Genomic DNA, 144179 nt, shown 5'->3' on the forward strand with positions numbered 1-144179 from the left:
GGATAGTAAAGTTTAATGCAAAGAAGATTCTAAGATTTTAGCTGAGAAAAGAGGTAGTAACTACATGAAAAAAAAAAATCTGTAGTTACAGCAGAGCACCAAATACTTCATTAATGGATAACAGAAATGCTTTCCAGCGAGATGGTCACTGAAATAACTTGTTGGACACACATAAACCTGTCTGAAGCAGATTATTTAAAACTGAATCTGCAGTTCTTAGTCCAGAAAAAACTTCTTAGTTTCTCACTTTTATACTGTTTATATGCCTTTCTTCTAAAGAAGTTGGTGTTTGAGATTATAGAACACCCTTGACTGGATGTTGCACTGCAGAGACAGCTCAGCCATAGGGACTGACAGCGTCCAGATCCAGCAGACTCACCAAAGAAAATGTGACCAGATGCAAATTGTGGGTTTGAACCTGAAATTCTAACTCAAAATACCTTTTTTAATCCATTTTCACTACAAAACCTACTCAACCTTTATACCTGCTTTTTCTGGGTCTGCTTCTACCCCTTCCAATCATCTTCTTTTTGGTTCTGAATGTTTAGACTAATTTTTGAGCAGTACAACTTTACTAACTCCAGGTAAACTGAATTTGACTCACAGTGGTGGAGTTACACTAGAGTTAAACCAGTGATTCTGAAATGATCACTGTCAATGTTAGATTAATTTTTAAAATAGCAACTTTTCCCCCCCTGTTTGCTGTCACTATGGCAATAACATCCAATGACTTGCTGTGACAGCATGGGCAGGGGTAGGAGTTGTGATGAAGATGAAGCCATAAAAATCTTCTTTGCAACAAATAAAATCTGAAGTAGAATCATGTTACTATTTTCTTTCTATAAATCTACTCTTTCCATACTATCCATCCACCAGACTGTTAAAAATCCCTGATGGCTATTGCTATCCTTGGGATGCATGAATAGTTTTTGCTTCGGCACTTTTAAAATTGGAGAGTGCTGATGCAGAGTTCTCAGGCTAATAAATTCAGGATTTAGCATTTATGTTGGCTCTTTAAGGCAATATTTTATTACTTCTTGTAATTACAGGAAAGCCCTGAGGGAACCTTGGGTGATATATGCAATATAAATATGAATAGTGATTCAGTCAGTCAATCAACTAGACATTTTTTTATATAGTACATCTACCTTTCAGTGTTCATCTTTGGTCACGATAGATAAATAATGCAAAAGGAATCAGAACCATAAATAAAGCCTCTGCATACAAAGAATAGTTCTGACAAAAGATATAGTACATAATAAATGTGCACATGAGGGCAACTTATTAATAAGATAACTAGTATTCTAACTTCTGTAGCAGTGCTCTCAATCATGCCATGAACCAGATGCCAGCCACATTCCCCAGAGGCCAGCTATTAATTCCTTGGCTAAGCAGCAATATAAGCAACATTACTTTAAACATGGGCTGTTTCTCCTCTACTCTTTAACTATCCCACAGTGATGAAATTGTAATGAAAAGAGATCTGGTGCTCAGCCAGACAGCCATTTGCAATCCAGCCAAGTGGATGTAACTGCACAGAGATGGTTTTTTTTCTTTTTTATGTTTTCATCAAATTAAGGTTAAATACACCCAGTTTCTTAAGATTCCTTCTTTTACTGCTGTAACTATATGGACTTCAAAGTGGCCTTCTTGTTTGTAAATCCGCAAATTGGATAGGACACATGCAGCATAGTCCTAGTCCAGCAAAATATTAAAATGCATTCTTAACTTCATGCATAATCCCATTCTCACTGAATCTAACATTAACTCTCAGCTTATTTTTGAGTGTTAGCTAAGTTTGGAGTGAAATTTACGTATAAATGCTTTGCTAGATAAGATATAATGGTTTCACATTTCTGCTGTTTCCTTGACAAATAATTGACACTAAAAATAAAAATAAAAAATTGTCAGTGGTATATCTGAATGTTGTTCGGTAAGAACAGAGATTTATTGGGTTTTCAACTCTCAAAATAAGATTCATATTTACAAACAAACTGTGCTGGGTTGACCCTAACTGGTGGGTAAGTCCCCACTTCATTGCTTGCCTACTTTCCCATTTAGCAAGATAGGGATATACTGATGATCATCCAATCTCCAAGTAATGGCTACCTGCCCAAAACCCATGTCCCCTCCAGTTTCAATGATGCTCATAGTGTAATAAGGTATGGAATACCCCTTTGGCCAGTTGTGGTCAATTTTCCCTACTGTGCTCCTTTCCAATCACTTGCCCACCCTAACCTACTGGTGTGCCAGAGTGAGAGACAGAAAAAGCCTTGACACTAAAAGTCATACTCAGCAATAGTCAAAACGTCAGTGTAATCAACAGTGTTTTGGTAACAAATCCGAAACCCAGCACTGAAAGGGCTGTTATGAAGAAAGTTAACTCCACAAGAAGGCTCCTGGAATGCCTTGATGACTAACTTCCTTCTCTAAGTGACCGAGGAGTTAAAAAGGAGAGGTGCTAGGCTGGACCTTGCTCTCAACAAGAAGGGGCTGGTGGGGAATGTGAAACTCAGGGGCAGCCTTGGCTGCAGTGACCATGTTGGAGTTCAAGATCCTCAGGGCAGTGAGGAGTGTGTGCAGCAAGCTCGCTGCCCTGGCCTTCAGGAGAGCTGACTTGGCCTCTTCAGGGAGCTGCTTTGTAGAGTGCCATGGGAAAATGCCCTGGAGGGAAGATAGGTCCAAGAAAGCTGGTTAGTAGTCAAGCATTTCTTCCTCCAATATCAAGTTCAGTCCACCCCTGTGAGTGAGAAATCAAACAAAGCAGGCATGGATGCACAAGGAACTTCTGGCAAAACTCAAACAGAAGAAGGAATTTAACAGGATGTGGAAAAAAGGAGAGCCACTTGGGATGAATACAGGAACATTGTCAGAGTATGTATGGCTGTGACTAGGACAGCTAAGGTCCATTTGGAATTAAATCTGGCTAGGGACGTCAAAGACAACAAGAAGGGATTCTTCAAGTCAACCAGAAGCAAAAGGAAGTCTAAGGAAAATGTGGGCCCTCTGCTGAATGAGGTGGGTGCCCTGGTGATAAAAGATACAGAGAAGGTGGAGTTACCGAATATCCTCTTTGCCGCAGTCTTTATTGATAAGACCAACCCTCAGGAACCCGAAGCCTGGAGTCAAGAGAGGAAGTCTGGAGAAAGAAAGATGTTCCCTTTGTGAAGGAGGACTGGGTTAGTGACTGTTTATACAAACTTGACACCCATGAATCAATGGGCTTTGAGTGCTGAGGAAAGGGGCAGGTGTTATTCCCAGGCCACTGTCCATCATCTTTGAAAGGTCGTGAAGGACAGGAGAGGTGCCTGAGGTCTGGAGGAAAGTCAACGTCATTCCAGTCCTCAAAAAAGATAAGATGGAGGACTCAGGAAACTACAGGACAGCCTTTCCATTCCTGGAAAGATGACAAAACAACTCATCCTGGATGTCAACTGTAAGAATGGGGGGAAAAAAAGAGGATTATCAGGACTATTCAACATAGATCTGCCAAGCAGAAAACACACTTGACCAATCTGAAAGTCGTCTATGATGGGTGGACATACACCGCACATGTCCCTGCTGGGAAGAGGGGAGATGGGAGATATCCACCTGGAAGCTGTCTGCAACCTGAAGAGAACAGTTTGCCCACTACAAGCAGTGTCTCCCAGGCTACTGGGTCCAGTCTTGCTAAACTTTTTTCATCAATGACTTTTTTATTCAACTTTTTTCATCAATTTTCATCAGTGGACAGTGTACACTTAGTTCACTAATGACACAAAGCTGGGAGGAGTGGCCAACACCCTAGAGGGCTGTGCAGCCCTTCAGAAGGACCTGGAGAGATGGGCAGAGAGGAACCTGATAAAGTTCAACTGAGGCAAGTGCAGGTCCTGCAGCTGGGGAACAAGAACCCCATGCACCAGTACAGGCTGGGGGCTGACTTGCTGGAAAGCGGCTCTGTGGAGAAGTACCTGGGGGTCCTGGTGGACAACAAGCTGTCCATGAGCCAGCAGTGTGACCTTGTGGCCAAGCAGCTCCATGGTACCTGGGGTGCTTTAGGAAAAGCGTTGCCAGCAGGTTGACGGAGGCAATCTTGTTCCTCTACTCAGCCCTGGTAGGGCTTACCTGGAGCACCTGGACATGGATCTCCCAGAATGAGTCCTGTGGAGGGTGATTAGGAGACTGAAGCATGCCACTTACAAAGAAAGGCTGAGGGATCTGGGCCTGTTTAGCCCAGAGAAGAAAAAATGGAGAGGAAATCTTATCAATGCATACAAATAAGGACAGGTGTTAACAGAATGGGCCCAGACTCTTCTCAGTGATGTACAATGACAGGATAACGGATAACAGGCAGAAACTGGAACACAGGACATTCCTGAACATGAGGAAAAACCTCTTTACTGTAAGGGTGACTGAGCACCAGAAGAGACTGTCCAGAGAGGTTGTGGAGTTTCCAACTCTGGAGATATTCAAAACCTGCCTGGATGCAATCCCGTGTAACCTACTCTAGGTGAACATGCTTCATCAGTTGTGTTGGACTAGATGATCTCTAGAGGTTCCCTATAACTGCAGACATTCTGTGATTCTGGAAGCTGCCTCCAACCTCTGGAGACCAGTTGGCCCAGCTGGCCCAGTCTGCAGCAGCATTTCACACCCTTTTGCAGGCTGATGTGTACCAGTCAATCACAATCACAGCTTCCCTGTCTCAGGAATGCATTCATTATATGAGCACCCAGACAGTTCCCCCTGCAATTCACACTTGGTGTTCTTATCTTAGGACAAATAACATTACCCATCAGAGACAATTGCAAGGGTGAGGGAGTGTGTGTTGACTGTTCCAGTGGTGGAGAATTCGTGTGAAGGCCCGACTATCTTTTGTCACCATCACACAGTATTGAATTCTTTTAGAGAAATACCAATTAATGCCTGACCTTTTAGTTGTTACTCTGCCCGGTAAACCTTTACGGGATTCTTAAATAACAGCTGAATGAATAACGGAGCTCATCTAGAAAAGAGTAATTCACTAAATTAATTCAAAGTGGCATTTACCAGAGTGAAAATACATTATTGTGTTCCTTTTCCCAGGAATTACTGAAATAACAAGTACTCTTTGGAGAAGTCAATAACATTTAACTTGATTGAGTTAAATTGATTTGATTTCTGATTTGATTGCTGCTCTCCACACCTTAACAACTAAGGCTATCCAACTGTATTATAGCAGAGAGGCTTTTAAACTAACAGTTTAAGGAACAGAATATAAATATCTTCATATTTTCCATTCAAGCATACATACATTGACAAGTACATAACTGCTCAGATGCAAGGATATTCCAAGAAACATGTCAAAGAGCTTAAGTACAAAAATAAATTTGAATTCTTGTCAATTTATGTAACAATTTGTATAATTTATACTTTATATAATATTTCATAAAAGTGAAATTATTCTGGAGACATTCCTTTTTACTTGACAGAGCTGACCAACAGGATAACATTCTCAAAATTCACAGAGCATTTGAATCACAGAATATGTCAAGTGAAGGGACCAAATGGAGGCTCAAAACTCCACTAATTTCCTGTGAACACAATGTGTCTTATTTGTCTTTGCTTTTGAAAAATGTCAGGTATATAACCAATGAACTTCATTACTAGTATCATAACTCTGCCAGGTTGCACTTTGGCCACAACAACCCCATGCAGCGCTACAGGCTGGGCACAGAGTGGCTGGAGAGCAGCCAGATAGAGAGGGATATGGGAGTTTGGATTGATAGGAAGCTGAACATGAGCCAGCAGTGTGCCCAGGTGGCCAAGAAGGCCAACAGCATCCTGGCCTGTATTAGGAACAGTGTGGCCAGCAGGTCCAAGGAAGTGATTCTTCCCCTGTACTCAGCACTGGTGAGGTCACACCTGGAGTGCTGTGTCCAGTTCTGGGCCCCTCAGTCCAGGAAGGATATTGAGGTGCTGGAGCAGGTCCAGAGGAGGGCAACTAGGCTGGTGAAGGGACTCAAGCACAAGTCCTATGAGAAGAGGCTGAGGAAGCTGGGGCTGTTCAGCCTGGAGAAGAGGAGGCTCAGGGGAGACCTCCTCACTCTCTACAACTCCCCGAAAGGAGGTTGTAGCCAGGTGGGGGTTGGTCTCTTTTCCCAGGCAACTATCAGCAAGACAAGTCTTAAGCTGTGCCAGGGGAGGCTTAGGTTAGATATTAGAAAGAATTTCTTTACAGAGGGGGTGATCAGACATTGGAATGGGCTGCCCAGGGAAGTAGTGGATTCTCCATCCCTGGAGATTTTTAAAAAGAGACTGGATATGGCACTTAATGCCATAGTCTAGTAACCGCAGTGGTAGTGGATCAACGGTTGGACTTGATGATCTCAGAGGTCCCTTCCAACCCAGCTGATTCTATGATTCTATGAATACTGAATAATTTAAAAATATCATGCATGAGCCTCATTTAAGTCTCCATTTATTAGATCCTGTCTGCCCAAGATCTATTTGCAAAGACTGTATAAACCATTTGTGATCTTTTACAAAAGTAACTCTCTTTACTCCTTTGTTGTTAGAGGAAAAAAGTCAACAGCTCTAATTACCATTTAGAAAGACAAAAGCTGGTGGGGTGACAAATGTCACCATGGAAATCTTGGTGAATGCCTTCCAAATTCTGTCTGCTTTAGAAAAAATACTTTCACACTCTCTCACGTTAGTTATTTAAAGTACACAGAGACTTCAGAAGTGATGAATATTCTTCTCCAAGGAAGACCAGTGAAAGTTGAAGATGTTCAAAGATGTTCAAAGATGTAACATAGCATTTTATAGGATGAAGCTGAAGGGCACCTCACTGTACAGGAAGGAGGCAGGAATGCCTTTTGGAAACAGGTTACTGCAAGCTGACTCCAAATACCACAGTAAGCTTCATCGGACCTGTCCACACTTTCTTTTCTGCCTAAAATTCCTCTCTCATAAGCTCTGGCAATTTGCAATGAGAGAGTTTAAGAATTTACTTTTCTCATTATTTTTCCCTGCCCTTGTGCCTTGTCAGATACAACAAAATGGAAAGAATGTGAGGGTAATTCTGGTGGGAAGGAAATGCAAGACCCTGTCAGTCTCCTCATTGCCCACACTGACACTACACAGTCTGCTCACTTCTTCCACAGCTTCCTCCCCTGATATGAAAACAGGAACACCATCTCCTCCAGAGGACTAGAAGAAACAGGTAGTTCCTGAACCCCATGACCTGGACAGCAACATCATCCTTCCAAAATTCCAGCTAGAGACTTTCCCTGATCAAGAATCAGATGAAGAGGAAACACCTATCAGATTCAGGCTCAGCCAGAAGCAACTAAAAGAAGAAATCCAAATCTAAACGAAGTAATGACTAGTGCTCTGCAGCACGGACCATGCCCCAGACTCCTGTGGAAAGGTCAGGAGTTCCTGGAGCAAAGGCCCATCTCTGCAGCCACTCTCAGCCTGGCACATGTCTGTCTGCACACAATGCCGAGTCTCCAGTGAGGACTAAAGCTGCGTGTGGGTTTCAGCAAGACTCTGCAGTGGACTTTGGGGACAAGGAGCCATGTTCAAGTGTTGACAGTCTTTCTCACAATTAGGCAGATGCTTCCACTATAATGCCATTTAATGAACTGAGTAAGAACTTAAAACCTGAGACAGGCTCAAGACTTTCTTAAGTGGAACCATGGGCCTTTTCTATGGCACTGTCCAACTCAAATAAACTTTTAATTCAATAAATGGTTTTGTTCATCTAGACTATTCTAGAACTCGAAATTTTCCAAAGTGCTAGACGATAATGAGCCAGCATTAATGCATATACTTCATGTAGTCTCAGGCTATTGTGGACTTCAGCTAACCAAAGCGGATAAGCAACTATTTGTAGAATCATGGTGTCACAATTAGGTCAGGTTTCAGAATCTTGGGAGAGGAAGAAATCAAATGCAGTAGCTTTGTAGGAAAAAACTTCACAAGTGTAATAAAGGTCAAATAATGCAAATGAGATGAATATCAATCATAACTTCACAAAGATTTAACTGACTATTGCAGCACAAAATGTCACTACACTGTCACCCAATAAAATTCCTGTGACTGATTGGAAAAGAAGTTCATTTTTATCTCCTGTCATGAACTATTAAAGCATTAGAAAAAGATATGTAAGTAACAAAGACACTGTTCAGCTTTATCAATTTTGACAGCTAACCCCTAGGAAACATTTTCTTTCACAATAATTGGATGTTCTCATTATTTTGTTGTTCATAATTTCTTACCTCAATCAGTTCTCCTTTAGCTCTCCAAAGGTCCCCGTTCTATACTTCTATAAAAAAATCATTACAGTATGTAGTCAGTATGTAGCAAAAGTTTGAGTATTATGCCTAATTCAAACCAAAAGTTTGATCAGGCTTCAATAGCTAATAGAACTGTTCTGTAGAGCTCCTTAAGTACAGTCTTTTTGCTCTCTCCTCTCCCATATCCAGTCTGCCGCTGTTTGCTTTTAATGTCCTCAAAATTCATGTGTTTTGCAATCTCTAAGATTAAAATTCTCCAGCTAGATGTTGGTCTTCTCCTATAGCAACTCTACTGCCACTTGTCTAGGTTATTATTACCTTTATTTTGTTCCTTTTTGGTGTAGAAAGTCAGTGTCAGAATCATCTTGCACACTTCCAAATCACAGAATATCTCCCTTTTTATCTATTTATTGGCTTCTGATTTCTTGTCATACAATGTCTGACTTCTCATAAACCTGTCATTCTCCTTAATTTATTTTAATGTTTGTTTTTCCGCAATAACCTGAATATCTTACCAATTCTTTGGTGTTAAACCTTTGCCTGGTTATGACTTCATGCTTTCCAACACATGGCTTCAACACCAAGCCTAGTCTACTGAAAAATGCCACCTCAGATAAATGGGTGCAGCAGTATATATAGAATTTATAATTGCCAGTGCATAAGAACAGGCCATTAAAACCATTCTGCATATCTGAAGTGTGTCAGACAACAAATCTGTGTTGCAAACACCTAGAACAGTCAGCCTTTCTTCTGCACCTTAGAAACTGACTGCACATCTTCATTTTCTTCACTGCTATTCTGAGTTATGTAGCTATTTCTCATATCTTGTGGAAATTGCAAAACTTTTGAGAAATACATGCTTTACTCATGTTGACAAAACTGTCCTTTCTAGTAGCCCTACAAAGATGTGCTTGGCTGTGATTATTTACTAAGGTCTTAGGTGAGATCTTCAAGCTTATTTCACGTCCAGTGAGCTGTAATGCGAAAATCAGCATTCTGTTGGCCTTAATCAGCATTTTGTTCTGGACTTGGCTAGAGATATCCAAAGATTAAGCTTTTTTCCTAACCTAACTTTTCTATCTGAACCTTTGTAATTACTGCTAAAAAACAACTCCGCATAAATCCGTAAAGTTTCACAGAAAGAGAATTTGTACCCTAATATTTTGCATGGTCTTTTATTCAGGATAAATATCAGGCAAGTGGAAAAATTATTAAGTCTTATGCTTTCGTAGTGGATATTCTTGCCATAAATCTTTTTTTTTTTTAAACCATCTAAAATTAAATCATAGAATCCTGGACCCATAGAATGGTTTGGGTTGGAAGGGACCTTGAAGATCATCCCGTTCCAATCTCACCACCATGGGTAGGGACACCTCCCACTAGACCATGTTGCTAAAATCCCCATGCAGACTGGCCTTAAACACTTCCAGGGATGGGGCATCCCCAGTTTTTCTGGACAATCTGTTCCAGTGTCTCACCAACCTCTGAGCAAAGATTTTTTTCTTAATATCTAACCTAAACCTACTCTCCTTCAGTTTAAAACCATTGTCTATTATTAAAGCAAGCCTAAAATATTAATCTTTGATTCCAAAAGTGCATATATATTTTTTTAAAAACCCCACCAATTTAAAAATACATGCATCTACTTGCATCTATGTTACTCTGTTTCACTTTAAATCCTTTATCACCTATGCTTTATTACCCATGAAGGCAGTAGGGCTTATTTATGGCTTCCCTCTTGGGAAAATTAGATTTAATATTGCAAACATTTAATTTTTTACTACTGCCTTCATTTTAACTTATATTTCACCATTAATTGTTAATATTTGCTTCCCTTTACTCAGTTCCACTTAAATAAAGATAAACTGGCAATGCAATGAAATTTCTTCACTTCTATCTTTATTCATTCATTTTAATGTATTTTACTTTAATTTTTTTTTTACATTAAAACTGTTTAATATTTTTCAAGGCTCTGTTTATCTAACAATTAATTCCTTGACTCTGTTTCAACAAAAACATAGATAGCTGATGGTCCAGAGCCTCGTTTCCCATTAGCTACTGAAGAAGCTTCTCTACTCAACAGTCTTGCCTTTTATTATTTCCAATCAAAGCAAGAAATCTCTATTTTAATGCAAAACAATGTTTGATGGTGATTTGGTTAATATGTTTGTTTTTTTGCAATAGTTTTCTTAGTTTAAAAAGATTAAAAAAATAGAGAAACAAAATTAATTAAAGTGTACAGGGAACAACTTGTAGTGGATTTACCTTTTGTAGAAAGGTGTTCTTTGAAAGGAGTGATATACTCATTAGATCCTCTACTTAAAAGTAAAACAAAAGGTGAATCAATCCCTTCAAAAAGTGGGAAGAAATCTCTAAAATTAGTCAGAATTGTGCAGTTTAAAATAAGAAGTAAGAGCTACCAGCTCATTCCCTGTTTGTGTTTGTTCCTTAAGTAGCATGTTCAGTCTACTAATTCAGAGTAGACTGAATGAATTTATATTCAAATTCATGAGCCAAAAGTGAAATGTGCAATTACTAAGATATTACAATTATTTTCAAAAAATTACAGGAATTTAAACTTTTCTTACAAATTACATGTAGAGAGATGGAGGAGATATAATAGCAGGGGAGTTTAATTTTCCAGTATTCATGAGATCATAAGCTATTTTTAGGGTGTGTCTTACTGGGATTACTGGCAATGGTATTTAGCTAAAATTCACAGGTTACTCTTTGTGACCTATTATGACAGGAAAGAATCTGTATCACAGCTCTACTTTAGAACTTCAACATAATAGAATAAATTAGCTTCATGGTCTCAAAAGGATATTCAAGTTTTCTTTCCTTTAATGTTTTGTAACTTTATAATCTTTTCTATTGTATTTCTATACCATCAATACCATTAGAGGAGTCTCTCTCTAAAATATTGCTTACATCTCCTAACCACTAACTTGATGATTTTTATCTCAATGCACAGCTACATAGAGGAGTTCTTGCTAAAGCAGAAAAGTCTTGCAGCATAATTTCCTGGTTACCTTGAAATACAAGAAGTTTTTGACACTTCGGAAGTACTCATTCTAAGTTTGGGGCTTTTCATTTATTATTTATTATTTATTATTTATTATTGGGGAATTAATGAATGTTTGGTCCTTTTGCTTTCATTATTTCTGCATTTTGGTACATTTCTGAGAAAAAGAGACCAAAAGACCTTAGTATTGTGTTCAAGCTAACTCGATACTTTACTATCTCTACTTGCTTGAAGCTATTAATGACACACATCAGAAACACTAGATGCCTGCCTAAACTGCATACTAATGCCTCCTAGATTAAAGTATTTTTTGGCATGCAAAACAGCACAGGCAGCCTAAGAGTAACTGCAAGATCATGCTGCATTTCACTTTCTCCTTTTTAATTGGTTTCTAAAGAAAAATGTGGTTTTCTGACTTTGATGATTATGCACCAGTGCAGGGAGAAGTGACAAATGCTTTTTCCTTCAACAGTAGTCACAAGTCCTACTAATATAAACATTGTGGAAGTCTTCAAAAACAGGTCCTATAAGCTATTGTTGTTCAAGAAATAGTTCAGTGTCCCCAGGTGATTCAGAAGCTCTCCAATACAGGCAATGTATAAGTATTTAAGTATTCCTTAAATATTTAAGGAAAATAGTGAGACAAAAAAATCTTCTGCTTTTTAAAACTTAGAGCCCAGAGAGCATGAATACATCTTTGTTCTGTGCCAGATTCTTTTATAATTCAATGGCTTTCTATGAAAATTGCTACCTTGATACTTATAAAGAATTGTAACTTGTGCTTAAAAAGCAGTTACAATATGTAACATCTAAGTGTTTATTTTGAGATAAGATAGTCTAACCCAAGTAAAAGAGAATTGCTTCAGTGGCACTTTCTGTGCTCATTAAATGGACAGAGGACAACCTCCTTTTGCCAGTCATTTTCTTAATAATAAATCACAAAATCTAAGTACTCTGAATAAAAAGACTGTTTTTGTCTAGCATCAGCAATAATTTTTAATCAAGACTTTACAGGGCTGCCAGTTAATTTCCTGTCAAAAACTAGTAGAGCAGCTCTTCAACAGGAGGAAGACTAGTAGAAACCAGGTGATACTGCTAAGCCTCTTTCCACAACTATAACACACAAAAGTCAGCTTTGAAACATAGATCTTGCTTTAAAATCACATTCTTTGCAATATCATACAAATGCCTAAGTAGAAAAATTCTTCACTTGTGTTTCAGATCCTGCATGAGAATTTTAAATTTCTGGTAAAGAGAAGGCTTCAGGGTGACCAAATGGTGGCCTTCCAGTACCTGAAGGGAGCCTACAAGAAAGATGGAGAGGGACTTCTTACAAGGGCATGTAGCAACAGGACAAAGGGGAATGGCTTTAAGCTGAAAGAAGGTAGGTTTAGATTAGATATTAGGAAGAAATTCTTTACTGTGAAGGTGGTGAGGCATTGGCACAGGCCACCCAGGGAAGTCCTTGATGCCACATCCCTGGCAGTGTTCAAGGCCAGGCTGAATGGCACTTTGAGCAACCTGGTCTAGCAGGAGGTGTCCTTGTCCATGGCAGGGGTTTGGAATTGGATGATCTTCAAGGTCCCTTCCAACCCAAACCATTCTATGATTTTATGATTCTGTGTGGAAAGTTGTCATACAATGGCCTGAGCAGAACTGCTGATGGGGTCTCTGAAAATACTACATTAGGCAGTAATAGAATTCTGAATTTCTAGATGCTGTCTTGCAACATTACACTTAATGGATTGAGCAAGGAACTTCCTGCACACATAACAGTAGGCTCAATTGCATATGCCACTTTTTTAGTATCTGTGGTGTAGTAAGTCACAGACTTTGATCAAATAGCTACTTTGACTCAAAAGAGCTACTGAAACCTGAACTTTTGAAGCAAGTTCATTTTAAAAGTCTTTTTACCATTTTTTTACCAGTGTTTTTTTCCTGATGTCCATCCAGTAGCACAGGATATGCAAGTCAGTCCACATATAACCTTCAGGAGATTGAGACTTAACAGGAAAAGTTAAGAAATTAGCTACATCAAACCAACTTTTTTGTTTCTTCAGCTGTGTACTAAGAAAACACTCAGAAATACAAGATATGGTCTTGAATATGTCCTCTGGTTAAGGCAAAGGACTGGAACTCAAGAATTTTCAGAGCTTTCCCTAGCTCTGTCTCAGATCCTTAATATCCTTGGGATGTGTTCAGCATCTGAAAACGATGATAATAACTAACAGCCTCAAAAAGTATTCATGATGGTTTATTCTTCAGTGCTATTAAGAGCAATGAAGTGTTTTTCATAAGACAATGAAGAACACAACGTTATTCTCTCACATGGAGCAGACTGTAAGAACTATGACATCTGCCAGTATGACCACTTTTCCTTCTCAGTTCATGTCTAGAAGTACTTAAGTCTGACACCTGGGTCTCTCCTATTTCTAACAATTTTTGAAGTACCACTTCAGTTCTCTACTTCTCTGAGTAGAAATTCTGAAGGCCTTACGTGCTATCCACATGATTTTCTACATTTTATAGAAGTAAAGTTGGATTACCCTAAAATCCTTTATCTTTGTCTGCTATTGTTTTCAAACTATGCAGATGACTTCTAATATACAACTGCCATACTTCTACACAGGGCAGTATTGTCGTGCTTGTGACAACAAAACTGAAGAGTATGAAGGTGTATAAACAAATCCACATTAGGGAGATGTCATCTATGGAACTGTCTGAACAGTAGTTCTGAATTGGATTATTGCCTGAAAACATAAGTTTCTAGCTAAAAATATTTTCACACTAAGTAATTGTAAAGGAAATTATGCCTACAAATGCTTCAAGATCAAAATTTGGAACAACTGAATCCTGTATGTAGGGACTGAGCTTGGGTAGCCTGGGGGGGAGGGAAAGTCTTTGACTCATTGTTTTTTGTGTGTTTATTGTTGACACTCTTTGACATTCTATGTAACTGTTCACAATATTAACAGTAGAAACTTTCTATGACAGAAATTGTATCTAGTCTTTAGAAATAAATTCCTGACTAATTTTAACTAGGAAGAATATGACTGATGTTGGATCACCAGTTTCTACTGTAATGTTTGTCTTCCTGGAGGCTGTTGCATTCAGATTATAATTTCACTAGAGCTAACAGATGTCCACATGTTTAGTGAATAAACAGTTTTTTAATTAATATTAATACTAAAACTCATTGTGAATTTTCCACAGGAATTATTTTACCTAAAAACTGTTTTTCTGATGTGAAGTCAAAATCAAATATTTCACTGTGGGTCTCTCTGACTCATATCTTATAATGCACCAAGAATATTTTTTAAATAAAAAATACGAACTAGCATTTCCCAGGCACTATACTGCATTATGAAAATTATATGTCAAGCATCTATTTTGGCCTAGGCTCTCCAAACAGCATTTCCCACAATGCAATACAAACTTCTCTCTCTTGAAGCTGGCTGGTGCTACAGGAGCGAAAAATTTTATTTCATTGTAGAAGGAAGTGGAAAGCATTCCTTTTTATCCTTACCATTTCCTACCCTTACCCTTTTCTCCCCCATTTAATCCTGATTTAGATTGTAGATTGAATAATTTTAGATTTTTGTTTGCTTTCTCTCTAAAGGGTGTGTTTTAATTGTCTAGTAAGTAGTAGAGTGAACCTTGCCAATGAACTTTTTCATGCTTTCTCTTTTACATTAAACCTGCTTTTGCCAATACCTTTGCCAGGGATTTCTTAAGCAACCTTAAAACACTCATTTGCAACTTAACTCTTTGGAGCATCTTGGCTCTTTTGAGGTAAGCACTCTCAAAAGAAGGGCTGCTGTCCACTGGGTCCCGGTAAATGATTTTCCTGTGAAGCATGACTTAGTCCAGATCTGTTTGCAGACCACAATCTCTAAAACATCTTTTGGAACCTGACAATCATCTATCAGCCTTTCTTGCTTCTTTTCTTCCGTCATAATGTTGGCTAGAGCTTTTCCTGCAAGAAAAAATGTAGAATAAGAGTGAGCACATGCTTGCATGTTTGGTAGTGTAAAAAGAAAACATGCAGATCACTGCTGCCTGACCACAGTTTCAAGGGACCAGAAACTTTTCTTTTTTTCTTTTCCCTTTTGGCAGCTCCGTTTCACAGTGAGGCCCAGAAAGGGCAGGAAAATAAGAGAGTACAGAAAGTTCAAATAAGAAACAGATGTTGGGAACAAGTGTTGAAAAAACATTAAATGCCCCAACATCCATTTGCTTCTGTATCCTGAATAACCCAAGAATATAAGAAAAATATATTATTACAAAGCATATATCAGTATAGTGATGGAAACTAACAACATATCAGCTTTTAAAAGTAACCTTATAAAGTAAAAAGTACTGCAAACAGTATTCAATATTTAAACAACTATTTGTGAACTAATTAATTTATGATTTATATAATTGAATTCTAACCTAACAATACAGAGCTTGGTAATATGATTTTGTAAGTTATTAGACAGCAAATTATTCTTAAATTAAATTCATAGGCAAAATCACTACAGAAATGAGAGTTTGCAATGAAATGCCACTATGTTCTAGAGAAACAGCAGGGGCTCTCGTGACTACCATGGGGGTAATACCTGTAAAGTAAGTGAAATGCCATAATATAAATTCATTTATGACCATAAAGACCTTTCTGAACCGAAAGCCCCATTTTATTTCAAAATCACAAGGTAGACTGACCCAACCAAGGATATTCATGTACTTTTTCTTATCTCTACTGGCAAGCTAACTGCCCTTTTTATCTAGATGAACACAGAGACATCTCCAGTGAGGATCTCAGAGCACGTACGGCAAAACAGCTTTGCTATCACACCATTATATATACTTCCTGCTCCATACAATATGAGTTTGAGAAAAGAACTGGCCCTATGGAATCCTCACTTCTACATTTTCCCTTGTAAGAGGTTTATACAATATTGTGTTGCAACCAGGTGACTGTGGGTAGTTGGTTATGCTATCTAAGGGATTTTCAAGGGGATATGGTCCAGTTATATTTTTCTGAAGAGAATGCAACTTCAGTCTCATTACTGCTTCTGATCATTCCTCATAAAGAAGTCAAAAGGAAGAACTGAAGAAACATATTTCTTACCTTGGTTGAGCGATATCTGATTATATATCTGACTACTTCACATACCCATTCATATATTTCTTATGTTAGTTGAGCTGCATTAGAGTCTGTACCCCCACAGACTACTTCAAATATTCAAATCTTGAGTTTTGCAATCTTTTATGCAGTAGTGAAGAGCCCTTTCTAGGAGAGGTCAAACATTTGAGTAACTTTTAAATACTACCCTCTAATTTATGTTGCAATTTTGTTTGCAGCTACTGCTCATCAAATTCTTTGCCACAAACCACACTGCCAACAACCATTAGTAATGTCAGCTCTCCTATGGAAGGCTTCTGCAATAATCACCCTGGAATCAACAGTTATATTATTTTTAGTACAATTCTGTTCCTCACATTTCCTGTTCCGTTGAGAACTAGAGATTACAGACATGAGCTGGTGTTCGCATTTAAATCTGAATAACAGTGGCTGTAGACAGAAAGATTGATTTTACATATTTCATAAAATCACAAAGTTCTAACTGTACTTTTTTTTTCTTATAAGGAGATGAATAATAAAGTTACCTTTAGACAAACCTTGGTGGACTCCTTAAATAAAAGTTTTATATTGCAATGAAAGCACAGTTTTTAAGGATGTATGTACAAACTGATTTCTATCAACATACAAAACTCCAAGGTCCTCATGAAACAAAGTAGTTTTACAGCTTAGTTCATAAAAGCTGTGAAATACATCCTTAAAGTCAAGATCATATCTAAGCATTACATTATAAGCATATATGTATTTTATACCTATGCTCTTATATATGCATATAATAAGTAAATATTATATATTCTAAATAAAGCAGAGCCTTCATTCTGGAAGAACAGATATTCAACTTGTAACACTAGAGAATATTTACTTTCTAAACAAAGTAAAAACTCCTGACCTCATAACTTCCATAATATCAAGACTCTTGTGATTGAATTTAACTTTCAAAAAATTATTTATAGATTTTTCACTTGTCTGGATATTTTCTGGGTCTCAGATATTAAAATCAGTTAAGAGAAAATACTCCATGGCAAAATCAGTAAAATCAGTAAAAAATCAGTAAAATCAGCTAGTAATACACAAGTGTAAAGAGTTCTGTCACCTCGAAAAAGGGTTCTCTCCTGACCTGAATATCTCTGCATCTGGCCCCTGCTGTCAAGATTTCCCTTGAAGACTGAAAAAAACTGAACTTCCAGAAAAACAGCATGAACTTTTAGAAAGCTGTCCCCTCTAGCAGATCAGAGTCCTTCAAAAACTCCAACAGGAGTCTTACTTTTCTTTCTTATAAATAAAAGGATTTCAGTATCAATAGAGCAAAAGATAGGTCAAACATGCTTATAAACTCCTTAAAGGTTTCTTCAATCTGTGAACACTTTCTTCCCAAAGGTGCTTCCAGGTTTTGATGCCAGAAGACAGTCTCTTTATTTATTAATGGGCAAAATTGTAAGAAAAGCTGAAATATATGATTAGAGCTGACTGTTGAGTGATGTCTGAAGGCATTGCTTGGTGATATTAAAAGCTGAACTTTTTCCATATCCACCTTAATTAACAGTTAAATGACATAAAGTTAAAAATATCAGCTTTACATTTTTACTGTTTCTTTTAAGAGAAAGAAAATACCTTCTCTTCCAATAGATGTGGTGTGTCCCTCCACTTGTATCATGGGGCTATTTTCACTCCTATCACGTAGAATGACCACACACCAGACACATGACTTAAAACCTGCTAACCATACTTTAATAAGCACTTGCATGGATTTGTATTCATAAAGCAGATGGAATTTGGTCACTATTACTTTAAAATTCATATAAATTATTTTCTCTTTGCTGACTTAAGCTGACTGAAAATCCATTTGATCAACACATCCCGAAAAATATGCTACAAAATGTATCTGAACATCCATGTAAATGAATGTTGTTGGGTTTTGGACCTCCTTGTTATAATAGTCAACAACAAACTGTAGGATTTCTTCATTTTCAGGCATTACCTTAAGTGCGAATTGGCTTTCTGTCAGCCATATAAAATAAGGTTTTCTAAGATTTGTGCATTTTTTCATCCTTCAGACTATCAGAAGTACTGACTTCTGCTGCCAGTATAAACATTCCTTGATTTACCAAACATATTCAAAATGCATTTAATACTTCTTGCCATTGGACTTACAAACCTAACAATGAAAGAGGTTTAGTTACAGAGTTTCTAAATGATATGCTGCAGGCATGAACAAATTTTAATAAGGTATTTGCTGAAAAATCCAGCTATAGCCAACTTAGAACTATAAAAAAAAAAAATCTGCTAAACTTACTCATATCAGAGAAGTAAACCAGAGAAATAGAAGCTGGAATTTGGAGAACAAGTGAGAAGAGTCTATCATTTACCCAGAGTCCAATAGCTGGGTCTATTTCTACTTTATCCTTTATCATAGGTACTAGAACAGCTATTTCCTGTGATAGCTATCTAAACATCATGTTAGAGTATATTCCAAGGTGGATTTTTTCTTCCTGAAGTTGCTCCTTTAATGTATTTATTGAGATAGAGACACAAGAAAGTGAGACAGATTCTCTAATGCATTCCTTAAGGAATATAACACAGAGAATACTAAAACCTGAACTCTTGACCTTACTGTACTGAACCGTAAATTTCACAGAATCACACAGAGTCACAGAATATTCTGAGTTGGAAGTGACCCACAAGCATCATCGAGTTTAACTCTTGAATAAATGGCCCATACAGGGATCAAAACCATAACCCCTGGTGTTATTAGCACCATGCTCTACAAGATTAATTCCTAGAAGAGATCAGAAGTTCATACACAAGATCTATGAGAACCAACCAAGAAAACCTGCAATTCCTAATGCATTATCAAATTTAAAATTAAGCTGCTATAGCAGACTTGATGAAAATATTCAAATTACTTTAATATCAATGTCATTAACATTAATTAAGGATGTGAGGAGATATCTTTTTGTGTATCAAGAACACATACTCTTTCTCTAATGTTCAGGATGCAGAGAAAAATCTGTTGAAAATATCTAATTTTTTAGAAAATCAGAAAATAACAATTTATCCCTTAGTAATTATAATATTACAAGAGTAATCTACCATAGATAACTGAAATCAGGGTTCTCAGGTGAAGCAGGTGTCTTATGAGTCAATAACAGAATCATCCAAAGCATCACACATGGCAGCAATATGGATTTTTAACCATTCAGACATATGTTACAAAACCAACACAGCAAAATGAAGATTGTTCAGCAACCTCTTTGAATAAAGAAGTCGTAATTTATTGATGACTTTTCAAAAAATTGTCAAACAATGACATAAATAAAGGCATTCTTCCAAATATTGTACACAACAGGAAAGACGGCTTAAATGATAAGTGCAAAATTGGTGTAAATAAGTACTATTTTAAATGTCTAACCAGATAAGTTTGAACTCTTTTCCTTTGAGTTTCTGGTTGGAAACCAAGGCACAAAAATAAATTATTCTCACAGTGTTTTTCAGGCTACGTGTGCAAGATGAATCTCCTCATTCCTTTTGCTGTACTTGCATAGTGGGGCCCCCTGGTGCTCTAGTGGTTAGGATGCGGCGCTCTCACCGCCGCAGCCCGGGGTTCAATTCCCGGCCAGGGAACTCCTCCGGGCAGATGGAGCTCGTCAGCCCTGTAAGGCCATCCATCTAAGAGAAGGTCACTCTAAACAAACCTACGTCCTGAGGACCTCACTGCCACCGTCCAAGCTTCGCTCAGCCCCGGCAGATGAACCTTAGGATTAAAGGGTGGGCTCAGTTCAGCGCACGCTGTGTCTCACCTAAAAAATCCACTGCACAGGCTCAAGGGTCAATGACCTTTCCCAAATCTTCGTTCGCGAAGACTGGTCATACTATACATACTTGCATAGTTCACAGATGCCCGTGTATTAATTTAATGACTATATAAACACTCAAAAAGTAGTATGGAAATTGGCTTCTGGTCCTTTTCACTGATTTTTCATTTTAATGGTATCATAAAACAACTCATCATCTCTAAAAGAAGTATCTCCTCAAGGCAGTAGAAAAATCCCCATAGGTCAGATCATTATAATGAGACTAATCCTGTGCCCATCCCAAACCACTCAGATCGACTCTAGAGTAATCTTAATTTTTGACCTTTAACAAGCTACTTGAATTGTATAAAAAAGATATGTCTAAGTGGATGAAAATTTACATGAGCTGAAGTCAAACTCTTTACATGTGAAGCCTATTTTGCACTGCAGATTTCCAATACAATTTCAGCCTAGATTTCTTGATTCCCAGGTGAGCTACGCTCAGCAAGGAGTTTTTGTCAGTTTTTAACTTTCAGCAGCACTGCAATTGGCTTACTTGACACTCACATAAATTAAAGCAACCTGATAGTCTGCTGCCACCAACTGCAGAGAACAATTCAGTGGCTAAGGACTATCCCGACCTTGCTTCTTCCCAAGGAGCTTCCATGTCAGAGTGAGGAGTACATTTAGAATCCATTAGCATTATTTATCCCTCTAGAAGTTAAGCAGAGAAGTCATATGGAGGCTTAGCTATCAACTTTCTATCTCCCTTCCAAAACTATTGCATTGCACAACTCTCATTCAGAGTCAGGCCCTTCACCTATCAACAAAATAAAAGAAGAATCAGAAATCAGAAGGACTGACATGACCTTCCCTTGGAAAACAGTGGCTAAAATGTTGTTAACACAATAGATAAGCCACAAAACTAAAAATATAAATGAAATTTATTTCTTTGCTTTATCACAAATTTGAGCAAGAACTTTGAGCAAACCACTTAGGACCTTAGCAATTTAAATTCTTAAATACTGAGCAATCTGAAAAGACCTTATTACCATGGCTGTTATGGCACTCTTTTTCTCCAAAGTTCTCCCAGAGGTAGATAATGCAACATTGGACAGCAAGAAATCCGACAACGAGAAATCATTTCACAGAATTTTTTACTCATATATTCACTCGAAAATTGCAGTTTAAATATGCTCCTTTCTGATTGGACCATCCTGAATATACTTGCTCATTTTCCAGGCAGAACTGCCACGAGCAGAAGAATTACATTCAGATATTACTTAAGATACTGTTACAGGTTATAGAGATTTTGTACGTTGATTGGCAGAGAACCCAACAAAATCTCTATGTATACGCATTTCTTCCTAAAATAATTGCTATTCATTCAGAGTGGTATATTACCATAACTGCCACCAGTTATGGATATTTACTTATGGTGTCCATTTTCAGGAGAACTCATATGCAAATTTACTATATCAAGCCAGTCATCCCTATACAAAACTAATAAAAACAAAAAATACTGTGACTGAAAGATTGTCTGCCACTGTTGTCAACACTTTTGAGAGTTTTCTGTTGCAACAGACACAACAGAGAAGCCAAGTAACTCACTTAGCTACTCTCCCATCTCTATTTGCTTCAAAAGAAACAAAATCTATGCTGCACTAACTAATCTATGCCTGCACTAACTTATCTGTGCAGAGGTGCTGCAGCAGCATTATGAAGACCTGTGAATGAATTCCTCAATATTTTTATCAATAATACAAAAGACTTTTCTATTTATTCCCTCATGCAATACCAAAACAAAGTCACAGATTCATGGCACACATGTGCACACACACACACACAATAGTCAAAACAGTGGAAAAACAGTAAGAGCTAATGTTTTATTAGCAAGCTTAACAAATTCACTAATGCTAAAAAGTCAAGAAAAAAGCAAGTAAGAAATTCAAATATTCTTCCTATAGCTAAAATAAATTAAAATGCAGAGGTTAATAAAATTGCTGGAGTGCTAGCTGGAAACTTCAATGCATTTGCCAGAAAAATGAAAAAGAAAATAACCCAAACCAAAAGACATTATCACTTTCATATTCTGTGTCACAGCTTATTGCATCTAAGGCAGGCTTTTATTTCAGAAATGAAAGTTAGAAACAAGGCCAGATGTATATAATTTAGGCAATTTGAAAAAAAAAAGACAGGAAAAAAAATCAGAAAATCCCTGAAAATCACTAGGTGGAACCTCTATTCAGTATAGTCTTCAATGAATCAAAAAGCCAGGCCTAATTTCTTCAAAGTGTGAAGAAAACCATGGAAAATGCCTAAACTATTTATGCAGGAACACCATCCACGAGTCTTACATGTTCTAGGACATTCCTCTACTCACTTGCTACAGAAAGGAAAGTCCACCCTCTTAGAAAATTATGTCAGAAAAAGAAAAATCAGAAATAGGAATGCATTCTCTTTCATACAAATCATTCAAGTATGTTGGCTAACATCTCTTCATCATTGCAGTACAAAGCCTTTTATTGACAGAAATACTAGATTCTACTATAGGCATGTTTCCTAAAGATATGACATTAAAGTTGCTCAAAGGAATCCCAAAGAGTTGGGACCTGCATCATAAACACTGATCAGTTAGGAACTGCAAAGACTCTTCTTTCCATCACTTACCTATACTCTCTTTCAATATAGAAAAATAAACACAAAAAACTTACTTATATACTGGGTTTTGATATTATCAGTTTGCACCCACTGCCCCTTGTCCACTACTTACATCACATATTTATACACATTGCTAAGATCCCCCTGAGCTTTCTCAGGGCTGAGCGGTCCCAGCTCTTTCACCTGTTCCTTGATATTCTAGTCCTATAGGTGTTCTCATGACACCCCCCTCCCCTTGACTTCAGCCACGATGTCCATACCTTTCTTGCATTTGGAAGCCCTAGAATGGGCTGAGCATTTCAGAGGTGTATCATCAGATCTGAGTAGAGGAGAAGGATCATGACCCCCAATCTCCTGGCAATACCTTTTCTAACATAACCCAGGAGACTTCTGGCCTTCTTTGCCATGAGGGTGCATTGCTGGCTCATGGTCAGCCAGTGTCTACAGGGACATTAAGGTCCTTTCCTGCAGAGTTACTGTCCAGCATGTCAGCCATCAGTCCTTATAATTCAGGAAATTATGTTGTTTTCACTTGTTTCACAGCAAACCTTCAGCAACTGCTTTGAAATGGGAAAGACATCAGATTTTTTTCATCATTTTGTGGGTTGAAAGCTCAGTATATTTAATCTTTGCCAAAGGATCACATGCTAAATAAACCCTGAGTAAATCACATAATGTACTCTTGCAGTGATGTGGACTGCTTTTAAATGAAACACTTTTTACTGGTTGTGCTGGTTCAACAACCTTGTAAATTAAGAAGCCTTATTAATTTTTCATCTGTGATTTTCAACTCCACTTTTAAAACCCCCAAAACATGATTCTGCTAACACTGCTGCAGTTGGAGATTCATTAATCAGAATTTTCACCACAGACCCTTACTCTCAAAGTTGCATCATAAAATTGTGCTTAGGTATTAATATTAGCTTTCTAAGACTAATGGTAAATTAGTTCTAAGCCAGAATCACATAAAAAAAAAAAATCAGCAAAAAAACCACTGCCCAACTTTAAAGCCCAGACTTCCAGCTTTTTTGTTCCTTTAAGTAGTATAAAACAAAAAACAGCCTGTTTTATAAACCAGGTATTGAAGAGAGATTATCCAAAACTGTTTTATTTTGCTCAATTTAATGAAAGAAATGACAAAGTTATCTTTGAAAACTTGATACTACAAATGAATATCTATTGATTGGACTCTACAGAAAGTAAGTAGAACTTTCTGTTCTGAAGTTGCTACAACCCAGCTGTTATATTATATGTATCCTTAAATTCATCAGAAGTGTAGTTTCCTATTCAAAGCTGTAACAGATGACCAAGTGAAGACATACAAGGGCAGCTGAAGAAATATATATGAGAGCATAAAATGCAATATGCACCTAATATTGCAACTTTTACTCATGTTCTTAGCTACCCAAACTTTTTAGAACCTCCATTAGTTCTGTGATTATGCTCGTAAGTGATAGCAGCTGTTTCTTTAAAGCCAGAAAACCAGTGACAGAAAATCTGAGTGTTGCAAGAGCCACTGTGAATAACTAATTACTTTACGAAGACTCATAGTGCATTCTAAACTTTTGTTTATATTCTGCCGATTTTCTTGGGGAAAAAAGTAGAATTTTTTTTCTAGCGTAAATTTAGTTTACTTTGAAAATAGGATATGAGGAAACAATGCCTTCAAAAAAAACTTGGGTTAAAACACAACCATCTTTTGCACATCCTGGTAAAAATAAGTGCTAATTAGCAGACTGAAAGAAATTCAGAGAACTTATATTGTTAAAATTTGTTCTCATATGTCTTTTATCTTTCTCATACATCAAAACTATTATTCAGTGTACATGCTGCCCTAATAGTTTTGTATTTTCAATACAAAACAAAATGCGTATTTCATTACATATGTATTGAGCGTATGAATGCAACAATCTGCAATAATCACATATTTCAGTAAATACTCCATAAATATAACTTTTATGCAAGGCCTGTGGGATCAAGGCCAGTTGCACCTGCAAGATGGTCTACACAGCTACTACCAAATCACATTAGCCTGGCGAGTGTCAAGATAAAGGGAGGGAAATGAGTTTCAGCCACAATCCGCTTTTTCTTTAAATAGTTTTCCATTCCAACTCCCCTGTACTGTTCTGCAATATCTTATATTCTACAAATAGAATCATAGAATCATAGAATACCCTGAATTGGAAGGGACTCGCAAGGATCATCATCCAAGTCCTGGCCCTGCACAGGATCACCCCAAGTGTCACACCATGTGCCTGAGAGTGTAGTCCAAACACTTCTTGAACTCAGACAGTGTTGGTGCTGTGACCACTTCCCTGGGGAGCCTGTTCCAGTGCTCGAACACCCTCTGGGTGAAAAACTTTTTCCTAAAATTCAACCTAAACTGCCCCTGCCATTTCTTTGCCAGTTTCCTGCCATTTCCTTGGGTCCTGTCACAGGTTACCAGAGCAAAGAGATGAGTGTCTGCCCCTCCTCTTCCCCTCATGAGGAAGTTGTAGACTGCAATGAGGTTTCCCCTCAGTCTCCTCTTTTCCAGGCTGAACAAACCAAGTGACCTCAGCAGCTCCTCTGTATGGCTTCCCCTCAAGGCCCTTCACCGTACTGGCAGCCCATAAATACATGCTGCCTTGCAACATGCACACAGGCAGCTGTTCTCAAAGGAGAGAAAATGGTCCAGAAAAATGCATTCAAACACTGAGAACGCATGCCAAAATATCGGAGTGAAATATTGAAATGAAAGGAGGAAATGTCAGAACAAAGCATCAAAGTATGAAAGTGTTACATGCGGCAATGCCTCAAAGCATCCTGACCGTGACAAGCTGACAAGAAAATCTTGACTTAGAATGAATTTAAGTCAGAAAACAGTATGACAAAGGGCCAATGAAGAAGCTGTGAGGCACAAAGATTCTTAACCCTGGAAGCCGAGGTTTAAAAAGGGAAAAGAAACAAAACCACTTATTTTCATCACTGACTGACTGACAAGAAAACAAAATCGTTGGATGAAGAAGGGCCAGAAGTATGTCATCAGGCCCTACAAGAAACTTCAAAGCAAGTTATTTCAGTGTTCAGACGAAAACTGAAGTTATGACCCAGTAAGCTAAACAAACAAGTAACGACTCTAATTGATGTGACGCCAGGCTGGCACTGGTTAGATTCACAGAACCACAGCTGGCTCCCTGGTCCTGCTTTTGTCTTTCTCTTTGCTAATATGCACAATGGAATTTAAGACTGGCATATCTAGGGATTAGTTTTGCATGAAATACAAGTGTGATGGTTTGAAACTCCCAAGAATCTAATTTTTAAGTTCAAGCCCCCTCCCACAGTTTGTCCCTGTGAGAGGGTTTAGTGATGGTATGGACTTGATATCTTTTTCACCCCATGTGGAGAGTTTTCAGACAAAACACAACCATTCGTTATTGGGGGAAGGGGAAAATATTTACAAAGGTTTATTTACACCCACATATATATTTACATTAAATTAAATTTCTCCTTTTCTTCAATAAAAGTCCAGGAAGAAAAAAGTCTTTCTGTCACTTCTCAGGCCACAGTTCCTTCATTTCAGTTTTTTGTGGCACTGGTTAGTGTCCTTCATTTTCCTGAGGCAGCAGATTTAAGTATGGCAGTCAGGATTTTTGTTCTTACTTTGTGGAAATTCCATCCCCGAGCCTGAGCCTGCAGGGGATTTCCTTGTAGATCTTCACTCCTCTTGGGTTAGAACATTGAAGGCAGCTTTCAGTTCAGTCTTACCAAAGCTCTTCTGCTCTGTCTCAGCTCACCAGCCCTCAGCAGCAGCAGAGGGCACAGCCACCTCCTCTGCATTCCGTCCTGGCTCAGCTCTCAAGACAACTCCGGGTTTTCAGCTCCTTTCTCCCTCTCTCTAGCTGCTGCTGCATTTTGGGACTCCCTAAGGGTTTGGAAGTCCACCCCTCCTCTTCAGGAAGTCTCTGTGTTTTGGGAAAGTGGTACAGTCTTACCCCAAACCAACTCTGTTGAGTTTTCCTCTGTTTTGTTGCCAGCTCTCCCTCCTGCAGGAACATCTCTGCATCTCTCAGCTGGCTTCACGTTATCTCGCTGCTACTGCCTATCTTTTGGCTTTTAGCCATCGCTGTCTCTGTTCAGGACTGCTCCGCTGCCTCTTTCAGTGTCTTCTGCTGCTGCTGACAGTAAGGAAACTCTTCCAGCTCTTGATTAGGGGACCCGGTCCAGCTTTGACACTATACCAGGTCTCCCGTAGCCTCAGCTGGGGGCTGGGGGCCCTTGGCCCCCAGAGGGGCTCACTGGCCCCCTGCCTCCTCATGGCTACCTACCTTCTAAAACTATCTTTACCACCTTCTCTTCCGTTTCTGTGGTATGTAATTTCCATAGGGCGCAAGTGGACTATTGATTGGTCCAGTATTATCAGTGGGGCAAACCATTACTACCTCAGAGAAAAGGTTTTTTCAAACCACCACAAAAGGAAGCAGCTCTTTATTTTCCTTGGATCTTTCCTTCTGGAGTTTCTGCATCCAATTTTACACTCAGTGAATACAAATCCAATCTAGATATGAGATCATATTCAGTAATTCTTAAAAATCTCTTGATGGTATTCTGTGTATCACATCCAAGGCTGTTCTACATTCAGACATAGTCAAATTCAACTCTTTCCCATATAGAACACTATAGCTGCTTGCTATCAGTAAAAAAGATCACTCTATGATGGCTATCTGACTTCAGGTCAACTGGATAAAACTGTCCAAATCAGAATTTCTTACGATGCAGCAGCTGCAGTAAACACCCTCATCTGCAGTTAGAGTCTAGGCATTCTACCTACTTTACTGAAATTCAGCTCCTGTTGGGACAAAAGCCCTTTACTACTATATGAAGGGAAGGTTCAAAGTAGTTTCAGTTGGATCTTTGCAGATCCAATGAAACCTAGGCTGCTACTGAACATCCAGAACCACTTTCAGAAACATCCTAAATGAAACTTAAAACGTCACTTTGAAGGACTAGCCTTGCCTGACCTCACTTGTAGACTTGATATAAAGTACAGTCAAAGGTGACTTAGCTGCAGTTCACTTACAGGAGATGCCTAAGTACTAGCTGGAAATCAAACACCAAAATATAACAAGATCCAAATGCTAGATCCCACAGATAAAATGCATTACAGAAACAGCTGACAACAGTTGTATTTGTTTAAATATTCAGACTTCAAAGCAGAATTCCAGGCACAACAGTGCCATCCAGGGGCCAGCAAATTGCTGGTGAATGTCCAAAGAATTTCCTGAAACTGATCTTATTTGTATAAACAAAAATGGGGTTATGTTTAAAACAATTTCCCCAAATATTTTCAAATACGATCTCAGTTCTTTTGAATACTGCAACAGATAAACAGCAATGTGAAACAATAACTGATTCATTCTCTAGGTATGCTATGACTTGCCTACAGTTAAGCGTGAGTTTTACAAAAGTCTTGTTTCAATAGAAGAATATTTGCAGCAATTTAAATCAACAATTCCTTCTAGCACAATAAACTGGCAATCAAGAGAAAAGTTCTGATGAAACTTTGCCCAGCTTCTCAGACTGAGACATCATGAAATCCAAAAACATGTGCTCAGCCACACATCACTAAAGCTACTTAAAATTACCCGCTTATATAAAATTTTGCACAACAAAAGCTTCAGGAGGCACAATTTCTATAGAACCCTATCTGCCTTCTGCACTAATGGAAAATTCAATGTTAAAAGCGTAAAGCACTTTGAAAATGGAGGCTTTTTTGTGGGGTAGGGGAGATAGAGCAAAGTCTACACATACGTCAGTGGGGACCGTTCACTGCTGTAACCCAGCAGCAACACTGTGGGAAAAGCAAGAATCTCAGGATATTTCTAAGATTATAAACTATTCGGAGGGGCAGACGTCACTTCAGTTTAAGGATTTAGGGGAGTACACCTCCTTAGGCCTTTGATTCAGCCAGGTGACGATGCGGCCAACTCCGCAGCACGGGGCACGGCGGGAAGTTTCAAGTTTAACCTCGTGCGAAGCCAGCCCTTCTCCAAGAGCGGCCCCTGGCGCCTTGGGCAGGTCAGGTTCGGGATCCTCCTCCCGCGCACGCCGCACATCACCCCCGAGAACCAGAAGAAAACCTTTTTTACCCCGCTTTCTGAACAAGGACTCCGGGCAGGCCCGGACGGGCGACACCCGGCCCGGAGCGGAGGCGGGGACGAGCGAGCTCTGCGGGGCGGGGCCGGAGGGCGCGGGGCGGGGGCGGGGCGGGAGCACGGCGGGCCGGGGCGGGGCCGGAGGACGCGGGGCCGCAGCGCATGCGCGCACTTTCGGTTTGGCTGCCCGTGCTGTGGCGTGGGGAGCGACCGGGGCTGTGCGGGGCGCCGCGGGCGGGGGCCGGCGCGATGGCTCCCGTGCTGAACCTCAACAACGAGGTGAGACCCCCGCGTCCTCGGGGGTGGCTGTGGGAGCGGCCGGGTGGACGGGTGCGGGAGGCTCGGGTCGGGGAGGGCCCGGCGGCGCAGGGGGGGCAGTGGCCGGAGGAGGGGGCCGGGGCACAGGTTGGGCACCGACGGGTCGCCCTGCGGGCGAGCAAGGTCGGCATTGACTCTCTCCGAGGCCGGCGTGGCCGCCTGGAGCCGTAGGGAGTGCCCCTTGTGGCCTCAGATGGCTACCTCCGTCCCGGTGGGAAACGCATCCCCCTCAGCGAAAGGGCTGCGACGCAAACAAACCCCCGATTAGTGAGGATAAGCTGCTTTTCGGGGAGTGCCGCGCAGCTGTCGCACGTGTTCCCCAGTGTGGCATCCTCCCTGTGGGCCTCGTTTGGTCACTCTTGTGTTTGCGCTGTCTTTTCAAGAGGGACAGAAGGTAAGGCTGGCTTACAGTAGGATGGAGACCTAGCGTGAATAGATTGAAAAGTGTTTTCCATTTCTATACCGATGCCCTTTCATAAGTGTCAGAGCTGTGTTAATTACTGCAGTTGTTAGTCATAAAATGTGAAATAAAATAAATACCCTCTGTGTATTTGTTACAGAGATGCCCTTGCAAGAATGCATTTTACTAGTAAAAATCATATATATTCCTCTAATAAAGATGAAATGGGGGGATTTGACCATGTATAAAGGAATGATTTTTAAAAGTGCAATCAATTAAATAAACTTTTCTTGTGTATTCTTCCAATTTGCTGAGAGAAAGATGTACTGTAATTACAGGTGCTCTATTCTGTGCACCTCTGGCTTTTTTCAGTCAGCCAATGCTGGGGATCATACTAATTTCTTTCCCCATTAGGCCATATCCAATAGGCATGATGATAGTTGTTGCAGAGACAACTTTGTGACCCTTATGGAGCTGATAAACTTGCTTGACCTAGCTGGATTTACAGGACTTTAGTGTCTAAGGCAAGCCTAAAAGAAAGCTGGAGAGAGACATATTAGAAAGGCATGTAGAGGTTGGACTGGACGGGGCTTTGAGCAACCTGGTCTAGAGGAAGGCATCCCTGCCCATGGCAGGGGGTTGGAATAAGACGGTCTTTAAGTTCCCTTCCAACCCAAGCCATTCTATGAAATTCTGCTGTATTATACTTACGTATTTCAGGTTTTAATTCTGGCAAAGAAAGATTTCTGCAGTTAATTAATAAACTACCATGTCCTGCAAAATGGTGGAGTCTGAAGAAATTCTTGGATGAGAGGTTTCAACATTTTCTGTACCAGTTCGTATTTTGTTTACAGGAAGAGCAAATAGTCTAAGAGCAGTGGTTCTCTGTGACATACACTGGCACTTATATTAATGTTAATTGACTTCTATTTTAGTTACGTTCTGTTTTATGTTTGATACTACTAACAAAACAAAGTTACCGGTGTCCAAAAACATTTTTGTTTTCATTCCTATAAACTATATTGTTATAGGTAAAAGATGTGCAGTATCTGCTTTGTACAGATAAGATATGCTTGTTTAGCTCATCTCTGAATGGAAATACCTACCTACTAGAGTACAGTTCAGTGTAATTTAATGGCAGGTGTTGTTTTAGTACAGCTGTGAAAACAGGAAAAAAACCCATCACACTCTTAATGGAATGTTTTGTTAGTACAGTGTAAAAATTAAGCCTTTGGTTCAAATATTGTAATGAAATAAAGTGTATATGTGCTTTGAAATTAAAGTAAATTTAATTGGGTGGTGATTTAGCTTCTAATCACCAAAGAAACTTGAAAGTTGGATATTATTATTATTATTATTATTATTATTGTTATTATGAAAATCCTCCAAGGAAATAAGAAAAATAAAGGACTGTGATGTCTGTTTCCTTTCTGAGAGTTTTTGAACTCATTGGCTAATTTCAGAGAAATTGGAAAGGAGTAGAGACCTCAAAAGTCACTTGGTTTTGGGTTTTTTAATTATAATTTGCTTAGAGAATACTACCTCCATAAAGCAGTATGCTCTCAGCTGTTCTGATGTAATGAGGAACGAAGAATGAAAATGTTGCACTGTTTAGGTGACTGTATGAATGAGAGATTTGAGGTGACTGTACAGCGTTAAGGATCCAGGGTGAAAATAAGAGGAAATTGCAATTGTTGTGGTGAGGTGAAATAAGACGGAAAATAAAAACAAATCAGTCCTAATTTTTGAGTTATTCACAGCATAATTAGTTTAGATAGTCCATTACTCTCTCTTTTCGTGTAAAGTTGTTTATAGCAGTGTAAAAGCTTCAGAAAGTCACACTATTTTCATGTTAACATGTTTTTTTCCTTTATCGCTATTTGAATTTATATAGAGGTAATAACAGAAAAAAGCAAGGTCTTGGCAGAACCCATGGTTAGCAAGATCCAGTAATTTTAGGAAGACATCATCTAGCTGCTGGTAAATAATGTGCTACAGTTTCAGTGTGCCTGCCTGACTGAAAAATTAAGATTGAAAAGGGTTAAGAAATACAATTGTTTTTTTAATTCAAGCATCTTATTACTATATGGGGTCATTGCATTTTGATTTCTGTGCTCAGAGAAGAGTTGGGTGGCAGGGAGGGAGGGTGGGAAGGAAGTAAAAGCTACAGAAAGTTAGAACAAAGTGAAACAGTGAAGACTAGGGTTTTTGAGAAAGAGGAAAATGCAGTATTTCTTACCATTTTCTACTCATCGCTTTCTTTTATACAAAGAAAAGCGTAAGTTGTAGAATGAAAATTTCAGCTTTGCCATTATATATCCACTACATGTGATCTTGCTTTTGCAGGGTTTGTCTGTATTAAGCTTAATTGTATTGTCCTGTTGTGCTTACTTTTATAAACATGCAGGCTGAAGGAATCTTTTTAAAAACCTGTTGCTGTCTCAAATATGTTCCCTATTTTAAAAAGCTTTCTAAGAATTTTCAGGTATTTTGCCATAGAATAGCTTCCAAAGGTAAACTTTTCTGGAAACATTTGCTAGATGGCAGCACATAATCATCAACTGCCATGGATGAGGGCAAGTTTAAAGGGAGATAGGTCATGTTTAATGTGAAGAATTATCCTTGTTGATGAGCAATATAGAATAGCGTAAAACAAGCTTTAGAATTGGAGTTAACCCAGATTTGTGGGTTTTTTCTTTTTGTTTTGTTTTGGTTTTTTTTCAGAACTGTGCTTCTTAAATAATATTGTTCTGTTTTTACAGTCATAATCTGCTACTGATATTGTATTATTGCAACAAATGTAAATATCTTTCTGCCCACCCTCTTTCTACTCCTTTTTCTTTTTTTTTTGAATTCCATTCTGCTTACAGCTACCTCAGGGTGGTACAGTGCAGAAAATTCATGAAGCTAATGCAAATGATGTCTGTATAAATTGTTTTAAAAGTTAGTGTTTTAATGTGTGGAATGATGTGATGACTAAAGATGAATATTAGTAAGGCATCATATTATGTAAAGCAAGTTGCTAGAGTTGAGAGTTGTTTCTGCCTGTGGGATGTGAATCAAATTTGCCAAACTTGTTTGGATATGGAAACTTTGGTAAGTTGTATTTAATAATTAATTGCATATAGACAAAATAATTTTTCTCTATAAAATGTTACAGAATTAGAATACTGACTTAGAAAAGGTTGAGCTGTATTTCCAAAGCTGGGGGGAGTTAGATAATAAAAGCTGATATCTGCATAATGCTTGTCGTCCATGATAGAAGTGTTCTTTTTTCCTGTATTTTCGTCTGCTAAACAAAGTGCAGAATTAAAATTATTATGTAGGGAGCTTAGTAATGAAGCTGAAGGTGGTGAATTCCATTCAGTAGTTCCAGCATTTCCATTCCATGGGTTCCAGCATTTTGTGTTGTGATGCTCAACATGGCAACGCTCAGCTCTTTTGCTCTTTTAGATTTAGGACTGAGATCCTCACCTCTTGAATTATCTGGACTGTAGTTTAGATGAATGACATCTTTAGAAAGCAGTCTGGACCTCTGACTTAAGAATTTTGCTAGTGCATGGCAAAAGCGCAGGTGGGTAGTGTTGTTGATAATGAAAAAGATAGACAAAAAGCCATGGGAAATACCTCATGAAGAAGGACTGAGGTAGAGTCTCTGGAAGTCTGAAACTGGAGTTTGAGTTATACCTGTAATTCAGTAATTATACAAAATTATGTCTATAACTCTTGAATCTTTTGTCACAGTGCAACCAGAGGTAAACATATATTTGGAGATGCTTATATAAAGGCTGTGTTGGCTTGGTGTAGCATTGGTAGGTGTCATTTGTCCTTAGGTGTCAGACACAGCTAAGAGGACAAACAGAAAAAAGTTACTGAAATTGCATTTATCCATGCCTTCCTTTGTAAATTGTGGAAAGGTCAAGTACATGCTTTTAAAAGTAAATAATTTTTGGTAACCAGATTTTCTGTATATAATTACAAAAAATTTGGTCTGAATGGAATATCAGGAAGGAATGGGGAGGGGGAAATTTGAGAGGGTCATTCTTTCCTCCTGAAACTGAATTGACTTGTATAAGCAGGAACTGCATCATCATTTTTGTAAGGTGCACTAAACATGAAAATCCTGATTGCTTACCCATGCTAGTCCTTAATGTATTGTGTATTTCTGTTTTTTATATAGTAGGTCCAGCATGCTTGTATAAATGCAATTTTTAAGTTGATAAGAAATTAACATAAAGTTTTTTAGTCATTGAATGATCACAATTTCTGCAAGAAACATTCTATACAAAGTGAGTTTGACTTCACCATGGTATTTATTTATATTTACTTAGGGTCTTCCTTTCAGCCTTCGTCAGACTGCTACATCACTGAGATGTGATACACCTGTCTTTGTTTTTGTTGACTTAAGATGACAACTTAGACATATAATTTAAGATTTTGTTTATTAATTGTCTGTTTCTTTACCCCACATTTTATACTGTAGAAACTGGGACAGTTTTTAAAATTGAAGTGCCTCTCATACAAAGCTTTTTTTGAAGAACTGCTTTGCTGTTCAGACAGATATGACATGCCCTGGAAGGAGTGTGATTTTCCAAATGTGGTTTCACAGGCACTTGGACTCACTGTTTCTGAATCTAGGGATTTTCACTCTCCTTGCTCCTCACCCATTCCAGCCACATGGTTTTGCCTCCCTCTTCTGTAAGCATAATAAATTTTTTGCTAGGGTAGTCTTCTACTACATATTTAAGGTAGAAGGGTTTTATAGGGAGTGAGAGCTTCAGGAATGTGGGACCAAAGATAAATGGGAGGGGTGGAGATGGACTGTCCCACCACAGTGAGCTGTTAACGTAAGCATTCAGTCTTTCAGTGTTTTAGACCTGAATGGCTAGTGTTATCTAAGGTATGTTGTGATATTTTAAAGTGCATTCCTAGACCTTCTTTACCACTGATAAAAAAAGAGTCCTAAGTTGAAGCTTTCAAAAAAATTACTGACAGAGTGCTATAGACTTTACGGTGTTTAAAGCTGTCTAAAATACTGCGCAGCCAGCCCAGTGCAGTGACTGAGGCATCTCACTGAAGATCTGTTTTGTGTGCTGTCCCCTGGGCTATGCGGTTATCTAGGAGTTCCTTTAGGGCATTTTAATGTTCATGTCTGATGACTTTATAGCTGCCTAAAGGGGAAGAGAGGCTTGAGATGAGGCATCTGACCAGTTATCTGGTATTGGACTGAGTTGTGTGATGTTTTACTGCTCATAATTTAAAATATCATGCTGTCTTTTAAGGCACGCTTCTGTCTGATGGGGAAAATGCAGAATTTTTAGTTTAATGGCTTAGTTGTAAAGCTTTCCAGTAGATGACAAAGCTGATGTATAGGTTCCCTCAGTCTAAGATGAGTTGAATCCTGTGATCTCAATGACCAGCAGAGTGCACTAATCACAAATACTAACAAATACTGTTGCTGGGCTACTGTCTGGCAAAAAAGGGAGATTTTATGGGGTGAAGGGAGCCTGGTCCGTGTATTTCACCAGTGGGAGCATTTCTGTAGGGAAAATGCTCCAAGAGCTGCTTATCCAACAATTAGCATAAAATACATGAGCTCCCTGAAAGGAAAAACTGAAACTCAGGACCGTTTACTCCTAATGAAATTCTTGCTAGTCTACTGCAGAGTTCCCTTTTGCTGGTTTTTTCTGTGGTTTATGGGCCTTGTTTGATCCAGCTATCCATACTATCCAGTATGCTGGCCAGGCCACTTCCTTGAAGTAGAAGCATTTGTTCTAGACTCCCTCACGCTGGACTGAGTCTGTAGTATTAGGTTTTTCAGTTCTGTTAAGTGCCCCAACATCTAGACAGTTCTTGTGCTGTTCTGAGCTATCTACCAGTATGCTTAAGCTGTATCAGAGACTCTTGCACAATTTGAGTCAACTTTAGGTTCTTCTGAGACCAAGAAGCTCAAAAACTTTACGTTTTTTGGAACGTAAAGTGGCTAGGTACTTTTGAAAAAGTACAGGTGTCTAGGATGCTCTGTGGTCAAAGTTTAAGCTGTGGCTGAATACTGGCACTGCCAAGATCTGTGTATCACTGGCTTGCTTGTGGTCTTAAATACTTCCTTGAAGCTGGTCATACTGTCTTAAATATCACTAAAGTCGGTCTAAAGTCTCCAAAAGGCATATAAACAAGTTATGAGAACTGAGAAAGAATAAGTTTCTACACAATTCAAAACTGAATATCTAATCTTTCCATCAGTTAATTTCTTAGTATACTGGCAAATCACTACTTTTTTTCTGTAAATTACAAATCTGTGCAAAGTTGGAAAGCAAACATGGCTTTCTCTTTAAACTCTGGAATACTTGGCAGCAGTCACTTTAGCTCTATGGAAATGAATGTAAAAATTCTTGCATTAGTTGTGTTACTAATAAATAATTCTAGGCACAACAGTTTCTTGAAGAAGAAAGTTGTGCTACACTTGGCTTGATTTCTGCTTAAAACAGTTGAAGTGTTAAATTACTGACATTCTTTTACAGACCATGTAAATGTCCTAAGGAAAAGGTCTTTTGAAAGCTTATGAAATTTCCAAACTTATACTCTGCGAGATAGAATTCAGAGGAATTGTGGTTTTTTTTTTTCCCTAGGAACTCTTCCAACAGCTGTTTCTAAAGTTTCTAGAGTTGCCACATCATCAGTTTTACTAATATTAGCAGCAAATTCTGATCTGCTATTCGCATAGATTTTGTTTCAGCAGATTACTGAAGCAATTAAGCTTGGCAAACTAGGCAGTTTTTTGCTTCTGGCAGCATTGTATACAGCCGTTATCAAACTACTGTACTTCAGGACAGTAATGAACACTTTTTCTTAGCTTAAGTGGTTTATATAAAGTGTGTGTGGTAGGCCACGTAGGCTAGTAAGATGCTCTCATAAAACAAAACATCTGTGGTTCCTTGGTGTGGTAGTGTACTATAATGAAAAAAACATGCAAATGGTCATGGGAAACTTTGTAACTTTTATTTTAAAGGAACTGTGAGATACTTGCAGTACACTGTAGTTTTTTTATCAGATGTAATTTATGGCTATATATGCATGAGTAAAATACAATTTAAAAAAAGATTCAGTTACAGAAAATGTGCGTAACTGCTTAGTGCTCTCATTGCAGATGTCTTTCCGCAACCTTTACATTGCTGGGTCTGGAGCTTGCTGCCAAATGAAGAAGGAAGCAAGGCTGAAATGGGTGTAGAAGGGAAGGGGTGGTGATAGATGTTTTTGTAATAGAATTTGGGGGCCTGGAGGAGGGGACATTCCTAGAAGGAGAATGAATAAGTTGTGAATTCATTGCAAACTGCCTTTTGGTATGGCAAGGATAAACTTTTTTTCAGTTTGTCTTATGCTGTGAAGGTCAGTAGTGGAGAGCAATTAAAGAAAAAGTGGCTAGCTACTAGATTGGGTGACTTTTTAAATTGTCCTTTAAATCATATAAGGGAAAGGAATTTTAAATTCTTATACTAATTTTATACCCCAAAAAATTACCATTACATTATTTCCGTTGCGAAGGTGGGTCACAATGATAACTGTTTATTCATATGATATTTAATACCAAATGAAGTGTGTCTAAGGGGAGACTTTATCACTCTCTGCAACCACCTGAAATGAGGTTGTAGTGAGGTGGGTATTAATCCTTTTGCCGTGTAACAACACAAGAGGAAATGGCATCAAGTTGTGTCAGGCGCAGTTTAGATTGGATATTAGCGAAAATTTCTTCACCTAACGGGTTGAAATGTACTGTAACAGGCTGCCCAGGGAAGTGGTTGAGTCATCATCCCTGGAGGTATTTAAAACATGTAGATCTGGCACTTTAGGGACATGGTTTAGTGATTGGCTTGGCAGTATTTGGATTATAGTTAGACTTTATGATCTAAAGGGTGTTTTTCAACATAAATGATTCTGTGAATCCTCTTTGCTGCTTTTTGAGAGCAGATTAGAAAAAAATATAAGGTCATGTACAGGTATGCTAATGTAGGAAGAGATGAGTGAGTAGAGACTGGTTGCATGAGAGGCTGTTAAGGACTGTTTTGAATAGCAGCTGCTTCAAAGGAATGAATAGGGGATTTCATCCAGAGGCAAATATCTCTGGAGAAATGCAGCAAAGAAAATTAGTAGCTCAGGAGAGCATAACTTATATGCATGTTAAGATATGAATTCCAGACAGTGAAAAGCAAAAGGGCAGTTAAGGTGATTACTTGCTCATGAAGCAGTTGAGGAATAATGAAGGAAGGATGGGAATAGAGAGATAGCTGGTAATTCTTTAAATATTCCAACAGTCAAAATGAGAGGTGGGTGAACAAGATGAAAATAGGATGAGGAATGAGGAGAGGTCATAAGCAGGGGAAAGGGGAAAACCTATGTTTCGTAAGAAAAAGCTAGAGATTGAAGAAGAAGGGAATTCTCCAGCACAACGAACGCTTGGTGTGGAAGAGAAATTTTAAATGGCTGGAGAATGAACATACCATTGGGCATATAGGTAATGTGGGAGCACTTGTTCTGTCCCAACAAAGAAGATTTTGCAGGAACCTTTGAGCATTGCTCTGAGTTGTTAATAACTAATACTGGGATAGTTGTAGATCTCTTGTAGATCTGATGTCTTGGCAACTGATGGAGAACTAATTGTTTGAAGGTACAGTTTTTAAATGAATAGTGTATGTCAGACATCTGGCAGTGATATTTTAAGCTCTTTATTCCATCTACTTTTCATACTTGTCCTTTTCCTCAGCTTCTATTTTACGTCATGAAGAAAATTCCAGGAAGAATACAGATGATTAGATTTTATTTCTTTTAAACACTGACTTCCCCATGTGTTTGTGTTTATGAAAAATTCTCATCATGAAATTAGTCTTTTTAAACTGTCCTGAGGGAGTAAGGAGCACTAACTGGTGTAGCAAGATAATTCTTCATTCCCGCTAGCAAAAATTTTTCCTGTCCTTCCAAAAAGACTGAAAAATAACTTACACGGTAGTACCACTCTTTAATATTTATTTATTTATTTATTTGCATAATCTGTAACTGCTAACTGAAACAAAGTTCCTACAAAAAAATTTAAGTCATAGAGACATTATAGTACAAATCAACTTAATGGAAGAGCAGTTTTCATGTGAGAAGTAGCATAGGGTTTCAGAGTCTGTCAGGCCAATAGTATTGGAACATGTTTGAAGCCAACAGTAGTTCACATTCTGGTGATTTTAGTAGTCTTTGACACAGGCTGAATGTTCATCTTGTGTAAGTCAGAAAAATCTGTGATCCAAATTTGGATTTCCCCTATATCAGTTTTTATCACAGTGTGGTTCCTGAGGCCATGGCTTTTACTAGTCAGTGGAGTACTCTAGGTCTGAATAGGGGTTGCACTCATTGAATGTGTTGTGATACTTATATTTTATATACATGCCAAGTGTCCTTGTGCTAGGGGCACCATAAGACGTATGAAAAGCTAGACTTAATAGTCCATTGGTAAACAAATCTGAAATATTTTGCTTTTGTTAGCTTTTTTTTTTCCATAAGGAGAAGACAGATCTTTTTTTAAGAAGATATCCAAAGATACCAAATACTTTGAACATCTAAAACTGCAAATATATATTTTCTGTTCTTTTTAACAGACATGGGAAAAAAATGCTTATGATTTTTTTCCACCTCCTAGAACGTCACTCATTAACTTTTATTTGATAACTTTATTAGACTAAACATCATTCCTTGCTTTCCTTATTGTTCTCTGTTATTCCATGCCATACGTCTCTACTTACTTACTGTGTGAAGGTTTTTGTTATGATATTGCAACACTATTTATATAGATGATTTTTTTTCTTTCTAAACTTTATAAGTGTAATATCTGAACATCTGACAAGAAAGCAGACTCTCTTGGGAGTTACAGATTAGAGACAGGAGAAAATTTTATCCTCAGTTTAAAATATATTTGCATGACAGAAATTTCTTCAGGTTTTGAGGAGAGTGTAGTACAGACCTGCTTATCCTTCCAAAATGTATCAATACTGGTAATAGTTACTTATATGAAGAAAAGTAGCTGTAACTGTTGCAAGACTTGAGTCCTTGTTTGCTTCTATCCAGAAGCGAAACTGAGTTTCACTTTGGCAGCAGGAGTTGATAGCTGTTAAGTTTTTTGGTAGTTGATCACCTTTTTTGATGGGAGTTTTCACATACCTAAAGAACCTTCTAGCCTTTTGGTTTTCCAGTACTTATGCCTCTTCTTAATTGTATGGAGAGGAATAAACTTTACAGAGGAGGAGTTTGAAGAAAAATAGTTTAAATTAAAAAAAAAAGTTTATTGTTCTTATAGTAAGATAGTAACTTTTAATTTCAGTTTTCACAATGCAGGCTATACCTATATTTATGGTCAATCTAAAAATTGAAATATTTAGTTTATTTTTTTTTATTCTTCAGATTTATAGGGAAATGGAGAAATGATATAGTAGGTATTTCTCCAACTTGATCAGTCCTCAGCTAATGCTGATTTGTTTTATTTGTTTGATGAACTTAAAACCATTTTTCCTTAATGATTCTTCTATGCTTGCATAATTACAACTATATAGTAACATTAAAATATAAATTTTGAAGTGGATTAGTCTGACTACATATTTGGCAAATACTGTGCTGCTATAACATTGCACAGGCTTCCCATTCTTTCCCTGGCCTCTTGGTGTTTGAGACTAGTGTAGGCTGAGAGTAATCAAAGTTACTACAGAAGTATCTTTTTTACATTAAGTATCTTGCACAGAACTTTTCCTTCTTCTATTCCATTCAGCAAGTTGTCAGGGTTCTAATTTCCCTGGAAGTTTCAATCACCAGATTAAAAACATCAGTCCAAAGAACGTGGTAAGAATAAAATGTGTTGTGTGTGTAAGCTGAGAACCAATGATGCCTGGCATGTTACAACTTTGAGGCCAATATTCCTTAAAACTTCATACGGGTAGCCTGAGTTATTCCTCTGTCTCTGCAGTTTTTTAGAGTATTATGCTTGGGGTTGCTCACTTTGAGTGCTCTCTGTAGCTGTATTTATGGCCTGTTTCCCACCTGTTTGGACGATCAGGAGATGTGACTGGTGTTCTGTGGCTGGTTTGGGGCCAGACGTGCTGGCAGATGAGTATGCACGTACTATTTGGCAGCCAAAATGGAAAAGATTTGAATTCTGCTTGTGTATTTCTTCCATGCTAGGCATGCTAATTTTAGTTCTTATCTTCTACTTGGCTACTAGTCTTCACAAAATGTGTAGGAGCTCTGGCCTATGCTGTTTTGTCAACGTTGGTTACTGTTTAATAAGCCCAAAAGTTACTGGAGAAGGATGCTGACAAACACCATACTGACAAACCTGATTTCCTCAGAAATCAGGCTAATAAATGTAATTTCGGAATACACAGTTTTAACATTGCACTCTTTCAGAATACCTGGGAAAAGTTGTAGCATACTGGCACTTAATTCTTGAAGTTATGGTGGCTTAGGAGACCAATAGAAAGAAAAAGATCATTAGCAAAAGAAAAAGATCATTAATTAAACTAAATTGGAAATACTGAGCAACTAAGAAATTTTTAAAATCTAAATTTTGGAAAAAAAAGTGAAGAAAGAGAGACTTGTAAGTTGACATGGACACAATATGTTTTAAATATAGGATAGGATATGGTTTCCTTAATTTTTTTTTGCATGTAATTTATCATAACATCAGCATTACTTAAAAGTAGTTATACAAATTTATGTGATAATAAAGAATTTAAAGTCTAAATAAACTATTGAAAAGCAAAATTATACACAGAAGAATCAGCTTGGCTGGCAGTCTTCAGAATTTCCATCTTAAGCTTTGAGTTAGCTCAGGTGCTGATTGTCAGCTTACTTATTACCTCCATCATAAGCTGCGTCACCTTTCTGGGTACAGATCATGTCAATGAGTGTTGTCCAAAGCACTGCCAGAACAAATGAATACGTAAATGGTATGAGATCAGTTCTACCAGTGCAAAAAGAGGGGGCAACATATATTCTTGTTGGGCTAATTGACATGCAGCTGCTGCTGTCCCTGTTTTCCCATTTGCATCCCACCTTCAGTTAGTACCCTCATACAAGCAGAGTGATCATCTTACAGCGGAAGCTGAGCAGCTGTGTTGTGGTTCAGAAATGAATCTTGATGTTTTACTTAATGACAGAGCAAAGGTGCATGCTAATCTGAGTCAGACAAGTGTGACTGTTGATGTGCTGTTTGGCCATAGAACATTGGAGGCCTGTTGTTGAGGGATGGATGATCCATGAATGCCCAAGTCATGTAGTTTCTTGAAAGTGAACTGTAGCATGCAAAGAACAACTGGGTGGCTAGACAAATGATAGAAGGACCCTTGAAATGCACACTTAATCAAGTGCAATCTACTAGCTTGTTATTTTAAAACTCATGAGGCATGACAAGGCCAAGTGCAAGATCCTACACCTGAGCTGAGGCAGCCCAATATCAATACAGACTGGGGGATGAAGGAATTGAGAACAACCCTATGGAGAAGGACTTTTGGGTGCTGGTCATGAAAAGTTGAACATGAGTCAGCATTGTGCATTTGCAGCCCAGAAAGCCAGTCATATCCTGGGCTGTATCCAAAGCAGTGTGGCCAGCCGAGCAAGGGAGAGGATTCTGCCCCTCTACTCTGCTTTGGTAAGGCCCCATCCTGGAGCACTGCATCCAGCTCTGGAGTCCTCAGTACAGGAAAGACATGGACCTGTTGAAGTGGGTCCAGAGAAAGGCCACTAAAATGATCAGAGGGATGGAACATCTCTCCTATGAGAAAAAAACTAAGAGTTTTAGCTGTTGAGCCTGGAGAAGAGAAGACTTCAGGGAGACTCTATTGCAGCCTTTCAGTACTTCAGAGGGAGCTTATAAGAAAGATAGGGACAGATCTTTTAATAGGGCTTGTTGCAATCGGACAAGGGGTAATGGTTGTAAACTAGAACAGATTTGATTAAGACTACATGTTAGGAAGAAGTTTTTTTACAATGAGAGTGTTAAAACATTTGAACAAGTTGCCCAGAGTGGTGATAGATGCCCCATCCCTGGAAATATTCAAAACCAGATTGGATGTGCTCTGAGGAACCTGTTGTAGTTGCAGATGTCCTGCTCATTGCATGGGGTCCATGCAAAACACTGAGTCCAACCAAACAGTTTTGTGATTCTGTAAATATTCAACAGTTAAGTGCTATGTAAAAGGAAATGTAAATGAGAGAAGGTAGAGAAGAATATAAGGGAAAGAGTGCTGTGTTCACGGTTTGCCAAAGTTTATGCACTCATACCATTCCTCTCTTGTAAATATTTCTACTGTGCACTTTTTCAAGTGACTGGTACCTATGTCTGAGGTAATCACACCAAGGTAGAATGAGGGGAAAATGATCTGATGCACTGGTTTGTCCTGTCAGCTGAGCTGTCAACTCTGCTACTACTTTTCATGCAAGATGGAATGATATCTAGTGAAATGCTTTAGTTTACATTTCGTTGCAAAGGAATTTATACTTAATTGCTGGTAACAGTAGGTCTAGTAATATCTCTTAGTTCTGTCAGAGAAGCCCATCCCTTTATACTTCGGGGCCTTGACAGACAAATTGAATTTAATTTGCATTTAAAACATTTGGTGATCTAGTACCAAATGGTCAGAAGAGAGAGCTCTAGCTGCCTGCCAGTGGTTACCCTAATACTGCAGTTTGTGAATTGTAGAAAGTGAAAAGTTGGCAAGTGCTCAGCAGTGTTACTCAAGTCATTTTTAGATAAAAGGAGGTTAATCTTTAAAACCTACACATTAACCTGAGTCATGTTATATTTTTTAAATATCCTTAGAATAGAGGTATAAGTTTGTGAACTTCTTTGACTGTCTTTTTTTGACAACCATGAAGTTTTACAGAAAGGTGCTTATTTTACTTGAAGTGGAAGAAGATGAAGTAGCAACATGACAATGTATCTTAAAGGAGGGGAAAAAAAAGAGAAAAAATAACAATCCCAAGCCAAAGGAATCACACCACCATACCACACCACCAACCATACCTCCAAATTAATACTGGAAACACAATGGTTGCATTTCTGTATTTGTTATGGAAAAGGTGTCTTACTCAGTTGTGTGACAATTTTCATGATGACAGTTCAACTCTACAGGTTTGGATCATGTTTGGGACCCATATAATTAATGTAAGGTTGGTGGTGAGTCAGAATAGGCAAGGTATGGTGTTATGCTTTAGATAATGCAAGTAACGTAGAGGTTCATAATGTTGCCTTGGGAGCAGTGCTCCTTTCCAGCTGATTTTAAAACGTTCATCATTTGAAGAGGGGGAGAAGCCCTCAGCACTCACATTATTTATTTTTGTGTGTTCATCCTAATAATTCTTGTCACTACTGTTACTGTCTTCTTGTAAAGTCAAAGCTTAAGGAGGCATGAAATTCACATGTAGCTTCTAGCTGGAGCTCTGGTATAATTAAGAAATCCTAGACGTAGGATTGATTTGAGCTTTGGTGTATTGACTGCCTTGATCACATCCCCCTACAACATTCCATGGAAATATTTTTAGAAGAGTGCTAGGTAGGAGCTTTCAAACTCTAGCTGATTAATCCAGCTGATCAATTAAATACAGAGTTAGAAATCACCTTCAAGTAGTCCTGTATTTTGGAAGACTTGTATAATTTTTATTTCCATGTGGTTAGATATGAAATGTAATATGTAATATCACATCTTTAGGCTAGTTTTTCTTAACTGGACGTTTACAGCTACTGCTGTTGATGTAGGGTTTAGAAATGTGTCTAGCCAGCTCATGATTCTGGTTTGGACTTGAGTGCTTTCTGAACTACTACATAGAGTCTGACTCCATGCAGTGAGACACTGACTTTGAAGCAGTAAATCCATTAAATTTTGGTCTTTGGCAATGAGCAAGTAATTCTAGGCTGGCCTTACTCCCTCCCAACTATCTTAGATATTTGGAATTGCTTTGTAAAACCTTGAGATGAAAATGATCTTTTCTAGCAGTTTGAGTACTCACTGTGGTTTTCACTTGGAGAAATTATGCTAGAAATGACAACTGTTCTCCATGCAGGAGGAAATACAGTGCTATATTGAATAAAGAAATTCATATTTCAGTGGTTCAGTTGAGAAAGTACAAAGAAAGCAGCATGGGCACACTGTGGAGGAAGGGTTTGACAGTAACTCATGAGGAGTATGTGTGGTACTCTTCCTGTGAGGAAGGTGGCAATATGCCCAAGTGGGCAGTGTGCTTTTTTCCATTCATCTTCAGCAACTCACTTTGGGAATTTGACAGGGTGAGTGTCCAGAGGCCTGAGAAGCTTCTGGCTTTATGGATGCCTCCAGCTAGTGGTGGCACTTCTGCCTGCTTTGGGCAGCAGGGTGCAATAGTTTAATCCAGAAGAATTTTCCTCAAGTTTCATGAACTGTGCATTTTGTTAGATGTATGGGGGGTATAATTGAATCCACTTGATTCATACCTGTTTGCTGCATAGAGGTGAAGATGGCAAAAGCAAGATTAACACCACATTGATATGGCACAAACTAACTGAAAAACTATGTTCCTTAGCGCTATCTGGCATTTGATCTGTATATCAAATAAAGGGATAGCTTATTTATTGTACTCTAGTTTATTGTAGTCCATCTCTATCTCCTCCTGTACATTCTTGTTTTGCTCTTTTGCCATGGAACTAGCTAATATTCCTGTGACCATAAGGGAAAACAGTTCAGGAAACTGATCTGGCTGAAAATTCACTTTGTTTGTTTTGCTTATACATTCTTTTTTGGGGTATATATTTGTATAAAACTGTCCCAGAACTGGCCCCTGATACTCCACACAGGTGTGTTATGTTGTTCTTGTTGCCTTTATCATCCTACTCATATGTGGTTTTATAATGCAAATATATGAAACTGTAAGTCTATAATTGCCTATTTCCACATCTTTTCACATATGTAAAATATATACCGTAATATAGGGGTTCTTTTTGTAAAAAAAAAGAAAAAAGGAAACTTGGCAATTGCTAACTTTTCCTAAGAGTCTAAAAATCATTAGATCTTTCAAGCTGACATTCCAGATAATAGAGAGAAATATTTGTAATGAAGTTCCAGAAACATTTTTTCACTTAGATTATTCACTCAAAAGATTATGTACTATTGTTAGTTCTGGCTAATATGTGATCCAGCTGCAGGTGTTTTGAATTTTAAAACTCGCTGTTGCCAAATAGCACCAAAAATTAACATTGAGAATATTCTGTTGCCATGGTAATTTCTTGGTTAGAAGACTGCCAAGAAACTATAAAATGAAACCAATGCTTTTGATGTGCCCTAAAACGAGGAAAGAAGATCAGTGAGAACTCAAACATTACTTAGTTCAATGTTTTTCTTGTATTGAAGAGAGCTTGAATACTCAAATACATTTCACTTTCTTTTTGTTGGGTTGGTTTTTTTTAAGCTGGATTTCTTGCTTTGACATTCGTTGATGTATAATTTAAGCAATTTGCAAACTTTTTTAAAAAAACCATTATACAAAACACAACTGATTTTAGTGTGTTTTTAATGACTTTCCCTTTCTACTTTAGCAGCATTGCTTAAACTTGAGGGAGTTAAAAAGTAAATCTTTTATTGCAGTAAAATCAAAAAACTATTATATACTTTTGGGCAAATACAAATATTTTTTCCTTTTGCTTTGAGTAATTTTGATCTTAATAGTATGAGGCTCTCATTTCAACCTGCAAGGGTGTTCTTGGCATGAAGGGAATCCACGAGGACTGAGGTATATCTTGTACCTACACTTTCATTTTTTTCCTATTGTTCATTCACTAGACCCAGTTTGTGCAGGTATATGGTAATTTGTCAATAGCATTATGATCAGCTATATTTAAAATAGACCCTTTCTAGAATTTACAGGGTAGGTTCATGATGTTGTCTCCTTTTTATCCCACTCTCAGGTGTGACGCTTGTCACAGTTAAGTCCTGTTAGCTTGGAGAGCCCAGGAAGAAACTGAAGTGGAAAAGCAAGCTCAGAACTACCCTCTTTTTTTTCCAGGCATCAAGTGATAGAAAAGACATAAGAGACCCTATATTGCAAAGTAGATTTGGATATGTCTGTGTAAAATTACAGAACATTGCTTTAGAAATGGTATCTTCAAATTGTAAATGAAATATTTTTGCAATTGTGTCTGGGCCTTGAAGACAATCTTCATAGAGGAGAGACTTTACCATGCTGGGAGAAAGTCTGGAGGCCTCTGTTTGACCTCTGGATGTATGTTTGTACAACATTATGGATATTTCACAATGTTATAAACTGTCACAATTCATTTTTTTAGGTGAGGTTAGATGCAGTGTATTTACTTGAGGAGAACAAAATGATTTGTCTTTTCTGGTTGCTTGTACTAGAACTAGGACTAGACTGTGTGCTGGCTTAAAGCAGAAGTAGATGAAGAAATTCTGGTCTGTCTAGTTCTGGTTGTTTAAGGATTTAATAATTTAAGTGCATTATTGGGTCACGACCAAAATATTCAGTACCTCGTGGGCTGAAGCCCAAGAAGAACAGTTGTATGTGCTTCAGGCTGCTTAGAGGAAAAAGACATGTCCATCAGTTTATTGGCTTTCATGCATTTTGGATAGCTGAGGCTGACTGCCTAAGTTAACTTCTAGTAGCTTTGAGTTAAGAAGTATTTAAGACATTCTGAGTCCTTCAGGTATTCTCATGTACAGTATTAGTTTTTATATATGGTAACATGAAAATCCACTTTTCCTTCACAGTTGCTCTAGTATTTCAGTGCTTTTTGAAAAGAATATACTCAAATGAATCATAGGCAGAAACATGTTAGTGCTTCTCTTAATCCATCAGATTTTTTTTAAAGAATGGTATTGGTCTTTTTTGTCAAGTACAGTTGATACTGTAGTTCAGAGTAGTCATGTACCTTTCTTGATACATCTACAAATCTTTAGTCACACTTTATTTTTTCCTGACTGGCTGAACACTAGGTTAGTTTGAAGGCATGTTGCCTGTACAGACCTCAAAACAAGTTTCAGAAGTGGCCAAGTACAACATTTTATTCTAATGTAATGTTCCTTTGAGAACTTTGCTGCTGTTGTTTAAAAAATGTGAAGGCAAATACCTTTGACTAGTCATGTGAATTTGAATGTAATATTGCACCTGCACTGTCGTTTTGTCCACATTCCTTGGTCCTTCTAATATGAGGACCATTCTGTAGTGCTTTAGGGTTTCAGAACCAAACCCAGATTTTTTGGTGTTGTTTTATCAAAAAATGCCTTAGGTTTCTCTTGAAGAAACTTGAAGATTTTGATACAAGTTTTGTTGGAACAGCTAAATTATGTGGGAGGCTCTTAAAATAACTTTCTGTTCTATTACACGTGTCTTGTCTTTTATTATGTTCAGTAATCATGTCCCATCAATTTAAAAGGGATAATGTCTGTGATGTCAGAAGCCCTTTCCAGACAGTCTAATACTGATTCAGGCACTGATTCAACCCTTCCAAGACTTTTGTTAGTTGAAATTAATTTGTAACTATGAGTGAAATACCAGTGTTCAAACTCAAGGATTTTTGTGGGGAAAAAAAAAAACCCAACCACAAAACAAAACAAACAAAAAAACCTAGAAGGAAACTTAGAGATCAAAGGTACAATTAAGTAATCCTGTGTCAGTTTCTCTCTCTGTTCCCAAATCTTCATTCCCGAAGCCTAGCCATGATTCCCTCTGCTTGGGCATGAGAAGGGCTTGGACATGCTGAGGATTCAGAAGGCCTGATTAGACTACCACACAAGACTTCAAATCCCTGGGAATACTTATTAACCCTTCAGGGTTAACCTGGAATAGGAAGGCAAAGTGGCTGAAGCTATTAGTGTTTTCATTTCTCAGCTGTAAATTCTGGGTTAAGTACAGTTCCTGTGATGCCTTTAAACACACACTTGTTATATGGATTGTTTGCTAGAAGTCACTCCCTTGGTTTGATATGTACCCTCTTGTTCCTTTGTACCATTTCATTTGTACCCATCCATTCAGATCAGGGCTGATTTTATTGCCAGATGTTTCCAGGAGTAGCCATGTGCCAAGTATCACTTGAATGTAGGTTGTGCTGAAATCAGTAGTTCCTGTTATAATCCCCCTCAGTAATGTGCACTCACTGGAAAAGGTGAATTGCAGGAGAGAGTTCCTATTTCTTGTCTGGCTACTAATCTGCTGATCCCCTGCTGTGCTGTTTGTTTCCCCTTTCTTGAAACAGCACAGCAGCTGCTGTCTGCCTATGGCTTGAACTGGTTTGTGTATAGTTGGCTGGTACACATCATGTTTTGTGGCAATCCTTACTGCAGGTTGCAAGCTCTAAGGTTGATGATGCCTTTCTTTGTGGAATACCTGCAGTCGTGGAATTTTTTGCATTTCATCTTTGTTTAGGATCTGTGGTAATATAAATACTTTTAAGTGAAAGTGCAGAATGGATGTGATTTTTATTCATAGCCATAACTTTGGAAACATGCTTATGTGCTTTCATGCTATGTGTTAGTACCTAGGCTTGTTTTTTAAAAGTGAATTCATTTCCTCTGTGATTTCTTTTAGATATAAGAATTTATGTGTAATCTGTATCTATTCTTATTTTGATGTTATTTGTTATTAACAATTCATAAATACAGATATATGGCACCATTAATAAGTAGCAACAGCTTAATTATCTCCTAATGTTTTCCTACAGAATAAAGAAATGTCTTCAACAAGGGAAAGCATCACTTGTTCTTTGTTTAGAGAAATCCTTGAAGTGGTTATTTCCACTTACAATTTCAGATTTCCCTAATTTCCAGAAATCCTAGAATGTGTTTCTATTGATGGAAGAAATTGTTTGGTTTGAGTTTTGCTTGTGTTTATTCTTTTGTGACGTCTGAGTAGGTTAAAAATCCTTATTACCTGATCTGAAAGCACAGTTAAGTCTGACCTTGACTTATATTGCAGCCTTAAGTTTCAGTGCAAAGACTTCTTTTCTTGTTGTCTTTTCTTGAACTATTTAGAAAAAATACCTTATTATGAATAAATATTTGTTATTATTTTTCAAAAATCATGACTACTTGGTGGGGGGTTGTGTAGGTTTTGTTGTTGGGTTTTTTTTCAGTCAAGACGAAGTTGCCTCTCTCACTGTGTAACATAGAGACTAGGAGCCACCCTGGTGGTCTGAGCCCCATTGTTCCAGGCACATTGCAAATCTGAAGCTAAACTTTTTTGATTTCTTTCCCAAAGAGCTGACTGCTTTCTTGAGAACTTTATGAGTACTTCCAAGAACACAGTTGATGCATACTGTCCCGTGTGAAAGAAGTGACTGGATTACATAAATTGATATGCCTAGTCTGCCAAGGAGCGAATACCTTCCCTCATTCCTGCTGTCATGTCTATACAGCCTTCATTGGCTGGCAGCAGGGAAGGCTGGAGTTTGGCTCTTGTAGGCCCTGGAAACATGCTGTGTCTGTATTAATATTTCTAAAAAAAAATACATGACAAAATATTTTTGAGAGAAAGTTAAATATACTTCATGTTTGTATACACAGTAACTAATATGGAAGGTATGAGTTATTTAAATTCAAATATATTTGTAGCTTGTGGATGTTTTTAATGGTAATAAAATAACCAAACCCAACCTCCCCACGCTTTCGAAGAAGGCATACACAGTTTGCATCTGAAGTTCCAAACTTGTTGAGTGTATGTACTATCAAAGAAGTATTCAACCAGAAGATGCATTGTTTTCTTTCTTCCATTTAGAAGAAGATGTAACATAGGGAGCTGTGATAATTTCAATCTTACAGAAAGAAATGTCTGCATGCCTAGATGGCAAATGGTAGGATTTGTTCCTTAGCATGTTAAGACTTGAGCAGTGCTGCAGAGACTTGGCACAGGGTTCTTTTTGGCATATGGTTTCTTCTGTTAACTGAAGTAGAAATGCTTTTGTAAGTAGGCCCGTGTGCACAGTTATTTTCATTAGTGTGACTAAGGTAAGTACTGACCTCAGCTGTAACAATTTTGGAACAGGAGACCAATTTTAGGTCAGTTGTTCTTGTCCCAAAAACCTTCACCTTTACAATTCTCTTGGTGCAAATGACAGTAACACTGCTCTCCCTATGATTCCCCTCCTGGTTTGCCTTCCATGCTTTTCAGCTCCACGTTTCTTCCCTTTCCTGGCAGAGGTGAGGCTGCCAATCAGCATAAGCCCCTCACCGGGAATTGTTTTGCTCTGACTGATTCAGCCTTCAGTCAAGGCACTCCTGAGTACAGCTGAGGGCTTAAAAACTTGCTTATGTCAGTTACCTGAGCTACAAACATAATCAGGTGGGCAAAATATGTTTACCTTGTTTTTTTTTTTAATAAGTTATATAGCCTCATCTGTATGGTCTCTGCACAGGGTATATATACTAGCCAGGCTTCCCATGACAGGTGTGAAATACTACTCTGTGAGCTTTGAAGATTTATCTTTTCTTTTTTTTGCTCAAGTTTGATGTAGGTGTGTAGTACTAATATTCCTGGTGGAACTGACTTGATGGTGCAGCCACCATCAATCTGTTGTTTTGATGTTATCCCTGAGAAATTAGAAGATAAAGTAGAAATCTGATGTAAAGAACTTCCTTGAGAAAGAGTTACCAACTTAATTTTGAAACTTAACCCACTGGATAAATTTAAGATAAATTTGGCTTTTGTCAGGAAGACTGATTTTTTTTTTTTCTTAGTTTGTTTTAATATTTCATGTTTTCTAAGTTTAACTGTTAAATACAAAATCTTAGTAGATGTAGTAAAATATATATGAATAAATAAGGGAGAAGGTTTAGTTATTAAAAAGAAAGTCATTATTGACTCCCTATATCTCCAAAATATTCATCATGGACAAGACACCTGGGCTTAAGGTTTTCCATGATGGAAGTTAATTGCAAAAGATTCCAAAGATTTCTTTATCCTATCTGTCTAATACTAATTAGAATTCTGTTTCTTTATTATTGGGGCAAGAAGTTAAACCAAAATATCATGGTCAAGTTTTCTTTAGAACTGCCTACTTTGAAATACATTTTGGGAACAGTGACGGGTAGGATGGCAAGTTGAGATAGACTGTAGTGAGTTGGAAATCACTTGGATTTTCATTTTCAGCAAAAATGAATTTGAATGTAGAAAAAGAATTTCATATCTCAAATTCTGTTCTGTACCAAGTAATATTTACTTTGAGAGTTTTTCCTTTAATATTTCAACGTTTCATAATGAAAATGCCTTTACATATTATGTACCAATGGAAAAGTACTAGTGCTCTTTCACCAGGACAAACATAAGCAAAGTGAAGGCAAAAGGTGAGTCTTTTCAAATCTCTAGCTGAGTCTAGCTCTAAGAATAATATTAAAGTATGCCTAGTTAGGAATGTCTTGTCTTCTGTTTAGACCTCAGACACATTTTTAGGCTGTTGGTTGTTCTTCCTCAGATGTTTATGGAAGCAGTTTGATTTTAAGTGAAATCTGCATTCATTTGAACTGGGATTTGGTTAGTGAGGGAATGCACTTTATTTTCAAAAGTACTTCATTTTGTTGAACTAATTTCTAAAATTTAAGTTAATATAATGAATGTATTGTATATGGTAATTAATCAAGGAAAACAAACTTCATAATGTCTTCCATATTTCTGACAGGTTGTGAAGATGAGAAAAGATGTGAAGAAGGCCAGAGTCCTGACTATTCGCAGACTAACCAGACACATCGGGAAATTAAAGTTGAAAAAGTCAGTTTTAAATACAGTGTTCTTGTGAATCAGTGTTTGTAAATCAGGCAGTATCTTAATTGTTTTCCCAAAAATGGAGAAGTGGAAGAAAAATGTACTACCTTTAAAAGTTTAGGTATTAAAATATATAGATTGTGTTTGACTTACCTTTACATCATTTTAGATAGACTAGAAATACGAACTAAAGGCAGTTTCATATAGAAGAATTGGGAGGACTTTATTAACAGGATTTAGTGCATTGGAAGCTAATCTGAATCACAGAACCTTTTACAGCACTTTTAAAAGTGTCAGACCTGATCTTTTGAATTATTCTGCTGTTGAACTCAGATTGTGCAATGCTTTCTCACTGCAGTTGTCTTCAAGGTTCTGTAGCAAAAAACATTTTCCGTTGGCATAGATACACGGCTCATACTTGATTTTTAATAGTATTAATTAATACTTACATAAACAGTTAAAACAATGTTTTGTAGATTGTTTTTAAAGATTACTGGCCCCAAGTAGTTTACAATGTGTCTTATTTGAGGTAGTATGAGATACATCTGTTACTGTGTTCAAAGTGTAAATTGGGCATACTCTTCTCACAGTTTCAACAAGTTGTGCAGAATAAGACGCAAGCCCAACGAACTTTTATATTTGAATATTACAGATCCTAAAATGTATATATTTATTAATATGCAATATGTAATAAATATAAAAAATATATATATATTTGAGATATTGGTGTCTCCTATTGTTGATATTAATTGTGGTTTACCATTTCTAATACAGTAACATTTGTCTTTCATATTGTTCTGGTAAATCCTCAGTATTTTCTTCTCTGTTCAGAACAGCAAAAGCATTAGGTTATGTTCAGCTCTCTGCTAAAATGTTCATTTGACAACAAGGGAATGTGTTTATGCTCTGTCTTGTAATTTTTTTTAATTTGCTACTTCGTATTAGCCCATAGGGAAATAAAATGAACAAAGCCCAGATTTTCTTAATAAAGACAGTCTTCATTTGCAGGGGTTCAGAAGACTTGAAATTAAAGAACCAAAAACGAGTTGACAGATTAATAGAAGAAATCCATGCAATGAAGGTAATGCCATGTTTAGATATTTCAATATTAGAGGCAATAATTCTAGTAACTAAAAGCCTTATCTGTTTTCTTCAACTGCATTAATGAAACCTAAAGTATTTCTGGAGTCAGCTTGGACATTGCTGTCACACAACTAGAAAATTATGAATACTTGCATCTATCAAAGTGACAGTTTGAGTCTTAAACTTTCCAGGCTAAACATGAATTTATTTAGTGATCTATGGTGCTTGAAGTTTTTTTACTGCAACCGTTGAATGACAGAAATTAAAGTTCTTGTGCTGCTGGGGAGTATGGGAGGCATTTTGTGTGTCTGACAGTACAGTACCCTCATTGTCTGTTCTCCTAGCTCTTAAGTATAATGCTACTTTTATTTTACTTTCAATGTCAAAGTTCTATAGTAGTTTGAAATTTTAGCTGCAAGAGACTGGTGATGCTTGAGTCAGACCTTTTTTTATTTTCAGCCTTCATGTCAATTGATACAGTTTTTGTATCTGTTATGGTATGACATATCAGAAAATGCTTCAGCAATTTTATAACTTTGTAATGGTTTGTACTGATCTCTCAATTTCAACTGATAGTACACCAAACTGTGTGTTGAAAGAGGAGGTATGATTCCAGCCATAAGACTGGAGCACAGGAGTTGTGCACAGGCTGGTTTTAAGACTGGTTTTTTTCAGACAATATGGCTGGTTTGTTTGTTTCCTTGACAACTGTAGTGATTAGATCGCACCTATCATTGTGTGCTTTTTTGGATATTTTTTGGGGTTTTGTCTCTTCTTTTCTTTCCTCATCCTTGCACAGATCTTAGTCGTCCAAAACAGGTAACTGGAGAGGCTTCATTGACAAATTTAGATGTGCTTTGTGCCAGATTCATTAGATGGAATCATGGATTTTTAACATAGTACTTCCAAAATAAGAGTCCTCACAAACTAGTATGGGGGAAAATGGGCAGCACTATATTAAAGGGTAAATCACTGCTCAGGTATGATGGCAGTAATATTGAGGCATTCTGCTTTGCTGACTTACCATCAGCCTTAAACTTGGCCTTATGTTTGCTCCTTTCTCTCTTGTCTTTTTTTTTTTTTTAATGGCAAATTTATGTGTCTCGATTTCTAAGAGAATTTATCAAGCAATCAGGTGTGCTGCAGCACTGATTTCATGAGCCCATGTTTTATGGGGCTTCTGTGAGTGCTCTTGAGAGGGTTTCACTGCAAGATTCGTTCTGCACACATTACCAAGAGTCTTTGTTTTGTCCTTTATTGTGCTTTTCCTTCCAGGATTGGCTCATGCAGAGAACTTAAAGCCTACCTACACTCAAGAATGTATTGGCCAAGTACATTCATGCTGTTTCTTCAGTTGGCATGGTTAATGCAGGACTTTTAAGTGGTAACTTTAAGAGTGGTTTTCAAGGGAGAATAGATTTGTAATCTGGAGAGCTGAAGGCAAATCTGCTTTGAAATAGTTCATAGAAAAGGAGGAGTCTTCGAAGTAAGCAGCTGAGAAGGAGTGAAAACTCTCCCACTTTTTGAGCAGATAGGGGACTTGATTATCTGAACTTATAAGTTCTGCAAGCTGTCTTTATTACTAAAAACGATGCACCATTATATTAATAATATAGCAAAAAGGGTGGGTTACTTGGAGTTTTTTAGTCTTTAAACGTGAACAAATAGACACGTACTAGCTCTACAGTGTATTTGTTTCTTAGACGGAAGAAAAATTCTTCTTTCTTATGAATCACAACCTAAAAGGCACAAGTTGTTTACATATTTTTTCACCACAGTTGATTTCTAGACTAAGAGAGCCTTTTAGTGTTGGCATAGAAATATAGCTCATTCGGCATGGAGAAGGAAAAAGACAGCTTTCAAACAAACCAGTAGCGTTATTTGAGATCATGGAAAATTTTATATTGGTGTAACCTCACTCCCAGCAGCCTCTTGACCTAAGTTATTGATCAAAAGGTTCATAAAAAGCTCTTTGCTTAACCCAAATGGGTATTTTAGAATTTTTAGGAAAGAATGGACAGAATAGAAATGGTAAATGGTCGATGAAGTTGCAACTTAGTCTGGATAATACAAGCCTGCTCTTTTCTAGCACTTTCACTGTGTGGATCTCAAACACGTCAGAGGAGATTCAAATCCTTTAAAAACTGATGGCCTGTCTGTGTGCAGGATATAGCAATTGTTCATTTTCCATGTTACGCCAAGAAATCCATGAACTTCTCCTCACATGTTCTATGTAAGAAAAAATATCTGTCTTCTCTCATACTGAATGATTAGTCTTGAGGAGCTGCAAACTGCAAAAAGCAGTTCGGTTGAAAAGACAAAAAAACAACAAAATATCTACGCCAGCCAAAGTGGTTTGAAGCCAGAAAGTGGATATTACCCCAGAGTCTGACAGCATGTGTATTTTCAGGATAAAACATTTATTGAAATGGTTCCTTACAACTTCTGGAAATTCTTTATTGGTTGGAGGCATAAAGGCTTGCTGTAGGTTGAAGAAAAGGCATATTTGAAAAAAAAGGAAAATAGCACAGGTTTTTTTCTGAATTTTTCTCAATTGCAAAAGACACCTACTTCTAAACATGTATTTTTCTTCCATCAGTCAAGAACAGACCCAGATCTCCCTTCCCATTATCACATAACCAGGAAAAAAAAAGTCCTCTTGGGACTGTTGGCATCAAAAAAAAATCTTTGTGAAGGTCTTTATGTATTCTGATGACCTCAGAAGGCATGAGAGGAGGATTCCATTTTACAGGGAATTTGTTTTGAGCTTAGGGAAGAAAAACTGAAATTCTGGGGCCTTGACTGTTGTCTGTTTTGTTGAAGTTCTTAATGCAACGGCTTAAGTTTCTTTTACTCAGGAAAAAAAATCTAATGGGCTGAAATCCTAATCAGGGAGAATTCTTTGCTTTCTTAAGAATTACGTTTCTACATTCAGCTGCCTGTAAATCCACAAACTTTTTGTACTGCTTCATTTACGTGGGGAATCTGTTTCTTGGTTAACAGAGTGTTTCAGTATGGCTGCTGCCATTTTGTGAACAGCTGTTATCTTTCATACCGGCTATAGCAAAAAGAAGATCAAAACTGAAAAAATGAGTTGCCTGATGGCACAGTGCTTAGAGGCTGCCTGCACCTTAGCAGGACATATGAAAGAGCTACTGTCCTTCTGAATGAGACACAAACATGAACTTTCATTTACAAGATCTTAAGTTCTCTTTCTGCTGTGGATCTTTAGCAACTACAGTCTGATATAATAGGAAAGACAAAATGCTTGCTGTTTGATAACTCTTGTCATATCACTAGCTCCTGGGGATGCTTTTTTCCTGTCCTCAAGTAGATTCTAAACAGGCAGTGCTTACATAATTTCACTGTAAATACACTATTTCCTGGGAGTGGGACAGTATTAGATGCTTCCTTTTTAGATTAAATACTCTTCTGTATCTACTTTTTTTTTAATATGCTATACGCAGTCACACATGCACAGTTCTGCATATACTGAAAACTATATTAAGAAACTTTTTGTTATTTGAATTTACAAATAGTATATATTGTTGTATTATTGTTAGAATGACATTAATTTTTTTATTCTTTATATTTTCATTGTTAGAACTGGATAATAAAAATAACTTAATTGGCAAATACAATTAAAAATGTCTCAAGCACAACAATCAGAAGTAAACATTGTGAGAAATGAGAGCAGTTAAAAATTCCAGCTACGTGGATGGAGGAACTGGGTTAATTGTTTGCAGGAGTTCTCAAAGCTATTGGAATAATACACTGTTTTTTGAGTTCGGCTTTCATTTTGCCAAAACCGTATAAAATATTCATTTAACAATTCATGAAAGATGGGAAAAAAGAACAGTATGATCCTTTCTAGTTCTTCTACTACGATACTGCTTTTTTGAAATGTAAAATTGTCTATACTTACAGGAATTTCTTTACTTGTTTGTCAGGCCAGTCAAAATGGGTTAATTATCCATGGCAGAGTACTTCTTACCATATTTAGGAAGCTATTATATTTTTGAAAGCTTCTTTACACAAAAATAGTGGATTGTGTAATGATTTCTTAGCAATATGTAGCTTGTCTTGAATTGTTTGTATTTTTTTAACCGAAATTAGGTCTTAATATAACTTTATCATTGCTTTATAATGTAATTAGGAGTAGTTTTTGCCTTTATCTTACAATGAAACCTTGGCACTATGGCAGGTGTTGCTATAGCAATATTGTATTTGGAGGATGCCCATTAAGGAAATATAGACAAAAGGTAATTTGCTTGCAGGAAAAAATATCTTCCAGTTTTCAGGAATGAGCAGTAGTTGTTTGCAACCATTGTTAAATGTCTTGGAAAGATACGTTCTCTCTCCTGAAGATTGTCACTGCAGGAACAGATAAGTTAATACAATGCAGGTTTTTTGATACACTTAAGGCACAATATTTATCACAGGATAATGAGTTTAGTATGAGAGCTATGGGAAAAAATAATGCTTTAAGTTATTTTCTCTCAACTTTATATTTTAGCAAGGTATAAACAGAAGTATAGTTGAGTGTGAACTCCATTATTAATGTTTTGGAAGCCAAATTGTTTTATAAAGGTAGAGCTTCAGTCTGAAGGATGTTTTCACAATCTTTGGCCTTGGGACAGCAGTCGTCCAATTTCATGAAAAAAATACTGATAAGGGTGAGAAGGGCCTTTTACTCAGGACTGGGTTACTGATCATTTTTATAGTACGTCACCTTAAGGAATTTGATAGGTCTTTCTTTTAGAATAGTCTTTTTTCATGGAATTTTTGTATCCTGAAATTCCAGGCTTTTTTGAAAAGCATAATTTTCTTCTACTGGTAGTGTTTTCTTTTTTGGTTAATGCTTTCATCCTCTGTAGCCTGGGTTTCAGCTAACGTCTGGCTATAAAATTGTCTTAAATAAGAGTGAGGACTAATACACTTTTTTGTAGTTTTACTTTTTCTTTCTGCTAACATGTGTTTCCAACAAGTCTTGCATGTTTTCTTTCATAATAGATAGCAGACTGTCATCTTGATCTTATAGAATCTTTAACCTCTAATGATTTTTGAAAGAGTAATAGAAAGCTCTTAAACTTTAGTGTAATGAGCTTAGGAACAGTCCTTGATGCTTCTCAATGAAAAGATGGAGGCGGGGTGGTCCAGCTTTTGCAGTGGGGTAGGCCAGATGCCACTGACAGACCCGTTTCAGGGGAGGAAGAAGAGGTAGAACTCAAAGTTATTCTGCCCTCCTTCAATGGAGCAGTTCAGCTCCTTGCTTTGGCAAGTGTCTGACTTTTTATCCATGCGTGATGCATTTCTCTGCAGTGTTGCAGGAAGCTTGGGGCTTTTGGGTGGTACATTGCTCGGGTGTACAAGTGCAAGAAGTCAGGTGCTGTTAGGTAATACTAAGATTTGCTGCTTGTGCTGTCAATAGCACAAGCATACTTTGCCAGTGGCACTATGCGGCTCTCTAGGTAATGTATGCCCTAGCAAGGAGGATTATTTTTGTTAAACTATGTCTGAATATTCATTTAGCAGCTGTCTCAGATTATGTCAGGGCTGACGTAGAAAGCTCAGGAAACACAACGTTAAGACCACTTGATGTAATGCAGAAGAAGATGGCACGGTAAACAGTGTGTTCCTGAGCCCAGACATGAAAAGGAAGTCCACAAAAGGTGGAAGCAAGAACAGACAGCCTGAGAGGAATGTAGGGACACTGCCTGAATGCAGACAGAGTTAGAAAATACAAAACTCCAGATTTTCAACTAGTGAGGAATGTGAAGCTCTGCAGGAATGGACTCTCTAGGTATACTGGGAACAGAAGTCAAGCTAAAGGAAAGTAAGAGTCCACAGCTCAATGTGAAGATTGGAAAAGGGTGAGATGTTTAATGCTTTTTTTATTGATTAGTAAGAGTGGTGAAGGACTGGCTCATGAGGAAACTACATAAATGTCTTTTCAGTATACCTGCTTTACTTGAATATTCCTACCTATCACCTTTCTCTGACATGATTCTTAAAATAGTGAGAAGGCAGGTTGGTATACTCAGTCACTGGCTGAGTTCTATTCTTAATCTTCATAGAATTTCATGTTCTTTTCACTGATACATTGCTTACATTCATATTTATGCTAAAATGAGAAACTCCATACTTAACTGTTTTTCCAAGTCAATCTCCTGGTTGCTTCTCTGGCAGAGTCAAAATATGTTAAATGAGCAATCTTAACAATCCCAGCATAAGAAAGCTGTAGAATATGAAACATTTTTTCCTAAGTAGCGAGCATAAAAATACTTAAAATTGTAAGAAAAACTGAAAGAAAAATAAGGATGGGATCTTGTATTGTACAGTTTTCATTTGGAATGAGAAAATAACCTGACAGCCATTCCTACTGTTTTATTTCATTATGGTAACAGAATTATTTTTAATTTTTTTACACCAAAATACTGCTCTGGATTGCATTTAAAAAAAAAAAAAGAAAAAAGGACTGTGCTTCTTAAATATAAAAATCAGTAAAAATATCAGCTTCATTTTTGAAGACTTTATTGTTGACAAGATGCTTAAATAGAAGCAGTTATCATGTATTTTCTTTCATATGTGCTAGATTCCTAGTTACAAAGTGGAAACAGGTCACAAAGGCAGCTTTTTGTTGGATTTGAGACAACTTAAGGAAAGTATTAAAGTAGATTCTAAGTACATGTTGTCAACTATCTTAAAAGTATGGTTTGCAGATGAAGCTTTTTCCTATCAAGTCTTGTGTAAGAATTTTACTATCTTATTTTTTTTTTGGTAAGGATGTGGAATAAGCTATTTTCACTTTTTAAAGAAATATGGCTTGCAGATGAAGCTTCATCTCCTTTCTGAATTCTGCTTAAGTATTTTTGTTGTTTATTTTAATAAAGAGGCACCTTTGCTGTAGTAAAAAAAAAATATAATGCAATCCATATGCCTTAATGTATGTGAAAATGGAACAGTGACAGCAAACCAAAATGCTTATTATTATTCCGGCAAATGACAGAAGTGTGATCATGTTTTTGCACTCATTTTGAAAATATTTATGCGTATTAAAAATAGAGGGGTTTTTTTTGTTGACATCTTTCATCATAACAACATGTATTTCACTTTACTGCATCAGCTTGGACCTTTTTCTTAACCTTCTGTGTAATTCATGAGAACCTGAAACAGAATGTTTCTGTTAGTACTACATGCCTTTCCTTTATATTTTGACCAACCATGCTGAGGTGTAATAGTAGTTGCCAGATAAGATGATCCTTGTGAGATCTCTGAAGCAATTCTGATTAATTTCTTGCTGTATGACAGCTGGTCTTTGTATTTAATTTATTCTGGAGAAGTTATGAAGAATATCTCCAGTAAATAGTAAACACTTTGTATGGTGGATCAATATTAGACTGTCTCAATATCCTTAATCAACTGTCCTTTTTTATCTTCTTTCTCCTGAAGAAAATTCCCACAGAAATTAGATCTTTCGTTCTTCTCAGATTTAAAAGAAACTCATCTTTAATATTGTGGTAAAGGTTTTATTTCTTCTAATTGAAGGGGTTGGGGGGGGGGAAAGAAATCGGAGACCTACTGTAAGTATCTTTATGGTCACTTGGAAACTAATTAATTCAGAACTGTGACTGCGGATGCTATGACTCCTTATTCCAATTGATGCTTTTGTGTGTAGAATCTTATTTCCCCCATGGCTGCCTCCTGCTTAAATAAAATATAAAGTCTGTTCTGGGAATGTAGTAGTAATGTAAACATTACTTCAGTGCTGGATAGACTCATTGGCACTTTTATTAAATATGAGTTTAGTGAATACATGGATGAATAGGATAAGGCAGAATAATTGTACCTTTAGTAGATGAAAGTCATGCCTTGCAAGTCAGTGGGAGTTCTTTGAAGGATTAAATACCCAGTGGATGTTGCTGATTGAGTCTGTATATTGTTTTAAATTTAAAAAAAAAAAGCAATTGTCCAGCTTTCACTGAAGCCTCTAGTGGTTTTTTGTGGTTTTGTTTTGGTTTTTCTTTTTTAAAAGCTGTTCACGAATATAAGTTTTCTTCTCTTAGTCATAGAATTAAACATAGAAAGTGAAGAGAGGAATAGATGCTTGGCTTTTGTAGTGTTGGAAAGCTAACAGTGGAGTTTTGTGCAGATCAGTGCTGGAAATGATTCAGAAAAAGAGAATGAATGACAGAGCTTGGTGATTCCAAAATTTCAGAATATTGAAGATACTAACACGAAAACACTACAGAATAATATTACAAAACTGACTAACTGGGCAATGAGATGACTAAAGAAATTCAATGGCAATAAATGTGAAATAATATTTTGGTGGTGGTGGTGGTAAGGTTAAGGTAAGAATTAGATTTACAGTAGTTCATTTTCACTGGATCAAAATTGGCTATTACCAATAGGTACTAGGAAGTGGATATAGGAGTTACCATAAAAATCTGTGAAAATGCCATATTGCTCTTGTCTTCAGACAGAAGACAGTCTGTTCCTATTAAAATCAATCATTTTACCGTATACTGCATAAATCATCTTTGTGTATGTAAAAAACAGTCAAAACCTAGTAAAACTATGAAGAAAAGTGTCAAGGATGATCAAATATGGCATAGAAGGTCTAACAAAATTGGAATAGGATTCCCTAGGATACAAGGTGAACTACTGATGTTGGAGTTTTACACAGTTCGTGTATTTGTCATGGATAATTCTTTTGCAGTTTGTGTACCAGTATTTTGTTCAGGAGCTTTTAACAGCCAATTTGAAAATCTGGAGATACTAAAAGCAAAATTCTTTGTTTCACATTTTGTTAACAGATCTCTTCTTTCCACCTTTATCCTTCACCTTGGGCAAATCAGGTGACAGGTTTGTCTTGCTGAGGTTTCATGATCTCTAGGAATTGACAAAAAGTATTTTATTTTCTTCCCCATGGTTCTTGAAGAAAAGAAAAGAAAAGTTTTCCTGGAGATAGTGCATACTGGGAAAAGGAATGGAAATAGGAAGTTCTTTCTTTCTGCATTGTGTCTAATCTTTGAACTCTTTCATTTATACCTTCTGGAAGCAGACAAAGGGGTTGTGTATATGGATCTGTAAATTCATGCTCTTCCACCTCACCCTGCATTTCTTTCTCCAGGTTCTGTCTTCATTTCTGTTTCCTCATCTATTTCAATCCAGAATCTAGCGGGTGGGGATTATTAGGTGGGTTGCACCCATTTATCAGTCACCATCTTGTTCTTTGGGAATGTTATGAGAATACAGCACGTCCTTTCCCTGGCTGCCTTGGTAGCTGGCTGATGCTCCGGCCCGGTGGGAGAGTAGAGGACAGGAGACAGCAGTGCCTTGTGCCAGGCATGCCTCGCGCCCTCTCCTGGCAGGTGCTGCTGCTTTCCCGTAGTTTTCACAAAAGCGGATCATCTGGCAGCCAGCAGCAGTGTTGGCGGCCGTGGTGAATACCAGGGATAGTAATTCAAAACCGAAGGCAGTTCTAGCCAACATAGGGCTGCTTGGAAATATATTAACCCTAAAATTGCATGCGGTTGTTATTTTAATATTAGAAAAGCATTGTGGAACAAATTGTCAGTACAGAGTGAATTTACAGATTGCATTACAGTCCAAGTGGACATTGACATTCGGAACTAAAAGATGTTTGAAGAAAAAAGAATATCTAAATAATAACTGTTGTGGCATCATCATGCTTGCTGTACTTTAAGCTTAGTTTTTTCCTTTTTTGTAACTTTTCTTTTATATGCTTGTAGTTGTAGTTAACTTTCATAATACCTTTTACTTCTGAAATCGTCACAAGATTGCAGACTTGCTGGTTTTGTATAATGTGCTGAAAACAGTGACTGTTTCCTCCCTGAATGTGACTACTGAATCAGATGTGAACCTCCAAAATGAAATAATTCATTTAATCTAATTGACTAAATAAAATGCCAAGTTCACAGTGTTCATCTCAGTAGACTGATGTAATTGCTGGCATTTGACTTGCATACTTCTTGAAATATTAAATTAGTTTATAAACGTGGCAGCAAAGAGCAGCCTATACTTGCCAAATAAAGTTTGGGTATTTTACAACAGCTTAAGCAACTAGCCATGTTAAGTCTTCTTTTGGGGAGTTGTTTTTGTTCATTTGTTTGGTTTTAAAACATGAATAAATAGGCTTTCCCTCAGCTGCCTGCTCTGCTTTTAAAAGAAGTTATGCAGCAGAGCAGAATGAGGGTATCTAGAAGAAGGTACCCATTTGGACAAAACTATATTTATAGAAATATTGTGTAGTTTTGCTACACAAGTATTTTAATAGCTTTAATTTTCCAGAGAACAATAAAACCAGAAAATGATAAAATTTTGTAGTGTGAAACTTACTAGAAGAAAACTCACAGGTTGACATAGAATTTCACTTGGATCTAAACTGAGACAGCAATACTGTAGACATTTAGTAATGTTTAAAATTGATGCCAGCAAAAACCTGACACCAGTGTAGTTTACAAAAAGAACAATTGCGAGACAAGTTCCACTTGAAGTACATTCTTGCATTCCCAATGATTAACTGTAGTTTTGAAGTGTTCTCTTTTTTTTCTTTTTTAACAGGTTAGTAATAGTTAATTCCCATCAAAATCAAACGCCCTATGTTTCATCTAAAGCGAGATGGTTCTCAAGCTTTTGATTTTTTTGGGAAGTTCTATTCTGGTAATTTCCTCTGGTGATGCCTTTGGTTATTTTAAAATAAGAATTAAATTTTACCATTTTTTCTTTATCTGTTTTGTAGTGTTCCTGACCAGGTTGCTATTAATCCAACAACATTGAAAATGAATGATTTCAAGGAAGATTTTTTTTTTTAAGAGAGAGGTCCTATATTTAAAAAAATACTATAATTACTGTAGAACATCATAGTAACCTTAAACCCTAATGATACAGGGAAGTGTATTTAAATTATAATTCACTTAACTTGTCTTCAATTAGAGAGATAATGTCTTCATTTCTACTGGATAAAACCTCTGGTTTCAGTATGTGATGGTGCAGAATCAAGTCATCCAGTCAGGTTGCTGGGAAAAACTTTGTTGGATAGGCTGATGGGGGAAAAAAAAGTAGCCTATGGAATCTTTTATTGTGGTGTTACTTTCCTGTAGTTGTCTGTCCTTTGTGACACAGATATTTACAGTAAAACTTGACTGCTGTGGAAAGCTAAATCTGTACATCTGCATGTCTTTGAACTTTTATCAGACTTGGTACATTGAGTGTAAGCTTAGCAAAGATTTAACTTCTTGAAATCATTTATTAAAAGAAGATGTTCCTGAATATGTGCAAAGTTCTGAAACAGTATTTATTCAAAAAAATTAATAAATATTTCTGAGACTAATAAAATGGAAACAGTTCAATACCGAGAAGTTCCCACAACATGCAAAGCATTGCTAGTTGGAAAGACATTCCTGCCTCCATTGTAATGTGACATGTAATTTTCTTAGAGTAAAGAATACATTAATAGTATGCTGATTTGTTTATATTAATTTTGTGTGCACTCTACATCTCAACACACAGTCTTTACTTTCTCAGAATATTACATTATATGAGATAAAAAGGAATTGGAATCCCATCTTCCTAGACACATTCACCCTACAGTGGTTAGTTACTGTCTTTCATGCTCTCTTTTACCACCCAGTAGAGTACTGTGTTTTCTAAAAAGATTTGCATGTTAGCACCACATAGATTTTGTTTCTATCTGTAATTTTAAAAGCAAGAATTTATGCCAGTGAATCACCAAAGAAACCATTACAATAGCTCCCAAAAATAGACTAATTCGTATTTTCTATCTGAAAGATGTAGGCTCTGGCATAAATATGCACAAACATTGAAAATACTAAGTGTTGTCTTGCCAGGAAAAATGGCAAATCAACCTGAGTGAGGCAGAGAATTTTTTAACCTTCATGTAGATTATGCATATCTTGTCTTTTATTTCTTTGCCTAAGGATTTTGAACATGCTTCTGTGTCTTTTTTGAGTACTAAAAACAATGTTTAATTACATTTTATTTAAATCCAGCATGAACTGGGTGTGGCTTACTAGGGAAAGCAAGGCCCTTCTCTATGTGGTATGAGTAGATTGTGGAAACAGAGGTGCTGAAGTTTCTCAGCCCATCCTCTGCTCCGAGCCCCAAGTGTGATTCACCCAAGAACTCCAAGAATAAATCCCTATTTCAGCTGCATAAGCCAGCAAGTGAGCTGATGAATCCAGGGTGGGTGGGTGTGGGTTTTTTCCAAATGACTGTTAAAATAAAATAAAATAAAATAAAAGAGGAAAGTTTTTAGCATGGAGATATCCAGATACTTACTTGATTCATGAAGGGCAATAATATTCAGAACAAGTGGCTTGGCACTCTTCTATACTTTTGTAATTTTCTGGTCATCAGTCAAGTTCAGACCTATGACAGGGATGGCCTCAACAGCACTATCCTGGATTTCCTATCAAATCAATCTACCTCTGACAAGATTGTTACCGGCGCTCGCTAGATTCTCACCTGTGAGTTGAAAACCTCAGTCTTCCTCAGCAGTAACCTGAAACTCTTGGTAAATGTGGTGTAATGCTTTCACATCCACAGATGTGTCTGCTGCAACAGGAGGCAGTGGTGGGTGGTTTTGGAATTGCTGAAATGCAATGAATGAAACATCTTAAAGATTATCCAATCTGTTTCTTAGCACCAAGTGAAATAAATGGTGCAATTGCATCCTTTGGATGTTCTCATGTTGTCATTCAGCCAGAGGAGATAAATTATTTTGAGAGGTTATTTGTCACACTCAACAAAGCAGGAAATCATTAAAACAAGTCTGAGTCTTCAGGTGTTAAACGTGTTACTGCAGAAGGTGCAGTCACAAATGAGTAGCAAATACAGTGTTCTGAGTTTACTTATCATCAGGTTACAGTTAGAGGAATTGAGACAAATCAGTAGACCTCTCTGGAAGGCTTTTATGTAATTTAAAGGTGATGGATAAAGATGAGAGTGACCTGGATTGCCTGGATTCCATTGAGGAAAAAACTAGAGCCAAATGAAAGATGAAATTTCCAGGAGTAAGGAAGACTGCAGGCTCTTTGTCTAGAATGAGACTTCTCCTCTTCTGTGTGATATTACCAAGACAGATACTGCCTCTCATTTTATTCCTATTTTTAAAGTCATAGTTAAAAAATGAGAGCAAATGCAGAAAATACTTGCAGAGCTCACATACCTTCAAATTTTTACTCTGTGGTAGATAAAGTTCAAGACATTCAGTTACTCAAAAAGGGGCTTGAGAAGCAGGAAGGCAACCAGCTACTTGAAAGTGCTTAGTTTTGTCTGTTGGTAAAACTACATAGTGATTTTGTAATAAAGCAGATATGGCAGTGTAGCAGTGATCTTTTTAATAAACTTGCTAATAAGCTTAAGCCACACTTGACAATGTCAGGTTTTACTTATCAGTTTAAATTTTCTGTACTATTGTTCTGTTTATTTATTAATTTTATCCAGATTCTCCTCATGGCATTGCTTTTCATCTTGCTCTCACATCTGCTGAAATTGGAGCTTGATGAGATATGTCTCGGGGTGTATTTATTTTACTTTTTTATATAGCAGAATGCTATTTACTTTGATATGGTGGTCCACTAGTGTGACTTATATCTGTAGAAACTCTTGTGTATATATTTAGGTCACAGTTACTGACAAAGGATTTGGGTTAGTAAACTCAGGGAAAAAATTGCACTTTTTCTTTACAATCGGTTTGATATAATCAATTAAGAGTACTGCATTTCCTGAAAACAGGCCTCCATAACTGAAACAAATTTCTACTCTTATAATTGATTTAGTTTCTTTTTGGAAAGCATATAAGCTTTCAGGTGAACCATGGCTGATTTATTTCACTATGTTGTAAATGAACTATTTTTGTGTACTTTACAATGGTAGTATTTACTCTTGAGTCTAAGACTGCTTTTGCTCTGAATGACTAAAATACTGAACTTTTACAGACTTATGGGAAGAAACTGGTAATGATGACAGGAAACCATGCAGGGATTAAATTGTAGAAAAAAAGAAGCTGAAAACCTGTTCTGAAATGAAGTTTGTTTTTTTTCTCCTATGCCTTTCTCCTCACAAAGGGACCTAGAAAAATGACAGAAAGCAAAAAAATAAGACTGAATGCTGTTGAAAAACACAAGAAACCCTGTGAGAAAGTAGTCTCAAACACGTTTAAGGGTAAAAATTAGGTTAATGTTTAAAAAGTTGAAAGTGTAGTAATGGGTAACAAACTACAGTTGAGATTTCACCAGAAATATTTGACTTTTGGTAAGGGTTTTCTGTTATCCATACCCTAATTCTATTAGTTATTTTTTGTAGAAATTCCTCTATTTTAGCATAAAAATCATCAGGCTTAAATCTTGTATAGCTAAGAAAAGGTAAAAAAAAAATGAGGAAAATTATTAAATTGCATGTAGAGGTAAAAAAAAAATACTAGTCAAAACAAAATTGAAACCATGTAGTTTTTAATAGTGTGAGGGCTCCTAAATTGCTCCCACAGACCGCTACTGGCAGACTGGTTTTTTTCTGAGTCATCTAAAACTGCTTGAGACAGCATAGCTGGGAATACATTTTATGTGAAAAATCTTGCATTTCTGAGATGTGTTGAAGCCTCATCTGACAGTGGGTTTTTTGTCCTTGCTGTCTTCCAAAGGCTATTCAATAAATTGCATTTCCATGCTTTTTTAGTTAGAACGTTTATCTTCCTCAGTATCATTTGGTTAAAGTATTGTCCGAAGCTACCACAGTCAGTTTAAGCATGAAATCGTATTCTCATATGCCACTTATGCTTGACATACTTCTCTTCAATATAGTCTTGTCTTTCTGCGTAAGATAGAGTTACGGTTTATTTTTAAAAAAAAGTCTAAACTTTGCACTTCTAAGTTTCTGTGAGTTCTTGGGCGAGCTTGCTCCTCTAGTTGTTCAGTTCAGAGCAGAATGACTGCCCTGAAGCTGCCCTTTCCTGTGCCCCAGCACTCATTTTCTCAACACAGGCCAGTCTTTGTCTACCCATTGTTACTTTTTACACAAATCTGGTGTTTCAGTATGACTTTGTAGGCAATATTGGCTCCCTCTGCTAGTACCACTACGGTTACCTTGGTACCTTGCAAGATATCCCACCCCTGAAATCTGCCCTGTACACCACCTTTCCTCAAAGCTCATCTGTTTCTCACGTAGCTCTCCCCTGATGATCAGTAAAATCCATCCACTCTTCAGCTTCTTCCATTATCTGTTGCAACCAGCAGTTTTCTTATGACCAGTAGTTTTGCACATCCTGTTTGTTAAGCTTAATCCCAGGGTAAGACCTGGTCATCTGCCTGCAGCCCTGATGGGATCCAGCAGGCTGGCTGATGGGTCAGTTCTCCTGACGTCCCTCCAGTGCCTGCTAGAGTGAGCGCCTGGAGGAGCCTCAGTCCCCACATTGTGAAAATTGTTGAAAAATTTGAGTCAGGCTGGTCCTGCTGCTGCAGCTCTGTCACTTTTGCCACCTCCTTCTAGTCTCGTCTTGGTTACTACTGTGGCTGCTTTTGGCTCAGCTCAGGCACTGGGACAGAGAGCTACATCACTGTGCTTTGTGTCATGTATGTCAGCCTGCAGAGAGTCTTCCCTCACTCATGTCCCTGTCTCTTAAAGGGTTTTGTGATGGAAGTTGAGATAGGGGTTCAGTCTGTTAGTAAAAGAAAACAATCTCTTGTGTTGTTGCTTACTACCTGTTATCCATCAGCATATCAGCATTTGCCATTCAAGCTGGCAGTGTATTACCTCTTGTAATTGTCTCTCTTGTAATTGTCTCTCCCACAAGAGAAAATGTGATCAGCCTGCAGGGGAGAAGGATCTGTTGATCCTGACAGTTTTTTATCATCCTCCAACAGGCAGTCAGTAGGTCAACATCTTGCTTTTAAGGCTTTGGGTTGTTTTTTGTTTTTTTTTTAATATTTGGAGGTTGTTTAAAACATTTGTCAGAGATTATTTTCAAGGAGAAAGAGTGTGTCCATAGGGGGGGGTTGTCTGTATTTCCCTAATCTGGAATTATTGTGGATCAGATGCTTCATAAAATAGCATACTTATTTTGTTCCCTCTTTTGTATTCCTTGTTCACTTGGAACATAACACCTCATCAGTCTTGGAAACCTACTGGCACAGGAGGTTATGACACCAAGCAATAACATGATCTCAGAAAACAGCTGTAATCTGTAAAGGGTGTATGGAAGGCAGTGAGTGTTTTCTGTTATGAGCCTCCAGTAGTGGACCTTCTCAGTGCTAAGGAGATAGAAAGTGAAGGGAGAAGGGATGAACAAAAACATGGAGAGCAGCAGGCTGGTGGTCAAGGGATAAACAGAGGCAGGGACAAAGAAATGGTCTCCAGTCACTAAGTAATGGGTCATTAATAAACTTGATACTGCTTTGGGGAAGGCCAGCTTGGACTTTGTAAGTGATAAGAAGGGAGAACAATACGAACATGAGGATTGTGAGTATAGGAGGACCTGTGGACTGTACAAAACTTACTAAGCAATGCTTAGGGGGCATAAGTGGGAGTAAGTATCAGAAGGGGCCAGTCCCAACCAGTGCTAGTCATAGACTTGCTTGACCAAGCACTGTGACTGATCACCACAGTCTGTCATTTTATAAATCTTAACTGTGTAATCTCACTTCTTTGTCCCCTTTATGTGAGTACTGTAAGGAAAGGTGGCAGCTACTAGGAGGACTGGTGGAAGGGGGTATGGGGCCAGCAACAGGAGTCAGGCTGGGGTGTAGAGGCAAGCCTGTGGTGTCAGCAGCAGCAGCAGTGGGTGAGAGTCTTAGCTCCAGCCACAGGGGCAGGAACAGCACTTGCACCAACTGCGAGGATAGGGACATCGTGTGTCCTAGGTGCAGCTATGGGTGAGACTGGGGTGAGTGATGCAAGTTAGGCTCTTGGCACAACATCTGGACTGGGATGCAGGTCACAGACTGTGTGCCTGGTGCCTGCTGCTGACAGGGGCAGGCAGAGTGTCTTACGTTCATGTGCTTTGACCTCGCATGTGTGCCTCTTTGGCATGTGTAATGCACTAGCAAACCTCACTGCTAAGGTGATTGGGAAAGGGACTTCTTACAAGGGTATGTACTGATAGGACAAGGGGTAATAGCTTTAAACTGAGAGTAGGGCTAGGATTGGATATATTAGAAAGAAATTCTTTATGGTGAGGGTGGTGAGGCACTGGAACAGGTTGCCCTGCAAAGCTGTAGATGCCCCATCCCTGAAAGTGTTCAGTGCCAGATTAGATGGGGCTTTGAGCAACCCAGTCTAGTGGAAGGTGTCCCTGCCCCAATGGTGAGGTTGGAAATATATGATCCTTAAGGTCCTTTCCAGCCCAAATCATTCCATGTTTCTATGATTCTATGGTCTGGAAGAGGTATCGAGTGGATAGAGGGCCTGGTGTTTGTTTGGGAGGAACCTGTGAGCGTGGGCTTGCCTGTGAGATGAGTTTGAGTGCCTGCATCTGCCTGTTAGTGACTTGCTGCCAGACAGCAAGTAGGAGACCCATGAGATGGATACAAGAGTTCTGGATGGATGGAAAGAGCTCTGGACCCAGGCAGAGGGGTTTTAGTTGGACAGAAGGATACACTGTGCAGATACTGAGGGATCCAAGAATGCTCATGTGTTTGTGCATTTTGAAGGGGTGGGGAGCAGCATACGGTCAATAGTGAGTTTCAGTCCTGATCAGGCAAAAAGGAAGAAGAGGTCTTGGCTGGCTGTACTTAAGTTCATTTGAGTCCTGAGAGTCCTTAGTGCAGCATAGCTGAACTTCACTACTGGTTGAACTTGTCGACAAGAAAGCAAGTGCTACATGTATCGACCTGGGACAGACATCTCCAGATCTCCGGATGCAGCGGGCTGGGCTGCAGCAGCAGGGTAGGAGGAATCCCTGGGGTCTCAGAGATACAGGAAGTGGCAGCCACTTATAACATCCCTTAACATAATTGCTGAAAGAGGATTTCATTATAGATACTCAGTACAAAGGTTTTGAGTCATGAGTTCTTCAGCTATGTGCTTCTCAAAGTTGAGAAAACTGTGATGAGGAAAAGATATTTATATCCCTTTCCTGTTTTTTTTTTGTCTGCTGCTGGCCATTAATAGACACAGAATAAAGGTCTACTAATCATAATAATTTGACTCACATGGCTGCTTTTACAAAAGCAGAGTGCTGCTGAAGGATATGTAATTCAAAAATGCTTGGTTTGCCTTAGGTCTAAGACAGGTGAAGGAGATGATTTTTAAATTCAGGGATTTAAGCCTTAAAAGGAGATTCTTGGCCTCATTCTGTATCCTAGGCATTTCAGGAAGGCATTCATGACTTCACATTCCAAAGTGTAATTCATTCTCCGTTATTATTCATGATTCTACAGTGTTTCGGGAATTCTGCAATATTGTCATATAAAAATTAAACCTCTGACATTCTCACATAAGGACTCCTGAAGTTCACCTGCTTCCCCTCTGAAACAGGTTGCTTCATTTAAATCCTAAAGAGACAGGAAATAGGCAGTTTTGTTTGGGATGAATGACTTTTTTTTTAATAAAGCAACAGCTTGATTTAATGAGTAGTATTGGGTTCCAGAGCTTCATTTGTAACCCACAACCAACTATGTGACAGTAAGCGTGTCACGTAACCAGCATGTCCTACTTTCACCATCTGTGAAACACTTTGAAAAGCCTTGGAAAATTGAATCATAGGTCTTTTTCATCTCTATTAGATCATCCAACTGTTCATCTGCCAGTAGGAGATTGTTTCCTACATCCACTGGTGTTTTTCCAATGTGGATTCTGTCCTCTAAGTGTTTGGGCTTCCAGTAGTACCCTTGGGAGATGATTTTGCAGACTTCTAGACCTCATTGTCAGGAAGCTCTTCTGACATTCACAAAAAGATACTTCTTTTTGTTGTTGTTGGTATAATATAGTTCTGTTACTTTTTTCCCCATTACTTAATATACTTAAGATACTTGCTTATAGTTTTAAAACATTAAATTCATGCAACACCTTAAAGATCTAGATAATGTGCAGCTGTCTGTAAGGTACCTTCTGTATAGAAGGCTTTGAGATGCAAGTATGACCTTGTATGAGAAGGTAAGCTACTTAGTTTTTTGTGAAATTGCATCTAAGGAAGTGTGCAGACTGCTCCAGATTTAGGAGCAGTAAAAAAAAGGGTAAAATATGGAACTTAACAGTGGAGCACAATGTAAAATGAAGGTGTTGGAATAGGTTTCCCAGGTGGTTAACTAGGGAAAAAGAGAAAGTAAGAAATATAGTTGTTGAATATGAAAGCTATCAGAATAACTAAATTTCTCTGTATGGAATTTTCAGTTTTCCAGTATTGTGAATGTGTGGAAGTTATTTGGTTCTGCATAACAGTAGTTAAACTGCTTTTAAAATGGCCATCTGAGAAACAACTGGTATGTAACATGATTTTTTGTGCCAGTGCCCTAGGCGCTAAAAAACAATATTCAGATAATTCAACTAATAAGGTTAATAGGTCGTTTTGTAGTACAACATATATAAAATATGTGTCTTAAAACAGAGAGAAATCTGTCATGGTGGCATGTTTCATAAAATATTCAGCTTTTAACAAAATTCACTTGTCCAGGGTTTTCATTCTTCTATTTTGGCTGCCAGTAGAAATGCTTGAGTCCAGGAATGCAAAGTGCATGTGTAGTCAGTCTCATTAGAAAAGAGATATATTTTTTTTCTTCTCTATTTCAATTTCGTTGTCTTAAACTTATATATTCACATATGTTGAAAAGTTCTGATATAATTTCAGAGTCTAAGATAAGTGGGGTATTTAAAGCCTTCCAAAGTTCATTTGTATCTCAGCAATATGGGCAATTGATATACTTCTGTAAATAAAACCACCCTTCTGCATACTTCACTGTTGAAAAATATCTCTTGCCTTCCGCAATAGTAGATACAGTCAGATTAGGCATAATGTAGTGTTTTGGAAAAGTAAGTAAATGTAGTGTTTACATACACACCAAAAAAATCTCCATATAACAAACTGGTTTTCTTTCTTTAGGAGTTCAGGGAGGTGCCATGTTTAGAATGTTCCTGAGGAAAATGAACCTTAGAAAGGCTTCCTAAAGTCTAATCATATGAAGAATAAATGTATCTTTCATCTACAGGAAATAAAGCCAGATGAAGTTACCCGACTTGCTCTTAGGACTGAGGTTAATTTTGAAAGTGTCTGCAGAAAGGTAAGTCTTGATGGTTTTTGTTTTCTTTCCCTTGCTTCTGTGAGTGCGAGAGCACTCCTTAGGAAAAGATACATATGTGGTTGCAAGTACATGCATTTTGCACGGTGTATTCTGTATGTTGTCTTGCATCTTCCTTGTAGATCTTTCTTTTCTAAGAAAGTTTATCCACTAGGACATACCTACAAAAAATTGCATATCTGTGCAAGTGACTTGTCATCTATCCTGGTGGGCTAATCCCTAGTAATTGGAACAGAATACCAGGAAGCATGGTAGTGATTTCTTAGTGTTTATAAAGAGATTTGTTTAGTTTGTACAGTACATATACATGGTTCAGTTAGTGTAAATAATCTAAGCTTTCAACAACAGCTGGAAAAAAGCTCTCAATACTGTTAAATGCAGGGAAAAGTTTCTACATGTGAACAAAACATGACAAACATTAGCTTGAAATAAAGGTGGAATTTTAACACCCCTGTGGCTTATTAGTTTCAGTGTAACATTTCTCTTGAAGCCCACTGATGGTACATTATTAAATATTAACTGTCTGAGTAGTGATTTCTGTAAGAGAAAGTGGGAAGAGCCTTGTTGAAATAAGCAGCTGATGTTGAGAGCGGTACCATTTCAAGGCATGTGTTGCAGAAGTGATGCCAGAAAGCAATTCTGAATTTAAAAATCTCAGAACATGAAACTGTGTATTTTCTTTCACGTTATCCTCAACTCCTGTGGGTGGTCCACTGAGGGAGTCTGAAATCTGAAATGCTTATAGTCCAAAGGCTGAATTTTAGTGTAGAATTGGGTCATTTACTCGTATAATGGCACCATTAGTTCATAATATAACTATGCTATTGTGTATTACAGTCATGTGTGATGTAGTTCAGTTATCTGCATAGTGTGCAGGAGGATTTTCAAAGTTTCATGTCAGCAAAATCAAGTTAATAGGAAAACATCACAGGAATTTGGTGTTTCTGGCGCAGTGTTTGGGTAGAAGCATCTTACTGCTTTTCCTTCTCTTAATGATAGAATAGAGTAAGGAAAAGGTCACAGCTATACTGGCATGGAGCTAAAAAGCTGCATTCTTCTTCTAAATTTTTTTGACCAAGATTTTCCAGTCTGAAGGTGAGCTAGTCAGAAACGGGTTACCATAATGTTAGAAATGATGCAGAAGTGAAGATTCTGGATGAGTGAGGGCATGTGGAGAGGGATTTTGTTCTCAAAGAGAGATGCTAAATTCAAACAGTGACCTTTTTTCAAATGCATAAGCCTTATGCTGGTTTCATATACTGTAGGAGCCCCAAAATGAAATAACTGATGCTATTGTTTTAAAGGAGTTTATAGGTTTACAGTTGGAATTGTATTTTCTAAGAGGACAATTTTATTGCCAAGAACGCTGAGGGAATATAATTAAACTTACTTTTTTTATTTTGTCCTGTTATTTTTTATATATTCATGGTCATGACTGATAGTGTACTTTCCATATTTACTTAAAATAGGCTTTAATTTTGCTTTAATTCTTGAAAATGTATAATACAGATAACCTCATGGAATTGTTTTGGGGATTCGATCTGTTGTTTCTGTTATTTTCTGCTGCTGGTCCTATTTTTCAGGGGTGGTCCTGTTTTTCAGGGGTGTGAAAGTCTGTTAATGTCACACTTTGTAGTGGATAGAACTTACGTTTCAAATCAAATTTATGGATTGATGCTGATGCATTTTTAAACTCATAGAGACTTTTTAACCTCACTGCATTAGAAGAATATGTACAATTAATTAGTACAGTACTGTTGACAAGTGACGGTTGTGCCATCATGACTTTATTGGTTGCTGTTGATGGGCCATAGAATATCCCCAGCTAAAGAAAGCATCCCTTTTCTGCTTTAACAAAAATTAATTTTCCAGTATTTTATCTCTTATTTTCCCACATTTAGCTATTAAATGAACAACAAAAAAAAATTATTTTCTATCCCTAGCAGTATTCTGTAGTCTCAGGAAATGCAGACCACACTGTTTACCTTTTCATTAACTCGAATTTCAAAATATTTGAAGGAAAATATCCCGTGGCTGTTTTCATTGTCAAAATAGGTTTGTTTTCATTGACAAAATGCAATCTGCTTTTAATTCACTGTGGAATGCTGAATATTAGTTTTGCATAGTGGTCATGTAGTCAAGATATTTGTTTAATTCCTTCTGCCCACTGAGATTTTATGTTCCATTACTGTGTTTCCCCAATATTTTTCAGAATAAGATAAGCATACTTTTCTATTTTAAAAAAGTTTGCATAGATTTCAGTCAAGTACGATAAAATTGTGCTAAGTGTTTAGCAAGTGGCAGTTTACTATGAGCTCTTGTGATTTATCTGTCAATATGGCTATACTCATGGTTGCTAATAAGCAGATCAGATTTATAATAGTTGCAGAGTGAGTTGGCAAGAGTCACCAGACACCGGACTTCTGCCTTTCCAAATTTATAAAAGCATTACAGGGTTTACCACATTGTTGTAAGACAAGAAGCAGCAGGTGAACACTTTTTTGTGCACCTCTGCTGAAATGTTTTTAATTGTCCTAGTTAGAACAACTGGGACCAGTTCATCACTGGATGGGTATAATCCAAAACTGTGTATTCTATAGCTTTCCATGCCATTTCCCAGAAACTGTTATCAATGAACCATTTACACCATCTGCACATAGAGCCTGACTCCTCAGGCTATAAACTAGGTGCTAAGAGGCCTGTGAGATAGGAGTTGCTCTTGTCCTCACACCCATTAAGGAACCCCCCCCCGCCCTGAGGGAGGTACTGAGCATTCCTGCCTGAACTGGAGGATATATAATCTTGGAGTCTTGGGACTTTTTGAACCACTCCTGGGATCCAGAGGAAGACTGCAGATCGACTGGACTGCAATCACCACTTTTGACCAGACTGCAACAGCACTCTCACCAACAGGTTTTCCCCTCTCCCTTTACGGACTCAGAGGGCCCAAAGAACACCACTCTGTTCATGCCCCAGGGTGCTGGGTTATACATTTGGGTTTTGTGTGTTAAAACCAACTGTTTGTCTGTATAATTGCACTTATTGTATTATTTTATTAAATTGTTATTCTGATTTATAATCTCTCTTTTGGGTTGAGTTCATTTTCCGCTGCTGGTTTACCTTTAAACCAGCACATTAATCCATTTTAATATTGCTGCAGCTAGCACCATTGTTATCAGCAGGTGAAAAATTCTATTTTAAAAATTGTAATAAATCTTATCATGCATCTTTGACTGTTGTTTATATTGCTGGTGCTATTTCCAACTGTTGAAATGGAACCTGTATTTTCTAGGTTCTCACTAAGTCTTTATTCGCTTTCTGTACGTAGCTGTGCATTGTCTGCAACCTTATTTGCCAGACCTTAGTAAAATTAGAAAAATATGTGGTAGAGCTTTTGTCTGTTTTTTTTTTAAAACTCGTATTTGCAACTGTGATGGCATTTTGTGCTCCAGCACACTGAAGTTATAAATTGGAAGCCAGTCCTAGAAATGCTATTCATTACAAGCAGAAAACTGAATTGGGAACTGACAAAGGTCTTAACTGTTATCTTCAACTTGTTGCTAACATAGATTCAAGGTAATTTAAATACGTTAAGATAGGCAGGATAAATAGATTAATATTTATTAATGTTTTTCCAGTATTAAAAAATTATGTGTATAATGTATGCTGTTTCTCCAGAAAAGGAACACCTTCATGATAACTGGAGATGGTTTTCTTGCCTTGGCACTAGCAATAATAGATATTGACTAACTTATTTTTAGCATCTCATTTAGCTTTTCTTCCAGTAACTTTTTGGTGTAAAGCACATGAAAAAAAAATCCCTGTCTTTTAAACACTGAGAATGACAGAATTCTGCTCCATCATAATGGAACTCTCTAGTACAAGCAGCAGTATGGAGTGTCATCTTGCTTTAAGTCAAAATACTTCTTATTTTTCCTAAAAGTCCATGTGCTTTGAAATTGAGTGACTTTAAGATTTTGGCAAGGGGAGGCTTGAAATTGAAATGAACTATTGTGGTTTTCTATGAGTGAAGACTAAAGTACCAGTGTACATTAATTTTATCAAAGACTGAATTGAGCACATGCTTCTGACTTGCAGAAATACCAACAAATATTCACATATGATAAATGCCACCTCTATTTTTTGCTTCCAGAGTCAATCTTCATATAACCTTAGTAGCGTAGTTTTGCTTTTTTTTTACACTGATTTCTGATCTGTGATCCTTGAAAAGAACGCCACGTTTTCCTACTAAGTCTTGTATTTTCATCCGTTGCTCAAATCCTGCTGTGTTTGAATCATGCAGATGCTTGTCTGCAAAGAGGACTCTGCACAGCAAAAGTTTGTTGGGGCCATGCAATGCCACATCCCTCTGAGTCTCAAGATTACTGAAAAGCTTGCTACAGTTTCTAAGTGTGTTGTGAAATTTTTTTTAGACCAGAAATGTAAGTCATCACTAGCTCTTAGAAGCCCTTTTTTTTTTCTTTTTTTTTTTTTCTTTTTTTCTCTCTTGCTAATATAAGGTCTGGCAAGCTTATTTGGGATTGCTTCATGTTCAGGAACCAGCTTTGTCTTGTTTGGAATTTAAAAGGAATTCGAAGACTTTAGAAACAGGATCTCAGGCAGCTCATGCACAGCAACCATGTGCACAGTATGATTTTGATCATTAAAAATATAAGCTGCTTGATGAGGACAGCTAGGCTTAACATGATTTTGGAGGGTGTACATTAATGCCGTGGGCTTCAGGTCCAGATATTTTTAATAGATGCCCAAAGACTGATATGTTGCAGTTAAAAGTTCTGGGGATTTTTCATGGATGAGTGATTTTAATATCTTTACTTGTATGGCTTAAGTGAACTTGGGATTGGGGAACCAATTAAATTACTAAGAGTAATAAGAAAAGGTTTTTGATGATTTATCAGATGAGATTTTTACTGATTCACATATGAAAAGACCCTGTTTCATCTCCCAAACTTCTTGAATTCACTGGATCTCTGGTGCCGGACTAAGGACGTCCTTGGGCTAAAAGGGTATGAGAAAGAGGCAGAAATGTGCTTCTGTTCAGGACAGACAGGAAGAAGAAGGATGAACTTTACAGGCTGATTATGTATTAACTTCATTTCTTTCAAAGGAGTCTTTCAGTCACATTATCAAAATAGCATTTCTCAGATTCATATAATTTTTAAACCATGCAAATGATGGCCTGAGATTAGTATATCAATCCACAACCCCTCTCTCATCACCAACCAAAAAAAGAGCAAGGGTGGAGTAGTCACAGTGCTTGCTTTGGTGTGTGTTCTTTGTAGATTTATATTGAAAACATTTTTCACACCAACAGTTTGTGAAAGGCAATTTATGAAAGGCTGCTAGCTTTGAGGCATTAATTAACAGTGAGTAAGTAAATAATTGGAGCATCAGGTTTCCCAAAGCATCTCACTAGATGATAATCTTTGATTACAAGACATTGTTCTAATGAATACATTTATTTATTAAGGAAATTTTAAACTTGATACTGCTAGTACTCTTGAACTGTGTGGCAGAGATAGATGTATTTTCGGAATCAAGTGGAATTTTTGATTAAACACATCTGCATTCATAGAGGAACAGTCATATTTGTATTTTCTAACTTTGAAAAATATAAATGTTTCTATTTAAACTGAAAATCCTAACTGTACACTTGTGATCTTTGCCTTCATTTATTTTAAAAGTGTATGCCCTGGTGGAAAATACCTAAATTAATCCCTCTGCATTCACTGTAGATTTAATCTGAGGAAATGCACTAAATCATAAAAAGGGCCCCTAAAAAAAACCATTTACATTTTAATTGAAGACTTGCTGTTAGCTTCAAAGGCTTTGGATCAGGCACAAAATAGTTGCTGTCTCTTGTTTGAGGTTTGGGGGATTTCTTCACAGTCCGCTCCCCTTCTCCTCCCCCCAGCCTTCCACTACACAACATACTGATTAGGATAGATGTTATTATTGATATAAAACTTCTGTTTCTGTTCTTACTGCGTGTAATAGGAGACAATTATGTACAAGGATTTTTAAAATTGCTTATGGAAATATTTTGTTTGCAGTCCATAAACCAGAGGGAGAAAACTACTGAATCATGATGTGATAGTCCATAAGCTTGGTATAATATACTTATCATTAATACTTTGCAGTTTTGTGGTTCAGTTTTGGCTATATGGCAGCAAATGGCTGGTGGTTTTGAGGAACCCATGAAAAACTTCATTCTCCTTTTTATCTAACTTCTGTTGTTACACTGATGATTTAATAGTTTAATGATTGCCTATCTGGACATGGTTGACAGTCTCCATCTCACTCTTCTCCCCCTTCTTTATAAGTATTAATTATTGGAAACATTGTTATCTTACTTCCTTTTGCTCCAGAAGGAATGGGTTGCCTTATAGGTACACGTATGTTTCCATTCTCCAGCAATGTGTTTATGCTGAGTAGTAAAATAATTATATTCAGTTTATTTTCCTACATGTTATAGTGTTATCTTCCCTTCTTACTTCAATATGGAACAATAGATATTCATTTGCATATCAGATGCCAGATATGCTTTTCTCTCTGTAGTAGTTGTATCTGTCAACATGTTAATATTTATTGGAAATGTGATGCATTGATTTAATAGTAAAATTTCTGGCATCACAGACTAAAATAATTGGCTTGATGCTGGGAATCAGTACTGCAGAGTTAAATTCTTTTTGTCCTGAGTATTTTGACTCTGTTTGAATTCAGTTACACTGAATGTATGAAGCCACTGTTTTCTAAGAATTTTCCATGTCAAACACCAGATGTTAATGTTAAACAGGAATGTTTGTGGTCTTCCTTAGATTACTGATGAAGTGAAGAATTTTACATTCATTGATGAATATCACATTGAGGCGTAAATACTTTCTCTGTGGGACTGATTATTTGTTGTTTTCTTTTCCTGAAGGTTCCTCATCTTACAAATTTGATCACCTGAACTGCAAGCTGTTTAGCATGGCTTTCGTGTATACTAGTCTCTATTTTAGAGCCTAGAGTCCATTGCTATGGTTGCAAATGAAGTTTTATGTTAGTATAAAAGTGTCAATTTTTGACACATCTTTCTCTAGTCTTCTTCCACCTACTTCTCTACCTGACTGTCCATCTGTCTGCCAGCCCAGCCAGTATCAATCCATCCCCAGGCTTCCAGAGAAAAAGTACATATCCTGTATATTAGGTTCTGTCTGTCACACTCCCACCTGTGGACAGCCATTCCTTCCCCCACCGCACTCTTCCCCTTACTGTCTCTGGTACAATTTGTAGATCACTTCCCCATTAGCCCTTTTGCATTCAAACTAGGCTACCACACACATGCCACTGTAGTACCACTGTTTGAGAGCAAGGAGGTAAACTAGACCAAAGTTAGCATCATCTCCAATAGCAGAGTAGAAATTGCAGCAATCTCATTTTAACTACAGCTTTGATTTTGTTCATTCTGGAAAGAATATTTTTTAAGTTCCGTGTTGAAATAAACTGCTGGTAACTTTGGCAGTTTTCCACAGAGGTATTGTTTATCTTTGATACAAAAGACCTGTCTCCTTTCAAATTTTAAAGTGCTAGTCCAAGAATCTTTCTACCATTCATTTGCATTCCCGTGAAGCTGTATTTCTTAATTTTGTGGCCTAGATGAACAGACCGTTCAAGTTTATTAAAGTACAGTCCCGTCCCTAGACCAGGCTCAAACTCAAAAGTGATATGATTGCCTTTGATTTGAATGTGCTCATTTCACTTACTTGATGTGTCAGACCAGAATGTGGGCAGGCATATTATTGTCAGTAAAGCTCAGAGGAATTTGATTCAAATTTTTGTGAGTAATATTTGTCTTTGATCATCTAGGTAATTCAAATACAATAAACATGCTTGAGAGACTAGAAATGGATGAAAAGGTGGGTGGGAAGAGCAGTGCTTTTGAGGTTGGATATGCCTGTGGTAGTGATGATGTGATGCATAGTGCTGCACATGCACATGGCTGTACTACTTGGTCCCCAAAAGATTTATATCACAGGACTCATGAAAGACAAGCAACTCACAACTTTCATTTTTATTTTAAATGAGTATTTGAGTGATGCATATAAATATCTTTCTGGATATGAGCTGTCATTGGAACAACGGAGGAAAATATTAGAAGTAGTCTTGTTTCTGTGCTTTCCTTGAAAAAAATGCAGGACAAAAAATGTGGCAGGGCAAGATTCTCATGGTGGTTGGTTTGGCAACTTTGGGTTTTTTTTAAATTCAGGAAGGCCAAGTTACTGACGTCCACCATCTTCTCCAAAATATTGTTCAGGCTTGCATACAATGCCTAAGAGGCAGAATCTCAGTGCGTGGGTGAGAGTATGTTATCAAAATGAAACGTTTAGGTATTTGGAGTACCTGTGGGGCCAGAGAAAGCTGGACAGGAAGGATGACCAGCAGCATAATCAAAATTGCACTGAAAACTTTAAAGGACATAAAGGAATATTTTAAAGCACGGGGAAGGTGATATGCTTGGAGAAACATCATATTCACAATGACATGACATACAGGGAAAGGCCAAGAATGGAACAGCTTGATCCGATAAATAATGAAGGTAAATCAGACTGCCTACAGTGCTAGTTGATTGACACCTCCAATACTAAGCTACAGGGAAAGGGTGTATATTATGAATGCTTCCATACTAATCCTTGCACCAAAAAAAATAGTGGAGGGAAACTAGAATATTTGATGTAATATCATCACATATAAAATAGATATTCTCCTTCCACCAGGTCTTCAAGATAATTAATGAAATTTACCATCTTTACAGGAATAATGGGATATGAGGTACATGCATGAGAGTAGTGCTGTTCTGTGAAGCACTGTATTTTAAGTCTTAACAGCTCAGTCATATTAATGGAAAAGAAAATCCCTATGAAGCATTTTGATTGGAATTTCCAACTGGCGTAAAAGTTTGGTACTTGCATGTCCTACAGCCTCCAGTCAGAATGATGGTGGTGAACAGAAAATGTTAAATGAGATTAGAGAAGCTACAAATTTAGGACAGATAATAATAGTGAAAGTTTTCAATTACCCTTAATTCATATGGCTACTTAAGACAGAATCTTTGAATTACATCCTTTATGTATCCACCAGGAAACTAATCAGTTTGTAAAGTTGATCCACATGAAGGGACAGGGAGAAGGATATGTGCAACCAAACGAGAAAGCAAAATGTTTTCTCAAAGAGGGTGGTTGGGCATTTGAACAGGCTTCCCAGGGAAGTGGTCACAGCACCAAGCCTGACAGGAGTTCAAGAAGTGTTTGGATGATACTCTCAGGCACATGGTGTCCTGTGCAGAGCTAAGGGTTAGACAGGATGATCTTTGTGGGCCTCTTTCAACACAGCATATTCTGTGATTCTGTGATCTATCTGTAAATCCTGTAAGTATTGGTACTCATGGAACAATTTTGACTAGGGTTCATGAAGCTGTTTTAGCATTAACTTCCAGCAGGGCTTTTTTGTGTGTGTTCATGTAAGAAACAAAGTGTTCCCTTGAGGGAAGAACGGCCATATTTTATTACCTCTTGATCTTGTTTTGAGAAGCACCATACAGTTGGCACTCTATGATAGTGTGCTAAGTGAATGCACTTGTATCTAGAAATTAAGTACAAGGAGAGAGAACATAAGGCAGAATTTACATGAGTTGAAACATTATTTTGGTTGCTTAGAGAACTTAAAACGTTAAGATGTCTTTAATGTTATATAAGCAATTGTAATTACTTATGTTAAAGACTGACACTCATACATTACTAAAGGAAAGGCTCTTTCTGTATATTTGCTTTGTGGTGTGGCTCAGAATTTCATTGCAAAATCAGAAAAAAAGCAAATCTGACATTCCTTATGTTTCTAAAAATTAAAAACAGCTGCTATTGTCTTTTGCTCCTTTTATTTTTATAAATGAAACTCTATCAGTTTTTCATTGTGTATCATATAGAAATAAAGTGCAATATCATTCTGATTTCTTCCCCTCTTTTCTATGCAGATCAGTTTTTAAAGTGCTGCAACTCAGAATTAAGAAATCGATAGTTAAAAAAATTTAAAAAAAAAGGAAGTTAAGGAATTAGGAGGCCTCTTTCAACTTAATATGAAGCCCATCAGTTTGTTAATGGTGGAAAACTAAATGAAAAGTTACTAGTGCTTGAACTTTAAAAAATTTAACTTTAGAAGGAGAAAGATTTGATGTTCTTGAATTACTGGAATTCTGTTCTCAAAAATCTCATCTATTGGGATGTCAATGAATGTAGCTGCTAAGACCATCAATATTAAAAAGTTAGAGCTTGGTAAAATGAGAGCATAAGGTTACAGGACTTTGCCCCTCTATGGTAATATTGGTAGATAAGAGAAAATGGGAGGTAAACAGTCACTTAGTGGAAGTATAATGGCATTACATTTAAAAGATGATGGTCTAGGTTTTTCTTGGGTTTGGAATATGAGTAATTGCCAAATTGATTGGAATGATTTTGTGGTCATTTCACATTAGGAAAACTCTGGATGCCAGAGTTAAGTAATAATAATGTAATGGCCTAGAAGCTGCCCAGGAGCCTCTAAGCATAAAGATTCGGTGTGCCGTATAGTGAAATACCTGCTATAAAATCTGAACATCCAGGATTGCCATTTAATTTACATCCATCATCTGCTGATAGGCTCAAGTAATATCAGGGCTTACATATATGTCGGACATGTGTTTATCATTAGAGCAGGTTTAAAATGCATTGTCAATAGACGTAATGATGGAAAAGCTACATTTTGGTGCCAAAGAACTGGTGTGTCTATCTCAGATGTTTTAATAGTTTTTTAGTGAACTGAATTTGTCTTTTTCAGAAAAAGTCTGAAAAACATATATATTTTAAAAAAACCAAATCTGTTTTCAATTGTGCACATAAATTGCAGTGTGGTATGCCAAGAAATGCTGTCTTGTTTTGAGTAGCATATGATAACATGGCCTACCCCTCGTTAGTGCGTGCAATGTTCATGAAGTCTTTAAGTCATCTGTGCCTCCAAATCCCTGGCTCTCATATTTATTTCCATCAACAGTGCTCTGAGCAGAAATATGTCTCTCCCAAGAGTTTTATCTGAAAACATTGACCTGACAGTACTTTAGTTATATATAGATATGTTCCCTGGTGGTAATGCTTGTAAATGTGGAGGTCTGAGCAAGATGGGGTTTGTTGGCAAGGGTAACCTTTTTTCCTTTGCATTGTAAATTATCTGAAATATACCTGATTAAATTGGAGATTGTTTAAATTTGAAGATCTCAACTATGTCGAATGTCTCTGCTGAAACTTAATTTTGTATGTGCTTATACATATGGTACTGTGTCGGGCTTCATCTGACAAGTGGTAACTTGAGGTTTGAGCATCTCTTTTAGTGAAATATTGTAAGGCTGTATCAAGACTACATCCCTGATAGTTCGGTCCAGAGTTTTGTCAGCAGATTTACATCATAAGGAGAGCAGTATCTCAATTCTGAAACTTCTTTGGTTCATCCAAAACAGAATACTGTGAACTTTTGGTCCATTAATAGTTTTAATAATACAGAGCTCATCCCTCTGTCACACCAATTCAGTGCTACCATGTGCTTTCACTCAATCTTTGGACATGCCCAGGGTTCACAGCTGAACCTTGGGAGCTCAGGTGCGTTCAGGTTGCAGTGAAGTCAGAGAATTCTGTTTACTGCTCTGTTTACAGTACTGGCTGGATGTTGTTGGTCTCCCTTGTGTTTCTGCTCTCTTTTCTATAACAAATAAGTATAAATAATCAGTTTTTAATTTTTTTTCCCAAAAGTTATCTTTCAAATTTCATTCTGATATTAACCGGCTTAATTCTCTATTTGGCATTAATGAACAATTGCCTGTTTTCAGTTTTCAGATCCTCATTCTAGATGGCCAGTTACAGGCAAATGATCTGTTGATTTCACTTTTCTGTAAAGGTCAGTTCTGGTTTCAGATCTGATATCTTGTGGATGTCAAACTAATTTATGTAGGACATTTCCTCCAAACTTCATTATCTTTTCTTAAGACTATGTGAATTTTGTGGCAAAGAACTTTTTCTCTATATTGTTCACAGCTACTGTCTGTTACCTGAGATGTGTTTTGATTCTGTTCCCCCTGAAGTACATATTTTGTTTCCAGATTTCTAGTTCATTGTATTTTGCTATGCAGTTTAGTTTCATGCCTTATTTGGGTTGGGATATTTACTTGGTTTTCTTTTGTGGAGTTTGGGTGTTTTTCTAGTGGCATCTATTTTACTGTGCAGTGTCCCAAAATTTTTTACTCAGTTTGGTGAGACGCATATATTTTATTGTGATACAGTCACAATGAATTAGACCACCATAACTGGGGGAGGAGTTATCACAGTGCTCACTTTATGTCTTCTTTCATAACCTTAAGAAGTTTTTTTTTTTGTTGTTGGATGCCAAACTGAGAGTACTATAGCCTTGGAAAAAATGGAGAAGCAGCATTTGAGTTTTCCCACAATCTTGCTGTTTCTGCTTACACCTAGAGTTCACCCTGTTCTCCATGAGGAAATAATTAAGGATCCATGCCTACTTCATTCTGGAATTTTTTGCTCTGACTTTTCTTTATTGAAACAATCATGGGAATTATTCTTTGCATGAAGAGAAGAAAGAAAGAATTGTAGAAGATTAAGTACATAATTTGTACTCAGGCAGGTCTGGGGTTTATGCCAATCTCTGCTGTAGATCACTCTGGAAGTTTGAGATGAAACACTCCATTTTTTATTTGACCATTTCTTAATGTGAAAAATAAGCATTTACCTCACACTTGTATGATTGGCTTAATTAGTTGTGACATATTAATCTAAAGAAACTCTATTATAGACCCTTTTATACTCCAGTTAAATATTGTCATCTAGCACTTACAAAGCTCTAGGCTTTTGAAAGGGCCTTTAAACTTTTTCAAATGCTTGGATAGTAGGTGTTTTTATCATGTATGCAGCAAAGAATAACAAGAAATCCATTTTTGTTTGAATTTGTAACCTATTTTGAAACTTTTATTGTAAAAGAGGAGCAATGTTTATACATCATACTTCTTTTTGATAAAAGACAAACCACATTTAACGTGGAACTGAATGTGAATGTAAGTGAACAAATTTATGGGGAACCTGGCATCCAGCCAAGGTCAACCCACCACAGCTTGCAAGATAAATAAAGTAAATATCCAAATATTTTCATGGTTGAATTACCACGATAACAGAAAAACATGTAAATTTATATGAACTGTGGCAAGCATTGAAAACAATAATAAACAAGTTTACTTGTATATCTTGATGTTTTGTAGGAAATTGTTCAGTTTTTCTTCTCTTGTTCTACCACAAGACATTTTCATGATGAGTTTTTGCAAAGGTGTTAGATCTGTTAAGACATGTATTTTAGCTTCAATTCAAAATTTTTCATCAGCCTATTTTAAAAATCATTTATCATCCAATTAAAAAAAATTCTGCTGGAGCTTGGAAGATTTCCTGAGATCCATACAGAACTAATTTCTGTAAGAACTTCTCACCTGTCTTGTTATTAAGCTGATGTAACTGCTACTTCATAACACCTGTACCATCATTTTGATGTTACATGCAACATCGGTATAGCTTGAGTGAAAACGAAGTAATAGATTATTATAGATCTGACAGGTTTTGGCTATCCATTTCCAGAGTCTAAAGTATTTAATGCTGGCATTTCTGTTCTTTGATAATAATGGGATTGCTTCCTGTTACTTCTGTATTTGGGAGAACCACTCTTATAAAGTCTTGCCACATGTAACCTGTTTTCTACATCCCTTAGTTGACTTGTCATCCAATTATTAAGCTGAGACACAGTCAATAAACAACCTCTTGTTGTCAGGAGCTGAGAGAGCAATGCTGTCATGAATGATACTATTAACCAGTTGCCTCTCATACCAAAATCTTCACCATGTTTAATGGTCACAGATCACATACTGTATTTCTTACAGACATAAAGAAAGAGGGAGAACTAGCTGCATTTCACAGTCAGAAAGTAGCTTCTCTCAAGCATCTTAGTCCAAAGTAGTACGAGGACATAGTATGGACTTGGGTGGCAGCCATGATTTGGCATCTTCAGCCACTCTGTGACTTCACATTAATCACATCTGCTGTTATGAAGGACAGCTGTAATTACTTAGAGCTCTGCAAAGAACATGTGGATTAACAGGTTTTGTAGTTGTTTGGGGTTTTGGTGTTTTGGGTTTTTTTTCAGTAGAGAGCTCTTCTCCTAAGCTGCTACAAAGGCTATTGCAGACATCTTGGTTTGGCCCAGAATTAGGTCTTACTTTTTTTATGCTTACTCTGGTTAGCATTGTCTCTGCCATTTTTTGCTTAAAATCAGGTTGTTAACATTTGACATTAAAGTGTACTTCTGGATAGTTTAGAAGCTAGTATGACATACTTCAAGATTGCTTTTTGTGTCATGGTTTTTACCGTGTACTGCATACTTGTTAGTGGGGTTTCTGACTGTCTCCGTTTGAGTGTCATTATTTTAAATAACAGATGATTTGAAATGAGAGATGCAGCACCGCTAAACTTTATCAGTTTGGCAGCACTGTCACCCAGCTGAAATTCTAGTAGTCGTCTTTTTAGTAGTACACTCTTCTAGTAGCAGTTTTGTTTCTGATGAGGCCTGTCACAAGGCAATTCCCTTTTGCACAAAATGCAGATGAAAAATTAAAAGTATGAGCTCTTTCTTTCCCATTATCAATTATAACTACAGCAGAGAGGTTACAAACAAAATTAGTCTTGAAATGGGAAGATTAATCAGAATGAAGCGATAGTCAGAAGTCTCCATTTCATGCTCCCGAGTTAATCACAGGTTTCTGCCCTTTAATTCATCCTGAAGCTCTACTGTTTCAGGTGTACTATCAAGGCATGCCTTTCAGCTCCTGTAGTCCCATCTGCTCCGAGACCATGAGACGCTCAGTTTCTCATTCTCACCATTACCTGTTTTGTATGAAGCAGGTTCTATTCACACAGCTTATGCCTGATGTTTACTGTTTACCAACAGTAAACAGTTTACCAACTGTTGGGTTGGGTTTTTTTACCCTGTAGTGCCAGCTTTTGGAGCCATTCCATGCTTCTGACCCCTGTTCCATCACATCTCAAAACTTGCTGTTGTGAATCTGCTTTTATCTTAGCAAGCTTGTAATGTCCATTCTATTCCCAGTCATTGCCACTTGGTGCAAAGTTTGTCTCCCTTATATGGGGCATGCATGACGTCAGTGATGATAGACAGTTTCAATATTATATATGGAAATACTTGCCAAGATAAAAAGATTGAGGAGACTGACTTTCAGGTGGTTTTGTATTTAACTGTGGTCTTTTCACCTCAGCCAGATCCAAGCCCCAGGCAGCTGCTCGTTCACTCCCCCACCAGCAGGATACTTGGGAAGAGAATTGAAAGGCTAAAAGCCATAATACTCATGGGTTGAGACAAAGTTTAATAGGGAAAGCAAAAGCTGTGCACACAAGTAAAGCAAAACAAGGAATTAATTCACTGCTTCCCATAGGCAGGCAGGTGTTCTGCCTCTCCAGGAGGGCAGGGCCCCATCACATGTAACAGTTACTTGGGAAGACAAACATCATCACTCTAAACATCTGCCCTTCTTCCCCACAGATTTATACACTGAACATGATGACATATGGCCTGGAATATCCCTTTGGTCAATTTGAGTCACCTGTCCCAGCTGTCTCTCCTGTCAACCTCCCATGCAGCCCCAATTTCCTTGCCAGCGTGGCAATAGGAAAAGCACAAAAGGCCTTTAGCAATAACAAAAATATCTCCATACTATCAACCCTGTGTTCAGCATAAATCCAAAACACAGCCCCATACAACCCACTGTGAAGAGAATTAACTCTACCCCAGCCAAAACCATCACAGTAACTTACAACTTCTCACCAAGAAGTGTGACTATGTACTGCTCCATTTCTTTGTTCACTTTGCAGCACCTCAGTTGCACTGAAGGAGGGAGAGTGTTCATATAGAAAGTACTAGCACATTCTTGCGTAAAAAAATAAGTAGTGCAACATAGTACAAGAAGTAGCAGGAATATGTCAGAATAAAAGTGTACAATTCTAGTATCTAATTAAACATAAAGGGAACAGCAGAAGTGGGGAGAGGGTATTCTTGCTTGTAAAGACAGCTGACATTTTTCTTTTAAGTTTTATTTTCTCTATTCTCTATGTTTCTATAAGGTTTTGTATACTGGAAAATACTTGAGGAAAAATAAATCGAGCATTGCCTATGCCAAAAAAAACCTAAAACAAACTACACAGAAAAATGGGAAATCTTAAAGAATGTGAATGCCATATTGTTTGTTAGCTACTGTCTATCAGTGTGAATTGTGTTTGTGAAGTATTTTGCTATAAGGAAAAAATGTGGTTATTCCATATGGATTGGCCTGTACATGCTTAAACCCTTTCTATAAATATTTGAATTAAAGGACACCAGATGTTGCACAGAAGCTGCTGCTGCTTTCTGAACTTCATGGTATATTCTTTCAAAACCCACAGGAAGTAGCTGAGGGAAAAAGTGTATTAATTAAGTTCAGAAATAGATTTTCCAGCTATAGAAAAATCTCCAAAGAAAATAGCATATGATCTTCAGAAATGTGAGCTCTCTGTCCCAAGAATCTGGTGTCAGCATGCAGCATTGTCACATGGGGATTAGAATTCAAATTTCAAGTCCTCAGACCTAGGCTAGCCTGAAAGTAAGCCAGTCTGTGGCCCTTGGAAATGGACCCATCTTTTGTCCTGTCTGCTCTGACCTGTGTTCATAGTTCTATAGACAGTGTTCAGGAAAAAGATTTTTCCAGTTTTTTCTTGGCCTAGAGAACTAATGTTGTAGTAACTTAGACTTGAGGGAAAAGGAAAGTGCTAGAATTCCCAGATGCTCTGCACTTCAAACATGAAATATACTATGATGTACCTAAAGTATATTTTGTATAAAACTATGGCAAAAGAAATACAAAATGGGATTTGCTTTGCATTGGTTGAGGAATAAGATTTACATTTTGCAAACCAATTAAATATTTCTGCATTTAGAAGTACTGACTCTGCTGTAGTTGTAGTGCCTTCTTGTGCTCTGTTTCCTTCAGACCAAAGCACTGAAACTGACTCTTCTGCTCTAGTAGTTGGTGGGAATATGCATATCCTTATGCAATGAATATATAATTGTTTATACTCTGAGTCACATGATTCCGTTGGAAGAGCAGGTACACACAAACAAGTAACATTTGCCACTGAGCACTCTTATGTGAATTCAGTCAACTGTGTTTAATGTGCATTGCTGATGTATTAGGTAGGGTTTGTGTTGTGGTGATTTGACCCCAGCCAGCAGCTAAGCACCCAACAACTGCTCGCTCACCTCCCTGGCAAGATGGGGACAGCATCCAGTGAGAAAAAGTGAGAAAAACTCTATCTTGAGATAAAGACAGTTCAATAAGTGAATCAAAGCTGTATGTGCAAGCAAAAGAAAATAAGGATTTTATTTGCTATTTCCCTTCAACAGGCAAATGTTTAGCCACAACCCAGACAGCAGGGCTTCATTCCGCTAAAAGGTTGCTTGGGAAGACAAATGCCATAACCGCACACATTCCCCCATTCCTTTTCCTTACCTCAAGCTTTTATTGCTAAGCACAACTTGATATGGAATGGAATGTCCTTTTGGTCCTTGTGAATCAGCTGTACCAGATGTGTTTCCTTTCCAACCTCTTGTCCACTCCCTGCCTGCCTGTTGAGAGGGCAGAGCGAGAAACAGAGAAGGCCTTGATACAGTGCAAGCACTGCTCATCAATGACTAAAATATTGGTGTGTTACCAACACCTAAGATGTTTTAGTCAGAGATCCAAAGCACAGCACCATCTTGCCTGCTATGGAGAATGTTAACTCCATCCTGGGGCAGAGCCGGTACCTCCATCCTTTATTCTCTGCCAATTACACACCTGTGGCTTGGGCTCCATCTGTTGAGGTGGTTGCTGAGGACAGGAGTGGCCACAGATTTTCTTGAGTTGATGGGCACCAAAATCAGTACAGATTGGGTCACAGGGCACTTGCCCGGTTCTTTACAAGTATTATCCTCTGTTGATTCAGGTGGCTTCTGCTGTGATACTTCCTGTAGCATATAGCTCAAATCACAGATAGCAACAATTTAAACATGTATCCATTACAGAGCCACTAGGAGGAAGGGAGAAATTTATGTCTCATCTACTCTCTCCCAAAGCAGGCTTTAAGAAATCTTCCTGCTAAATTTGTGGTTTACAAATGTATTACACCTCATTTTCCTCCATTAAAATCAAACAAACAAAAAAAACCAACAAACAAACAAACAAACAAAAACCCAGAAGACAAAACTACCTTTTGAAGTCTTAGGTATCTCTCATTTTGTTCTTCAAGGAGAGTGCTAACAAGAAGACGAGAACCTGAAAATGAGAGCTTTTACAAAGTGTCATACATTATTTCCAAGATATAAAAGGGAAAGTCAGAAAGAAGGAATTCCTTCTCTTCCCTTTTTTTTCCTTAAAATTAAAGCAAGGTCAGATTTCTTCTTTGAATCAATTGGCAGAGTTCCGGTATTCTACTGCATCAAATTCAAGGTTATTAGTCTTTACGGTCAAGTTACACCTTGCATCTCAGCCACATTTAATGCATATTCCTTCCTGCTATGTCATTTTGCCAAATTTTATAACATTCATACTGCACTTCTTGCAATCTGCTGTATTTCTTCAAGCAGATGCCTTCTACCAATATGATGTCTTTTATTCAGTGGGTTCATGAATTTGCTTTTCATGTGTAAGAAATAGTAAATGTAAAATCAGTGTGCTAGCACTAAAAGATGTGTCTGGTATGCTTTAAAAAATAAATCATGTTATCCCTATTCAGTACCAGAGAAATATCATATGATCTACATGTCTGTTATGTTTCTATCATGGTTAGACAGTCAGAGTTTTCTGCATTTAGAATTATGATAATACAGGCAAAATAAAATTATTACAGTATCATAACCTTTCCTCTTGTTCAGTTCATGGTGCAGAATCACATTAATATGCATTGTAGCATAACTGACACAGACTCCTGTAAGTAATCACCATTCTATTGACTTCATGCCCTGAATTTTTCTTGTATAGCCAAATTGTACTGCAACTGAGCGAGCGATGGCACGACTTGCAACACATCCAACCTTAAAGCCCAGATTTGTTGAACTTAAAGGTATGAAATATTTTAACTTGTTTATTACTTCAGTAGCTTACTGGTGTGGTACTTTGTTCCTGTATATTTCTGGCACGAACAAAAAAAACCCCTAAAAGCTTCTGTAGTTACCCTAACTAGCTGCAGTGAACCAAGTGCCACAAACTTGTAATTATTTACGTTGGTTGAAGTGGTCTCATATGTGACTGTATGCAATATGACATTTAAGAACAAATAGGGTGTTGAACGAACAGGGTTTATAATGGGAACTCTAAAAATCAAATGAATGTAATGGAATATTTTTTAATTAAATGGGAATGTAAAAGAATCATTACAGCTGGGTTTCCAAAGGCAACTGAAAGGTTTTACTAATTACTTTCTAAATCTTCCTCAAAAACTGTCCCCAGAATCTTTAGGGTGTCTTTCCTGGTTTTTTAGGTTCTCTCTTGTTCTCTTGAAACTGAAATTTTCTACCTAAAATTGATGCTAAAAAGAGTCAAGTCCTAGTAATAATGTCACAAAGTTACTTGATTTACAACAGAGCATATAAAATACTCATTTAATTATATATGTGCAATTTATTATTAGTTTGCAGTTTTACACTCAAAGTAATGCCCTAAGTGAACATGATTATCAGCTGCAGATTATTTGCTTAAAGTTCACAGTTAAACCCAAGTTTCATATTGTATTTCATTGATAATAATTTCTTTTTCTCGCTTTTGTTGATACTGTACTCTATGGTCTTGCCCCATGTGTTCAGTAAATGATTGATAAGGACGTTCAAAATATGCTTACTCAAAACAACATATTTAACTTGCAAAAGTGGTTTATTATATAAAAATAACTTATATAAATTGACATGTAGCTGCAACAAAATATTTCCTCTGCCCCTTGCACAGCTGCTGTAAAAGCTTTTAAGGATGCAAGAAAGAACCCAGACAAAGCCACTCCTTTGAAAAAGGCTAAATCAGAAGAACAGCCTAAAGCAGCACAACATTTCAATAGCAACTTGGATGACCAAGCTCCTAAACTAGCTCAAAAACAGCAAGGATGTGGACACAAAACAAAACTGAGTATGAAAATAGAGACTGACAGGGTGGCTGAAGAACTTTGTGAGAGTGCATCTGAGCAGAAAACTTTGGAAATGGAGAGAGCATATGCTCCAGAAGAATCTTCATTTCAGGCAGTAGAAATGCAAATAGTCACTGAGAACAAAACAGAAAAAAAACGTAGCTATCAAAAAAGGAAAGAAAATACGAGTATCAGCAAATTAAATGCAATAATAGAGAAAATTGGTGATAGTGACCAGGAGCATCCTAGTGAAAAGGAATACTTCGATGATAGTACTGAAGAAAGGTTTTATAACGAGTCATCAGATTCTGACAGTGACAGCAATGATGATTTCTTCATTGGCAAAGTAAAAAGAAAGAAAAAAACAGCAGCAGTAACTAATCCTTCTTCAACAAAAGATAAAGATAGACTTCAGAAAAATGCAGTGAAGAAAGAAAAGAGCACAGTTCCTGGGACAGCACAAGATTTGATCATGGAAGAAAGAAAGCCACCTGCAAAAGCAATCAGGCTAGAATCAGTGTTCTGCAGTTCCTTGTCGACCTCTAATCAGAAATCTCAAACCAGAAAAAGGTAAACCTTTTCCCCATGTTATGTTCTGCATTCCTTCCCTCCTTCTCGGTAATGGAAATTGTTGTGATTTTCAGTAGTCCTTACCAAACAAAGAGAATTTGAGTTCATTAAACCTTAGAACATGTTCACAGAAACTACCTGTCAGTCTTCTTGCACTTTCTTGACATTAAGTATTTTTCAGATTAACGTTAGCACTGATGTATACGTAGGATTCCTAACTAGACCTGCATCCAAATTCAGTCACCTCTGAATACTTCTATTTCTAATTCTTTATTAACAAAGGTGAAACAGCATTTAAGGGGCTCGCACGATAAGCTTGAAAAGTTATTGCATGGGTGTTTTGGTGGTAATGATTCTTTATTCACAGGTTTTTGTAATCTTACAAATTTCTTGAAAAATCCTAAATTCTCTTTTTATTTTTAGAAATCCTAAAGACCAGCCACTCAAAAATGGAAGAACAGGTATGTATTACTTAACCTGGTAAAATTACAAGAGTAAAATCATCTTGAGATTTTGTTGCCTCTGCAGTTATGATAAGCCGTACTTTTTTTTCTTTTCAAATTTGTGGAACATATATTAACATTTGTTGTTAAAATGGTCAAATTGTTGAGCTTTCATTTTAATCATGGATATTATCTGCTCTTTTCTGTTTTTTTAGTATTAGAAATACTTAAAGTACGGTTTACAGAGGAAAGGGCTTTTCCATCTGTCAAGCAGTTAGTTTTACTTGTGCACAGGTAAAGGTACAGATTTTGATATGTACCTAGTACCTTGTGTCTTAAATAATTCCTCCAGTAGCTCCTGAAAATGTAGTATTTTATTCCATTTGTACTATATGATACCATTCTGGAATTCATTTGATCAAGGATATAATTTCAGTCATATTGAGTTATATTGTGTAATATCTCATTGGTTTATTGTGAAGAAAAAAGTTTAGACTGTGCTGAATATTTGTCTACACAAATTTTGAGTGTGGTCTGTAATAATAAATCTAACTATCTGCAGTCCACTGAATGGCAATTTACTGGGCTGCAAGATGAGGAAATCTTGCTGTGAATATTCAGATGACTGTGTTCCCCATGGGTTATTATTAAATTTTTGAAAATATCTGCAATCCCAGAGTAGTTTGCATCTATTCATGAAAGTTTATGATGTAGTTAATGCTTTGTTTTGTACTTGCACAGGTTTTCTTAAAAGTGAACCACAGCTGAAGAAACAACCATTTGCAAAAGCTTCAGGTATTAAATGTGACAATAAGAAAGCATGTTTGGAGCAGCCTCTTCATCCTTCATGGGAAGCAAGCAGGAGACGCAAAGAGCAAGTGTCTCAAATTACAGCATTCCAGGGAAAAAAGATTAAATTTGATGACTAGATTATATGTAAACTCAGGTTTTAAAAAAAAAAAAAAAAGATTTTTGCAACTGCTGTTTGAACATTTTTGTTTTACTGTCCATATCCTTTGCAACCTATAAAACTGCAACTGCTATATCTTACCATCTTAGAATAATCAAGACTGCTTCATTTATTCTGTGTGCTGTCTGTGGATTAATGTAATGGCCATGTGGTGTTGGTTCCATTGCATAGTCTCCCCATTTATGAAATACACTCTAACAAATTAATGGTTTTTAGGAACATCATTTTTGCCCTATAGGAATAGTACAGATTCTTTGGAGCTTCTTTTTCTAATGTAAAAATGTATTTTATATGTGGATTTGGATTGTCAAATAAATCTCAACTGAGGAAAAGTAAGAGATTCTTGAACTTGAACAGACCTCAAAAATTCATGAATGTATCAAGTAGCTGGAAAAGCTGATCACCTGTAAGCATGATATGAAAATTTCTGGAGATCAATTAAATATTGTCCTTTTAAACTGTGATCTCTGTCCTCTGATTATACTGCCAATTTGAAGAACCAAAAGAGTGTCTTTAATACTTTGTTCTGGTAGTTATAGCTGGGTCCTTTATCGTGTGCAGCTTGTACTTTGTGAAAGAATATGAAAAATTAAAGGGTCTTTGTACATTAAGAAACATTTGACTTTTAAGTGCCTGTCTGACATTGAGAGTTCATTTGATTGGGCTGTGACATAAAAGGTTCACTGAATTTTTCTTCAAGTGCTTTTCATACTACTTGAAATGAGTTCTGAACTTGTAACTAATTTTTAGCAGTGTTTATTTAATTATAGTTATCTTACATAATCAAGTTAATTCAGAAACTTGGTAAATTACTCTAGTGGATGTAAGATAATACACTGTACTATTCATACAGCATTTTGTAATGCCTTATAGTGAGTTTCTGTGACTGGGTTTTGGTAGCGGGAGGGGCTACCAGGATGGCTTCTGTTAGAAGCTGCTAGAAACTTCCCCTGTCCCATGGAGCCAATGCCAGCCAGCTCCAGAATGGACTTCCTGCCGCTGGCCAAGGCCGAGCCAATTAGGAGTAACAGTAACACCTCTGTGATAACATATTTAAGAACAGAAGGTTGTTGCACAGAAATAATTCCAGCCAGGGAAGAGCAGAGTGGGAACATGGGAACAACAATGCAGACACCAAGGTCAGTGCAGAAGGAGGGGCAGGAGGTGCTCCAGGTGCTGGAGCTGAGGCCCTGCAGCCCCTGGTGCAGACCATGGTGGAGCAGCTGTGCCCCTGCAGCCCATGGAGGAGCCCATGCTGGAGCAGGTGGATGTATGAAGGAGGCTGTGACCCCATGGGAGGCCCAGGATGGAGCAGGGTCTTGCCGGAGACCTGCAGCCCATGGAGAGGGAAGCCCACGCTGGAGCAGGTTTTTCCTGGGTAGCACTTGTGGCCCCTGTGGGGGACCCACACTGGTACAGCTCATTCATGAAGGACTGTACCCCATGGAGGAGTGACCCACAGGACAGCAGTTTGGGAAGAGCTGCTGCCCGAGGGATGGACTCAAGCCGGAGAGGTCCATCAGGGCCTGTTTCCCGTGGGAGGGACCCCACAGGAGCAGGGGAAGGACTCCTCTCTCCGAGCAGCGGCAGAAACAACAACTGACCATAATCCCCATTCCCCGTCCCCGCTGAGGGGGAGGAGGAAGTATATGGAAGGAGAGGTGGGGAAGAGGTGTTTTTTAAGAGTTTTATTTCTCACTCTTTGGCTCTTATGCTATCAGTAATAAATTTAAGTACTATCCCCACTTTGAGTCTGTTTTGCCTGTGAAGGTAATCAGTATCTGACCTCTCCCAGCTGTTATCTCAACTCATGAAGCCTTAGCTGGTTTTTTTTCTGTCCTCTGTCCAGTTGCAGAGGGAGAGTGAGAGAGTGGCTTTAGTGGGTACCTGGCACCTGGCCAGGGTAAACCCACTACATGCCTAAGGAAAGTCCTGCCTCAGACCATAGGACCATCTGCCTAGTGTATTGAAAAGCAGTCAAAAAGGGATGTTTTAAGCATAGGATAGAGGGAGCACACAGTCATACATCATGCAACATCGATATCTTCAAGCTTCTAGTTTTCCAGCTCCAGGACATTTTGTGATAGTGTAGATTATTGCATTTAATAATCCCCTATGGATTTCCTTTCTGCAGATTTTCTGCTCTTAAATCTATGCAAACTTGTAGAATATGTAATCCCTTAAAGTGTTGAAGGCCTTCCTACATATTACAGTCTTATGAAAAACAATATTTTTCTATGTCTTGTCAAAGAAGCCCAACAGCCTCCTGGTCTGCATTAGAAAGAGCATAGCCAGCAGTATGAGAGATGTGATTCTTGCCCTGTACTAAGCACAGATCAGGCCGCTTCTGAAGTCTTGGGTCTAGTTCTGGGCTCCGCAGTACAAAGATGCCCAGAAAGATTGTGGAGTCTCTATCCTTGGAGACATTCAGAACTTGACTGAGTTATTCCTGGGTAGCCGTTTCAAGGTGGGTACTTGGTCAGTGGGTTTGAACTAAATTATGTTTAGAAGTCTCTTCCTGCCACATCTATTCCTGACCATAGGGCAGGTACTGGAAGCTGTCTAAAACATGTAGTCATTCTTTAATACCTCAGAGTGATGATGGCATTAGAGTCACTTGTGATGGCATTAGAGTCAAATATCAGAAACAACTTCAGTTTTTTTAATGTTATGTTACTCTGTTACTGGTATGGCCACCTCTGTCTCCTTCTCCTGCAGGCTTTATGTCTTAATGGGCATTCAGGGATTTTTTTCCCTGAAGTCCCAGCAAATATCACAATGGTATTCTCTGGTATCCAAATATGTAGATAGGCAATAACATCCAGACAATGAGCCCAGATTTCCAAGTATAAAACAGGCTACAAGGAAGAATGGAATAAATAGGCTACAAGGAGGAATGGAATTATTTTAGAAATGGAATTATAGTTGGACTTCAGATCTAGAGTTGTTTATTTTGCTAAATGCAGGTAGAAAGATAAAATGCTGACCATGATCTAGTCTCAGATAGGTTCGTATAAAAACAGACCCATTCTCCCATCCTGTGTTAAGTTATTGAAGACTAAACATCCCAGTTCGTCCATTTTTGTATGAGTATCTAGGCATGTTTTGCCCCGCTTAGTTAGGATCTTAGTTAGGATCTTGAGCAAATGTCAGTGTATGTGATAGTATCTTTCTTGAATGGCATTGCCTCTCAGAGGAATGTGAAATTCAAAAAACCTTCCATTTTCCAGTGGGTTTTGTTGCTGTTATTCTCACTATACCATGTGCAACAATATTTAAGGCCAGAAGCATCAAAATAAAACACAGAAACATGTGTACTGTGGTTTTATAGTGAAGGATTGTATTTCATAGAAAAAGCCATGCATTTACCTGTTATATACAAACTTGGAGATTTCCAGATGCAGATGTTAACCCTTAATGCTTTAAATAAAATAAGTAAATAAATTCTAGCTGAATGCCATAGACTTCTCTGGTTCCAGTCAAAGGCGAGGAAAATTACTTTTGGTAGATGTTTTCAGCTATAACACAATTTTTCATGGGCAGCTTACCTTTCTTTTAGCAAATGGACCCTATTTTAAGAGTTATTCACATTAAGGATCAAAAAGTTAATGATTGCAGTTTGGAAAAAGTCCAAGACACTAAGAAGCTTATGTTCTAAAATGCTTTTTTGCATGTGCTTAGAGATCTAGGAGCATTAGTTTATCTTGGCACTTGAGCAAGTTTCTTACTGCATTATTACAGCTGTAATTCGTGGCCACAGAATTCTTCCTGAAGGAAACCTGACTTATCAAAACATCTCTTTTTTTTGTCTTCAAAAACACTTCTGAGCTCATATTTTAAAGAAAAGGAAAAAGATAACATACACTAAACGTGAATGAGAGAAGAGAGTTTAGGTTACTGGCATTGCTTCATATTTTAATGGGTTACTACTACTTTTAGTTGATACTTAGTGACTCACCTGGATCACAGCCTTAATACACTGTACAAAGGAGTAGTGATGGTGGAGACTTGATTAATATTTTTTACATGTAACTGGGCAATTTATTTGTGAATTGATAAACCCAATGAACTTGCCTGGAGGTTTTTGATAAAGCTTATCAACATTATGTTCATTGTAACAACATAACATGTTGAGTATATACGTGACTTTAACATAACTCGTTTATCTGTAGTACTGTTTAGACAGAGACTTCTCACAAAGTACTACCAATTTATTTTTATAGCGATGTGGAAAGTTTTTTCATTCTGTGATGATTAGATTTAAAAATGTTGAACCATGCTTTCCAGTTCAGTACCATACCATAAAAGAAATGTCTTCAGCGAGGTACCTTCTGTTGGATACTACTAGGCTGCTTCAGGTGCACAATTTTTCACTTCAGAATTACCAGCAAAACAATCTCATATTTTTCAGTGTCTTTTAAGATGGTCATTGCTAGTTTAAATTTGGTGGGTTTTAAAAAAAAAAAGGTGTACTGTTGATAGCAGCAGCTTGAAGGCTTCTGAAGAGGCATAAATATTTCTTACATCAGTTTTTATGGAATGATTAGATCAGGAGAAAGAGGGCTTGAATGAAAATTCAGTTACAGCAATACTTTCTTCACCAAATGTGTTGAGCTGCTTTGTAAATGTGTACTGGTGATAGATCATTTTGTGATACTAGACAGGTGATCTAATGTGAAAATGAGATAGTAGAATAGTCTGTAGAAGATATTTTGGAACTAGGACATGCTTTATTTTCAACAGATTTGAATATACTTTCTACAATTATTGTTGTATGCATTTTTTACTGCATTTTTGTATTTGCACAGATTTTGATCCACACCAAATCCTATGTTCTAGGAATAGTACTTGAAGAAATTCTCAATTTGAAGCTCTCAGTTCTGATAAGTAGTAGAATAGGAACAATTTTTTTAAATAAATTATAGAAACATTACTCAAAGTGGTTCATATCTGAAATATTTCTACATTTATTTTATGAATCTTAAAAGATATTACATTGGTATTGTCTCCATTTACTCGAAACCAAGAGTGCCATTAGTTGATATTTAAGTGTTTAACAACCTCTTACTAGAGCAACACTCCAAAGTTTTTAACCATGCTTTTCTGTATTAGTCCCTCAGTGAAGGGACAAGAGTTGCTTCACAACTCGGACCATTTCATCAGTTTAGCATACAGAGTGAAGAGGCAGCAGGACATCAGTCTGTACTCAGAGAATGTAAATAACAGGATAAAATATTTTTTGGGTAATTGCATATTTAATGCGTTAGTCAATTTTCTAGAGTACACAGACTTTCTACCATGTACTGTTCAAATGTTCTTCCCATGAAAGTATAATTTTTGGAGCAGAAATTCTGAAAGTGATTTCTGAGTTCCTGCTTTTACAGAGACAGACAATATGGTAAGGAAATCCTGTATCCAGATGAACCAAATGCCTTGTCCTGTTTAGCCTTCACATGTTAATCCTTTGTGTAGTGTGAGGAGTAATTTTTCTTTCTTGTTTCTAACTTGTGACTTTTTTTCTGAGACAATGTCAGTACGACAAAATCTTTCTCGTTTTCCTATAGATATAACAACCTTAAATCTCACAGAGAGATGGATCTGGCCTATACAGTAAGTATAATACTTCGACAAGTAGAACGCTTGAAACATTTTATTCAAGTCATTTTCACATAAACTTGCAACCATAATACAGGCATGTAACACAAGAATATGAAAGTGCAATGAAGAATACAAAGCTAGTGCCTGAATATTATAAATTAGAGCTCTTCAGGTAAAGATGCACAGTTACTGAAATTAAGACTCTTGGAAGAAAGGTGAAGGAAATAACAAAAAACCTTCTAAAAAGTTGCAAAAACAAGTGGCATTTCACTGTATCTGTAGCATTAGTTGCATAATAAAAACCTCCCAATAACATACTCTTTGGTTTTAATTCAAGTTAAAATCTTTCAGCACCTTTTAGGATTTGGAGAAAATGAAAATGCCTTGTTGGCATAAGTGTGAGACACAGGATAAACCACTTTTCAATGTCTCATTTATGAAACTCACCCCGCTGGTTTTGAATGAGCACACTGCAAACAATGCATGAATGACTATAAGAAGGTACATTTGGTGTTTGCACTCATTCAACACTGCACAGTAAACTCTGGAGCAGAGAGAAAATGAGTAGACTTTAGTAACACAAAAACATAATCTACACAATATGTTGGTTCCACTGGTGACCAATCTGTCATTTTTGTTACACTTTTGTCTAGAAATATGCAAATATCAAATGTGTTTCAGGATTAAAAAAAAAATATATAACAAACCCCTCCTGTAATGAACCTGACATGCAACATATTCCTTATATGTAATTTTTATGTTAAGATTTGAAATGTGGGAGGTAATTGGTTCACATACATTTTTACAATCTGACTTTTCAGAAGAAATTTGAGACTGCAAGACAGCAAATTTATACTAGAAATCCCTCAAAATCTAAATCTGATTTTTCTCCTACGAATGGCAAGATGCCTTTCAAAGATGATGGGAATCAACCCAATGTCTTGTGAAATGGAATCCAAATATAATTTGCTGTAGAATAAAAGCTTTTATCAAAACAGTTTTATAGACTTTTTTTCAACAAAAATGCACATAATCCCATAATTATTTTCCAGTATGAAAAAAGTAAGTTAAGGTGTCTGGGTCAAATCTGCAGAGCCAAGATACTGAAAATACTGGTTGGCGCTCCCCTATTTAGAACTACTTCTGTACATGCTATATAATAAACTCTTTTACTGTGTTGTGATTTACCATAGACAGGGTTAAAGTCACATTCCTTTTTTTTTTTTTTTTTAATCCTAAAATCCCCTGTTTTTCTAAATAGACTGTTCATGTTATCTTAGGCAGTTTTTGTGCTATTGTACATCAATGTAATGTTGCTTAACACACATTTAAAAACAAATACAATATTTTGCTACGGAAAAAAAAGCTACATTTTTGTAGCTACAATATCCCCAAGATTCAAAGTTACAGCGTTCAACACCTTTCTGAACCAGGCCATTTCCACTTACTCCACCTACACAGATGCTCAAGGCCTTCTGGCTGCTTGCTGACTTCAGTGGAGTTCTGCAAGTAGTTTGGGTACAGACATGTAAGCAGGTTCCTGTCTCATGAGCCAGGGGATAACCTCGCTTTCTGCGGCTGCTCTGTTTCCTGTTAGTGCTCTCATATCCCACATTCAGCATCAGGCACAATGAGGTACGAGCACACAACCTCTTGCCAGGAAGCAGCTCATGCCCACAGCCTAGCTTCCATTCACTAGCTTTTGTGTCCATTCCCCAAGCTGCTCTCAGGACTTTCACCCCAGTTTTGACCTAAGTCTATAGAAAGATGAATGCGCTTGCATCCCTCAACACCTCTTAAACTTAAAAGCTCTTTGGGCTGAGATTTCAGAAGCCTAGACTTTGAACACGCCCTCATTTTTGCAGACATATGTAACAAATGGCTTTCTAATAAATCGAGTTTCTGAATTTTGCTTCTGTTCATTGCCCATACTGGTTACCAATTGCCAAAATGGATCTTGCACCAAACAAAAAGGGACCTGCAGGTATAAATGGTATTCATTCTACACCCTCTCCCACTGGTGGGTAGTAATCACCAGGTTGCTGGTTCTTAGGTCCTTTTTAAGTTCTAGTTGTGCAAATTTGTAACCGAGTTATGATTAAGATGGAAATACTTTATAATCAGGAAATAAATATATGTACTAAAGAACAGCTGATCCTTAAAGGATATTATGGCAATTCATCAAGCATCCAAATTAAATCTATAGGGTTCCAATGCATAAAATATTTCCAAATACTGCCTGAAATATTCTCAGTGATAATGTAGTGATAACAAAAAATACTCCATACTCCTCAGATTTTTAAATTTTTAACTATTTTCAAAAGCACAGCTATTTTTCAAATTTTTTTTAATATATTGAGCTTTCCATGTTTTATTAGGTGTTTTGAACTGATCACATTTAACCAATGCCAATCAATATTTCTAGGTTCCATTGTTTCAAAGGTAGATCCTTATTTTACATGATCAGAAATCTTCTGAAAAAAACACCAGATCCCCTTGTGATATGTCATTTCACAGTTTAAAACGAAAATCACAGCTACTGTAGCTTACAGCAGGGTGCACTGCAAAAGCAAAATAATTTTGGGATGGGAGGAGGAGGAGTAGTGTACCCAGCACCAGTTAAGCAGTTCAAAAAAACATTAATTTGAGCTTGAAGTTTTTCCCCTTAACAATGTTGTATTTGGTTCCTGAATAGCCTAAAGTAGGAAGTTATTACACTGACTTTTGTTCTCCCTCTCTATATAGTATATTTTCAACTTTGTTATTTTGAATACTGAGATACACATTTTTAAAGTCAACTACAGTACTTAAGGGGGAAGCAGGTAGTAGGCTTTTTCACACTAAAAGTACTTCGTTAAGATTCTGACCTACTTCTCTTTGTGGTGCCACCTGAGTTAATTGCCAGTATTATTTTGATGGTTAATCTGTTCAAGTTGAATTTTTTTCACAGATGACCACATCAGGGGCTCTTCTTCATCTCCAAGAGCCCATTTCTTGACAGCTATTATTTTTATCCGCGTTAATTTTGCGGAAGTCTTTTAAAAGCCCCACCTTGAAAAATCTCTTGAACATAGAAAGGTGGGTAAGTTTTTTAATTAATTTTCACAGAGGAAAGGTGTATTTCAAAACCCCATCTGTTTTTCACTTAAGAAAATGGAAAAACTTCTAATGTATTAAAAATCTAACTTTTCTTGCAGGGGTATAACTGATATATATAATATATATGTATTTCTCTGCTATACGTTAATATTCCTTGAAAACTGAACATACTTCTCTCATTCATATCAATGTGTTCTAGCAAGTATTTTTAATGGTACTGTATCATTACTCTTAAGCTGGTTTTCATTATGGTATTTTCTGAGATAGCTGACATTAGTACTTTCTCTTGCATTTTATTTGATTCATATTGCATACTTTTTTTCTACCTTTTAAAATATGTTCAACTCATTCACCAGTTATATTACCACTGAAGCCTATTATCATCTAAACTCCAAATTTCAAGGAGCTAAGACATAGTCAGGTTTTTATGAATGAGTTAGGTTTTCAAAATGTAAAATATCTGTGCATTAATCACCAGTTCCACACATTTCGATAGTAATACAAGTAATGCCAATTTAAATTCTTAAACTCCAGTAAAGTTTTGGTTGAGAAGCTGCTGGAGTGCTTCGAAATCACATAAGGTGTGTGAGTGTATGTATGTATGTATGTTCTGTAGTTTCGTTTCTATAGTGTTCGCATCCTATTGAAGTTTATATAATGATACTTCAGTTCAAAACATTTGGCACCATCTCATCCATTTTCTTGTACCTTTCTCAGTATCTGTCAAAAGAAAAGAAATAATTTTGTGCAGGTGACCAAGCAGGTACAAAAAGAATATCCTCTAAGTACTCAATTATCAGCTCGAAGGCACAAGTCAGCGAACAGTAAGAGAAATTTTGTTTCCTCACCCTGCACGAATATATGTACATTATATATATATATACAGAGAGAGAGAGAGAGAGAGAGAGAGAGAGGTTGGTTTATCCTGCAGAAAAGGACCCTCAGGGGAGACCTTATTGCTCTCTACAACTATCTGAAAGGAGGCTATAGGAAGGTGGGAGTCGCTCTCTTCTCTCAGGTAACAAGTCACAGGACAAGAGGAAATGGCCTCAACTTGCGTCAGGAGCTGTTTAGATTAGATATTAGGAAAAAATATTTCACATAAAGTGTTGCAAAACATTGGAACAGACTGCTCAGGGAAGTAGTGTAGTCATCATCACTTAAAGTGTTCAAAAAAACGTGAATATGGCACTTGAGGACATGGTTTAATAGTGAACATGGTGGTCATAGATTGATAATGGGACTTGATGATCTTAAAAGTCTTTTCCAACCTTAATAATTCTTTTACTCTCTGTACTCCATAACATTTTCAGAGGTAAGATGGGGAGACTAGAAGTTAAAAGTATGAAGCATAAGTTTCCCTTCCACATGAATGCGAGCACATGCGGTATTCCAAGAAGAAGAAATCAGTCCTGTTACATAGAAATGCTTGAAAAGCTCCTGCCTTAGGTCCACCAAAAATAATCTCTCACAACCTGCAGAACACCTATTCTTTTTTCCTCCTTTTCGTGAAGTCTGGCCAACACACAGCAAGAACAGAGGACTTTGCTGAAGCCATTTTACTTGTCATGAGTATGATCAAAATGTGATTACAAATACAAATCTCCACACTGGCATGAAAAAGCATTCCTCCCTTTAGCCTCATTTGACTCCTGATTTCCTAATGCAAAGTAAGGAATGAATATTTTACAAGCTAATTAAGCTAGTCACATTAATTCAGTGTATTTGTTTCACTGATGCTGTTATATAAGACTACACTGGTCATCTATTTTACTTTTCATTTACTTCTCTGGAATTTATTTCATATAAACCTCAATAAAATGTTAATACTCCTTATGCAATCAAAATGAAATCACTTGATTAATATTTTGGATGAGCAACTAATATATTATCCTGAGAACTGCTTACCTCTATGTTACAGAAGACTGCTTTGTGTGTGTGTGTATTTGACAGAGATACTAAGGTACGGTAGATCTACCATGAGGTAATTTATTAAATTAATTTTCTTTTTTGGAGAAAAGATTTTTAAAGAGATGCACATTTGGCCTTGTTTAAACTTTTGAAGAACTAAACTGTAGATGGAGTCTGTGTGAAAGAACTGTTTCAGGGAGGATGGCTGCTGTGTAAGCAGCAGCAGCAGCGCAGTAACATACATGTGTGGGATTTTACAGAATGTTTTAACAGCTCTGTAACTATTGAACAGTTCTGTGTGGGTGGCATAAATGGGTAGTGAATGATCACGGAAAGGTTCTAGTGCAAATACAAAGAAGGTGTGAGCCAGAGGTGGTTATCTAGCAGCCCAGACAGTAACAGCAATTTTGAAAGTGCTATATATTCTGATGGCACAAGTGCAAGAGCAAAATTCCCACAAACTTTTAAATTCCTGAAACCCCAGAAACAAAATACTGAAGAAATTGCTATCAGTAGAACTAATAGTGGAAGTTATTTTCTTCAAGATAAAGTAAATCTCTAAGCTTTATAAATCTTTTTGTCAACTTCACTACCATGAATCTAAGACAGTGACAGAAAACAAAGGAAAGTACTTACGGTGAAATTGTGCAGCCAGAGGCATATGCATGGTGGCCTGTATAGCGTATATCACAGCGCACTATATTGTTGGAGTAATCGGATTCAGGCACCAAATAGCTGGGGTTTACACTCACCTTAAGGGGAGAAAGCATAGTGTTTATCTATTTCCAGGTTTCAGCTGCTCACATACATTCAAAAGGATCTATGCTTATGATTTGCTTCTTTAAAAAGCAAACAACAACAAAAAAAACCCAAAACATACTTCACCACTCCCAATACACTTACCTTCAGAATGTAATTTCCAGGTTTTACATCTGTAATATCAATCCACTGGCAATCTATGTCAGCATTGTAAGTGTCGTAACAGCCAGGGCTCAGACCCTTAAAAATGAAGTTAAGGTGGATGTAAAAAAAAAATTAGTCATTAGGAATAGTAACATTCTAGATATTAGGGACACTCAGACTGAAGTTCACTTAACCATCACACTTCACTAAGAAAATTAACTCAGAAAATTAGTCTTATTTTTTCTTGGCATTTTATTTGTATATCTAAAGTCGAATACGTAAGTCAAAAATACCATTTTGATAGACTGCACTTTATTACTGAAGAGGAAACATCTATAATACTTACAGTTGTTCATCTGTGAGATATCTGTATTTTATTATCACTTGCTACAGTACTCCTTTTATGTAAAGACTGGTGCTGTTATTATTTCCTGTTCTTTACATAAGATAAGTATCTGTAAATCTCAAGTAAATTGCTTCTGGAGTCCTTGAATACAAACCCTATCACCATGCTGGAACCTCTCTCTACCCTTAGGAATGATGCAACTTCTTGCTATGGGTGTATTCTGCCAAAGTACTAACTTTGAACAGTAGACTCAAGAGCTATTTTCACATTGAGTTTTGCATGGAAATGGTGTCTCTTCAGGCATACAGTGGCACAAGAATCTGAGGGAACTGAAAATGTAGCCTTTCTTCCAGATGAATCTTTTCTGAAAAATTCTTTGTTGTTGGGAACATCAGTAAGAATCCCTAACTATGAATGTATCAGTGGTTCAAATCTGGTATCTCTAACTGTGTCCAACACAGATTGCTCTAGGCAAAGCTAATCTGTTCTGGCAACACACAAAGTGCAGAAAACCCAAGTCCTGTAGGAATTCCCTCTTGACCCAGCATGTATGTGCCAAGTCTGAGGCTGGAGGAAAGTTTTACAGTCCAATTACAAACCCCTGAAACATGGGCTTCCAGTGGAAACGCTGACACAGCCATGATTCTAGTGACACAAATACTCCAGCTGTAAAATATGTATGTTGCTTAGTTAGATGTCATAGTCTACGAAGGAGAAAAGATATTTATAAAACCTCTTCAAAGCCTTTATGTATTGCACATCATTCATTATAGTTAAAATTTGAATGTGGACATGTCAGCCAGTGAAGCATACCTGTTATTTCTCTGTGATAAAATAACTACCTCCTAGATTAGAAGCTGCAGAATAAGGGATACAGATGTACATGTAAGTATGGCCACGTTGAGTTAAACTACAGATCCATCAAGCTCAGTGTCATGTCTCTGACAATGGTCAGCAGCAGATGCTTGAGGACAAAAGAACCTAAGAAATGGGATGTGTAATGTCAGGCAAATTCCTTCCACCAGGCATTTAACTGTATTTAAGACATAGAGTACCATCAGATTTATTTTGTGTTTCATAGTGACCATTATTTTTGTCTGAATTTTTCTTGAACACATGTAAATATTTTTGATCTCTGCAATATCCTAAGGCAAGGCATTTAATACTTCATTCATGTGTCAAAAGAGCACTCCTTTCTGTTTTAAAGCTGTTGTCTAGCAGGTCTTAAATTCTTGTATTGTAAGAAAGAATAAATATCAACAATTTCCTCTTTCAATCCAGGACCACTCAAGTTTCGTTCTTATTTGGTTTTCCAAATGGAAAAAAAAGTCAATGAAGTCTCTTAGCCATACTACATTGCTGATCATCCTTGTTCTTCTGGGGTTGGCTAGTTCGGATTTTTTAAGCTTTTCTGCAGCAGTTTTGAGAGATGGTGATGCAATATTCAAGGTAGGAGTCTTTCAAGGATTTTTTTATCTTAATGTTTGATTCCATTTTTCGTCTCTTCCTTTAATAAGCCCTAGGACCTGGCTTTACATTTGTACATGACCCATCATAATGTTCAAATGGCTGCCATTCTCTTTACATCTTTTATGCCTTAAATACAGGCATAAAATAATGCTGTAAGATTTCTGCATCAGACTGCCAGCCAGTAACAATAGGTATTAATGGAATTCAGAACCTTACAGCTTCAGACTCTGAAAGGGTGAAAATACTAGTGCTGAACTCTGGCACCAGCCAAGGATATAACTGAGCAATTGTGGGGGGATGAACATTGGAGCGACTTCTTTACTGGCTGTCTTGAGTTCCCTTTAGCTCACTTGACTGGACTTATAGCCATGAGAACTTGTGGTGTGTCTTAATAGAGTTCATTTAGCAGTGGTGCTAAGCTAATGAGTGTCAGTGCATTTTACTGAGGAACCCACTTAGCAGCACCTGGGTAAATTATGTATCCAAGATGGTATCCTGGCCTCTGACAGAGGAATTTCAGAAGTTAGTTAGGTCATCAGTTAATTCAGGGAGTCAGATGATAAGCAGAAAAGTTACCCAAATATAGACTAGAGGAGGAAAAAAACTTGTCTCTTACCTGTGTATGTGCTGTACATGCATACCGCCTGTAGTATCCATAATCACAGGAGGTATCTTCAAGACAGAAACTTGCTTTGTGTCCTTCAGCAACTTTCCTGTGTGAGCTTGCATCCAACAAGTCATAGTGGCTGAATTCATCCATGCTGTGATAATGTCTGTTAAACCATAGATACATTACTAGAGAAGCATCAGATCGTATAAATAACATTTTAACATATTCCTATTTGATCTACCTCCCATTAAATGTGGCCAAATTTTATTTGTTAAACAAAATCTGTGCATTATTATACTCTCCTATTACTGGCTACTCAATTATTTTTATTACTCTGATTTTCAATTACTACATGCCATCTTCTGTAAATAAATAATAGATTTTAATTTGTTATGGGAAAGATTCCAGCACTGTTTTTCCAAAATTTCCTGTTTCAGCTCTTTTCCAATAATAGTAGCAAGTATTAAGTAGTTCATATTTGAATTGTACATCTTATAACTGCCTTTAGCCAGAATTTCACTAGGAATGCTTACCTTACATACTGTAAATTCCAGGGAAGTTTGCTACTTGCTAGCAAAACCCCAACAATTTGCTTTCACATTTCAGTGGCCCTCAGTCAATATAACACATTCATAACAGTGGTGAAAACAAAATCTTCATAAAGAAGTGGGCTTCTGTGTACTGGCAATGCAGATTTCATTCCATGTCAACTCTTTTTGCAGTCTGTACTTAATGTCATCTCTATTGCAAAAGTGTGTATGCTTTTAATCTGGGCAAAGTGATGCATTTTTTTTTTTGCTCTCACACAAAGTGAGTTCAGGCTCTTACTGTAGAGTTCAACACCTATTATTCTTGTAATTACACTTTTTCTAAACTACACTTGTCTTATCTACCTTCAGTATATCTTTGGCTGCTGTTACTTACGAATGCCTTCAGCTCAAGAGGTATATGAAAAGAATCTAATTAAACAGAATTCAAATGTATTGGTGAAACAAAACAGCACACAAGTTTCACAAGCATGTGCATTAAGAACACTAAAACCAGTCCACAGATGATGATGACTAACACTGAAGTCTGATGGCTAGCCAAACTAGTTGGCAGTTGTAGTTCATTTCCAAATGAGCTTGTTTCACTGTTATGGAAATGATCACGAGAGATGCATTTTTTTGTGGCAATGTATGTTCTGTCCAAGAACTGAATCAACATCAGAGACACTTTACATCTGGACAGCAATAGCTAGGCTGTTGTGGCAGAGTAAGAAATTGCTCTTTTACAAATGGAAGATTTCAATTGCTCTCTCCATTTCATCTATTTATCAGCTTTTTAAGCACTAGAGTTGGGGTATTTTTGTTATTGGTGATTGATTTTTTTTCAGGAATGGGGGTTAACTAAAGCATTTGTGGAGGCTTTGTTTTATGATTTGATTTATTTTTAGCTTTTTTTATCTTTACAAGTTTTATAAACTAATAATACTAGTCTTTTTTTGAAAGAATTTGTTCTAATGATACTGATTTTTCATTCAGTGCTTAAAGCCTCTGAAGGCTCAGAGGCCTTCAGATCAAGCCCACATCGCATACCATTTTTTTAAAAGAATAATATTAAGTTATCATTTATGTACCTGTAGCAGCAGAGTTGTATTTTAAATAAGGTGGAAGTAACTACTCTAAGTACTTCTAGTATTTTACAACTGGTTCTGCTGTGAAATAGCAAAAAACAGAACAAACCTGAAAACTGCTGAATGTGAGTTTTCTGAAAAGATACAGGTTTGCTGTGTTACTTGCTCCCAAAATGTTGAAAATGTCCTACTTCATTTGCCTTTCCATATTTCCAACAATTATGCTATTTCTAGAGCTTTGCTGCTGTGTCAAAGTATATCTGATAAGGATATTTTTGATGACAGGATCAATCAATTCAGTAGCTTTTCAATTCCATATTTATCAGAGCATTCCTTGTCAAGAACTAACTCATGAAATTCAGGTCAAGAGGTATGGGTCACTGTTTACAATGCTATATCATAAGGACCATGCTAGTAGATGTACATTTTAGGGTTTCCGTTTATTTTAACATGATTGGGATTTTTATTAACTGGTTACACTTAAATGTAACTGGACTATAATCTACATCAAAACTGGCTTGAGACTTGTATTTATAAATAATTTAGACTTTGTACAAGTTTCTTACATAAGCTTCATATCCCTTTTAGTTTCATGTGTCTATAGAAAGAGTAATTACCGCTACATAAAATGTATCAGACAGTAAGAGGCTAAAGTTTCCTCATGGCTTTTCTCTGCTTCACTGCAGTTTTAGGAAATGTCACCTTATAAGTGACAATTTGTTAGTGAAAAACATAGATTTCATACTGAGCAGTTTACTCACTGGTGACAGCTATGCCACTCCCATGAATAACGGGGTCTGCTGGGCAGAAAATCTGATGTGCCTTGATTTTTCACTCTTTGGGGGAATCTCAGGAGCACCCGATTGTCATAGTCTCTGACATCTGATCGATAAGCTGAACTGCAATAATGGAAAAAAAGAAAAAATGTGTAAGTATATGCAAGAAACACTTTAAAAAAACACTTTCTATTGTCTCAGAAGTAACTGACAGCAGAGGTCTTTTCAGCCTCCTTAAACTTCATGCATTGGAGGTTCACAGGAATTCCATATGGTGTGGAAATGCCTGATGTCAGACCAAGACCTGAGTAAGATTCAAATCTACTTCCGATATTCTAAATGGAAGTTTGACCACTGACTGAGTTCATCTATAAAGCAGATCACTGCTAAACTGTAAAATTACTCTGGTATCAAAACTACAATTCATTAGTTGCTGTTAGCAGAAATAACTCCCTGTGTATGTAAGATCACACAACAGTTGTTTGATTGTGTTGTAAAGAATACATATATATATGAACAGGCTATATTATCCTCTTTCACATAGCTATTATCTTTTAAATACTGGAATATTTTAGTCAACTGATAGCTAGCAAGAACATTTCAATTAGTATTCACTGAGAATCTAGCAGAAAAATACTGCTTCCTATGTCATGTTTTCTTTTTCCAGCAAGTGAACAAAGAGCACGACCCTGGAAAAAGTCTGATATCAATTAATGATGCTGGTAAATACATAAATCTGTTTTAAATGATAAGGTATCAAACAAGTTAAAATGGTTAAAAACAGCTATGTTGATTTCTTTCCAAACAAAACAGGAAAAATCCCTCTCTGCCAACTGGACAAGACCAAACTTCATAGCAAAGCTGTTATTTCAGCCCCTTAAGAGACTTTGAAACACTTTCAGGGAGATTTTAGTTTTAAGAGACATTACAAGGCATAGGCCCAGAAACAATTAGCTTGTTATAATTTTAATAGTAACTTGTGCTGGTTAAGAATAGGTTTTTGTTTCGTCTTTTTTTAGTGGAGTTGCATATGATCTTATGGGATTAGAGAAGGGAGATGAAAACCACCAGATTCAAATAGTTTTTTTGGATGCCTCCATTTCACAAAATTCAGATATGTTCAAATGAGCCCAACAACAGAAATGTGTAATATAACTTTTCACAATGTGTATGTTTTTCAAAAGATCTGTAGCTTGTCTCTCTAGTATGGCAATATTGCTTTCTGATGTGTATACCCCACCATCTGCCACAAGCTTGGAAGAAGGTTTCAAACTGGGTTGTGTTTCCCTGGGCCTCCAACCTCACTCTTCTCCACTCTTCACCATGTTCACAGGTACTCCACAGTGGACACAGGAGCACAAGAACTCACAGTGGATGGGCAAAAGCCTGAGGTGATGCCTACCTTGCCAAGCAGTTCTCCTCGGCAGCACATCTCAAGTTATACATGGACATTCTCTGGACATATGTGGACGCCTGGATGTAATAGGGATCCGGGACTAAGTCAGGGAGACCTGCAGTTCATCAAACCAACCACATAACAGCAAGATCAACCCAGGACACGTTTGCAGATATTTGGCTACCATCCCAATCGTTAGGAGCCGTCGTTTTGTTACGGACCCCTACCCTCCGTTAACCTCGCTCTCCTCCCCTTTGCTCAGGCTCTTCGGCTTTTCCCAAAGATCACAACGCAAGCACGACAACCAGAATCCCGCGGTGGGCTAATGGACGTGCCCTCCGCAGCTCCCCGCTCTTCCAGCCGCGGGGACCGCGGGCCGCTGGGATTCCCTCCGGGCTTTCCACCGGGATTCCCGCGGGCCGGGAGCCGGGCGATCGCCCGTCTGGTCGGGTTTTACCCCAACAGAGGGGCTGGCAGCGCCGGCGACCCCCGCAGCGCATCCCGCCGGGACCGGCGTGCGCGGGAGCGAGCGGGGCGGCGCGGCGGGGCCGAGAGGGACGGGACGGGACGGGCGGGAAGGAGGGCTCTTACCGTACTGGAAGTAGCCAGTGCCGTAGCCGGGTCTGTACCTGCTGCCCTGGCGGGGCCTCTCGTAGGTGTCATAATAGTTGTAGTAGGGGTTATCGTCTGTGTACTTGTAGGGGTTGTAGGGGTCGTCTCCTACCATGACATCTTCCCGCCCGGGCCTGAAGCTGCCGAGGGGCGGCAGCCCGCCGGCCCTGGTGCTGCTCCCGTTGCCGTCGGTGCCGGTGCCGCCGGCGGGGCTGGCGGGGGCGCTGGGTCGCGGCGCCCCCGAGGAGGCGCTCCTGGCCGCGGGGGTGGCGAGCGCTTGGCTCCGCTGCCCGGCGGCGGCGCGGCCTCCGGAGGAAGGCTGGTAGCCGGCCTGGAACCAGTGCCGAGCACCGGAGCCGCCCCGGGTGCCGGCGGCGGGCGGGGGCTGTGGCTGCGCGGCGGCGGCGCGGGTGGCGGCTCTGCGGGGCAGCGCCGTCCCGTTGTTCCGCAGCAGCAGGATGGGGCTGCCCGCCGCCTCCGCCGCCTGCCTGCGCCGCGGGGGCTGGTACTGGGAGCCCAGGCTGAGCAGGCTGTACACCTGCCCGTTGTTCTCCCACTGGATCCGCTGCCTCCAGCCGGCGGGGGGCGGCGGGGGATCCCGGCGCAGCGGCTGCTGTTGCTGGCAGCCGGCAGGCCACAGGCAGCTCCAGTAGATGCACGCGAGGAGCTGGGCGAGCCGGAGCCCCGGCGGCGCGAATCGCATCTTCTCCTCTTTCCTAGGAGCCGGCGGGAAGAGAGATACGGGAGAAACCGGGGGAGAGGGGGCCGAGCGGAGAGAGAGGGGCTCCTTTCCTGCTGGAGATGGGGCGGGGTGGTGCGGGAGGACGGGGAGTGCGGGCTGCACCTTTGGAAGGGTCAGGCGGGTAGCGGGGTCTCAGGCGCTGCGGCACCCGGGCGGTGCCATCGGGCAGGTCGGGCCGTCGGAAAGGAAACGCGGCCCGGGGGAGGCGGCGGGAGCAGCTTTTCTTCTCCCCAGTATTTATAGGCGAGGGGATGCGAATGGGAGCCGGAGCAAACAATCAGCCTCTCATCGTCCTTCGGCCCGCGCTGGTGTCTGGAGCGAGGGAAGGAGGAGGAGGAGGAGGAGGAGGAGAGACCAGGGACTTTAAACTTGCTGGCACGCTTGCAAAGTTACACAAGCCCCGCTGGCTGGGCTGGCTGCGCCCCCGCCATTTGTTCACGTAATGCGGCTGGAAACGTGCGGCCCTGACAGTTCCCCCCACGGCCGCCCCCCGCCCGCCTGCCCCGTGCGGGGGCGGCCCGGGGGGAACGGGGCGGCTCGGGCCGGCGCGTCGGCGGGGGCTTCCCATCCTCCCTCCCTGCCTGCCTCCCCCCCTCCTTGCCTACCTCCCCCCTCCCTCCCTGCCTGTCTCCCCCCACGCCCCGAGCCGCGCCGAGCCGTGCCGAGCCGAGCCTGCGGCGGGCGGGCGCGCTCAGACACACGTAGGCTGCCAGAGTATGCCGTGGGGCAGCGCCAAAGTATGCAAAGGAAAAATGCTATTAGCTCATCAGCGCTGGAGAGACTAAAAACGGGGTGACGGGGAGGGGGAAGGGGCCGCTGGCGAGAGAGGAAACATGTTTCTGGAAAATGTGCTGGCCGGCACATCTCCCGGGCTGGAGCAGCTGCTGGGGACCTTCGTCTCAGCGCTGAGTAACGGTCGGATCCCCTTAATGACCTCTTAATTAGAAGAAAACCTCCATCAAATAAACTCTTGACTATTGACTTTTGGATTTTGTGCGTATGAGTCACACGAGAAATATACTGGCGATGCTCCTCCCGGAGTAAGTTTTCATTGAAAAGTGAAATTTCACATGGGAGAGGCTTAGCCCCGTCACCAGAACAAATAAACCGAGTTCGGGCAGTGTCTCCCCAAAATCGTGCTGGGGAAGAAGAGCAGACTGTGGCCTGAAAGCCTCTCCCTCCCTTCCTGCTTTTACAAGAGTTCATCAAGGCTATGTTTTGATAAGTCCAATCACCCACCAAGGCAAAAGAATTAAGGTCCATGGATTTCCGCCAAAACTCCTTTTGGTTGTATTTTTCCAAGGGCTGTTTGCTTATGAATCCTTGCACAGGAACTGAGAAAAATACACAAAAGTTCTCCTTCACCAGAAGTGTGGTGGTGAGGATATTTCTTAAGTGATTCCTGTCAGAGATGATCAGCCCGGGGTTGGAGGTTTTTACCCTAGTCAGGTAGATTCAAGGCACCTTCCAACTGCCGGCCTCCCCAGGTCAGGTTAATAAACTATCTGTTATTGGCCAGGTGGATATCTGCCACTACATTTTGTTGTTCTCCTGTCATTTGTTGTATTGTAGTTTATTTTACTTGCATATTACTTTAAATGGTTCACATTTAATAATTGAAAACCAGCAAAATGCAGTCCTACATTGTGGCTGTGATGGACTGTGAATGCTGATTTACACTGCTGTTGAATTATTAGTGTTAGCACTTCTCTTTAAAGCACTTTTACCACTCTGAAATCAGTGATGCCACCCTGAGTGTCAAAGTTCTTCCTGCAAACAGGTGGGCTAATTGGCAGTGACCAGTGCCTGACACCAGCTGCTCAGCGGACCAAGCTTGCTTGCTCTGGTCTCCACCTTAGGAAACAAGTGTGCAGCCCTGTGGACTTCATGTCCCTGCAGTCACCCAACCAACCAGGAGGAATAAAATCACTGGGAAATCAGCAGTTAACTGAAAAAATTCTCGATCTGGAGAATACTGAGGAACACAGGGAGGTACGCATCAAAGACAGCAAAGTCTTCTTACTTGAGAATCCATCCAATAGCAAAGTGGGTGCTTGTTATCATTGCTAGCCAGCACCAGGCTGGTAGGGAACATCTGCTGGACCGGGCCCCCAACTGGAACAGTAACTGGTGTCTTTCCACAAGCAGAATGTGCATGATGGTCCAGTTTGGAGCTAGTTAGGGTTGGGCAGCCTTCTACAGAGGTGACTGGGTTTGGGCTCTCTTATTCATCATATTTGCAGGCTTCTCATCCCCTCTGATCTTTCTCATTGTGGCTTTGAAAATATTATTCTCCATTTAAGGGTTTGCCTGGAACAATCAGTGACTAAGACTGAGTAAAATGGAAAGGTTGAAGTTAGGGAAAATGCAACACTGAAGGAATGAGGTTTCTGTCTTTCTAATCTTCCTCTAAATCTTACTAGTGTTACAAATAGCAGGTTGTTGCCCAATGTGTGATATTAGACAATGTTTCCACACAGTGGGATCCTAGCCATTTTTTTTCCTGCCTGATTAAGTTACTATTTTTCATGAAACTGGAGAAAGCATATTTGAGACTAGTATTCTTGCCCATCTGTCAGTCATTCATGTTGTTTGCCATTTTTTCCATAGTACCAGTTTTATTTGTTAATTAATTTATTTTTCATAATGCCTGCAGACCACCATCAGTACCCCTAGAGAGTCAAATCCTTTACTTAGCATTAGATGCCTATGTCCATTTAACTACTGTCCTTTCCTCACAGGTTGCCCATTTATACCAGGTTTTTACATCATGAGTCTGTCTAGACCATCAAAAAGTCCAACTCTGTGACCCGAGGTGTGGAGGTGAACATTTCTGCAATACTTTAAAAAGTCTTGTAAGCAAGTCAAGTACTGTGATTGCTTTAAAAATGCCCTAGAAACTGTCAAGCACTCTGATATTAAACTTTCTCACGGGGTCAGTACAGCTTCTTTGTAAAGTCCAGTTCTGATACTGGATCATAGTTAACTTGGTTACTGAAGCATTTGCCCAACCCTTTCTTTTTTGGCTGGAATGACTGGTATGCCTGGGTATTTGTTTCACTAGGGATTTTGATTTCTGCCACCTGCAGAAATAAATACAGTCTGTATCAGCTGAGAAGTAAAATTTCCTTCACTAAAAAATTGCACTAATTGAAGCATATATCAGTAAGTAATTGCAATAATGTCTCAAAACCTGAGATAAGGAAGTAATTTGTATTTAGTGTAGAAAAAGTGAAATAGTTTTAAATGACAGTTTACATGAATCACATTATTTGTTACTTTTAATATTATTTTTAAAGTAATATCAATTCTGTTGTTGTGGGATGGCTAATTTGTGTTCTTGTTATTCATAAATTGGTAGGTAGAGTCACATATGTAAAACAAGAAATATAAATAATTTTCTAAAATCCTAAGAGGAAGCTAAACAAACTTAATACGTGTTAAGTACATTTATAAGCTGGTCATTATTCATTTGGGATTGAAGGGTTGGTTATTGAGGAGTGACTATTAGAAAAATCTCAAAAAGTAGGGGTTGGTTTCAGCTTTTTGTGTCTGAGAAAAATTCAGTATACTCATCTGATTTATGCTTGAGTAGACAAAGTACTCGCTCTAATTCTTCTGTTCACATAAACACTGAGTTGCAACTAGATTATTCAAATTTATCTTGTTCTGTAGATCTTACTTAAAACAGATTTTATAGCTTGTCATTTTTTGCATTCAAACATTGAAAAATATGTAATTTTGTTGCAATCAGAACACTGGATTTTTCTGAAGTATATTTTACATAAGGTTCAGGTATTTTTATTTAGAAACTCGCTTGTCAGTGCATTGGATTAAAAGGATCCTAATTATAATGAATTCTCCTTAATAGTTGGAATTAAGATGTAAAAGTATTCTTTTATGAAAAGTAAACTTCACTAGAAACTAAGAACTCTGAGTATTTTCCGATTCAGGTCTGTAATGAGATTTTTTTTTAACAAACCAACTTAATTAGAGACAAGAGTTGTAGACTTTTTCTGACATCAGTAGTCTTTGAAGCAGGCTGTAAGAATTTATTTTTACAAAAGTTAATTTTCTAGTTAAATTTAGTTACCCTGTGTATGTCTGATTTTGAAGTCTCTAATCAGGCAACTTCCCACTACCAAAGCAAAAGGAAACTTTCAGACATTTTGTTTTCTGATCTGAATTTATAAAGGAACAAATAGATTTTTGTTGATTCAAAGTACTTGTCAATTTGTTGAAAAAAGAAGATTATTAGAATTTTATTAGCAGGTAATGTTGATTCAAAATTAGTGGCCACCTGTCCCCTATCTAATATTTTGGGTTTATCTATGTGCATGACAGTAGTAGTTTGTGGTTGCTTTGTCTTATACATCACGTTTAGGACTGCTGAATTTCACATACCTATACCAAATGAAGTAAATTAACCACACTTGTCTATCTCTTCAGGATCTGACAGCATTGTGAAGAAAAGCATTTACAGGACCTGAGACAGCTGTTGCTGTTTTCTTGTGTGAGAGCTGAAGACAAAGCCTTCTGATGTCAATGGACTTTTTATCAAATCATGGATTTGCAATAAGGTTTTAATAGCAATATTTTTTAAACCTTGAGTATTGACATGTTGTTAAATCTGAATATGAGTGGCTTCACAGGATGCAGTGGCATAGTTTCTTTCTTGAACCTAGACTTTAAAACAGCGTAGTGAAAATTAAACAAAAACCCTCTAATTTCTTGAATTTATAGCATGTTTCATCTCTTAATATTTTTTCTAACTTTTCTATTTGTTTCTGTTTGTCTTCCAAGATTTCTNTATAAAAGTGAGATTTCTCAAAATGTGATATAAATAGATAAATATGCAGCTATTGCAATTTGAGTCAGATTTGAAACTCTGTCAGAGTTAATTCTTTTCTTACATGTCAGCATCTGTAATGAAGTCTTCCCTAATTATTGTCTTTGTGTGTGCAAAGCTTAGTATCAGCATTATAAGCAGGTATGTTTGTTTTGATTTCAGAAAGTTGTCGGATGACATGTACAAAGGAATAGAAATCCAAGACACTCGAAGTAAAAAGCGCATTATCTGTGCATTGATGCCTATGATAGGGACTAGTTAATTTCATTTAGCAAGGTTAATAAAATTCAAATTAGATTAGTACAATACATGTGTAAACAGTACTTTATTGCTTAGAGAAGTTCAGTCCTGAATTGTCATTACAAGCAGAGCATGTGCTAAAGAACTGCCCACTGTCTCAGACACAGCTACCTAATTTCATTGAAGATTTTGAATACTGAGGAGACATTATCATGAAAAACTCAAAAAAACCAGCTGGACATTTCTATACACAGGCATGTCTTTGCTGTGGCAGCACTCCAAAATTAGTCTTTCTATCTGCATATTTTGCACAAAACAAAAAAACACAACTAATAAGTCCAAGCTAAGAAAGACTTGAGAGAACAGTTAGTTTTGAATTGAGACATTCATCAGGCTGTTTTGAGATTATGGACATTATGTATAATGGGAGAGGAATGAATAGCTTTCAAAAATCTGTCATTTGCCTTCTGTCTTTGGCAGGGGAGAAGTCCCTGTAAATCATTCTCAAAGGGGAACACTGTCGAACGTAATGTAAGAATGTAAGAGCAGAACATGTCAGCAGAAATTTTGGAGCGATTTTACTATGCATCTCATAAAAAATAGCTAGTGTGGCAGTGATGTCTTTAAAGCTTTCTTTCCAAAAATAGCATAAGGGAGTTCTAGATTCATTATGTCTTGGTCATCATATCTAGGTTAACTATTTTACAAGTAGATATAATTCCTAACTGTCCTATATACCTTGATCTGATAGTTCTTTTTCATCTAGTGTATAGCATCTTTGTCTTAATAACGATCCCTGAATTTGAATGGCTGTCACAGAGACAGGTAATTTTCTTTGTGGAATTTCAATATCTGATGGAAAAATACCAGAGAAGACCTCCTCTTTCAAATCCCAAGGTGAATTTTCATAATTTACATTAGAAAAGAGTTTGGTGTTATACAGATAAGGTGCATTCAAAGGCTTAATTAAAATAGTAGTCAATATTGCCTTCATAATGCAAATGTGAATTACATAAAAAGTGGGATGAAGGTAATAAAGAACTGGCAGAAGGATTCTTCTATCCCTATGTCTAGGATTTTAATTATCTACTACTTTGTTTTCACTGAAAAAAATATACACAGTAAACAACAAATAACCTCTCTGCATCTTTGCATTAGAGAGAATGTTTTAGAGGGGAGTATTAAGCACATTGGAAATAGAGTTTGTCATTTGTATTCAAAAAGGAACAAGGGAAGAATAGAAACAGTTGGATTGTCCAACTTCTCCACAGTGAGATCTACTTCTAGCAGGACACAGAAACCTGACAAAGGTCTTCTGATAAGAGAGACAGGTTCAGACTTGTGAGTTATATTAGTCGAGATCACATAGAAAAACAGAATAGTTAAGGCATCTGTCCCTCAGAGATATCTACAGCAGTGCTTTGCTGTATCTGATGTCCAAACGTAAATGCCTAATAAGGGGGCAGGATGTTTCTAAAATAAATACCCTCACATTTGCAACCAAGTCTTCATTCTTAGCTTGCTATTAGCAAGGAAATATTTGATATCATTAACACATACTGGTTTTATTTTGCTTATCAGACAGTTATGTTTGGAAAGTTTTGTATGTAAATTCTGCAAAAGGTTTTCTGTGTGGATTACATAAACATATCTGATGCATCCTTCTGGAAGATATGTCAGGGCATATGGATGACAGGGTGGTAATTAGAAACAGCCAACATGGCTTCACCAAGGGTGAAATCCAAAGAGTTGCCATCAACAGCTCAGTGTCCAAATCATGATCAGTAACAAGGGGTGTCCCTCAAGGGTCCCTATTCTGAGCTGTACTGCTTAATATCTTTATTAATGACACAGACAGTAGGATGAATGCACTCTTAGAAAGTTTTCTGGTGTGACACCAAGGTGAGTGACAGTTTCTTTGCTGAACATGCACTTGCAGCCCAGACAGCCAGCTGCATTCTGGACAATTCTGCTCCTCTGCTGTGTTCCTGTGAGACACCACCTGGAGTACTCTGTCCAGCTCTGGGGTCCTCAGCATGGGAAAGATGTGGACCTTTTGGAGCAGGTCCAGAGGAGGGCCACAAAAATGATCAGAGGACTGAATCACCTTGCTTATGAAGACAGGCTAAGAGAGTTAGGGTTGTTCAGCCTGGGGAGACCATATATAGTAGCCTTTTAGTATAGAGATGTGGCTTATAAAAAAGCAAGATGAAGAGAGACTTATTACTGAGGTCAGTAGTGACAGGACAAGGAGCAACAGCGATACCTTAAGCCCCTAATGTTTTTTTTATTTTTCTAATATTTATAAGAATTGTAAGTTTTATAAGTAGTGGAAATAGATTTTAAAAGCAGCAACCTCCCCCCTTCCCTTTTGTCCCTTGTTCCTTTCCCTCTCTCTAGCGCCCTTGTTTATACATTCCTTAACCCTCTTACCCCATTCTATCCTCCCTATATCACTTATAGCCCCAAATCTAATAGAAATGTTTAGTCTTTTGTCAAGGCAAGGCCTAGACAGTTGACAGAACAGCATATCTGGGCCTAAACCACAGAATAGGTCACGAATTAGGTAACTATGTACCCTTTGTGCTCTGATGATGCTGAAGATGGGAGGAAGGAGGGGTCCCAAAATACACCCCAGACCCATTTCAAGGAGGTGGACCCAGGGTGGACCAGAGAAAAGGCCACAGGGTGGGCACATCTGGGATTGGATGGAGGGTGTTATAAAATGTAACCTCTCAGGCACAGGGGGCGCGCGTCGTATAACATCTACTGCCTTGGCAAATAAACCCTTTCTTATCTCACCCCTAATTAACTGCTCCTGGAGATTTTTTCAGCACCAAAATACAGCAGCAATAACAGGTTTAAACTGAAAGCAGGTAGATTTAGGTTAGATAAAAGGAAGACATTTTTTACAATGCTGGTGGTGAGACACTGAAACAGGTTGCCCAGAGAAACTGGATGCTGCATCACTGGAAGAATTCAAGGCCAGGTTGGTTAGGGCTTGGAGCAACCTGGTCTAGTGAAAGATATTCCTGCCCATGTCAGAGAAGATGGAACAAGATGATCTTTGAAGGTCCCTTCTAAACAAAACCATTCTATGATTCTATGAAAAAGACATCTTTCCAGTCCTGAAACAAATCAGCTTACAGAGAGGTATGTCAGTTTGCCTAAACTGATGGTCTGGACTGGTGAGCCTTTCTTGGCTTCTGAGCATTTATTTCTCTAGGCATAACTAATTTAACTATTTTAGGAAGATTGAAAATAGCAGTGCCTAATTGAGTGGGTCTTGGGAAGAACTGACTTTATTTATTTACCTTCTTTATAAGATGAAGAGTACACTAAACCTATTGGGAAGTTGTTTGTTGGTCAGATTCTCATCCTATCTCAGTACAGGATCTTGGTTCTGTTATCTTTCCTCCTCACTGCTGTCTTGTTTTTTTTTTTTCCAATTGTTTTGTCCTTTCTCAAGCCAGATTGTAAGCTCTCCAGGGCAGGGACTGTGGCTTCCTATGTGCAGGCTTAGTGATGCTCACAGTAGGGCACTGAGTCTGACTATTACTTTTGGCCACTGCTGCAATATGAAGAGCAGCACTGAATATAGAATGCTACATTGAACAGATGCAACATTTAGAACATGTGAAAACCCTCCTGCAGCTGTGTATATTATTGAACAGAGCTGACACTCAGCAATTCTGACTCAAATAAAACACCCATGGTGGTTTTCCCTTTGGTCTAGATTTCATCATAATATTTTGTCTTACATACCAGTATTATGAACTCTTTTACTGTTCTGCTTTTTAGTAGATCCTTTTTGAAATACATTCCTAATCTACATCCACAGGTGATTGTCAGACTTCACTTTAGATATTCTCTGTGACTGGGGAAATTATTTGAAGTAAAACATTAGGTCATGCAGTTAGATTGATAGGAATGTTTATAAAAATATGTTTAAGGTATATCAGGGCAATGACTGTAATATTTGCTTTACCAACCAGGAGTAGAAAAAGAGTGTATGCTTAGGAAGTGCTTGTTTGGCTTTAATGAGCTGAAATAAAAGTTAACATTAAATGCTATTTTTCCCTCACAGTCAACAGACTCAAGCAGCTACTAAATGAAGACCGTTCTTTGAGGGCAAGCTTGGAACCTGTCATGGTATGCCAGGTTGATTTCACTGGATTTATTCTATCTGAGTTGAAACCTAACACAGTAATTGGTTTAAACTGCACTACATGTGTGCCATTTCAAAGCATTCAAAATTATCCCAACATTCAATGTCATGTCAGTCAAACAGAGACTTCCATGAAAATAGGTACATGATTCAAAAATGTATGCATTCAGTTGTATACTGTAGTGACAGAGGTGGCTGCTGCCTTTAACTGAGAAAGTGAAGCCCCTTCTCCATCCCTACAGCTGACTTGTGTTGTGTTCCTGTGACATATGTCTGGGTGGTGTGATAGCATGAGATGAGGCAATGGGCTGATGCTGCTAGTATGGCCTACAAAAGAACAGACAATGGGCTGAGGGAGTGGACAGATGACACTCTTGACTCTGGTGCGATATTGAATTCTCTGTAGCATTGAAAGCGACAGGGAAAAGCTGTGGTTTCACAGAGTGGCTGGGTTGGTATGAGTTATCTGTGTGCTGACATTGGGATCATCATGTGAGAATATGAGATGGGGGAAAACAGGAACAATTAAGCCATATACTTATCTTCCTCAACAGATCTACAGTTAAGCCCAAGTAGTTTTATTTTGGTGTAGTTTCACCATGGTAATTTCTTCCTGTAGTTGTTCTTGTTTAACAAAACTTTATGTATGTATCTATCTATATAACATTGTATCTAGGTACAAGTGCCATTTCCCTGAATTGCTCGAACAAAATCAAATTCTTGGATTTACACAGACCATCATTAAAAAAATACATACAGTTCTAAGCTTCAGGAGATTTTACACTTCTGGTCACCTCCATCACAGGGGCAGCTATTCTGCAGAATGGAGTCTTCTCACTCATAGTATGGCAGACCACACTTTCTAGCACAACAATCTGAAAGGGCTGTAGGGAGTTGTGCCTGCTCCTAAATTTTCTGCTTTTTCAAGTGGAAGGTTTCTGTGCCTGCTCCACTGAAGTCAAGCTTTTTTAGGGGAAACCAGAAACAGTTTTTCCAGAGTCATGAGAAATCAATAAGGAGTACGGAATTCTTCACTTGGTGGCATGGTTTTATTCACTGTCATGTACCTCTTGAGGAATGAAGAGCAGAGACTAGAAACTCCTATAGGGCTTCTCTGGGAATCATAACAGTGGAAGAGACTCCATAGGAAGACAGAACATGATTAAACATCGGTGAGTTTAAGAAGCAAAAATGCTGCTTGAGGAGAATGAAGATTATTAAATGTCTGGTTCCAGAAGCAAATGTTTCCCACACACTCATCCAAGAAATACAGTATTTTGTGGATAAAATTTTTGTAGATAATTCTGAATTATAATGAACAACTCCCTTGGAAATTAATTGAGTTACACCAGAGTGAGACAATGGAGCTGAAAGTAGAGCATTTAACATGTTTGTATGTATCCTGTCATGTACTTTTTAAAGAATGAAAATTCCTCTAGATACTGTATTTCCACATTTAATTCATAAAATCATAGGATATGCTGAGTTGGAAGGGACTGATCAGAAACATCAAGTCCAACTCCTGGTCCTGCACAGGACCACCCCAAGAACAACACCATGTGGCTGAGAACATTGTCACATGCTTCTTGAACTCTGTAAGGCTTGGTGCTGTGATCACTTCCCTCGGGAGCCTGTTTCAGTGCCCAACCACCCTCTGGGAGAAGAACTTTTCCTGATATCCAAACTAAACCTGCTCTGCTTCAGTTTCATGCCATTTCCTTGAGTCCTATCACCAGCCACAAGAGTGAAGAGATCAGTACCTGCCCCTCTGCTTCCCCTTGCAAGGATGCTGAGGATCACAATGAGGTCTCTTCTCAGTCTCCTTCAGGCTGAACAAACCAAATGACCTCAGCCACTCCTCATATGGCTTTCTCTCCAGACTCCTCACCATCTTTTTGGCCCTCCTTTGGTAACTCTCTAATAACTTAATGTCTTTTTTTATACTGTGGTGTCCAAAACTATTTGTTGTAAGTCTGGCTATGGATTTCACTTTGCATTAAAATTATAATGGTTACCAGCAAAACTCTCCTGTTGTAAAACTTTGTTTAATTAATGTTTAAGTTTGAATATGATAGGAAGTAGAACCAGAGCAAAATCTAAAAGTCCTGAGCTAAGAAGAAAGAGGTACTGTATTTCTCAAACTACTACTTGCCTTTCCATCATTACTGCACTGTCCTTACAGGTTAGTATTTGCCAAAGACTGAAAAACAGCAAGTAGGAACTTTGATTTGCATTATGTCATGGAAGATTCAAAAGCACTTGCTTTTGAGATTATAGAAATCTCTCCCATCACTGCTCTTTGCACACTACTCAGGAAGAGCACGTCATCTCTGTTGAAGTGTTGGTGAGCAGTTGGTGACAGAAAGAAAATGAAATATTCTTTTATAGAAACCTCTGAGGAAATCTGTAAGTAAGATTACATGTGTAAGAATTTGCATTTTCAAAATTTTAAAGCCAGGAAGGACCTGTACAGTCTGATCTTCTGCATAACAGAGGCAATGGAATTTCACCCAGTAATTTCTGCATATAGGTCATAATTAGTTTCTGAGCTAAGATATCTTTTTTAGAAAGACAGTCTTGGATTAAAGAGGTCAAATGATAGAGAGCACACCACAACCCAAAGTCAGCTGATGCAATAGTTTTTCCTTCCCTACAAAACAAAACAAAACTGTGCCTTGTTTATAGTTTGAATTGAACACCTCGGCTAAAGTTGTCATTCAGGACAACATCTGTAGTAAGAAAAGACCTGCTAACATAAGCATGAATGAAAAAGTTTTAAACATGAAAAGTGTTGACGGCAGAATTAAGTAAAATAAAGCAAAGTTTTGTTCACTGTTCTTGCTCACTCATCTTTATACAGTCCCTCACTTTTTCCTTCTGGCTACTTGCTTTATGAGAGAGTGTCAGGGATGTCCTGAAGAGCTGTAACAGCTTTGAAACACCTTTTGAAATGAACCCTACCATTGTCTGGCCTTTGGAGCAACTGTCCTTCCCTGGTTTTCCAACTGTGAGAAAGGGGTATGCTGCTGTAAAGCAACAATTTAGGGTGCAGCCTCTGGTGAGCTGAAAATGTATTTATCTAACTTTGCATTCCTGCTGCCAAATGATGGAGTGCTTCTGGACTAGAAAACCACTAGTGAGTGTCAGCTGGGGGGGGAATAAACCCACTCCCCCCCCCAACAAGCATTTTGGGAAGTTTTTGTGTCCAAGCATCTGAAGACAGTCTGGCACCTTTTTCTCATGGAGTTATCCAACACATTAATTAAGAGAAATTGCTAAGTCTTCTCTTTTGTTAAATGGTTTTTGCTTTCTGAAGACTGGAATCAGAATGAGTACTACATCGCCTGAAAAAATTCAAATTCCTTCACCACTCAGAATTTTTATTCAGAACACACAATCATAGCTGGAGTTTATAAAATTACATTGAAGATGCACACTGTAGTTAAAAGGCATACTGGGTGGAGGGACTTCTCAAAAATAGCCTGGTACCAGGGGACCACAGAACTCTAAGTACTCATCATGATTTGCAGCTCTTGCTCAGGGTTAAAACATGTCAGGTAAACTATATACCATACCTGTAGAAACTGGCCAGATTCCTTTCTTTACAGTCAAAAGATAGCAAACAGAGGCCAGAAAAAATGGACAGATTTTCACTGCAGTAGTGTGACCCAGTCAGTCATGCCTCACCTGTTCAGTCCCACTGAGTCCTATGCACCTCCATGCTCCATGTGATGAAATCCTTACAGAAAAGTACTTCTTCCAAGAAGCCTACAAATAAAAAGAGATTACTGGCACATTCCTTCCTGTTCTTTTGAATCATTTGCTACACAGCATCTAGAGAGCATCTCTTACACTATTGAGATAAATTTGCCTTCATTTTAATTTTACTTGCTGTGGCAGCACCTCAATTGTAAAACTAATGATCTCATAAACAATAAAGTTTGTTCTGTTTAAGAATATAAGATTTAATTCAGTAATGTTCTATGACAAAAAATGGTCATGTTATTATTCGTATCACATGAAATCATGTTTTTATAAACTGTACAGATACTTACAATGCATTATGTTGTAAGTATGTTACAAGCAGTGAACAAACTGTGTATGTTAAGTGTGAGATAGCAATATCCCTGAGAAACACAAACTCAACCCATTTGAACATATAAAATCCTAAGCACTGATGTTAAACCATAAAATGTGGTGGATAGTTTTTCACTGCAGTAAACCACTAGACTATTAGGTATGCAGGCAATATGTGTTTGTTTGCTCCCGTGGATACTGAAAGTATTCTGAATTCCTCAGGACTTTAAATATTATGTTATAAAATATTAAACCAATACCTTTAGGACAAAAACAGAATCCAACACATGCCACCTAAATTACTAAGGTTAAAAAATAAAAAATCAGGACTTAAGCTTCTGAAATATTTTTTTTGACGGAACATGTTTCCAATTCAGCTATAAAAAACCTCCAGTATAAACCCCTGCACTTGTTTATACCTGAGAATAATGGTGTAACTTATTCATTCACTTTTGGAGAAGGTTATTTTTGTTTCAGCTGAAGCAACTTTTTTTTTTTTTTACAGCATCTTTGAAGTTAAAATTTACCCTGTCTTCTTAAAGGAAGTTTTCTGTTAAAGAAAACTGAGAAAATTATATGCCTCAATCCAGTAGGACAATTTATTGTTGTTTATGTCTGCAGTGGACTATGCTCAATGCAACACATAGAGCAGCAAACGTTCTTTCTGGGGAAACCAAACAAACACTGTCCTTTTGTTAATGAACACATAGATTTTCAGAGTTCACCAAAAGTTAAACATTCTGAAAGAGACTAAAATGAACTAAACAGGCTTCTTAAAAAGAATATGTGTTGAGAAAGAAGCAGTTCAGAGTGCATTCATGCGAAGACTGTTGTGAAAGCAATTTCTTAGAACAGACCTTTGCAATGGATTTTTCACTTCAAAATGCTGATTGTTGGTTTGTTGTTTTTTTGTTTGTTTGTTTGTTTTTAATGCAAATTTCTGTGGCATTAATTCTGGGAACCCCTCCAGTTAAACACATTCTTCCATTTAGCCCAAGAGGAAATTCTCAGCAGCAATTGTGAACTGATTTTTATTTTAGCAAGACTGATGTGGAAACCTTTGTTTTGTTTTGTGAGACCCTTGCATCTATTGTGTGCAATGCGGTAATATTTAACCTCAAAACTGCAGCTTCTTCAGAGCCAATGATGGTGCAAATAAATATTTAGCCCTTGATTAAAAAGAAGAAAATGGCATATCATTCAATAATGCGGGCCTTTCTAGCTATCAACAGTATTCTGTGTTCTCATTGCCCTCTCCTGGTTTCATCTGGTAATTTTTCAGGTTTCATATATCCAAAATGAGCCTCCTGAGAACATTATGCATTCTTTGAACAGAATTTTTGCCTTGCCCAGTCCAATCCTTTGTGCACATGGTTTTTCAGTAGTTTCAGTCTCACTGATGAGACCCCTCTCATCACTGTAGTGGTACCAGTCTGAGAGGCATGTCAGACTTGGTGAGATGTTTGCTCCTTGTGCTGCTGTGGTACCTGTCTGCGTCACTGACTTGGGCAGTGCAGGCAATGCTTCTTTTTTTTTCTTTTTTTTTTTTTTTTTTTTTTTTTTTAATGCCTTTGGTAACATCCTGACTGAAATACTTATAATGACAGGAAGCTGTTGTGAGATAATAGATCTTTACAGGTAGGGATATTTCAGAGTGCAGAAGTGCATGTTTCTTCATGAAACACAAGGCCCAGTTTCAGCAGCTTGCTCAGGTCAATGCCCAGATGGATTCCAAGTGTCTCCAGGGATGAAGATCCCTCATGCTTTCTGGGCCTGTTTAAGTGTTTCAGAACCCTTACAGTAGATAATTTTTTTAGTATTAAGATTTCTACTCTCTAATTTGATGAGGTTGTTCCTTAGAATAGGAAGGACCTTTTATTTCATAAAGGAGAAAACTGATGTAAGCAAAGGAACAATAGAGGTTAAAAGTCGTGACTGGTGCAGGGAAGGGAAATAGGGAGAATTTTTTTTAGTACTCAAAAATATGACCATTCCGAAGCTTACACTAAAATGGTTTGGTTTGTTGTTTTTTTTTCACCAGCCTTCACCTTCTGGGGCTGGAGTTGTGAACCAAACTGAGAAGCTAATGGAAGATAGAACACATATGTATCTGTTAAACCCAGTCATCTAAAAGCAGCTGTGTTCAGGAGGACTGCAGCCTCCTGACATCTGGTTAGGAATGTGTTCCCAAGGTGGATCACCCCAGACACAGTCTGCTGCTATATGCCCCCCTAGTCATCCTGCGCTGGGCACTGGCAGGGGCAGCATAAATTATAGCAATGGCACACATGGTAAAGGCGTTTGAATTAGGAACCCTGAAGCCTCCATTTATTGTTCAGAAGAATGAGAAATTTTAAGTGCAACTTTAATAGCATAATTTGGAAAAGACGTTAGAAAGAGAAGTAGCACTGAGTCTGACTTCACATAAACAGTCTTATGTTGGAGCTGGGATCTGAGTTCCCATGTTTATAAATTTGAAGGAAATCATCTTGGATTGCCATATAAACTGAAGTGTGTTACTGGTATGTATATCCTGTGCATGTGTCAGGAGTTCGTTTTCACCTGCACTGTAAACAGATTATTATGTGGATATTTTATTTTTACATATATTTATTTTGTGTGTGTGTTGCATTTATGTATGCATGTATTAAATGTAAACACAATCACTACATTTCATTTAGAAAGTTATTCTCTGACTTGCTGTCTGCTGTTTCTGTGAAATGAAAACACTGGAGTAGTAAAAGAGACTTTGAAGACCCATACCTGGGCAAAGACTCTCCCAGCCACGGAAGTGTGAGAGACGGCGAACAAGCCAAGTGTCTTGCAAGGGCACCTTCATAAGAGTCACATCAGCAGCAAGCTTGGGGGTGAAACTGAGGCACAGTACTAAATAATCCCAGATTTTCCTCCTTTGAATCACAAGGCCCTGTGTTTTATAATGCAAAATCAACATTTTTAATTTACCAAATCCCCAGTTACTTGCTCTGTTAGAAAACTTGCATCAAGATCTACAATTATGGCAAAGTTTTGGATTTCACAAATTCATAGACTTTCACAAACATGTGGATGCAGTGTTGTCATGAAAGCCAGAATATTGGGACATTCTTGAAACTTCACTTTTCCTTTAGCTGTGTTATTTATTAATTTCCATTTGAAGATAATTCCATTCAGATCCCAAATTGTCCAGGAGGAATGTTGGTAGTTCCAAGACCTCCCAGGAGTAAGAGAAGTCTTCTGTGATGAGACTTAAACTGACTGTTTAGACTAAAGAATTTGTCTAAATAACTTCATAGTGCTCCCAAAATAATCTGCCTGCCAGATTTAACAGACATTCTGGTAGATTTCAGTGAAAATGTCCACATGCTGGAATCTGGCTTTTTATAACCTGGTAACACTAAAAAGAGTTAGAACTTCTGGCTGTCCTACAGCTGCAGACATACAGTGACTATTAGCATACTAGCCACAAGGCATCATATGCTATGTTGTTCTAGGTATATCCATAACCAGAGTATGAAAGAGCTTACCTTATGTGTCAGGTAGAGGGTGTGGATATCTAAGGCACATCAGTGTCTTGGAGTTCCAGGTAAGATAGTCTTGTAGTTTAAATGGAAAATAAAGGGATATTCCAGCAGTAAATACATGTAGATTATTCATTATGTATCTAGACAATTCAGAACAGCAAATCCATGAGAAACTTCAGGGCTTTTAAGGGGAAATAATGCATGAGAACTGTTAGAAAGGTAAGCATCACTTTGTAATTCCTTTAGTAAATCTTCGCGTTTGTACAATAGTTTTTCTACTTAGACTCAGTATATAGATTCAATTTCTATTAAAAAAATAATGTTCCCTGGTGAAACCAACTCAAATTCATCAACAAAAAATTTTGTGTGGTTTCACATCTATTTCCCACATTGTTTTTTACTCTGTATAAAGTTTTTAATCTAAATTGGCTTTTATCATCACCATCAGCCTATTTACTCTTTGATAAGGTAGCCATTTCATAGAATCATAGACACAGGGAATTATCAAGGTTGAAAGAGTACTTTAAGATCATCAAGTCCAACCAAAAACCTAGCACTGCCACTGTAACCCCTGAAACACTAAACCACATCACCCAGCACCAGATCCAGACACCTCTTTAACACCTCCAAGGATGGTGACTCCACCACCTCCCTCAGCAACCTATTCAAAAGCCTGACCACTCTAGCAGCACAAAAATTTTTCTGATATCTGACCTGAATCTCCCCTGTCTCAGCTTAGGGCCATTTCCCTTAGTCCTCTCACTGCAGTCACAGTAGAAGACACCGGCCCCCACCTCACCACAACCTCCTTTCAGGTCCTTGTAGAGAGCGCTGAGGTCTTCCCTGAGCCTCCTCTTCTCCAGGCTAAACAAATCCAGCTCTCTCAGCTGTTCCTCACAAGACAAGTTTTCTACACCTCTCGTGAGCCTTGCTGTCCTTTGCTGGACACACTCCAGCTCCTCAATGTTCTTTCTAAAGTGAGGGGCCCAGAACTGAATGCAAACTCCAGGTGTGGCCTCACCAGTGCCGAGTACAGGGTGGAGGATCACTGCCCTGGTCCTGCTGGCTACACTACTCTTCATACAGGCCAAGAGCCCAGTGGCCTTCTTGGCCACATGGGCACACTGCTGACTCATATCCAGCTGGCTGTCAATCAGCACCCCCAAGGCCCTTTCTGATGAGCAGCTCTCAAGCCACTCCTCCCCAAGCCTGCAGTGCTGCATGGGGTTGCTGCGACCCAAGTGCAGGACCGAGCACTTCACCTCCTTGAACCTCATGCAGTTGGGCTTAGCCCATTGATCCGGTTCTCTCTGTAGAACCTTCCTGCCCTCAAGCAGATCAACACTCCCACCCAATTAGTGTCATCTGCAAATTTACTGAGGGTGCACTCAATCCCCACGTCCAGATCATCAGTAAAGATGTTAAGCAGGACCGTCCCCAAAACTGAGCCCTGGGGAATGCTGCTAGTGACCGGCCACCAACTGGATTTAGCTCCATTCTCCATAACTCTCTGGGCCCAGTCATTCAGTCAGTTTTTTACCCATCAAAGAGTCCACCCATCCAAGCCATGAGCAGTCAGTTTTTCTAGGATGCTGTGGGAGACGGTGTCAAATGCTTTACTGAGGTCTAGATAAGACTATATCCACAACCTTTCCCTCATCTACTAAGCATGTCACTTCATCATAGAAGAAGAAGATCATGTTAGTCAAGCAGGACCTTCCTTTTGTAAATCTGTGTTGGCTGGGCTTGATCCCCTGGTTGTCCTGCATGTACCATGTAATGGCACTCAGGATGATCTCTTCCATAACCTTGCCCAGAACTGAGGTCAGGCGGACAGGCCTGTAGCTCCTCGTATCATCCTTCTAACCCTTCTTGTAAGTGGGTTTTACATTTGCTAATTTCAAGTCATCTGGAACTTCTCCAGTAAACCACAACTACTGATAGATGACTGAGAGTGGTTTGGCAAGTTCTTTTGCTAGTCCTCTCATTACTCTGGGGTGGATCCCACCAGGGCCCATAGACTTGCACATGTCTAACTGTGCCCCCACATGTGCCCCCACATCTCCTCCTGGACTGTGGGGGCTTCGTTCATCTCCCCATCACCACTCTCCAACTGTGTGAGCTGGGTGTTATGAAGATAACTGGTCTTGATATTAGAGACCAAGGCAAAGTAGGCAGTGAGTGCCTCTGCCTTTTCCTCATCCCGTCATTACACTGCCCTCTGCATTCAACAAATGAGGAAACGTTCCTTGACTCTCCTTTTGCTGACAATGTATTTAAAGAAGCTTTTTTTGTTTTATTTAGCCGTAGCTATCAAATCAAGTTCTAGTTGACTTTTGACCTTTCTAATCTGTTCCTTATATAACCTCGAGACATCTTTATAGTCCTCCCAAGTTACCTAACCCTCCTTCCAAAGGTAATACATTCTCTTTTTTCATCTAAGTTCCAGCCTAAGTTTAACCAGGCTGGTCTTTTTCCTTGATGTCTTTCTACACATGGAGACTGCCTGTTCCTGAATATTTAACAATTCCTTTTTAAAGCACATCAAGCCCTCCTGGATTCCTTTGTCCTTCAGGACTGATTTTTGCTACTCTCCTCCTAGCTTGAGGGCCATGTGTGTGTGTAAGATTAACTAATCTGATTTTTCAAATAGTAGTACCAAATTAATAGTCAGGCAGAGATTTCTCATAAACTTTTAAAACATTGTATTTTTGATAGAATTTTGTACTCTAGGCTCATTTCTTAGTGATGTGAATCTAACTGAAATCAGAAAACCCATTAGAGACTGAAGAGGAGCAAATATTTTTCTTTTAAAAAATATTTTAAATCTGTGTAAGAAACCATAAATATAAAGTCATTTTAAACAGAGAGCTGGAGATTGGCTAAAACAATACAAGAGAATAGGTGAGAAGCAGTGTCTTAAATGTAGTCCAGAAGAAGATAGGCTCACACTGGTCAGCTCTCTCCAACTCTATGAAAGTGCACTGCTGTAAAATACTGCACTATACGGTGATAACTTAGTAGGTAACTTCTTCTGAGTCTAACCCGGTTGTCCAGCACAAAGGTAGGAAGTACTGTGTTGTTCGAGGTACAGCATGTTACATGAGACGAGGGGAGAATTAGGGTTTAAATAACTTGCAGCCATTATATGTCTAGAACTGTTCAAGAAAGATAGGATGTTGGCCTTGGCATAAAAGCCAAGTGATAATATGAATCAGTAACAACTATACCCATACAGATTTCCCTTTATAGTTACGTCATACTGACTGATGCAAAAACTATTTGTAACTTACTTCCTTGTCAAAATAATATATCTATCATGTATAAGCAAACAAACAGAATTTTGCAAGGCTGATATGCTGGTAGTATTTATAATTCACTTAGTCTTCACCTATAGAAATAAATTCAAATTAATAAATTAGCAGAATAGTGTTTTTAATTGTCCAACAATTGCATCCTGAAATGTCCTCAGTCTAAATTAAAGAATTTTTATATAGTCTAAACCAGACACAATTCTATATAAAGCTTTATTATACTTGTAAATGGTACTTAGATTTTCTGAGGGCTGCTAGCAATCTGATGGTCTCTGATTTCTCATCAAGATAATTCTGTGCTCCTGGTTCAGTTGTGGTTGTCCAAAATAGAAATTTGCTCTGAACTCTTTATCTTTTTCGGAGTATAAGGTATTGAATATTTTATTTTTCCCATCAGTTCTTTTTTCTCTGGCTACTCACTCCAAGTGTGCATCTCTGTTAAGCCATTCTATGAAACTCACTTTGTCCCAGCTAACAGGACATGATTATTCCATTGTTTTGTACTACCGTGCTGACAATTCCATTCCCACAATTTGACAATGGAGAGTGCCACAGCTGGTGGCCCTGCCATTTCAGACTTTCAGTCAGTATGAACTACTTCCAAAACAGGAACTAAAGCACTAGCTACTTTAGTTGGCTGCCCAATTTAAAAGGAAAAGAACATTACTCCCAAATATTATTGCAGTTTATAGTCAAAGTGAAGTTGTTATTTGTGAAGCAAAACTCATCTGTTTCAGCTAGATCTACAAGGATGAGTAGCTAAATCTACAAGGACAAGATGGGAGAATTCTCAACAAGCAATATGAAGCAAGAAATGCTGGAGCACATAGTCTTGTACTAGTATAGCTGCCATGCTTTCACCTCATTTGAGGACAGGACATGATGCTATGTATCTGTGGCTAAGTTTTGCTTCTTTTCTTGCATAAGGGAAAAACAGGTATAGAGACTGGAAAACTAGAAAAAAACTAAGCGCTCAATGTTTGTCAGAGTAGGTGTCATTTTATGTCTAAGACAAGTGAATAAATTGCACAGTTTCCCACAGCCTCCTCCTAGAGGATAACTGATATGTTATGGCCCTAGACAAGTGGTCCATGCAGTGGGTGGGTAACTGGCTGCCCAGTCGCACCGGGAGGGTGGTGGCAAATAGCTCCTTTTAAAAGTGTCAGCCTGTCACAAGTGAGGTCTCACAGGGATTGATATTGGGCCCAATGCTGTTTCATAGTTTTGTAAGTCATCTGGAAAATGGGATCAAGTGTACCCTGATAATGTTTGCTGATGATTCCAAACTGGGTGGGCGTGTGGACACTGTGGAAGAGAGAGCCACCCCTCAGGAGCCATAGAATTAAACAATATGCCGAGTTAGTTTATATTGTGGTGCCGAAAACTGCACATAGTTCTCCAGAAGAAATATAGAGGCTAGATTAGTAGGCTAACAAGAATCTTGTGAAGTTCAACAGAGACAAGTGTAAGGTCTTGCACCTAGGAAAGCATAATCCATGAGTGCAGCATGGGCTGGGATCTACCTGGCTGGGACTTGGAGATCCTAGTGAACAACAAGCTCAATCTGAGTGAATTGTCCTGGTGTGAGAGAGAAAGCCAACAGAATGCTGGGCTGCATCAACAAGAATATCACAGGCAGAGATAGAGAAGTCCTTATCTCACTCAGCACTTGTCAGGCTACACCTGGAATACTGTATTCAATTTTCGTCCCCGCTATACAAAAAAAGATGTGGGCAGGCTAGAGAGGGTCCAGTGAAGTGATACAAAGAACCAGGAAGTCTGCCAGTTGGGAAAAGGCTTTGGGGAGACCTAATAACCATGCTTCAGTATTTAAAGGATGGCTACAAAGAAAGTAGAGACTCCCTTTTTAAAAGAAATCACATGGAAAAGATATTGGGTAATGGGAACAAGTTACTCCATGGGGAGATTCCATTCAGACACTAGAGGAAAAATTTGCACAATGAGAACAATCAGCTATTGGATTCATCTCCCCAGGAAAGTGGTGAATTCCCCAGCACTGGAGACTTTTAAGATTTGGCTGAACAGATTTGGGCTAGATGATCCTTGATGTCCCCTTCCAACCTTCTATGACCATTCTATGCAATAGCCAGTAATTCAGCTGCTAAATAAAACTACTACTTAGTAATTTAATTATTTCTATGTATTTAGAAAGTATTTCTGCTATGGTTTCAATAAATTGAAGGCACAAAAAATTCCTGACGTAAGGAATCATCACTGTATTTTAATAAAGAAATTATTTTGATTGTAAACATTCTGGAAAAACAGACAAATAGCAACTCTACTGCTATGAAATTTAACAGGTTGACAGCCATATAACTACTCCAGAAGAATTCATAGCGGAATCCTCTCCATGCTTAGTCAATTTGCCCCTGTTCTGACCTGCAGACACTCTGTAAACTGAATTAAAATACTTTGTACTTAATCTACTGCATCTCTCTTTGTGTGCCAATAAGTACTAAAAACAGGAGAGGTTTTATTTCATATATACATTGAATGACCCAGTACAAATCACAAGTCAGCAGGAAACTGTCAGACAAGTTTCTTTAGGACAGCAACCCTTTCAAATATATTGGCTAAACATATCCCCTTTTCCTCTTTCAAAAATATCTTTTTCTCATTTCCTCCTGTAAGTATCTTTTAGTCTGCTTCTGTTTTGAGAAATATTGAGGATCTGAAAAGGCAAAAAGAAAGGAGATTAGGAAAAATAAATGTCTCCTAGAATCAAATATACGAGGACCGAAAACCTTTTCTTCTGAAAACATTAATGTACTTCAAAAAGGCAATTAAATTTGAAAGCATTTCCTTGTTTACTTCATCATACTTCAGGATCCAGTGCAGCCAAAATGTGTTTGCATTGTATATGTGACTTTTCACTTTCAGAAGTTTCCAAATAGCAGATTTTTCTGTTTCCTTGCCCATGTGATACACTACATTTTACTGCTCATAATTTGTGTAAAACTCAGGCCATTTAGTATTAAGGGGCTGATACAGGAATGATTATTGGTCGTAAGAGTTAAGAATTTATTTTATAGTCTGAATTTTCTGTAGTTGCCTTCAGAATTCCTTTCTTTAAAATATTTGTTATAGGTGTAATATTAAACAGATGCTGATTTTTCTGTCATGTGTTGTAGCAGATTGGATTAGATCCAATGTGCTTTAGCCACCACTGTCCTCAACAGACTGCTTTTTTCAGCCAGGATCTGACACCACAAATCACCTTCCATGCCTGAAATCAGGTACTACTCCATTAATCGTTTTTATCTTAACTCTACATTCCTCACAGCTTTGGCACTCCAGCTGAAGAATGGAGGGATCTTATGGTTCAGATTTACTGGCTAAGTTACAGTCAGGTGAACACTGTTCGAGCCTAGTTCAGTCTGCACCAATGCATATATTTTCTTTTGCCATAAATAACTGCCTCTGCAGCTGTTTGAATTGCCTCATAATGCCCGGAGTGTGTAAGCCCCCAAGTTCCCCTTCATCTTTCTCTCTCTTCTTACACACAAGCCCACATACAGAGGCACATCCGTGCATATCTAGTTCCTGTCTTTGTTTAGATTATTAAATTGCTGTATATACAGTATTTGTTTTCCTTTATTTACATTTCTTTTCTGTTTACTTCACACCTAGTTCAATCTAACAGTGTTCATAAAGTTTTCTGGAAGGTGAGAGAAGGATACAGAGAAAAGAAATTTGCTAGAAAAAAAGGCCATGAAGAGTATATTTACAAATCTTCAGCACTAGTAAACTTTAAGTTTCATACCACATTCCAATCACAAATTTTTGTCACTTTTGCATTACATAATGCCACAGCACACAGTAATATGGCAAAACAGACATTATCGCAGGAACCTCTTTGTACAGTTAGGAAATATGATGTTCTCTATTTGAACTGTGTCCATGGCAAGATTCGTGCAAGGGAGTAATCTCTGAAAAAAAAAAAAAAATCAGAGGCTGCCCCATGCCAGCCACAACCATTTAAGACAGCTCCAATGGGCCCACCACAGGACATGGCTGAACCATTCAGCCGTGCTGATTTTGTGTCTGGGAACGCATATTTAAGAAAGGGCAGAAAATGCTACAGAAAGAGAAGGAGAGAAAACAAAGAGCGAGAAGCAGCACAGGAAAACACCAAGGTCAGAGAATGAGAAGGAAGTGCTCCATGGCAGAACAGAAATTCCCTGAAGACCACAGAAAACCCATTCTGGCATGTGTTTATCCTGAAGAACTGGAGCTCATGAAGAGGACCCATGCTAGAGCATGGGAACAGAATGAGGAGGAAGGAGCAGAAGATGGACAACTGCTCTGTACTGACTGCAGCCCCTCTGTGCTACTCAAGGTGGGATAGAGGAGTCAGGAATGAAGGAGTCAATGTGGGCCTGGGAAAGGAGGGTGGACAGATGGTTTCACTGATTGTCTTTGTTTCTCACCATCTGAATCTATTTTAAACGGTAATAAAATAAATTTATTTTCCCAAAGTATATTTTGCCCATGATAGCAACTGGTAAGCAATTTCCCTATCTTTATCTCAACCCATGAACTTTCTCAACCTCCTTTCTCTCCCAGTCCTGATGGAGAGGGATAGTGGAGCTGCTGGAGGGAAGTTCAGCTGTTAGCCAGGGCTAGCCCACCACAACGTGTTACTGTGTTATGTGGCACGCAAAGGTCTCAGTTGTCATTAGACAAGGAATGATCCTTGACTGTAAAGATCATGCAGGAAGACCACCCTGAAGCAAGATCCAGAATTCCACTGCCACGTACTTGTGAATGAGCTGCACAGTCACCAGTTTCTCTGATTGTCTAAAATATTCGCCACTGGGAAAAGATGAAACCTTGACATAAAGAAACATGCAAGCTTGATTGGTATCTCATATTACAAGTAATTACTGATTTACATTGAAACTTTCAAAGACTTTGGATGCAGTGGACTTTCTGTGGTGAGACACCACAGCCAGGATAACTCTGGTAGCAATGAGCACTTATCCGTGTGTTTAAAATTCAGTGGAGGAAAAAGTGCCTTTCTCTTAAATTTTTTCTAGTCAATAGCAGCACATTGCAAGAAAATTTGACTCCACTGAGATCATGACAATGTGAGTGAAAGCTGGATTTGTTTTGAAGACTATTTCAGGGCTATATAACAAGTCAAATATGGTCTCTCCTCTCTATTGTCAACTTCTTTTTCGCTGTCTTTATGTCCTTAAGAAAAAAAAAGGAAGAGGAACCTGAGCTGCTGAAACCAATCCATAAACAGGGGCACTCTTCCTTTGCCCACCCTGCCACTCAGCTTGTCCTCAGGAACAGGGTTTCCTTTCCTTAACGTCAAATGGAATCCAATGCAGCTTTAAACAGAATCTGCTTAAAGCACCAAAGAAAGAAGAATGGCGCATGCTGGGTTTGTTTCCTTGAATTTAATATTTTTAATTAAAAAAACCCAAAACACAAAAGTTTATGCTTAAAGCTTCATTCTAAGCATATTCCAAGTGCGTGCCCTCAACAGCTGGAGATGAAAACAGTTTTATCTTAGGGGGCACTGGGTACGCTGCCTGTGTTGCTACTTTTTTGGGAATAGTTGTGCACTCAGGAAATCTGTTCATCCACTTTTGTAACGATCTGTGTTTAATCTGCTGAAAAAGAAAACAAGCTAAGATATCTTATGCTGCTCATCTTTATGACAGGTGTATCAGCACGAGCAGTTTATCTTTTTTTTTCAGCCGTATTTATTGTTTCAGAGATATCTCTACTGTGTACTAACGCCCTATTTTCATGTGAGGTTGCAAGCTCATTACACCAGGATGTTTTTCTTAGCTATTCTTGTGACAGTAAAAGCACCTACAGCTCAGTTTAAACATGCAAAATATTATTCATCTGAGTAGTGGCAAGAAGTGTTTCTTTAATATTTCACAATAAAAAAGTAAAAAATGCACAATGAAATATATGTAAAATCTTTTTGTTTACCCAGCTGGACAAGGCCTTTGTTAAAAATTGTTTGAAGTGGATGGGCACTGATGTAATTTTGGAAAATGCATTAAACAGGGAAAAAATGTTTTTCTTTTATTATAAGTCAATACCAGGAGGGAAGGAAATACAGTAAAATTTGCCGCAAGCAGTCTCTCAGGGGAACAACAAAAACTGACTGTTTAATGGACATGGTCTTTTAATAAATTCAGACAAGAATTTATTGGATTTTTTAGAGATATGCAGAGCCTTGTTTGTAGACAAAGCTGTCTGATGAAGTTAGTATTTTTTGTGTAGATCTTATGTGTAATTTTATATATGGAGAATGTTTAGTCATAAAAGAAGTCTCTCTCTTAATAATCAACACTTTGATTTAGTAATTGTTCTGTAACAAAAAAACTTGTACAGAGCAACATGTTGAAATATGAGGTTTCCCATATAATATTACTGTTTTCTAAATGTATTTGTTATTAAACCTTCAGTATACCTTTTTCTTGAGTACTCTTTTCACAGTGAGACTGCTTGAAGATGTTACTAGGGTCTCTGCTTGTACTTTGAATAGACAAGTTTTCCAAAACAGAAAAAATGTTTTATTAAGCAATACTGAGGTCAGACATAAAATGGCAGTGGCTTCTGACTGACTGGCTTTATGTGGTTGAGGAAATCTGGACCCTATTCTTGATGAGAAGATACAGACATAACCTACACAAAAGTTTTCCTTGAGGAGTATTGCCAGGAACTATCATGCTGCGCTGTGTTGGATAAATGAGTCAAAGATACTGAGAATAATCAATCTTTTGATCTGTTTATAACATAGAGTATGTTTGTACATAAAACTCTCCATAGTGACTCTGTATATGCCAGGTTACCCCATGATGCTTGGGAAGAAGAAACTTCCAGAGGACCTCTGATGCATCAAAGTTACTCTGATCATAGGAGAGAGAAAACTTGTCCTGGCAAGTTCACAGTTCAGGTGTGTGATCAGGGACAAAAGGCATGAGTGGAGAATTCTCATCAGACAGGCTTGTTGTTAAAACCCCAGCTATTAGAGTATGTGAGGATCACTGCTTTTATTGAAAAGTCAAATAACTTTTGAACCCAGGACTGTTGAATCTGGCCTTTGGTTCACTATAGGCCTGCAAAATGCTGAAGCAATAGGGAGAATGAAATGCTGGCATTTGGTTGACTTCACACCCAGTGAATCTGAGACTCTTACTTCCCTTACCGGCCAGCAAGGAGTGCTTGTCCACTCAGAAGGCAAATAAGAAGAGCTCAACACTGATACTGTGCTAGAGTTAAATCCCTCAATTTTTAAACTATGCAGGGAACTCAACACATTGACATAACAAAAATGACACTATCTAGAGTGAGAAGTTATTTTCAAATTCTTGCCTCCAGCAAGGAGTCTCTGTGAAAGCAATGAAGATGGGGTTTGTGCAGCTTATTCTTTTAGGAGGTTTTTGTACAACTTATTCTATATGGAGGTCATCAGCTTAACATTTATTAAATGTGATGTTTAATGCAGCTTAAGAGAGCTGCTTTATCTCAGAGGGTACATGAAAGGAGGAAAAGGGTAGACATCTAACAAGAGCTGATTGAGAAAGAAGGAGGTAGGAGATAGCAAGTGGCAGGAAGTTATGGTCCAATGTTGCTTGAGATATTAATACAACATGTTCATTACATTGTTTTTGACTTCAAGGAAGTCTTCTTGTATTCATTCCATTATTCTATTTGTAACCATGCAGCTATAGGATTACATATAGGAAAGACAGACCGTGAAAAGTCAGAAATCAACTGTGAAAAGATTATGAAAACTGGATGTAATATAGAACTGAAATAACATGGGAAAGAAACTCTTAAGAAGCTCCTATGAAAGCTGTAGTGCCATTAACTGCCTCCAGTGGAGTTGCAGCAGTTTGTCTTACTGAGGATATAGCCCACGACTTTTAACTTGGTAATTTTCCCTTTAAGGATCAGATAAACAAAAATGTCAATGACCTTGGCAACATGACCTGAGTGTCTTAGTTTCACTAGGATGAACTGTTCTTGGAAAAAATTCTCCCCTGTCTGAGTCACAACCAGGTTTTTCCTTCTGGAGTAGGAATGTGTGCTGTTCTTCCTCTTCTCCCTTCCCAGTTAGCAACGCAGGCAAATTCCAGCTCACTAGTCTGGCATTTCAATTTCTGTAGGGTCTTCTCATGTTATGCCAGTGTAGAAGCTTTCACATTTTTTGTAACATTCTTTTGAAACAGAACTTCTCCAGAGGATCTTGCTAGAGTCCAGTGACTAAATTTTGAAAAGGATTAGGTTTTGTCTTTGTTCACAAAATGGATGAAAGTAAATTCCATTGATTGTGGCATTTTAGAGAGGCCTGTAAGCAATGATTGCAGAAGTTACTCTATGTAAGCTTAAGAAAAGTGGTAGGGATATTCATGTGAGAAACAAGGTGACAGCTTACCATGACACTTAAACAATGATTAGACTGTGAAAAATAGGTATTTTTACCTTCTGATGAACAAAATAAATAAAAATATATGTATTTTTCAGACCAACTACATTTAGTGACTTTTTTTTGTTGTTGTTTCTTTCTTTCCACAGGCATATAAACACCCTATATAGGAAAGAAATCATGCAGGCAGTTCGTACGTTTTTGAGACAGGGAATGCTGATAGCAGTACTTTTAATCATTATTGAAGTCTTCAGAGCATTTGGTGATATGGAGGATGTAGATTTGACACCTCCCCTCAGGTCATGGTAGTCATGGTATGAACACTGAAGCAAAGAAGAGCTACTGCTCAGGATGGTAGGAATTACTGA

General features: G+C 38.1%; 2 protein-coding genes across 2 annotated transcripts; one reads left to right on the forward strand and one right to left on the reverse strand.

The window, feature by feature from the left end:
• Nucleotides 1-29146: 29146 nt before the first annotated feature.
• SRFBP1 (serum response factor binding protein 1) lies at nucleotides 29147-96756 on the forward strand. The gene is made up of 8 exons (XM_017807396.1): nucleotides 29147-29279; nucleotides 52391-52479; nucleotides 53482-53554; nucleotides 73743-73814; nucleotides 93025-93106; nucleotides 93985-94726; nucleotides 95150-95187; nucleotides 95911-96756. Exons 1-8 carry the CDS (start codon nucleotides 29163-29165, stop codon nucleotides 96096-96098), a joined length of 1401 nt encoding a protein of 466 aa, XP_017662885.1. The 5' UTR covers nucleotides 29147-29162; the 3' UTR covers nucleotides 96099-96756.
• Nucleotides 96757-107379: 10623 nt separating this feature from the next.
• Nucleotides 107380-115657, reverse strand: LOX (lysyl oxidase). Its single transcript, XM_017807377.1, is given in 8 exon segments — nucleotides 107380-107499; nucleotides 107651-107746; nucleotides 110083-110239; nucleotides 112453-112590; nucleotides 113870-113978; nucleotides 114455-114611; nucleotides 114613-114687; nucleotides 114771-115657. Coding segments are annotated over 8 exon segments (1260 nt in total). The 5' UTR covers nucleotides 115179-115657.
• Between the last annotated feature and the right edge of the window lie 28522 nt (nucleotides 115658-144179).

This window comes from Lepidothrix coronata, unplaced genomic scaffold, assembly GCF_001604755.1.
Source record: "Lepidothrix coronata isolate B3197 unplaced genomic scaffold, Lepidothrix_coronata-1.0 Scaffold18, whole genome shotgun sequence".
Taxonomy (NCBI): Eukaryota; Metazoa; Chordata; class Aves; order Passeriformes; family Pipridae; genus Lepidothrix; species Lepidothrix coronata.

Bases quoted from the DNA above. Each gene is read 5' to 3' on its own strand.
- SRFBP1 (XM_017807396.1), top strand. From the start codon at position 29,163: ATGCGCGCACTTTCGGTTTGGCTGCCCGTGCTGTGGCGTGGGGAGCGA. The intron at 53,555-73,742 runs GTAATGCCATGT...TTTCATCTACAG, and splicing joins AAGAAATCCATGCAATGAAG to GAAATAAAGCCAGATGAAGT. The intron at 95,188-95,910 runs GTATGTATTACT...GTACTTGCACAG, and splicing joins ACTCAAAAATGGAAGAACAG to GTTTTCTTAAAAGTGAACCA.